Source organism: Bombus affinis, unplaced genomic scaffold (assembly GCF_024516045.1).
Source record: "Bombus affinis isolate iyBomAffi1 unplaced genomic scaffold, iyBomAffi1.2 ctg00000171.1, whole genome shotgun sequence".
Taxonomy (NCBI): domain Eukaryota; kingdom Metazoa; phylum Arthropoda; class Insecta; order Hymenoptera; family Apidae; genus Bombus; species Bombus affinis.
In genome coordinates this window covers 160,342-289,575 of record NW_026108884.1, presented here as the reverse complement: position 1 = coordinate 289,575, position 129,234 = coordinate 160,342, and the positions used below count along the sequence as shown (strand labels likewise).

Below are 129,234 nucleotides of genomic sequence, written 5' to 3'. Positions count from 1 at the left end.
GTTATAACCTGTAACGTTATACTGCATCATTATATGACCTATAACGTTATATACTATTACGTTATAAGGTATAACGATATATTGCAACACTTTGTGACGTATAACGTTATATACTATTACGTTATAACGCATAACGTTATAGTGCATCACTATATGACGTATAACGTTATATTGCATCACTATGTGACGTATAACGTTATATACTATTACATTATAACCTATAACGTTATACTGCATCACTATATGACGTATAACGTTATATACTATTACGTTACAGCGTATAACGATATATTGCACCACTATATGACGTATCACTTTATATTGCATCACTATACTACGTATAGCGTCATATACTGTTACGTTATAACGTATAACGTTATATTGCATCACTATATCACGTATAACGTTACGGAGTATTACGTTATAACGTATAGCGACATATTGCATTACTATGTGACGTATAACGTTATATACTATTACGTTATAACCTATAACGTTATACTTCATCTCTATTTGACGTATAACAATACAGAATAATACGTTATAACGTATAACATTATATTGCATCTCTATATGACGTATAACGTTATATTGCACCACTATATGACGTATAACGTTATATACTATTACTTTATAGCGCATAACGACATATTGCACCACTATATGACGTATAACGATATATTCCATCACTATGTGAAGTATAACGATATAGACTATTACGTTATAACGTATAACGTTATATTGCATCTCTATATGACGTATGACGTTATATACTATTAGTTTATAACGTATAACGATATATTGCATCACTATATCACTTACAACGTTATATTGCATTACTATATGACGTATAACGTCATATACTGTTACGTTATAACGAATAACGATACATTGCACCACCATATGACGTATAACGTTATATACTATTACGTTATAACGTATAACGTTATATTGCATCACTATATGACGTATAGCGATATAGACTATTACGTTATAACGTATAACGCTATAATGCATCACTATACGACGTATAACGTCATATACTCTTACGTTATAACGTATAACGTTATATTGCATCATTATATCACTTGTAACGTTGCGGAGTATTACGTTATAACGTCTAACGACATAGTGCATTACTATGTGACATATAACGTTATATACTGTTACGCTATAACGTATAACGATATATTGCACCACTATATGACGTAGAACGTTATATACTATTACGTTATAAGGTATAACGATCTATTGCATCACTATATCACTTATAACGTTATATTTCATCTCTATCTGACGTACAACGTTATAGACTATTACGTTATAACGTAAAACGTTATATTGCTTCTCTATATGACGTATAACGTTATATACTATTACGTTATAACGTATAACGTTATATTGTATCACTATATAACGTATAATATTATGGAGAATTACGTCATAACGTATAGCGACATATTGCATTACTATGTGACGTATAACGTTATATACTATGACGTTATAACATATAACGTAATACTGCATAACTATATGACGTATAACGTTATATACTATTAAGTTATAAGGTATAACGATATATTGCATCACTATATCACTTATAACGTTATATTGCATCTCTATATGACGTATAACGATAGATACTATTACGTTATAACCTATAACTTTATACTGCATCACTATATGACGTATAACGTTATATACTATTAAGTTATATGGTATAACGATATATTGCATCACTATATCACTTATAACGTTATATTGCATCACTATATGACGTTTAACGATATAGACTATTACGTTATAACCTACAACGTTATACTGCATCACTATATGACGTATAACGTTATATACTATTAAGTTATAAGGTATAACGATATATTGCATCACTATATCACTTATAACGTTATATTGCATCTCTATATGACGTATAACGATATATACTATTACGTTATAACGTATAACGATATATTGCATCACTATATTATGTCTAACGTTATATACTATTACGTTATAACGTATAACGCTATATTGCATCACTATATGACGTATAGCGATATAGACTATTACGTTATAACGTATAACGCTATATTGCATCACTATACGACGTATAACGTCATATGCTGTTACGTTATAACGTATAACGTTATATTGCATCATTATATCACTTATAACGTTACGGAGTATTACGTTATAACGTATAACGACATAATGCATTACCATGTGACATATAACGTTATATACTATTACGCTATAACGTATAACGATATATTGCACCACTATATGACGTAGAACGTTATAAACTATTACGTTATAAGGTATAACGATCTATTGCATCACTATATCACTTACAACGTTATGTTGCATCACTATACGACGTATAACGTCATATACCGTTACGTTATAACGTATAACGTTATATTGCATCTATATATCACGTATAACGTTACGGAGTATTATGGTATAACGTATAACGACATAATGCATTACTATGTGACGTATAACGTTATATACTATTACGTTTCAACCTATAACGTTATACTGCGTCTCTACATGACGTATAACGTTATATACTATTACGTTATAAGGTATTTCGATATATTGCATCACTATATGAAGTATAACCTTATATACTCTTACGTTATAAGGTATAACGATATATTGCATCACTATATGAAGTATGTAGTACCGGGGCCAGAAGGCCTAAGGTATCGGCCGAACTGTAAACAATGTACCGTTGGGTCCTTTTAGTGGACAGTTTACGTGAAAAGGCTGCGTGACCTTGATCACGGGGATTTCGGGATACCTGTACCGAAGAACGGGAAAAGGTAGAGCGGGTAGAGCGGGCAGAGTGTGCAGAGCGTGTAGAGTGTGCAGAGTGTGGAGAGCGTGGCAGAGCGTGTGGAGCGTGCGGAGTGGACAGAGTTTTTGATTGGGAAGCAGAAAGCTGCATGCGAGAATAGAACGACCCATTTGGATACTACATTACGTTATAAGTTATAACGATATATTGCATCACTATATGAAGTATTACCTTATATACTATTACGTTATAACGAATAACGTTATATTGCATAACTATATGACGCATAACTTTATATTGCACCTCTGTATGACGTATAACGTTATATACTATTACGTTATAAGGTATAACGATATATTGCATCACTATATCGCTTACAACGTTATATTGCATCACTATATGACGTATAACGTCATATACTGTTACGTTATAACGTATACCGTCATATTTCATCTCTATATGACGTATCGCTTTATATTGCATCACTATTTGACGTGTAACGTTACAGAGTATTACGTTATAACGTATAACGACATAATGCATTACTATGTGACGTATAACGTTATATACTATTACGTTATAACGCATAACGTTATATTGCATCACTCTATCACGTATAACGTTATGGAGTGTTACGTTATAACGTATAGCGTCATATTGCATTACTATGTGACATATAACGTTATATACTATTACGCTATAACGTATAACGATATATTGCACCACTATATGACGTAGAACGTTATAAACTATTACGTTATAAGGTATAACGATCTATTGCATCACTATATCACTTACAACGTTATGTTGCATCACTATACGACGTATAACGTCATATACCGTTACGTTATAACGTATAACGTTATATTGCATCTATATATCACGTATAACGTTACGGAGTATTATGGTATAACGTATAACGACATAATGCATTACTATGTGACGTATAACGTTATACTGCATCACTATATGACGTATAACGTTATATACTATTACGTTATAACGTATAACGATATATTGCATCACTATATGATGTCTAACGTTATATACTATTACGTTATAACGTATAACGCTACATTGCATAACTATATGACGCATAACATTATATTGCATCACTATATGACGTATAACGTCATATACTATGACGTTATAACCTATAACGTTATACTGCATCCCTATATGACGTATAACGTTATACACTATTACGTTATAACGTATACCATTATATTTCTTCTCTATATGACGTATCCCTTTATATTGCTTCGCTATATGGCGTATAACGTCATATAATTTTGCGTTATAACGTATAACGCTATATTGCATCACGATATAACGTATAACGATATAGGCTATTACGTTATTACCTATAACGTTATACTGCACCACTATATGACGTATAACGTTATGTACTATTACGTTACAAGGTATAACTATATATTCCATCACTATGTGAAGTATAACGTTATATACTATTACCTTATAACGCATAACGATATATTGCACCACTATATGACGTAGAACGTTATATACTATTACGTTTCAACGTATAACGTTATATTGCATCTCTATATGACGTATAACGTATTATTGCATCACTATATGACGTATAATGTTATGGAGTATTACGTTATAACCTATAGCGACATAATGCATTACTATGTGACGTATAACGTTATATACTATTACGTTATAACATATAACGATATATTGCACCACTATATGACGTAGAACGTTATATACTATTACGTTATAAGGTATAAATATATATTCCATCACTATGTGAAGTATAACGTTATATTACGTTATAATATTACGTTATAAATATACGTATAAATATTACGTTATAACGCGTAACGATATATTGCAACACTATATGACGTATAACGATATATTGCATCACTATACTACGTATAACGTCATATACTGTTACGTTATAACGTATAACGTTATATTGCATCACAATATCACGTATAACGTTACGGAGTATTACGTTATAACGTATAGCGACATATTGCATTACTATGTGACGTATAACGTTATATACTATTACGTTATAACCTATAACGTTATACTTCATCTCTATTTGACGTATAACAATATAGAATAATACGTTATAACGTATAACATTATATTGCATCTCTATATGACGTATAACGTTATATTGCACCACTATATGACGTATAACGTTATATACTATTACTTTATAACGCATAACGACATATTGCACCACTATATGACGTATAACGATATATTCCATCACTATGTGAAGTATAACGATATGGACTATTACGTTATAACGTATAACGTTATATTGCATCTCTATATGACGTATGACGTTATATACTATTAATTTATAACGTATAACGATATATTGCATCACTATATCACTTACAACGTTATATTGCATTACTATATGACGTATAACGTTATATACTGTTACGTTATAACGAATAACGATACATTGCACCACCATATGACGTATAACGTTATATACTATTACGTTATAACGTATAACGTTATATTGCATCACTATATCAAGTATAACGTTATATACTATTACGTTTTAACGTATAACGTTATATTGTATTGTCACGTCCCGCGTTCCGCACGTGACGCCACGAACCATAACTTATGAATAATTAAACACGACCAATAATAATAAATTAACTAATAACTAACCAATCAAAATAAAAAGAATTATACGACAGACAATCAAAATGAAATAAATGAATCAATAAGAAGAAACACTACAACCAATCAGCAATGACATATAAAATACAAATAAAATGAAATAATTAAATGAACCAATAAATAAAACAAGCCGCGATTCAAATGTATGAGATTTCTCTGCGAAAACACATGTATATACACACACGTGTATGGATATCTGTGTGTGTGACCTACTTCGTGAATCTGAATAATTGGTAATCTAATAAAATATAAAAGAAATAAAATATACTACACTACATCAGCATTCTAATAAAAGTGAAAATTGTATACAAGATTACTCTGCGACACACACATATATAGATATACACATGCGTACGCGTATCTTTGGGAAAAATTCATAATATATATATATATGTATATACATGTATATATATGTATATACATGTATATATATATATATATATATATATATATATATATATGTATGTCGGAGATGAAAGAACGCCGGAGCTCCTCCTTGGATTCGCGGGAATACCGCAACTCTGTAACTTGGATTAAACGAATGCCGCTCCGATTGTTCGAGATTTATGATCATGAGCTTGGGCTCGAGGCGACAATCAGTCGCCGAACGTAGCCGCGGTCAAAGGGATGAACGTTTTATCTAACAAAGGCACAGAGTAACTCTATACCTCTCCTTAAATGAAATAGTCGTAGCGATACGTGGCAGTAAATACTTCAATAGTTTCTATCCCGCGGCCCGCCACACGCAGATTTTGTCCTCCGGGTAAGATGATCGCCGGGTGTCGGCATGCCTTTGTGGCGTATGTTTAGCTAACGTGAGGACCCGCTATAGATCTTAAGATTTAGTAATGCGAAGTCCGTCAAATAGACTTTGTTGCAACTACGGGAAGATAGGAGAAACCTATCTTCCACGAACGATGCCCCCCGTCAACAACCTCCCCTCAAGGGCGGCCAGCATCTCTTTCAAAACGCCGATATGGAGATCGACCAATTAGCAACAGCGCTAATTTCCCTCTCCTTTGGAACGAAAGTTTTCTTTGACGAATCCGAGGATCTCATGTCCTTAGACACACCCATTATAGTTTTCCTCGACGGCATCGTCGAGACGGAGATTCATTCTTTCGTACGATCTCATCGACGAGTGACAGTACCACCTTACAACCAGTGAATACCTCACATCTAGTTAACAAAGAGTTAGACTTGAACTGTGCGAGAACATACGTTTATCATCCCGTGACCGCGGATTCGTGTCGAACCTAAGGTCATCATCACTAGTGCGTAATCTTGTTAATAAGCCCGTGCTAATAATCTCTCCATTGTATCACGGCAATGGATAATTCCAACGAAAATTTATTAAACGCCCATCCCCATAATCCTGACTTTAATCCGACATCAGAAGTGGGATCAGGGCCATACGTAACGATGGAACAACTCATGGCCATCATGCGCCAGATAACTCAGCCGCGAGAGCAAAGACCGAGTGAAACATCTACGATCGTGCCGCTTCCGCGTTTTAACCCCGGAAGCTTGGGTTCTGACCCAGCCGCATGGTGTGCGACTGTTGACGTGATCATGGAAGAAAAACCTTTGCAAGGCAGTGCGCTACTTTGTGCCTTGAGTGCCGCTCTAGAAAGCTCGGCAGCGCAGTGGCTTACACAAGTACTTGCTACTCAAATTTCCTCTTGGCCAAAGTTTAAAGACCGTTTCCTTACACGCTTTGGTGGGAAAGAGACAGCCGCCACGGCGCTATGGAAGATGAAAAACCAAGCACGACTGGAGGGTGAAACCCTGGGAGATTACAGCAGCCGTTTACGTTCCTTCCTGATGGCGAGGTGGGAAAGGTGTACCAAGGACGAGATAGTCAACTCTACCGTGCTCCTTCATATAGGTTCACAGGACCAGCGCGTCCTACGGATAGCACTCACGAACGATATCAAGACCGAGGACCAGCTCACAGGCGAAATGACAGTGCTCTCCGATTCTGTGAAGAGGCCGGCGTCTTCAGTAAGCAACTCCTCCGCGAGTCCCGAAGCTAAACGGCATAAGCCTTCTGACTCCCGACACAAGTGCTATCACTGTGGTAGACACGGACATAAAGCATCTGAGTGCCGCGAGAGGACAAGACTGGAGGCGGAGAAACGCAATCGAAAATCAGGGGAAAACCGGGCTGCCACGTCTTCGAAGGTGTCCTGCTACAGGTGTAACGACGAGGGCCACATCGCGCCCAACTGCCCGACCTGACGTAGAGGAAACCCTGCTACGAAAGAGGAGCGACAGGTTAACTTCTGTGTGGTGGAGGCCCCGACCGGTAAATTAAGTCACGAGGGTGAGTCGTTCCTGTTTTGTTTTGATTCCGGAGCTGAATGCTCATTAATCAAAGAATCGGTAGCTTCAAAATTTTCCGGCAAGAGAACGACCGAGATAGTAGTAATGCGTGGAATTGGGAACACTTGCGTTAAGAGTACGACCCAAATTCTGTCCGCCGTATGTATCAGCGGTCTTACACTGGAGGTAATTTTTCACGTCCTTGCCGACAATTACTTAAAACACGATATTATTATTGGGTGCGAAATTTTAAGCCAAGGCTTCGACGTACTCATGACGCGCAATAGCCTCGATATTTGTAAGTCGAAAACGGTTAATGTCTGTAATAATATCGCCGAACCTGCGATCGATCTCAATGATGTAGACACCGAGGTACTCGGCGACGATAAAGACCGATAGATTTCCATTCTCGGCAGATTCAAAAACTCGTTCATCACGGGTTTCCCACGTACCCGCGTAAATACGGGTCAATTAGAAATACGGTTGATCGACCCTAACATCACCGTCCAAAGAAGCCCCTATAGACTTAGCGAGGAAGAGCGGAGAATCGTACGAGCGCGAATCAGCGAACTACTCAGAGCTAACATTATAAGACCTAGCAATTCGCCGTTCGCGAGCCCCATGCTACTCGTGAAGAAAAAGGACGGTTCGGATAGATTGTGCGTAGATTTTCGAGCGTTGAATAAGAATACGGTCGCGGACCGGTACCCCCTACCCCTTATCGCGGACCAAATCGCGAGGTTACAAACGGCGAAATACTTCATTAGCCTGGACATGGCCAGCGGGTTCCACCAAATTCCTATACATCCTAATTCGGCGGAATACACGGCGTTCGTTACACCCGACGGGCAGTACGAGTACGTAACGATGCCGTTCGGATTGAAAAATGCACCGTCTGTTTTTCAGAGGGCCATTTTCAATGCCCTGGGTGACCTTGCGTATTCCTACGTCGTTGTCTATTTGGATGACGTCCTAATTATCGCCGACTCAATAGATCAAGCCTTAGAGAGGTTGGACATCGTGTTAAGTACCCTTGTAAACGCCGGGTTTTCGTTTAACTTTTCTAAGTGCTCTTTCCTGAAGACGTCGATACTTTATTTGGGATACGTAATCCAGAACGGAGAAGTCCGTCCCAACCCGGGTAAAGTATATGCCTTAAGCTCCCTACCCGCGCCGACGACCGTCACACAGCTCAGGCAGTTCATAGGGCTAGCCTCGTACTTTCGGAAGTTCATCCCTAAATTTTCACAATTGTTAAAACCCTTATACGCGCTTACGTCCGGCAGTAAAAATATAACATGGGCGGACAGGCACGAAAAAATAAGACAAGAGGTAATCTCCGTTCTGACCGACACACCGGTGTTAATGCTATTTGACCCCAATTACCCAATAGAATTACATACCGATGCTAGCTCCGAAGGATTTGGGGCTATTTTGATGCACAAGGTGGAAGGTAAAAATCGAGTAGTAGAATACTATAGTAAAAGAACCAGCCTCACGGAATCCAGATATCACTCTTATGAACTCGAAACATTAGCTGTTGTAAACGCCATAAAACATTTCCGCCACTACCTGCACGGACGGGAATTTCTTGTCGTCACGGACTGCAATTCACTAAAGGCGTCTAAGAGCAAAGTACATTTGAATGACAGGGTACACAGGTGGTGGGCTTACTTGCAAACGTTTACCTTCGACATTGTGTATCGGGAGGGCAAGCGAATGGCCCACGTAGATTTCTTTTCGCGTAATCCCACAGGCGTTGACCCTATTAGATTCGACAAAATCAAAGAGAAAATGGTTAATCTGGCCGAAATTTCGGAAGACTGGCTACTAGCCGAACAACGTCGTGACCCCCAAATTTCGGGAATTGTCGAAAAATTGCAAAATGATGAGCTCGCGGAAGACATCGCGAATACTTACGAATTACGGTCCGGTACTCTCCGCCGGAAAATTCAAAGAAGAGGCAGGACTCTCAGTTTACCTATTGTTCCAAGAGGGTTTAGGTGGTCCGTTATTAACCATGTGCATCAGTCAATTATGCACTTGAGTTGGGATAAGACGCTCGAGAAACTGTACGAGTATTACTGGTTCGAAGGAATGGCGAAGTACGTTCGCAAGTTCGTAGAGAACTGCCATGCTTGTAGAGTTTCGAAGGCTAGTTCAGGTAAGATACAAGCCGAACTGCATCCCATACCCAAGGCTAGCATACCTTGGCACACGGTCCACATGGATATAACGGGCAAGCTGAGTGGTAAAAGCGATTCGAAGGAGTACGTCATTGTGTTGATCGACGCCTTCACTAAATTCGTATACCTGCATCATACTCGTAGGATAGATTCTTTTAACACCATTAAAGCGCTTAAACCCGCTATATTTTTATTCGGGAGTCCCTGTCGGATAATAGCGGACCAGGGAAGGTGTTTTACGGGTAAAGAATTTCGCGAGTTCTGCGAAAGCAAACGAATTAAAGTTCACTTGATAGCGACCGGTGCCAGTAGGGCTAACGGACAAGTAGAACGTGTTATGGGCACGTTGAAAAATATGTTCACGACAGTAGAGACGACCGGGCGGCCGTGGCAAGACGCGATTGGGGAAATGCAGCTAGCGTTGAACTGCACCGTCAACCGCGTGACTAATTCGAGCCCCTTACAACTACTAATCGGTAGATCGGCGAGACCGTATGACCTATTGCTACCCGACAATATTGAAGAAAAAGAAGTCGATATCTCCGATGTAAGGCAGCAGGCCGTACAGAACATAGAAAGTAACGCCCAATACGACAAAGAAAGATTTGATAGGAACAAAGCTAAAGTGGTTAGGTTTAACCTCGGCGACTTCGTACTACGTAAGAACGAGGAAAGAAACCAAACCAAGCTAGAGCCGAAATTCAAGGGTCCATTTGTAATAACCGAGATTTTGGAAGGAGATAGATATATTCTAAAAACGCTAGACGGTAAACGATCTTATAAAGACAGTCACGACAGATTAAGAAAAATGCCGGACAGTCGCGTTTCCGCTGAGTTAGACGTCGGTAGTAACGGCAATAACAGTGACCACGACGACATGAGTACCTCGATCTCGGAAGATCCTTAGCACAAAGACCGTAGCACCTTACGGAGTATGTTATGAAGCTCGGTAAAGGCGCAAGTGATGTGTTCACGCGCACCATGAGCTACAGCGTTACGAAGTTTGGTGCGGTCGTGCGATCTAGAAAAACGAGATCCATTGGGGTACGAAATCGAGACTGGTCCATTTCGCCGTTATGACCCAACTGATAACCCACAGGATGCAACTAGCACTTCCAATATTAATTACAACGTTACTAATTCATGTTCTCTTCTATTCCTTTTGTTGTCAAACCTCCGAACAAAATTTTATTGTTACACTGGACCCTCAGCTTATTTAGACATTAAGTTAAATTGTAAACAATGTTAATTGTACCGAGACTAACGTTAAGAAAACTCTCAATATTGTAGCTACACCCGAGGACGTGTGATAGTCAGAATGGCCGTGTCGGAGATGAAAGAACGCCGGAGCTCTTCCTTGGATTCGCGGGAATACCGCAACTCTGTAACTTGGATTAAACGAATGCCGCTCCGATTGTTCGAGATTTATGATCATGAGCTTGGGCTCGAGGCGACAATCAGTCGCCGAACGTAGCCGCGGTCAAAGGGATGAACGTTTTATCTAACAAAGGCACAGAGTAACTCTATACCTCTCCTTAAAAGAAATAGTCGTAGCGATACGTGGCAGTAAATACTTCAATAGTTTCTATCCCGCGGCCCGCCACACGCAGATTTTGTCCTTCGGGTAAGATGATCGCCGGGTGTCGGCATGCCTTTGTGGCGTATGTTTAGTTAACGTAAGGACCCGCTATAGATCTTAAGATTTAGTCAAGCGAAGTCCGTCAAATAGACTTTGTTGCAACTACGGGAAGATAGGAGAAACCTATCCTCCACGAGCGTTGCCCCCCGTCAACAACCTCCCCTCAAGGGCGGCCAGCATCTCTTTCAAAACGCCGATATGGAGATCGACCAATTAGCAACAGCGCTAATTTCCCTCTCCTTTGGAACGAAAGCTTTCTTTGACGAATCCGAGGATCTCATATCCTTAGACCCACCCAATATAGTTTTCCTCGACGACATCGTCGAGACGGAGATTCATTCTTTCGTACGATCTCATCGACGAATGACAGTGCCACCTTACAACCAGCGAATACATCACATCTAGTTAATAAAGAGTTAGACTTGAACTGTGCGAGAACATACGTTTACCATCCCGTGACCGCGGATTCGTTTCGAACCTAAGGTCATCATCACTAGTGCGTAATCTTGTTAATAAGCCCGTGCTAATAAACTCTCCATTGTATGACGGCAATGGCTAATTCCAATGAAAATTCATTAAACGCCCAACCCCATAATCCTGACTTTAATCCGACATATATATATATATGTATGTATACGTTATTAAACCATTAAAACGCAAAGAAATAAATATATAGAATTACATTTCTACGAACCTAGAGAATTATATACGAAATCCACATTATGGAATATTCAACCAATTAACGATCCGAGAAACAATGAGAATAACAATACGCGCACATATACATGTGCATATATATATTTTACATAATGGAAAATTACATTGTGAAATGTATATATATATACACATATTATTATATCGAACAACTACTCATCTAATATACAAAACCACCTTGTAAAAATTACATTACTGAACATTCAACTAAACCAACTGAAGATTTAGTATAATAATATATAATAATATAATAATATATATATACATAGATATGTGAAATAGCGTTGTATATAACGGGAAACAATACAAATGTCCCACGACTTCTTCAACAACTTCGACTCTTTGTTCCTGCCGACAACACCTCACACGATGACTGCGTCTTCTAGGGCCACTTACGGATTCTTTACAATTCTTCTTTTTCTTGCACTGAAATATCATATGCAGTGAATAAAACACGAAAGAAGCAGGATGAACCAAATAAAAGAAATCATAACAAGATACACACCGAGACAGTCCGCATGGGAACCTCTGACAAAGATACCTCCGTATCTATCATTAAACGCATAATAATCAAGATGCACAAACCTCATTTGGAAGTCGGCACCACTCACAGCGTGCCAATGCAAGGGAGGAAAACGAATGAAATTGTATTTCGTGAAGACGTTTCACCACTTTCCATAGATCAGAAACTGGAGTTACACAACTAATAACCTAATAACAAGAAAGTAATATAAAATATACACGATTTAATATATAGCAAATATGGACATATAAATCTACAAGGAGCAAAATATATCTCATATTGTCAAATAAAACCAAATTGTCAATAGATCATCAGGACACGACGCCAACGAAGGTGCCACTGTGCCTACTTGGGTGGAAAACCGCCCCTTCAGCATCATCCTTCGCACATATTCACACACGCACGTCGATCACGTCATCTCGTACCATTCACATATCTTCTTCCTCTTGCGCTAAAACAAATTCACAAGTTTAAGGAAACAAACAACATGCGAAACGAGACAGAATACTAAAAACACACTCACACAGTTCGCACAGGTGCGGACGCTTTTGTGTCCATGACTCAACATAACCTGTAGTCATCAAACTCCACGTTCTCTCATGGAAACTCTAAAAACCTGCAGCATTGCGATCCCCACCGGAACGAACTGTCACGTGACTGTCATCCCATTGGGGATGTCATTATAAAAAGCGTAGCGACACAATTCAAATCAGAGTAATTGTTAGCGGGTCAGTTGAATAAAGGAATAGAAGAGAGTAATTGTTAGCGTTCGGGAGAATTTAGCGAAAAATAAAGAAGAGTCAGATTAATTGTTAGCGTTAGCGTTAGCGATTAATTGTTAGTGGTTCAGTTAGAACAATCAGAGTAATTGTGAAAAGAGAGTAACTGCCATTAGTTGGTTCAGTTAGAATATAGTCAGAGAAATTGTTAGCGTTCGGGAGAATTTAACGAAATTAAAGAAGAGTAATTCAGTTAGAATAAAGAAATAGGATAGAGCAATTGTGATTAGTTGGTTCAGGAGAATTTAGCGAAAATAAGGAGAGTAATTGTTAGTCGTTCAATTGAATTTGAGTGAGTCTGATATCAGTTCGTTCAGTTGATTTAATTAGAATTTAAGTTAGGATTAGAGAATAATTGTTCGTTCCAGTTCGAGTTTAAGAATTACGAGATATAAATGTTATTAGTCAGTTCGAATTATAAAATAATTGTTATTAGTCAGTTAGAATCAAAACAATAGTTGGCTCAAGTTTTTGTGTTAGAATTTCGAATTGTTAAACACGTCCGGACACACTGTTGTTTACACTGTTCAAATTAAATAAAGATTAAAACGAAAAATTATAGAAGTGTCGATCTTTGTAAAACCGGAATCACCCCAGCGGCCTGCCCGTTCATCAGCGGAGACCAACGTCAGGTGAGTTAACTTTAATTATTATTAATAACTAATAATTAAAATAATAAATAATATCAATGATTAGTATAATTCGTCATTAATTCCGCCTGTAATAATTATTTATAATATAATTGTTTATTCCAAACAATCCTCACCCGTGCTAGTATTCCTGCGCATAGCAGGTTAGCCGAAACGTGGAGATTGTTGACCAGTGGCCTAAACTCCGATCAACGCTACATAATCTAACAAGAAATATCTAATTGAAACAGTCCTTAGACTGTTTCTGGTGGCAGCGACTACTACATTGTTTAAAATTTCAAAATTTGGATAGCGAAACGTAACACCTTATATCGTATAACGATTTAAACTATTACGTTATAACGCATAACCTTATATTGCGTCACTATATCACTTATAACGTTATATTGCATCACTATATCGCTTATAACGTTATATTGCATCACTATATCACTTATAACGTTATATTGCTTCACTATATGAAGCGTAACGTTATATACTAGTACGTTATAACGCATAACGTTATATTGCAACACTATATGACGTATAACGTTATGGAGTATTACGTTTTAACGTATAACGTTATTTACTATTACGTTATAACGGATAACGATATATTTTATCACTATGTGACGTATAACGTTATATACTATTACGTTATAAGGTATAACGTTATATTGCATCACTATATCACTTATAACGATATAATGCATCATTATATGAAGTGCAACCCTATATACTATTACGTTATAAGGTATAACAATATATTGCACCACTATATGACGTATAACGTTATGGAGTATTACGTTTTAACGTATAACGTTATACACTATTACGTTAGAACGCATAACGTTATATTGCATCACTATATCACTTATAACGTTATATTGCACCACTATATGACGTATAACATCATATACTATTACGTTAGAACCTATAACGTTATGCTACGTTACTGTATGACGTATAACGATATATACTATTACGTTATAAGGTATAACGATATAGTGCATCATTATGTGACGTATAACGTTATATACCATTACGTTATAATGCATAATGTTATATTGCATCACTATATGACGTATAACGTTATATACTATTACGTTATAACGTATAGCGATATATTTCATCACTATATCATAACTATGTGACACTATGTGACGGATAACGTTATATACTATTACGTTATTACATATAACGTTATACTGCATCACTATATGACGTATAACGTCATATACTGTTATAACGTATAACGTTATATTGCATGACTATATGACGTATAACGTTATGGAGTATTACGTTACAACGTATAACGATATATTGCATCACTACGTGACGTATAACGTTATATACTATTACGTATAGTGCATAACGTTCTAATGCATCACTATATGACGTATAACGTTATATACAATTACGTAATAACGGATAACGATATATTTCATCACTATGTGAAGCATAAAGTTATATTCTATTACGTTATTACCTATAACGTTATACTGCATCACTAGATGACGTATAACGTTATGGAGTATTACCTTACAACCTATAACGTTATACTGCGTCACTATATGACGTATAACGTTATATACTATTACGTTATAAGGTATAACGATATATTGCATCACTATATGAAGTATAACCTTATATACTATTACGTTATAAGGAATAACGATATATTGCTTCACTATATGAAGTATAACCTTATATACTATTACATTATAAGGTATAACGATATATTGCACCACTATATGCCGTATAACGTCATATAGTATTACGTTATAACCTATAACGTTGTACTGCATCACTATATGACGTATAACGTTATATACTATTACGTTATAATGTATAACGTTATATTGCATCACTATATGATGTATAACTTTTATACTATTACGTTATAACTTATAACGATATATTGCATTACTATATGACGTATAACGTTATGGAGTATTACATTTTAACGTATAACGTTATATTGCATCACTATATGACGTATAACGTTATGTACTATTACGTTATAACGGATAACGATATATTTCATCACTATGTGACGTATAACGTTATATACTATTACGTTATAATGTATAACGTTATATACTATTACGTTATAATGTATAACGTTATATTGCATCACTATATGATGTATAACTTTTATACTATTACGTTATAACTTATAACGATATATTGCATTACTATATGACGTATAACGTTATGGAGTATTACATTTTAACGTATAACGTTATATTGCATCACTATATGACGTATAACGTTATGTACTATTACGTTATAACGGATAACGATATATTTCATCACTATGTGACGTATAACGTTATATACTATTACGTTATTACCTATAACGTTATACTGCACCACTACATGACGTATAACGTCATATACTGTTATAACGTATAACCTTATATTGCATTACTATATGACGTATAACGTTATGGAGTATTACGTTACAACGTATTACGATATATTGCATCACTAAGTGACGTATAACGTTATATACTATTACTTTATAAGGTATAACGATATAATGCGTCACTATATGAAGTAGAACCTTATATACTATTACTTTATAAGGTATAACGATATATTGCATCACTATATGAAGTATAACATTATATACTATTACGTTACAAGGTATAACAATATATTGCACCACTATATGACGTATAACATCATATAATATGATATACTATTTATACGTTATAACCTATGACGTTGTACTGCATCACTATATGACGTATAACGTTACATACTATTACGTTATAAGGTATAACGTTATATTGCATCACTATGTCACGTCCCGCGTTCCGCACGTGACGCCACGAACCAATAACTTATGAATAATTAAACACGACCAATAATAATAAATTAACTAATAACTAACCAATCAAAATAAAAAGAATTATACGACAGACAATCAAAATGAAATAAATGAATCAATAAGAAGAAACACTACAACCAATCAGCAATGACGTATAAAATACAAATAAAATGAAATAATTAAATGAACCAATAAATAAAACAAGCCGCGATTCAAATGTATGAGATTTCTCTGCGAAAACACATGTATATACACACACGTGTATGCATATCTGTGTGTGTGACCTACTTCGTGAATCTGAATAATTGGTAATCTAATAAAATATAAAAGAAATAAAATATACTACACTACATCAACATTCTAATAAAAGTGAAAATTGTATACAAGATTACTCTGCGACACACACATATATAGATATACACATGCGTACGCGTATCTTTGGGAAAAATTCATAATATATATATATATATATATATATATATGTATGTATACGTTATTAAACCATTAAAACGCAAAGAAATAAATATATAGATTTACATTTCTACGAACCTAGAGAATTATATACGAAATCCACATTATGGAATATTCAACCAATTAACGATCCGAGAAACAATGAGAATAACAATACGCGCACATATACATATGCATATATATATTTTACATAATGGAAAATTACATTGTGAAATGTATATATATATATACACATATTATTATATCGAACAACTACTCATCTAATATACAAAACCACCTTGTAAAAATTACATTACTGAACATTCAACTAAACCAACTGAAGATTTAGTATAATAATATATAATAATATAATAATATATATATATACATAGATATGTGAAATAGCGTTGTATATAACCGGAAACAATACAAATGTCACACGACTTCTTCAACAACTTCGACTCTTCGTTCCTGCCGACAACACCTCACACGATGACTGCGTCTTCTAGGGCCACTTACGGATTCTTTACAATTCTTCTTCTTCTTGCACTGAAATATCATATGCAGTGAATAAAACACGAAAGAAGCAGGATGAACTAAATAAAAGAAATCATAACAAGATACACACCGAGACAATCCGCATGGGAACCTCTGACAAAGTATCTATCATTAAATGCATAATAATCAAGATGCACAAACCTCATCTGGAAGTCGACACCACTCACAGCGTGCCAATGCAAGGGAGGAAAACGAATGAAATTGTATTTCGTGAAGACGTTTCACCACTTTCCATAGATCAGAAACTGGAGTTACACAACTAATAACCTAATAACAAGAAAGAAATATAAAATATACACGATTTAATATATAGCAAATATGGACATATAAATCTACAAGGAGCAAAATATATCTCATATTGTCAAATAAAACCAAATTGTCAAAAGATAATCAGGACACGACGCCAACGAAGGTGCCATTGTGCCTATTTGGATGGAAAACCGCCATTTCAGCATCATCCCTCGCACATATTTACACACGCACGTCGATCACGTCATCTCGTACCATTCACATATCTTCTTCCTCTTGCGCTAAAACAAATTCACAAGTTTAAGGAAAGAAACAACATGCGAAACGAGATAGAATACTAAAAATACATACTCATACAGTTCGCACAGGCGCGGACGCTTTTGTGTCCATCACTCAACATAACCTGTAATCATCAAATTCACGTTCTCTCATGGAAACTCTAAAAACCTGCAGCATTGCGATTCCCACCGGAACGAACTGTCACGTGACTGTCATCCCATTGGGGATGTCATTATAAAAAGCGTAGCGACACAATTCAAATCGGAGTAATTGTTAGCGGGTCAGTTGAATAAAGGAATAGAAGAGAGTAATTGTTAGCGTTCGGGAGAATTTAGCGAAAAATAAAGAAGAGTTAGATTAATTGTTAGCGTTAGCGTTAGCGATTAATTGTTAGTGGTTCAGTTAGAACAATCAGAGTAATTGTTAGCGGGTCAGTTGAATAAAGGAATAGAAGAGAGTAATTGTTAGCGTTCGGGAGAATTTAGCGAAAAATAAAGAAGAGTCAGATTAATTGTTAGCGTTAGCGTTAGCGATTAATTGTTAGTGGTTCAGTTAGAACAATCAGAGTGATTGTGAAAAGAGAGTAACTGCCATTAGTTGGTTCAGTTAGAATATAGTCAGAGAAATTGTTAGCGTTCGGGAGAATTTAACGAAATTAAAGAAGAGTAATTCAGTTAGAATAAAGAAATAGGATAGAGCAATTGTGATTAGTTGGTTCAGGAGAATTTAGCGAAAATAAGGAGAGTAATTGTTAGTCGTTCAATTGAATTTGAGTGAGCCTGATTTAAGTTGAGTTGATTTAAGAGAATTCGTTCAGTTGATTTAATTAGAATTTAAGTTAGGATTAGAGAATAATTGTTCGTTCCAGTTTGAGTTTAAGAATTACGAGATATAAATGTTATTAGTCAGTTCGAATTATAAAATAATTGTTATTAGTCAGTTAGAATCAAAACAATAGTTGGCTCAAGTTTTTGTGTTAGAATTTCGAATTGTTAAACACGTCCGGACACACTGTTGTTTACACTGTTCAAATTAAGTAAAGATTAAAACGAAAAATTATAGAAGTGTCGATCTTTGTAAAACCGGAACCACCCCAGCGGCCTGCCCGTTCATCAGCGGAGACCAACGTCAGGTGAGTTAACTTTAATTATTATTAATAACTAATAATTAAAATAATAAATAATATCAATGATTAGTATAATTCGTCATTAATTCCGCCTGTAATAATTATTTATAATATAATTGTTTATTCCAAACAATCCTCTCCCGTGCTAGTATTCCTGCGCATAGCAGGTTAGCCGGAACGTGGAGATTGTTGACCAGTGGCCTAAACTCCGATCAACGCTACATAATCTAACAAGAAATATCTAATTGAAACAGTCCTTAGACTGTTTCTGGTGGCAGCGACTACTACATTGTTTAAAATTTCAAAATTTGGATAGCGAAACGTAACAATATATATATATATATATATAGATAAAAATTTTGGTGGCAGCGGTGGGATACGCTCCACGGAGGATTACAGTTGGTATAAACAATAATATACGCTCATAGGTTTAAAGTTTTTTCAATTTATTAACTGAAACATACACATAAACATATACAAAAAGAAAGGAAAAAAAAACATGGCGGTCGCACGAGACTCACTAAACGAGGACACGATTACGTTGTTGTCGGAAAAATTGAAAGCGTGGGACGAGAATTTTCGCGTACTAACCGACATTAATGCATGTCTAAGCAGAGTGGAAGAAGACCTGCGTGCAAGTAGGGAATCGAGAGATACCGAAATTCCCACATCGACGCCGTTAATTCCGCGAGGAATAAGACCCATTAATGATAATTTTCAACCAATTAAACTAAAAGACACGATCAAGTCAGTGCCAGTGTTCGACGGCCATCGACCACCGGTATTTCAATTTTTAAGGGCATGCGAACGAGCTCGAAGATTCGTGCCGCCGACGCAGAATCGTCCGACACCTCCGAATAATTATAATGGAAACAACACTCGTCCCCTATACGATAGTAACAACATCAGAAACAACCGCCAGGATCGAAGATTCGTGCCGCCGACGCAGAATCGTCCGACACCTCCGAATAATTATAATGGAAACAACACTCGTCCCCTATACGATAGTAACAACATCAGAAACCACCACCAGGATTGGAGATTTGTATCGCCGTCGTGGAATCGTCTAAGCGACCCGGGAATAGAGAAAGATATTAGGAAAAGAGCAAGAGCAATAACCTGGAAAGAAAAATGCGTAGATAAACATCTCAAAAGAGATCCAAGTCAAAGGAGGGATGCTGATTATTTGAAACAACCAACCTTCCAATACAAACACTGTTCCGTTGCTGCGATAAAAGACGATGTTACTTTAAGTAGCAAGAGGACGCACGGCACCACAGATGAAATCATGAGTGAAAAATCTCCCGAATCCCCAGCCAAAATAAACAACACTAATATCAAAGAACTTTCAGAAGAGGCAGAAACTAGGAAATTGAACGACGAAACGAAAGGCGACGTTTATCCCCTGCCTAATATCACGGTTGACACGGCAAGAATACAAAAGCAAGGTTCCACGAATTTTGTGAACGTTTCAAATATAATACGAAAAGAGATAGCGAGCGTATCACCCTCAAAAACTTCTATAAAACCATCAGAAAGTAACTTTATCGAACTCAAAGTCAAGCCATTAAATTCTAAGAAAACTCAGACTATAGAGAATAAAAGTATAGCCATCCCTAAACCCAAAACAGAATCTATAAGCAAAAAGGTTTGTAATAAAAATTCAAAGAATAATTCTAAATCTACTGAAAATATTCCTAAACGTCCCATACAAGTATCACCGGGTGTTGGACTCAGATTCGGACGTCGACCTTTCCGGATGGTTTCAATAGAAATAAAAGAAACCTCAAATACTCCTACCGCGAGAATAGTCTCCCCGGATTTGAAAACGAAGGCGAATCTACTGCTAGACTCCGGATCAGAAATTAATATTATCAAGAAACCTGCCTTACCCGAGTCAGCGATCATCAACGAGCAAGAGATAATTGAAGTTCGAGGAATTACGGCAACGAGCCTGGTCACCCTAGGGCAGACAATAATACAGGTTGCGGGCCACCCCGTTACTTTCCATGTAGTTGATGATTCCCTGCTGATCAATCAAGACGGAATCTTAGGTTCCGAATTTTTTGCAAAATACAGAGCCCGTTTGGATTACGGGCAAAAACATATCAAATGGGGGGATATCTACATCCCGTTTGATACAAAAGAAAAGATAATTGTGCCGAAACGAAGTTCGGTACCCTGTACCATAAATATCGCAAATCCGGAGGAAATTGAGGGATTCATCCCCAAAATCGAACCGATTAAGGGAGTCTATTTCGGAAATGCGGTCGTGAAAAACCATAAGGGACGTGGTTATTTAAGAATAATTAATACCACCTCGAGGGATTACGAATTTACCGTACCCACAATAGTAATAAAAAAATTTGCAACTCCTACTCCGCCCTCTCATACTACGTGCAACGCCGTTTCAGCATCTGAGGGAAATAGGTTCGACAAAATAATGGAATTATTGCGACTAGAGCATTTAAATGAAGAAGAAAAGAGGAACGTCGAAGCGCTAATACGGAAGAATCAAGATAGATTTCATCTCCCAGGGGAGACACTAGAAGGAACAGACGTTTTACAACACGAAATTGCTACCACAGATGAGATACCGATCAATGTTAAACAATACCGGTATCCTCCCGTACATCGGGAAGAAATAAACCGCCAGATTCAAGAACTACTAGAAACGGACGTTGTGGAATCATCGACATCTCCGTATAACTCCCCATTATGGATCGTGCCGAAGAAACCGGACTCTCAAGGTAATAAACGATGGAGAATGGTTATTGATTACAGGAAATTAAATGACAAAACAATAGGCGATGCCTATCCACTACCCAATATCACTGAAATATTGGACCAATTGGGAAGTGCGAAATACTTTTCCACGTTCGATCTAGCATCTGGGTTCCACCAAATCCGTATGTCATCGAAAGATGCCCACAAAACTGCATTCTCGACGCCATATGGTCATTTTCAGTTCAAACGAATGCCTTTCGGACTGAAAAATGCACCAGCAACGTTCCAGCGGTTGATGAATTCGATACTGTCAGGGTTGCAAGGAATAGAGCTGTTCGTTTATCTGGATGATATAGTAATTTATTCCACATCCATTCACGAACATGAGATTAAATTTAATCGACTTATGGACAGATTACAGAGAGCTAAATTGCAACTGCAACCGGACAAGTGCGAATTCTTACGGCACGAAGTAAAATATTTGGGACATGTAATCAGTGAGAATGGAGTTAAACCTGACCCAAAGAAAATCGAGGCAGTTTCAAACTTTCCACGGCCAAGGAAATCAAAAAATGTTAAACAATTTTTGGGATTAGCTGGATATTACCGAAGGTTCATACCCAATTTCTCCAAGGTTGCGAAACCATTGACGCAATTACTAAAAAAGGACGTTGCGTTCAAGTGGACGGAAAACCAAGAAGATGCATTCAACACCTTGAAAACAGCCCTTATAACAGAACCCATTTTGCAGTACCCGGACTTCTCTCAACCATTCAATCTCACGACAGACGCATCTGGATATGCCGTGGGCGGCGTACTAAGCCAAGGACCTATCGGAAAAGACCTACCGATCGCATACGCCTCAAGATTATTGAACCCCGCCGAACAAAATTATTCCACGATAGAAAAGGAATGCCTAGCGATCGTTTACAGCGCAATGCACTTCCGACCGTATTTGTACGGGAGAAAATTCACCATTATAACCGATCATAAACCTCTGGTGTGGATGCATTCTATCAAAGATCCTACTTCAAGAATTTGGAAGTGGAAACTAAAATTGGCGGATTTCGAATTCGACATTATACACAAAGAAGGTAAGGCAAACGCGAATGCAGACGCCTTATCTAGAAACCCCCCTGAGGTTTGTTTGCCAATCAGGAAAAGAGAGGAAGATTCACCGAGTCGATATCCCGCACCCAAGAGATTTGAACTAGACACACTAACCGAAGACTCCCCCACGTTTGAAGTTAAACCACGCGAACTATCGCAACACAATAGACCAGGAAAACAAGAAAAAATTTCCATTCGAAAACACGTCACCATAGGAGAAACACCCACAAAACATTTTGACCACGCATTAGCCGAAATCGACGTAAACACAGACGAGGAAACAATCACTCAAGAGATAACCGACATCGATAAAACGAATGAAGAAGAACCCCCTATAACAATTTCCGAACCAATTCAGCAACAAGGAAAGGACGCAATGCCTGCGGTACTTTCAGAGCTAAGAATCTTGGAAACGCGAGACTCGATTACGAGAGTAAACGACCATAGAATAATATTCGTCGATATACATGGCACTCCGATAGATAAAGGGGCCTTAGAAATAAAGGAAGCAGGAAAACTGCCGTATTATAGAGATTTAATGTTGGGAAGAGTAATGTTGAATCAAGATTCCGGAAAATACATCGTGTCCCTACCCGTAAAGGAAGAAGGAAACTCTCCAATAACGCCAGAAAATATATCGAACTCATTGAAATCTTTACTGGATGTGGTAAAAGAAAACCAATTAACGTCCTTTAGCATCAGCAAAACAAACCTGGAAGAAATACCTTGGCGATATACAATCAGGAAACTGAAAGAAGTATTCATGGGAGAAACCATAGCTATTACCATCTGTACCGGGGAAATAATTATCCCACCGGTGGAAGCGCGAAGCAACATAATACGAGAAAAGCACGAATCACCTGTAGCAGGACATAAGGGAGTAACAAAAACTTACCAAAGAGTACGACAATACTACTATTGGAAAACCATGAAGAAAGAAATCCAGGAATACGTGAGAACATGCAAAGAATGCCAATTGAAAAAGTTAACCAGAATAAAAACAAGGCAACCCATGGTGCTCACAGACACACCAGGTAAAGCGTTCGATAAAATTAGTATGGATATCGTCGGTCCATTACCACAGACACAAAAGGGAAATAAATACATATTAACTATCCAAGACTTACTGACAAAATATTCAATCGGGATCCCGATGGCAGGAATCTCTTCGGCCGAGATAGCTGACGTTTTCGTAAAACAATTCATTTGCCGATTCAGTTCACCGAGGGCTATCCTTACTGATCAGGGAGCAAATTTTACATCCTCGCTGATGAAAAAGGTAGCAAAAAGATTTCGCATAAAAAGGTATACCACGTCAGCATACCATCCACAAAGCAACGGCTCCATCGAAAGATCTCACCACGTATTAACTGAATACCTCAACCTGTACATCGAAAATTCCAGAAACTGGAACGAATGGGTGGAATTAGCCATGTTCTCCTACAATACCTCCGTACACGAAGGAACAAAATTCTCCCCACACGAACTAGTCTTTGGGCACTTAGCCAGAGAACCTACTGGCGAGATGATAACCGAGGAGAATATGGAACCAACATATGCAGAGTATCTCAGAGACCTGTTCGATAAAATCGTCACCGTTCAACAAATGGCAAGAGAAAATCTGATAAAATCCAAATTAAAGTCAAAAGAATACTATGACAGACGAATCAACCCGCAAAATTTCAAAATAGGAGATCTAGTATATCTATTAAAGGAACCCAGAAGAGGAAAATTTTCCGACCAATATTCGGGACCGCATAGAGTGTTAGAAATTTTAGAAAACCAAAACGTCATGATTGAAGTGAAAGGGATTCCGCGAACAGTGCACTTAAATAAGTTAAAATTAGCGCATAACCGAAATAAACAATAAACGAAACGTTTTCAGAAGGTAACACAGTACAGTAGTATGTAGTGTAGTGCTGCTCGTCGAATAATGCGGATAATGGAAACCTAAAAAGAAAAGGAAATTACTATGTACTTTCTAAACATTACTCAAATATAAAATGTATTAATTCAATAAAGTGATTAAAACGGCGAAAGTGAAAAGTACCTTGTGAACAATTAACTATTGTAAAAGGAAGTGTATATGCAAAGACAGGCCATAAGCCCATATTCGTAAAACATAACGTATGACAGCCATCTGAAACAAATGGAAGAATTAACCTCAATTACCTTAATACAAAATATAATAGTACTAAACGATTATAACAATATCGTGGTTAAACCAAAGTAAGTGCGACACTGCTTGTCGAATAGTGCAGATAGTGGAAACCTAAAAACAAAAGAAAGATTACTATTTGCGTTCTATAAAACTTGTTAATTCAATAACATAATTAAAGGCAGTGAAAGTAAAAAGTACCTAGTCCACAACTAATCATTGTAGAAGGAAGTGTACATGCAGGAATTCCGCAGAGATAAATTATGGATCCACTCCGTAGAACATAAAATACGACTGCCAGCTGAAACGAATGCAAGAACTGGCCTCAATTGCCTTGACATATATGAAAAGAAATAATACTATTAAAACTTACAACAAGATTGCCAATTACGTCGGGTAGGTGTCTTGCGTGAGCGACGTAGCGTGTAGACTTGGAGAATAAAGACGAAGTAACTATGAACAGTAATAATATAGTGTACAAGTTCTAATCTATAATACATGAATTAGTCTCGACTTACATTACATGATTATTATTATACCTCACATATAGAAACAGATTTGTAATGCACAATAGCGGTCGCTCACACAATGCACTACGTGCATATTGAATTAATTAACTAAATGATATGTTTATACTCACAAATATAGGATGAATAAAGGTATCTGTAGTAAGTATTTTGAATATAATGAAAACCGGATGATGCCTTACACACGGTAACGCAGCATCGAAGGAATAGGATTTGAGAAACTACAAACGGTAATAATTCAATAAACAAGTTTTAACCAATAATACATAGATTAGCTCAAAAAATTATACTATACAAATATGCAATAATAATAAATCACTAATAATAAATCACATAATTACTAAGTAACGACAGATTAATAGGGAAGATATAGAAATAGCTAATAAAATAGAAATAGGCTAGAAATTAATCAAGATAGATTAGCCGGGCATTAATAATCAAACATGATTAAAATTAGGAATTATCATATTGTGTTAAGCTATTACAGCATTACTATATTAAATTACGTATAAAGAAATAAGGTTATACTACACAGTGGTGACTGGTGACACTATGCACGCATTAGATTAAACCAATTAAACAAAAGCTACATAAATATAAACTACCTTATAATTAAACAGTGAAACGATTCTATTAGTAATTAATATTTTCGACAACGATATAATCCACACGCTATTACATTAAAATAACACACAGTATATATACACATATTACAACAAATACAAAACAATGTTAAATTAAACATACACATTACGACGAACACAAAACTAGACGTTGACACTTCACTAGAACGGAGTTGAAACTAAGTAACAAAACAATTATTACAATATCAAACAAATTTACAAAACACTACACTCTTATTTAAGACGTACACAAACATCCATTTTGGAAATCCGTCGCGAGCGTGAAGCAGATCTCACGCATGCGCAATGAACTACATGCAATAATTATACACACTAAAATAAATACAGAATAATATTATTCCCACTTCAATTATACGTCAACTGCTAAAATAAAGTCACAAATAATTAACAAATAAATAACAAAACCGCATGAATAAAATTCACCATATACTAGAGACATTCATGAACGGCCATCTTAGATTGTCACGAATAGGGAATAGTCCTTACGCACGCGCAATGAAACACATATACATAAATAATATTAATTTTATTTGAATTACACGTCACCTACTAAAATAAAGTTAAAAATAATTAACAGATAGATAATTAATTCGATATTGGCAAAAGTCACCACATATTAGGGACATCCACCACCAATCAACGCATGTATGTAGTAACTTTAATACCTTACAAATAAATTATATTTCTAATAAAAAAATGATAAAAAGACGGGTACGATAATCTAGACTTAGGCTATCGCGACCCATACGAAGACCCTCCAACACGTTTTTATGCACACAAATTCAAAGAGCGCGTTGTAGATTGTGTGAAATACAAATAACAAAACTCCAACCCGCGATATTTTGTCTGCAATGCATAAATGTCAATCTTAACACGACACAATAACCCCAAAGAAATCTTTTGATGTAAGGAATTGTAGTTCGCGCTGTTGCCCGTTAGGATGGACCAACAACCAATCGCAACTACATCTGCTACGATCAGTCAAATTTCCTTCGGAAATTTGAACACCAAGGACGGGGGTGTCACGTCCCGCGTTCCGCACGTGACGCCACGAACCAATAACTTATGAATAATTAAACACGACCAATAATAATAAATTAACTAATAACTAACCAATCAAAATAAAAAGAATTATACGACAGACAATCAAAATGAAATAAATGAATCAATAAGAAGAAACACTACAACCAATCAGCAATGACGTATAAAATACAAATAAAATGAAATAATTAAATGAACCAATAAATAAAACAAGCCGCGATTCAAATGTATGAGATTTCTCTGCGAAAACACATGTATATACACACACGTGTATGCATATCTGTGTGTGTGACCTACTTCGTGAATCTGAATAATTGGTAATCTAATAAAATATAAAAGAAATAAAATATACTACACTACATCAACATTCTAATAAAAGTGAAAATTGTATACAAGATTACTCTGCGACACACACATATATAGATATACACATGCGTACGCGTATCTTTGGGAAAAATTCATAATATATATATATATATATATATATATATGTATGTATACGTTATTAAACCATTAAAACGCAAAGAAATAAATATATAGATTTACATTTCTACGAACCTAGAGAATTATATACGAAATCCACATTATGGCATATTCAACCAATTAACGATCCGAGAAACAATGAGAATAACAATACGCGCACATATACATATGCATATATATATATTACATAATGGAAAATTACATTGTGAAATGTATATATATATATATACACATATTATTATATCGAACAACTACTCATCTAATATACAAAACCACCTTGTAAAAATTACATTACTGAACATTCAACTAAACCAACTGAAGATTTAGTATAATAATATATAATAATATAATAATATATATATATACATAGATATGTGAAATAGCGTTGTATATAACCGGAAACAATACAAATGTCACACGACTTCTTCAACAACTTCGACTCTTCGTTCCTGCCGACAACACCTCACACGATGACTGCGTCTTCTAGGGCCACTTACGGATTCTTTACAATTCTTCTTCTTCTTGCACTGAAATATCATATGCAGTGAATAAAACACGAAAGAAGCAGGATGAACTAAATAAAAGAAATCATAACAAGATACACACCGAGACAATCCGCATGGGAACCTCTGACAAAGTATCTATCATTAAATGCATAATAATCAAGATGCACAAACCTCATCTGGAAGTCGACACCACTCACAGCGTGCCAATGCAAGGGAGGAAAACGAATGAAATTGTATTTCGTGAAGACGTTTCACCACTTTCCATAGATCAGAAACTGGAGTTACACAACTAATAACCTAATAACAAGAAGGTAATATAAAATATACACGATTTAATATATAGCAAATATGGACATATAAATCTACAAGGAGCAAAATATATCTCATATTGTCAAATAAAACCAAATTGTCAAAAGATAATCAGGACACGACGCCAACGAAGGTGCCACTGTGCCTATTTGGATGGAAAACCGCCATTTCAGCATCATCCCTCGCACATATTCACACACGCACGTCGATCACGTCATCTCGTACCATTCACATATCTTCTTCCTCTTGCGCTAAAACAAATTCACAAGTTTAAGGAAACAAACAACATGCGAAACGAGATAGAATACTAAAAACACATACTCATACAGTTCGCACAGGCGCGGACGCTTTTGTGTCCATTACTCAACATAACCTGTAATCATCAAATTCACGTTCTCTCATGGAAACTCTAAAAACCTGCAGCATTGCGATTCCCACCGGAACGAACTGTCACGTGACTGTCATCCCATTGGGGATGTCATTATAAAAAGCGTAGCGACACAATTCAAATCGGAGTAATTGTTAGCGGGTCAGTTGAATAAAGGAATAGAAGAGAGTAATTGTTAGCGTTCGGGAGAATTTAGCGAAAAATAAAGAAGAGTCAGATTAATTGTTAGCGTTAGCGTTAGCGATTAATTGTTAGTGGTTCAGTTAGAACAATCAGAGTAATTGTTAGCGGGTCAGTTGAATAAAGGAATAGAAGAGAGTAATTGTTAGCGTTCGGGAGAATTTAGCGAAAAATAAAGAAGAGTCAGATTAATTGTTAGCGTTAGCGTTAGCGATTAATTGTTAGTGGTTCAGTTAGAACAATCAGAGTAATTGTGAAAAGAGAGTAACTGCCATTAGTTGGTTCAGTTAGAATATAGTCAGAGAAATTGTTAGCGTTCGGGAGAATTTAGCGAAAAATAAAGAAGAGTCAGATTAATTGTCAGCGTTAGCGTTAGCGATTAATTGTTAGTGGTTCAGTTAGAACAATCAGAGTGATTGTGAAAAGAGAGTAACTGCCATTAGTTGGTTCAGTTAGAATATAGTCAGAGAAATTGTTAGCGTTCGGGAGAATTTAACGAAATTAAAGAAGAGTAATTCAGTTAGAATAAAGAAATAGGATAGAGCAATTGTGATTAGTTGGTTCAGGAGAATTTAGCGAAAATAAGGAGAGTAATTGTTAGTCGTTCAATTGAATTTGAGTGAGTCTGATTTAAGTTGAGTTGATTTAAGAGAATTCGTTCAGTTGATTTAATTAGAATTTAAGTTAGGATTAGAGAATAATTGTTCGTTCCAGTTTGAGTTTAAGAATTACGAGATATAAATGTTATTAGTCAGTTCGAATTATAAAATAATTGTTATTAGTCAGTTAGAATTAAAACAATAGTTGGCTCAAGTTATTGTGTTACAATTTGGAATTGTTAAACACGTCCGGACACACTGTTGTTTACACTGTTCAAATTAAATAAAGATTAAAACGAAAAATTATAGAAGTGTCGATCTTTGTAAAACCGGAACCACCCCAGCGGCCTGCCCGTTCATCAGCGGAGACCAACGTCAGGTGAGTTAACTTTAATTATTATTGATAACTAATAATTAAAATAATAAATAATATCAATGATTAGTATAATTCGTCATTAATTCCGCCTGTAATAATTATTTATAATATAATTGTTTATTCCAAACAATCCTCTCCCGTGCTAGTATTCCTGCGCATAGCAGGTTAGCCGAAACGTGGAGATTGTTGACCAGTGGCCTAAACTCCGATCAACGCTACATAATCTAACAAGAAATATCTAATTGAAACAGTCCTTAGACTGTTTCTGGTGGCAGCGACTACTACATTGTTTAAAATTTCAAAATTTGGATAGCGAAACGTAACAGCATCACTATATCACTTATAACGTTATATTGCATCACTATATCGCTTATAACGTTATATTGTTCCACTATATCACTTATAACGTTATATTGCATCACTATGTCACTTATAACGTTTTATTGCACCGCTATATGACGTATAACGTCATATACTATTACGCTATAACCTATAACGTTGTACTGCATCACTATATGACGTATAACGTTATATACTATTACGTTATAAGATATAACGTTATATTGCATCACTATTTGACGTATAACGTTATATACTATTACGTTATAATGCATAACGTTATATTGCATCACTATATGAAGTATAACCTTATATACTATTACATTATATGGTATAACGATATATTGCACCACTATATGACGTATAACGTCATATACTATTACATTATAACTTATAACGTTATAGAGTATTACGCTATAACGTATGACTACATATTGCATCACTATATGACGAATAACGTCATACACTTTTACGTTATAACGTATAACGGTATATTGCATTACTATATGACGCATAACGTTATGGAGCATTACGTTACAACGTATAACGACATATTGCATGACTATGTGACGTATAACGTTATATACTATTGCGTTATAACCTATAACGCTATACTGCATCACTATATGACGTAGAACGTTATATACTATTACGTTATAACGTATAACGATATATTTCATCACTATGTGACGTATAACGTTATATACTATTACGTTATTACCTATAACGTTATACTGCATCACTATATGACGAATAACGTCATATACTGTTACGTTATAACGTATATCGTTATGTTGCATTACTATATGACGCATAACGTTATGGAGCATTACGTTACAACGTATAACGACATATTGCATGACTATGTGACATATAACGTTATATACTATTGCCCTATAACCTATAACGTTATACTTCATCACTATATGACGTATAACGTTACATACTATAACGTTATAAGGTATAACGATATATTGCATCACTATAAGAAGTATAACCTTATATACTATTACATCATAAGGTATAACGTTATATTGCATCACTATATCACTCATAACGATATATAGCATTCCTATATGACGTATAACGTTATGAACTATTACGTTATAACCTATAGTGTTATAGAGTACTACCTTATATCGTATACCGATTTATACTATTACTTATAACGCATAACGCTATATTGCATCACTATATCACTTCTAACGTTATATTGCATCACTATATCATTTATAACGTTATATTGCATCACTATATCACTTATAACGTTATATTGCATCACTATATGATGTATAACATTTATACTATTACGTTATAACTTATAACGTTACATTGCATTATTATATGACGTATAACGTTATGGAGTATTACGTTACAACCTATAACGTTATACTGCGTCACTATATGACGTATAACGTTATATACTATTACGTTATAAGGTATAACAATATATTGCATCACTATATGAAGTTTAACCTTATATACTATTACATTATAAGGTATAACGATATATTGCACCACTATATGACGTATAACGTCATAACGTTATAACCCATAACGTTGTACTCCATCACTATATGACGTATAACGTCATATACTATTACATTATAGCGTATAACGTTATAGAGTATTACCTTATATCTTATAACGATTTATACTATTACGTTATAACGCATGACGCTATATTGCATCACTATATCACTTATAACGTTATATTGCATCACTATTTCACTTATAACGTTATATTGTACCACTATATGACGTATAACGTCATATACTATTACGTTATAACCTATAACGTTGTACTGCATCACTATATGACGTATAACGTTATATACTATTACGTTATAACGTATAACGATATGTTGCATCACTATTTGACGTATAACGTTATGAAGTATTACGTTGTAACGTATAACGACATATTGCATCACTATTTGACGTATAACGTTATATACTATTACGCTATAATGCATAACGTTGATTAACTATATGATGTATAACGTTATATACTATTACGTTATAAGATATGACGATATATTGCATCACTATATGAAGTATAACCTTATATACTATTACATTATAAGGTATAACGATATATTGCACCACTATATGTCGTATAACGTCATATACTATCACGTTATAACCTATAACGTTATACTGCATCACTATATGACGTATAACGTTATATACTATTACGTTATATGGTATAACGGTATATTGCATCACTATATGAAGTACATCCTTATATACTATTACGTTATAACGCATAACGTTATATTGCATTACTATATCACTTATAACGTTATATTGTGCACTATATGACGTATAACGTCATATACTATTATGTTATAACCTATAACGTTGTACTGCATCACTATATGACGTATAACGTCATATACTGTTATAACTTATAACGTTATATTGCATGACTATATGACGTATAACGTTATGTAGTATTACGTTACAACGTATAACGATATATTGCATCACTATGTGACATATATCGTTATATGCTATTACGTTATAAGGTGTAACGATATATTGCATCACTATATCACTTGTAACGTTATATTGCACCACTATATGACGTATAACGTCATATACTATTACGTTATAACGTATAATGATGTACTGCATCACTATATGACGTATAACGTTTATACCATTACGTTATAACTTATAACAATATATTGCATCACTATATGAAGTATAACCTTATATATTATTACGTTATAACGCATAACGCTATTGCATCACTATATCACTAATTATGCTATATTGCATCACTATTTGACGTATAACGTCATATTCTGTTACGTTATAACGTATAACGTTATATTGCATCACTATATCACTTATAATGTTATATTGCATCACTATATGATGTATAACGTTCATACTATTAGGTTATAACTTATAACATTATATTGCATCACTATATGAAGTATAACCTTATATACTATTACGTTATAACGCATAACGTTATATTGCGTCACTATATCACTTATAGCGTTGTATTGCATTACTATGTGGCGTATAACGTTGTATACTATTACGTTATTAACTATAACGTTATACTGCATCACTATATGACGTATAACGTTATATACTATTACATTATAAGGTTTAACGATATACTGCATCACTATATGAAGTATAATGTTATATACTAGTACGTTATAACGCACAACGTTATGTTGCATCATTATAGGACGTATAACGTTATATATTATTGCGTTATAATGGATAACGTTATATTTCATCACTATTGGACATATTACGTTATATACTATTACGTTGTAACCTATAACGTTATAAGGTATAGCGTTATATAATAGTACGTTATAACCCATAACGTTATGTTGCATCACTATATCACTTATAACGTTATATTGCATCACTATATGAAGATTAACGTTACATACTAGTACGTTTTAACGCTTTACGTTATATTGCATCACTATATCACTTATAACGTTATATTGCATTACTATGTGGTGTATAACGTCATATACTATTACGTTATAAACTATAACGTTATACTGCATCACTATATGACATATAACGTTATATACTATTACGTTATAAGGTATAACGATATATTGCAACACTTTGTGACGTATAACGTTATATACTATTACGTTATACAGCAAATGTTATATTGCATCACTATATCACTTATAACGTTATATTGCATCACTATATCACATATAACGTTATATTGCATCATTATATGACGCATAACGTCATATACTATTACATTATAACGTATAACGTTATGGACTATTACGCTATAACTTATGACTACATATTGCATCTCTATATGACGAATAACGTCCTATACTGTTACGTTATAACGTATAACGTTATATTGCATTACTATATGACGTACAACGTTATGGAGCATTACGTTACAACGTATAACGACATATTGCATCACTATGTGTCGTATAACGTTATAGACTATTACGCTATAACGTATGACTACATATTGCATCACTATATGACGAATAACGTCATATACTGTTACGTTATAACTAATAACGTAATGTTGCTTTACTATATGACGTATAACGTTATGGAGTATTACGTTACAACCTATAACGTTATACTGCGTCACTATATGACGTATAACGTTATATACTATTACGTTATAAGGTGTAACGATATATTGCATTACTATATGAAGTATAACCTTATATACTATTACGTTATAAGGTATAACGAAATATTGCATCACTATATCACTTATAACGGTATATTGCATCACTATATGACGTATAACGTCATATACCGTTACGTTATAACGTATAACGTTATTTTGCATCACTATATCACTTATAACGTTATATTGCATCACTATATGACGCATAACTTTATATACTATTCGTTATAAGGTATAACGATATATTGCATCACTATGTGCCGTATGACGTTATATTTCACCACCATATGACGCATAACGTTTATACTATTACGTTATCACGTATAACGTTATATAGCATCACTATATGATGTATAACGTTATATACTATTACGTTATTACGTCTAACGCTATTTGCATTACTATATGACGTATAACGTTATATACTATTACGTTATAAGGTATAACGGTATGCTGCATCACTATGTAACGTATGACGTTATATAGCATCCCTATATGACGAATAACGTTATGAACTACTACGTTATAGCGTATAGCGTTATAGAGTATTACCATATATCGTATAACGATTTATACTATTACGCTATAACCCATCTCGTTATATTGCATCACTATATCACTTATAACGTTATATTGCATCACTATATGACGTATAACGTCATATACCGTTACGTTATAACGTATAACGTTATTTTGCATCTCTATATCACTTATAACGTTATATTGCGTTACTATATGACGCATAACTTTATATACTATTCGTTATAAGGAATAACTATATATTCCATCACCGCGTGACGTATAACGTTATATACTATTACGTTATAACGTATACCGATATATTGCACCACTATATGACGTATAACTTTATATTGCATCACTATATGACGTATAACGTTTATACTATTACGTTATAACGTATAACGTTATACTGCATCACTATATGACACATAACTTCATATACTGTTACGATATAACGCATAATGTTATATTGCATCACTATATCACTTATAACGTTATATTGCATCACTATATGATGTATAACGTTATATATTATTACGTTATATGGTATAACGATATATTGCATCTCTATATGACGTATAGCGTTATATACTATTACGTTATAACGTATAACGTTATATACTATTACGTTATAAGGTATAACGATATATTGGATCACTATGTGTCGTATAACGTTATATACTATTACGTTATAACGCATAACGTTATAGTGCATCACTATGTCATTTATAACGTTATATTGCACCACTAAACGACGTATAACATTATATACTATTACGTTATAATGTATAACGTTATATTGCGTCACTATAGGACGTATAACGTTATATTGCATCACTATATGACGTATAACGATATATTGCATCACTATATGACGTATAACGCTATATACTATTGAGCTATCACGTATAATGTTATGTACTATTACGTTATGACGTATAACGTCATATACTATTACGTAATAATGTATACCGTTTTATTGCATACCTATATGACGTATAACGCTATATACTATTGCGCTATCACGTATAATGTTATATACTATTACGTTATAACGTATAACATTATATTGCATCACTATTGGACTTACAACGATATATTGCATCACTATATGAAGTATAACGTTATATACTATTTCATTATGAAGGAATAACGTTATATTGCACCACCATGTGACATATAACGTTATATTGCACCACTTTACGACGTATAACGTTATATACTATTACGTTAAATCGAATAACGATATATTGCATGAATATATGACGTATAACGTTAGATACTATTACGTTATACCGTATAACGTTATATTGCATCACTATATGAAGTATAACGATATATACTATTACAGTATGAAGGAATAACTTTATACTGCACCACTATAGGACATGTAACGTTATATTGCAACACTATATGACCTATAAAGTTATATACTACTACGTTATAACGTATGAGGTTATATTGCATCACCATGTGACGTATAACGTTATATTGCATCACTATATGACGTTAAACGATATATTGCATCACTATATGACGTATAACGTTATATTGCATCACTATATGACGTTAAACGATATATTGCATCACTATATGACGTATAACGTTATATTGCATCACTATATGACGTATAACGCTATATACTATTACGCTATCACGTATAATGTTATATACTAGTACGTTATAATGTTTAACGTTATATTGCACCACTAAACGACGTATAACATTATATACTATTACGTTATAATGTATAACGTTATATTGCGTCACTATAGGACGTATAACGTTATATTGCATCACTATATGACGTACAACGGTATATTGCATCACTATATGACGTATAACGTTATATTGCATCATTATTGGACTTATAACGTTATATTGCATCACTATATGAAGTATAACGATATATGCTATTAGAGTATGAAGGAATAACTTTATACTGCACCACTATAGGACATGTAACGTTATATTGCAACACTATATGACCTATAAAGTTATATACTACTACGTTATAACGTATAAGGTTATATTGCATCACCATGTGACGTATAACGTTATATTGCATCACTATATGACGTAAAACGATATATTGCATCACTATATGACGTATAACGCTATATACTATTGAGCTATCACGTATAATGTTATGTACTATTACGTTATAACGTATAACGTTATATTGCATCACTATATGAAGTATAACGTTATATACTATTTCATTCTGAAGGAATAACGTTATATTGCACCACCATAGGACATATAACGTTATATTGCACCACTTTACGACGTATAACGTTATATACTATTACGTTAAATCGAATAACGATATATTGCATGAATATTTGACGTATAACGTTAAATACTATTACGTTATACCGTATAACGGTATATTGCATCACTATTGGACTTATAACGGTATTTTCCAACACTAAAGGACGTATAACGTTATATTGCATCACTATATGAAGTATAACGTTATATACTAATAGATTATGAAGGACTAACGTTATACTGCACCACTATAGGGCATATAATATTATATAGCACCACTATACGACGCTTAACGCTATATACTATTACGTTATAATGTATATCGTTATATTGCAACACTACATGAAGTATAACGTTATATACTTTTAGATTATGAAGGACTAACGTTATATTGCACCACTATAGGGCATATAATGTTATATAGCACCACTATACGAATCATAACGCTATATACTATTTCGTTATAATGTAAATCGTTATAGTGCATCACTATAGGACGTATAACGTTATATTGCATCACTATATGAAGTACAACGTTATATTCTATTACATTATGAAGGAATAACTTTATAATGAACCACTATAGAACATATAACGTTATATTGCACCACTATATGACGTATAACGTTATATACTATTACGTTATAACGTATAACGTTATATTGCATCACTATAGGTCTTATAACGTTATATTGCATCACTATAAGACGTAGAACGATATATTGCATCATTATATGACGTATAACGTTAAATTGCAGCACTGTATGTCGGCTAACGATATATTGCATCAATATATGACGTAATCTGTTATATACTATTGCCATATAACGCATAACGTTATATACTATTACGTTATGACGTATAACGATATATTGCGTCACTATATGAGTGTATAACGCTACATACAATTCCGCTATCACGTATAATGTTATGTACTATTACGTTATGACGTATAACGTCATATGCTATTACGTAATAATGTATAGCGTTATATAGCATCACTATTTGACGCATAACCTTACATACTATTACGTTATGAAGTATAGCGTTATATACTATTACGTTATAAGGTTTAACGTTAGATTGCACAACTATACGACGTATAACGTTATATACTATTACGTTATAATGTATAACGTTATATTGCATTACTGTAGGACGTATAACGTTTTATTGCATCACTATATGAAGTATAGCGATTTATACTATTACAGTATGAAGGAATAACTTTATATTGCACCACTGTAGGCCATGTAACGTTATATTGCACCACTATATGACGTATAAAGTCATATTCTACTACGTTATAACGCATAAGGTTATATCGCATCACTATAGGACGTATAACTTTATATTGCATCACTACATGACGTATAACGATATATTGCATCATTATATGACGTATAACGCTATATACTATTGCGCTATCACGTATAATGTTATGTACTATTACGTTATGGCGTATAACGTCATATAATATTATGTAATAATCTATACAGTTTAGTTGCATCACTATATGACGTATAACGTTATATTGCTTCACTATATGATGTATAACGCTATATACTATTGCGCTATCACGTATAATGTTATATACTATTACGTTATAACGTATAACGTTATATTGCAACACTATATGACGTATAACGTTACATACAATTACATTATGAAGAAATGACTATATATCGACTCACTATATGACGTATAACTTTATAGTGAATCACTGTAGGACGTATAACGTTATATCCAATCACTATAGGACGTATAGTGTTATATACTATTACGATATGAAGTAGAACGATATATTGCATTTCTATAGGACGTATAACGTTATATTACATCACTATATGACGCATAACGACATATACTATTACGTTATAAACTATAACGTTATACTGCATCACTGTATGACGTACAACAATATATACTATTACGTCATAAGTTATAACGATATATTGCATCACTTTGTGACGTATAACGTTATATACTATTACGTTATAATGCATAACATTATATTGCATCACTATATGACGTACAACGTTATATACTATTACATTATAACCTATAACGTTATAGAGTATTACGTTATAACGTATGACTGCATATTGCATCACTATTTGACGTATAACGTCATATTCTGTTACGTTATAACGTATAACGTTATATTGCATCACTTTATGACGTATAATGTTTATACTATTACGTTATAACGGATAACGATATAATTCGTCACAATATTACGTATAACGATATACACTGTTACGTTATAACGTATAACGTTATACTGAATCTGTATATGACGTATAGCGTTATATACTATTACTTTATAACGTATAGCGTTATATACTATTACGTTAAAACGTATAACGTCATATACTATTACGTTATAAGGTATAACGATATATTGCATCACTATGTGACGTATAACGTTATATACTGTTACGTTATAACGCAAAACGTTATATTGCATCATTATATCACTTATAGCGTTATATTGCATCACTATATGACGTATAACGTATATACTACTACGTTATAGCGTATAACGTTATATAGCATCAGTATATGATGTATCACGTTATATACCATTACGTTATGACGTGTAACACTATATGATGTATAACGTTATATTGCATCACTTTATGACGTATAACGATATATTGCATCACTTTATGACGCATAACGTTATATACTATTACGTTATAAGATATAACGGTATATTGCATCACTATGTGACCTATGACGTTATATAGTATTCCTCTATGACGTATAACGTTATGAACTATTACGTTATAACGTATTGCGTTATAGAGAATTACCTTATATCGTATAACGATTTCTACCATTACGTTATAACGCATAACGTTATATTGCATCACTATATCACTTATCACGTTATACTGCATCATGACGTATAACGTTGACACTATTACGTTACAACTTGTAACATTATATTGCATCACTATATGAAGTATAACGTTATATACCATTACATTATGAAGGACTAACGTTATATCGCACCACTATAGGACATATAACGTTATATAGCACCACTATATGACGCATAACGCTATATATTATTACGTTATAATGTATAACGTTATATTGCGTCACTATAGGACGTATAATGTTATATTGCATCACTATATGACGTATAACGATATATTGCATCACTACATGACGTATAACGCTATATACTATTGCGCTATCACGTATAATGTTATATACTATTACGATATAACGTATAACGTTATATTGCATCACTATTGGACTTACAACGTTATATTGCATCACTATATGAAGTATAACGATATATACTATTTCATTGTGAAGGAATAACGTTATATTGCACCACTATACGACGTATAACGTTCTATACTATTACGTTAAATCGAATAACGTTATATTGCATCACTACATGAAGCATAACGTTATATACTATTAGATTATGAAGGACTAACGTTATATTGCACCACTATAGGGCACATAATGTTATATAGCACCACTATACGACGCATAACGCTATATACTATAACGTTATAATGTATATCGTTATATTGCATCACTATAAGACGTATAGCGTTATATACTATTACGTTAAATCGAATAACGATATATTGCATCAATATATGCCGTATAACGATATATTGCATCAATATATGACGTATAACGTTAGATATATTACGTTATAAGGTATAATGTTATGTTTCAGCACTATATGACGTATAACGTTAAATAGTATTGCGTTATAACGTATAACGATATATTCCATCACTACATGACGTATAATGTTATATACTATTACGTAAAGACGTACAACGTTATATACTATTACGTTATAAGGTATAACGTTAAATTGCATCACTATATGACGTATAACGTTATATACTATTACGATATAACGTATAACGTTATATTTCATCACTATAGGACGTATGTCGTTATACTGGATCACTATATGACGTATAACTTTATATACTATTACGTTATAACGAATAAAGTTATATCGCATGACGACATTGATGTATAACGTTATATACTATTACGTTATCACGTCTATCGTTATGTCGCATCACTATATAGCGTATAATGTTATATACTATTACGTTATAACGTATAACGATATATCGCATCACTATATGACAAAGAATGTTATGTATTATTACGTTATGACGTATAAGGTTATATTGCATCACCATATCACGTATAACGTTATATACTATTACGTTATAACGGATAACGTTATATTGCATCAATATATGTCGCATGACGTTATATATTATTACGTTATGGAGGAATAACGTTATATTGCACCACTATATAACGTATAACGTATAACCTTATATCGCACCACTATATGACGAATAATGTAATATACTATTACGTTATGACGTATAACGTTTTATACTATTACGTTATAACGAATAACGGTATATTGCATCACTATATGACGTATAATGTTATATACTATTACGCAAAGACGTATAACGTTATATACTATTACGTTATAAGGTATAACGTTAAATTGCATCACTATATGACGTATAACGTTATATACTATTACGATATAACGTATAACGTTATATTTCATCACTATAGGACGTATGTCGTTATATTGCATCACTATATGACGTATAACTTTATATACTATTACGTTATAACGAATAAAGTTATATCGCATGACGACATTGATGTATAACGTTATATACTATTACGTTATCACGTCTATCGTTATGTCGCATCACTATATAGCGTATAATGTTATATACTATTACGTTATAACGTATAACGATATATCGCATCACTATATGACAAAGAATGTTATGTATTATTACGTTATGACGTATAAGGTTATATTGCATCACCATATCACGTATAACGTTATATACTATTACGTTATAACGGATAACGTTATATCGTATGACGGTATAATGTATAACGTTATATAGTATTACGTTATAACGTATAACGTTATATCGCATCACTATATGACGAATAATGTTATATACTGTTACGTTATGACGTATAACGTTATATTGCATCACTATGTGACGTACAACGTTATATACTATTACGATATGACGTATAACCTTTTATACTATTACGTTATAACGAATAACGGAATATTGCATCAATATATGACGTATAACGTTATATATTATTGCTTTATGGAGGACTAACCTTATATTGCACCACTATATGACGAATAACGTTATACACTATTACGTTATGACGTATAACGATATATTGCATCACTATATGACGTTTAACGTTATATAGAATTACGTTATAAGGTATAACGTTATATCGCATCACTATGTAGCGTATAAAGTTATATACCATTACGATATAATGTATAACGTTATATTCCATCACTATAATACGTGTATCGTTATATTGCATCACTATATGAAATATAACGTTATATACTATTACGTTATAACGAATAACGTTATAAGGCATCACTATATGACGTATAACGTTATATATTATTACGTTATAACGTATAACGTTATATCGCATCACTATAGGACCTATAGCGCTATATTGCATCACAATATGACGTATAACGTTATATTGCATCACTATATGAAGTATAACGTTATATACTATTACGTTATAAGGTATAGCGTCATATACTATTAAGGTATATGGTATAACGTTATATCGCATCACTATATGAGGTATAACGTAATATACTATTACGTTATCACGTATAACGTTATATCGCATCACTATATGACGTATAACGTTAAATTGCATCACTATATGAAGTATAACGTTATATACTATTACGTTATAACGAATAACGTTATAAGGCATCACTATATGATATATAACGTTATATATTATTACGTTATAACGTATAACGTTATATCGCATCACTATAGGACCTATAGCGTTATATTGCATCACAATATGACGTATAACGTTATATTGCATCACTGTAGGAAGTATAACATTATACACTATGGCATTATGGAGCAATAACGTTATATTGCATCACTATATGGCGTATAAAGTTATATACTATTACGTTATAATGTATAACGTTATATTCCATCACTATAGCACGTATAACGTTATATACTATTACGTTATGTCGCATAACGATATACACTATTACGTTATAATGTATAACGTTATATTGCATCACTATGTGACGTACAACGTTATATACTATTACGATATGACGTATAACCTTTTATACTATTACGTTATAACGAATAACGGAATATTGCATCAATATATGACGTATAACGTTATATATTATTGCTTTATGGAGGACTAACCTTATATTGCACCACTATATGACGAATAATGTTATATACTATTACGTTATGACGTATAACGATATATTGCATCACTATATGACGTTTAACGTTATATAGAATTACGTTATAAGGTATAACGTTATATCGCATCACTATGTAGCGTATAAAGTTATATACCATTACGATATAATGTATAACGTTATATTCCATCACTATAGTACGTGTATCGTTATATTGCATCACTATATGAAATATAACGTTATATACTATTACGTTATAACGAATAACGTTATAAGGCATCACTATATGACGTATAACGTTATATATTATTACGCTATAACGTATAACGTTATATCGCATAACTATATGTCGTATAACGTTATATACTATTACGTTATAAGGTATAGCGTCATATACTATTAAGGTATATGGTATAACGTTATATCGCATCACTATATGAGGTATAACGTAATATACTATTACGTTATCACGTATAACGTTATATCGCATCACTATATGACGTATAACGTTAAATTGCATCACTATATGAAGTATAACGTTATATACTATTACGTTATAACGAATAACGTTATAAGGCATCACTATATGATGTATAACGTTATATATTATTACGTTATAACGTATAACGTTATATCGCATCACTATAGGACCTATAGCGTTATATTGCATCACAATATGACGTATAACGTTATATTGCATCACTGTAGGAAGTATAACATTATACACTATGGCATTATGGAGCAATAACGTTATATTGCATCACTATATGGCGTATAAAGTTATATACTATTACGTTATAATGTATAACGTTATATTCCATCACTATAGCACGTATAACGTTATATACTATTACGTTATGTCGCATAACGTTATATCCTATTATGTTATAATGTATAACGTTATATTGCATCACTATATGACGTATAACGTTATATCGCACCACTATATGTCGTATAACGTTATATGCCATTACGCTATAAGGTATAGCGTCATATACCATTAAGTTATAAGGTACAACGTTATATTGCAACATTATATGACGTATAACGATATATACTATTACGTTATAACGTATAACGTTATATCGCATCAATATATGAGGTATGACGTTATATAATATAACGATATGACGTATAACGTTATAGACTATTACCTTATAACGAATAAAGGTATATTGCATGAATATATGACGTATAACATTATATACTATTACGTTATGGAGGATTAACTTTACACTGCACCACTATATGACGTATAACTTTATATACTATTACGTTATGTCGCATAACGATATACACTATTACGTTATAATGTATAACATTATATTGCATCACTATATGACGTATAACGTTATATCGCATAACTATATGACGTATAACGTTATATACTATTACGTTATAACGTATAACGTTATATACTATTATGTTATAAGGTATAACGTTATATCGCATCACTATATGACGAATAACGTTATATACTTGTCGAATTGTCGTATTTTTATTTAACCGTATTTTTATTTAACTCCCGGTAGTCTACACATATTCTACCTGAGCCATCTTTCTTTTTAACAAGTAATATAGGGCTGGCAACAGGAGAATTACTGGGCCGAATAATTTCGGCTTCCATTAATTTGTTTATTCTTTCACGAACAAGCCTACGCTCTACCTCACTAAGTCTATAAGGACTTCTTTGTACTGTGACATTAGGATCAATCAATCGCATCTCCATTTGACCCGTATTCACTCGAACACGTGGAAAACCCGTAATGAAAGAATCTTTAAATTTTCCTAGAACAGATATTAATCGGCTTTTATCTTCTCCTATAACTTCAGTATCAACATCATTAATATTAATTTCATTTTTAGTGTCTTTATTACACACATTAATTACTTTTGTTCTACTAATAGCAACACTATTTTGAGTGATTTTTATATCAAAACCCCGGCTCAAAATTTCACGACCAATCATTATGTCATATTTTAAATATTTATCAGCAAGGATATGGAAAACTATCTCCAACGTAAATTCGTTAATACACACAGCAGACAAAATTTGTAAAGTACTCTTAATGGTAGTATTTCCTATTCCTCGCACCACTACTACATTCGTCTCTCTTTTACCGGAAAATTTCAAAGCCACAGATTCTTTAATCAGCGAACACTCTGCTCCAGAATCAAAATAAAATGGAAACGACTCACCCAGATGAGTTAATCTACCCATTGAAGTTTCCGTAACACAGAAGTCGACCCGACGCTCATTATTATAATCATTGCTTCCCTTTGGTGTATTACTGTTATTTTTCCCCTTCCGCAACAGCGGACAATAAGGCGCAATATGTCCCTCCTCGCGACACTTAAAGCATGTCACTTTTGATGATGTCCTCCGAGTTTTCTGTATGTTCTTCTGCTTTCCAAATTTTATTCTTCTCTGACAATCCACTACTTTATGACCGTAGTTACCACAGTAATGACATTTCTTGCGGTAGAAATCAGAAATCTTATATCGTTTTGCTTCAGGAGCCGCAGAAGTGTTATCCGACGAAAACACTGACCTCTTCTTCGCAAAGGAGAATGCTCTCATTTCACTTAGAAATTGATCCTCTGTCTTGATATCAATCGTAAGTGCTATTCGCTCAATTCGTTGATCTTGCGAAACCAATTGGAAAAGGACAGTAGCATTGATCACCTCAGCCATAGTTGAATTTTCCCACCTCGCTTTCAAGAGAGAGCGAAGACGAATTCCAAATGCTCCCAAGGTTTCATCCTTCAGTGGTTTTTCGTTGGACATTTTCATTAACGCCGAAGTTGCTGTTTCTCTTGCACCAAAACGCGCAATAAAAAGGTCTTTAAATTTTGTCCAGGTAACTTCTCTACCTACTAGCACTTGCGTGAGCCATTGTGCTGCTGATCCTTCCAGTGCGCTACTTAAAGCAGAAAACAACGCACTGCCTTGTAAAGGATTCTCTTTCATATACAAATTAACAACTGCACACCATGCAGCTGAGTCAGAACCCGCAATTTCAGGATTAAAGCGCGGAAGCGATAAATTTTTAGGTTCTTCTTTCGGTTTTTGCACTAGCGTCTGAATCAACTCTCGCATGACAGTCAAATGCTCTTGCATAGTAATAAACGGCACGTATCCCACTTCTGATGACGAATTGTCGCTTGGATTTCGAGCGCGAGACAATTCTTCGTTAGCATTTGCCATCATGATGTTCAATAAAGGTGGTATTTACATAAAATTACATTTCTTTACAAAGTTTGATAAATAATTAGTTTAACGGTTAACTAAGATAACAAACAATAAGTAATCAAATGCTTTTAATAATATTCTTGGGTTCTGTAACGATCCACGGTCAACGGGAAACTTTCTGTACGTTTTAATATATTTTTGATAGCACACTGACACGTTCACTCAGGCACAGGGTTTCTCTAAGACTAACCCCAAGACGATGACAGTAAACTCTCCAAGGAGATTGCAAAATAAAAGACAGATACAGTTACATATATCAAATACATATCGATCGGGAATATCAACAAATTCCCAAGCGCCGTAACAGGGCAGTTCCACATAAACCAGCATTGCTCCTGATCAAGACTTGATTGTTTATACAGCGTATCCGTTAACACTGGAAACTCCTTTGTAAAACATTTCGATCATCCCGTGACCGTGGCTACGTTCGGCGACCAGTTATGTCACCCCGAGCACAAGTATTGAGAAATCTTCCAAAAGAAAGGATCGATGTTTCTACATCTCCGACATACTATTACGTTATAACGTATAACGTTATATAATATTACGTTATAACGTATAACGTTATATACTATTACGTTATAACGTATAACGTTATATACTATTACGTTATAACGTATAACGTTATATACTATTACGTTATGTCGTATAACGTTGTATACTATTAGGCTATAAGGTATAACGTTATATTGCAGCACTATATGACGTTTAACGTTATATACTATTACGTTATGTCGTGTGACGTTTTATACTATTACGTTACAGGGTATAACGTTATATTGCATCACTATATGATGTATAACCTTGTATACTATTACGTTATGTCGTATAATGTTATATACTATTACGTTATGCCGTATAACGCTATATACTATTACGCTATGACGTATAACGTTACATACTATTACGTTACAACGTATAACGTTATATCGCATCACTATATGACGTATAACGTTATATACTATTACGTTATAGCGAATAAATTTATATCGCATCACCATATGACGTATAACGCTATATACTTTTTCGTTACGTCGTGTAACGTTTTATACTATTACGTCATAACGCAAAACGTTTTATACTATTATGGTATAACGTATTACGTTATATTGCATCACCATATGATGTATACCTTTTATACTATTACGTTATAACTTACAACGTTATATTGCATCACTATATCACGTATAACGTCATATACTGTTACGTTATAACGTATAACGTTATATTGCATCTCTATATGACGTATAACGCATTATTGCAACACTATATGACGTATAACGTTTATACTATTACGTTATAACTTATAACGTTATATTGCATTACTATATGACGTATAACGTTGTATACTATTACGCTATAAGGTATAACGATATATTGCATCACTATATCACTTATAACGTAATAATGCATCACTATATGACGCATAACGATATATACTATTACGTTATAACGTATAACGTATTATTGCATCACTATATGACGTATAACGTTGATACTATTACGTTATAACTTATAACGTTATATTGCATCACTATACGAATTATAACCTTATATAATATTACGTTATAACGCATAACGTTATATTGCATCACTATATCACTTACATCGTTATAAAGAATCAGTATATGAAGTATAACCTTATATAATATTACGTTATAACGCATAACGTTATATTGGATCACTATATCACTTACAACGTTATATTGCATCACTATATCACTGACAACGTTATATTGCAGCACTATATCACGTATAACGTTATGGAGTATTATGTTATAACGTATAGCGTCATATTGCATTACTATGTGACGTATAACGTTATATGCTATTACTTTATAACGTATAACGATATATTGCACCACTATATGACGTATAACTTCATATTGCATCTCTATATGACGTATAACGTTATATACTATTACGTTATAACGTGTAACGATATATTGCCCCAGTATATGACGTATCACTTTATATTGCATCACTATATGACGTATAACGTTATGGAGTATTACGTTACAACGTATAACGATATGTTGCATGACTATGTGACGTATAACGTTATATACTATTACGATATAATGCACAACGTTATATTGCACCACTATATGACGTATAACGCTATATACGATTACGTTGTAACGGATAACGATATATTTCATCACCATGTGACGTATAACGTTATATAATATTATAACGTATAACGTTATAATGCATTACTATATGACGTATAACCTTATGGAATATTACGTTACAACCTATAACGTTATACTGCGTCACTATATGACGTATAACGTTATATACTATTACGTTATAAGGTATAACGGTATATTGCATCACTATATGAAGTATAACCTTATATACTCTTACGTTATAAGGTATAACGATATATTGCATCACTATATGAAGTATAACGTCATATACTGTTATAACGTATAACGTTATATTGCATTTCTATATGACGTATAACGTTATATACTATTACGTTATAAGGTATAACGTTATACTGCATCACTATATGACGTATAACGTTATATACTATTACGTTATTACCTATGACGTTATACTGCATCACTAATTGACGTATAACGTGATATACTGTTATAACGTATAACGTTATATTGCAATACTATATGACGTATAACGTTATGGAGTATTACGTTAGAACCTATAACGTTATACTGCGCCACTATATGACGTATAGCGTTATATACTATTACATTATAAGGTATAACGATATATTGCATCACTATATGAAGTATAACCTTATATACTATTACGTTATAAGGTATAACGATATATTGCATCACTATATGAAGTATAACCTTATGTGCTATTACGTTATAACATATAACGTTGTACTGCATCACTATATGACGTATAACGTCATATACTATTACGTTATTACCTATAACGTTATACTGCATTACTATATGACGTATAACGTTATGGAGTATTACGTTACAACGTATAACGACATATTGCATTATTATGTGACGTATAACGATATATACTATTACGTTATAACCTATAACGTTATACTGCATCACTATATGACGTATAACGTCATATACTGTTATAACGTATAACGTTATATTGCATTACTATATGACGTATAACGTTATGGAATGTTACGTTATAACGTATAGCGTTATAGAGTATTACCTTATATCGTATAACGATTTATACTATTACGTTATGACTCATAACGTTATATTGGATCACTATATCACTTATAACGTTACATTGCATCACTACATGATGTATAACGTTTATACTATTACGATATAATTTATAACGTTATATTACATCACTATATGACGTTTAACGTTATGGAGTATTACGTTACAACGTATAACGATATGTTGCATCACTATGTGACGTAAAACGTTATATGCTATTACGATATAATGCACAACGTTATATTGCACCACTATATGACGTATAACGTTATATACCATTACGTTGTAACGGATAACGATATATTTCATCACTATGTGACGTATAACGTTATATACTATTACGTTATAAGGTATAACGATATATTGCATCACTATATGAAGTATAACCTTATATACTATTACATTATAAGGATTAACGATATATTGCACCACTATATGACTTATAACTTTATATTGCATCACTATATGATGTCTAACGTTATATAATTTTACGTTATAACGTATAACGCTATATTGCATCACTATATGACGTATAACGTTATATACTATTACGTTATAGCGTATAACGATATATTGCACCACTATATGACGTATCACTTTATATTGCATCACTATATGACGTATAACGTTATATACTATTACGATATAACGTATAACGATATATTGCATCACTATATGATGTCTAACGTTATATACTATTACGTTGTAACGTATAACGCTACATTGCATAACTATATGACGTATAACGTATTATTGCATCACTATATGACGTATAACGTTTATACTATTACGTTATAACTTATAACGTTATATTGCATCACTATATGAAGTATAACCTTATATAATATTATGTTATAACGCATAATCGTTATATTGCTTCACTATATCACTTACAACGTTATATTGCATCACTATATGACGTATAACGTTATATACTATTACGTTATAACGAATAACGTTATAAGGCATCACTATATGACGTATAACGTTATATATTATTACGTTATAAGGTATAACGTTATATTGCAACACTATATCACTTATAACGTTATATTGTATCACTATATGACGCATAACGTCATATACTATTACATTGTAACGTATAACGTTATAGAGAATTACGCTATAACGTATGACTACATATTGCATCACTACATGACGAATAACGTCATATACTGTTACGTTATAACGTATAACGTTATATTGCATTACTATATGACGCTGTTACGTTTCGCTATCCAAATTTTGAAATTTTAAACAATGTAGTAGTCGCTGCCACCAGAAACAGTCTAAGGACTGTTTCAATTAGATATTTCTTGTTAGATTATGTAGCGTTGACCGGAGTTTAGGCCACTGGTCAACAATCTCCACGTTTCGGCTAACCTGCTATGCGCAGGAATACTAGCACGGGAGAGGATTGTTTGGAATAAACAATTATATTATAAATAATTATTACAGGCGGAATTAATGACGAATTATACTAATCATTGATATTATTTATTATTTTAATTATTAATTATTAATAATAATTAAAGTTGACTCACCTGACGTTGGTCTCCGCTGATGAACGGGCAGGCCGCTGGGGTGATTCCGGTTTTACAAAGATTGACACTTCTATAATTTTTCGTTTTAATCTTTACTTAATTTGAACAGTGTAAACAACAGTGTGTCCGGACGTGTTTAACAATTCGAAATTCTAACACAAAAACTTGAGCCAACTATTGTTTTAATTCTAACTGACTAATAACAATTATTTTATAATTCGAACTGACTAATAACATTTATATCTCGTAATTCTTAAACTCGAACTGGAACGAACAATTATTCTCTAATCCTAACTTAAATTCTAATTAAATCAACTGAACGAACTGATATCAGACTCACTCAAATTCAATTGCACGACTAACAATTACTCTCCTTATTTTCGCTAAATTCTCCTGAACCAACTAATCACAATTGCTCTATCCTATTTCTTTCTTCTAACTGAATTACTCTTCTTTAATTTCGTTAAATTCTCCCGAACGCTAACAATTTCTCTGACTATATTCTAACTGAACCAACTAATGGCAGTTACTCTCTTTTCACAATTACTCTGATTGTTCTAACTGAACCACTAACAATTAATCGCTAACGCTAACGCTAACAATTAATCTGACTCTTCTTTATTTTTCGCTTAATTCTCCCGAACCGCTAACAATTACTCTCTTACTCTTTTATTCAACTGGTAACGATTACTCCGATTTGAATTGTGTCGCTACGCTTTTTATAATGACATCCCCAATGGGATGACAGTCACGTGACAGTTCGTTCCGGTGGGAATCGCAATGCTGCAGGTTTTTAGAGTTTCCATGAGAGAACGTGGATTTTGATGATTACAGGTTATGTTGAGTGATGGACACAAAAGCGTCCGCGCCTGTGCGAACTGTGTGAGTATGTGTTTTTAGTATTCTATCTCGTTTCGCATGTTGTTTGTTCCCTTAAACTTGTGAATTTGTTTTAGCGCAAGAGGAAGAAGATATGTGAATGGTACGAGATGACGTGATCGACGTGCGTGTGTGAATATGTGCGAAGGATGATGCTGAAGTGGCGGTTTTCCATCCAAATAGGCACAGTGGCACCTTCGTTGGCGTCGTGTCCTGATGATCTTTTCACAATTTGGTTTTATTTGACAATATGGGATATATTTTGCTCCTTGTAGATTTATATGTCCATATTTGCTATATATTAAATCGTGTATATTTTATATTACTTCCTTGTTATTAGGTTATTAGTTGTGTAACTCCAGTTTCTGATCTATGGAAAGTGGTGAAACGTCTTCACGAAATACAATTTCATTCGTTTTCCTCCCTTGCATTGGCACGCTGTGAGTGGTGTCGACTTCCAGATGAGGTTTGTGCATCTTGATTATTATGCATTTAATGATAGATACTTTGTCAGAGGTTCCCATGCGGATTGTCTCAGTGTGTATCTTGTTATGATTTCTTTTATTTAGTTCATCCTGCTTCTTTCGTGTTTTATTCACTGCATATGATATTTCAGTGCAAGAAGAAGAAGAATTGTAAAGAATCCGTAAGTGGCCCTAGAAGACGCAGTCATCGTGTGAGGTGTTGTCGGCAGGAACGAAGAGTCGAAGTTGTTGAAGAAGTCGTGTGACATTTGTATTGTTTCCGGTTATATACAACGCTATTTCACATATCTATGTATATATATATATTATTATATTATTATATATTATTATACTAAATCTTCAGTTGGTTTAGTTGAATGTTCAGTAATGCAATTTTTACAAGGTGGTTTTGTATATTAGATGAGTAGTTGTTCGATATAATAATATGTGTATATATATATATACATTTCACAATGTAATTTTCCATTATGTAAAATATATATATGCATATGTATATGTGCGCGTATTGTTATTCTCATTGTTTCTCGGATCGTTAATTGGTTGAATATTCCATAATGTGGATTTCGTATATAATTCTCTAGGTTCGTAGAAATGTAAATCTATATATTTATTTCTTTGCGTTTTAATGGTTTAATAACGTATACATACATATATATATATATATATATATATATATATATATATATATATATATATATATATATATTATGAATTTTTCCCAAAGATACGCGTACGCATGTGTATATCTATATATGTGTGTGTCGCAGAGTAATCTTGTATACAATTTTCACTTTTATTAGAATGCTGATGTAGTGTAGTATATTTTATTTCTTTTATATTTTATTAGATTACCAATTATTCAGATTCACGAAGTAGGTCACACACACAGATATCCATACACGTGTGTGTATATACATGTGTTTTCGCAGAGAAATCTCATACATTTGAATCGCGGCTTGTTTTATTTATTGGTTCATTTAATTATTTCATTTTATTTGTATTTTATATGTCATTGCTGATTGGTTGTAGTGTTTCTTCTTATTGATTCATTTATTTCATTTTGATTGTCTGTCGTATAATTCTTTTTATTTTGATTGGTTAGTTATTAGTTAATTTATTATTACTGGTCGTGTTTAAGTATTCATAAGTAATTGGTTCGTGGCGTCACGTGCGGAACGCGGGACGTGACAACGCATAACTTTATGGAGCATTACGTTACAACGTAAAACGACATATTGCATTACTATGTGAAGTATAACGTTATATACTATTGCGTTACAACCTATAACGTTATACTGCTTCACTATATGACGTATAACGTTATATACTATTACGCTATAACGTATAACGATATATTGCATCACTATGTGACGTATAACGTTATATACTATTACCTTATAATGCATAACGTTATATTGCATTACTATATGACGCATAACGTTATCGAGCATTACGTTACAACGTATAACGACATATTGCATTACTATGTGACGTATAACGTTATATACTATTGCACAGTTCGTTCGTGAGCGCCGAGGCGTGCAGACGTGCCCGGCAAAGTCCACAAAATAGCAAGTACCATCCAGTTGCTGCTGAGTGCTGAGACGTGCAGACGTGTGTCCAGTGCCCTGTGAAGTTCACAAAACTCCACGTGACGCCCAGCTGACGAAAGCAAATCCAACTAACCTAGCCAGGGGTTAACAGCCTCTCGACTAGTTCTTTCACACTGAACTAACTAGCTCGATGATGGCTCTATCATTTCCAACAGGCTCCCCGGAGCAAAATTATAACACCGCCATGTTTCCTCCCCCGTGGCAAGAGGGCAACGCATCTATCCTGGTAAATGACCACCACACGAAAAAACGAAAGCTCGAACCGACCAAGACAAATGTAAACAAGATTCAAACCAAACCATCAGCCAGCCAAGTGACTACCTACAATAGATTCTCAATTCTGGAGTCCACGGAAGACTCCATGATTACAACCGAAGAGGTAAATAATCTCCATACTCAAAGAATTCCCCCTCCCCCACCGATATTCATTAACGACGTAATCGACATACAGTCAATGATTAAAACTATCGAAAAAGACATCAGCAAAGAAGACTACAAGCTAAAGATTAACAACAACCAAGTGAAAATACTGCCGTCCCACCCAGACGCCTATAGAAAGTTAACCAAGCTATTAAAAACGTTAAACGCCAAATTCCACACATACCAGCTCAAACAAGAAAGACCATTTCGAGTGGTGCTACGCAATATCCATCACTCAGTCGATCTAGACGAACTAAAATGCGAACTGTCAAATCACGGCCACGAAGTAACTAACATCAGTAACATTAGGCATAGAATCACAAAAAACCCACTATCCTTATTTTTTATAGACCAAAAACAAAAAACAAACAATAAAGAAATCTACAATATCAATCGGCTGATGAACTCCATAGTTAAGTTCGAGCCACCTCTTGTAAAGAAAGAAATAATACAATGCAAGAGGTGCCAAAGGTACGGCCACACGCAGAAATACTGCAATCACAACTTCCGGTGCGTAAAATGTGCAGGTAATCACCCCACTGACCAATGCACTAAATCCCCGGAAACCCCCGCCAAGTGTATCCACTGTCAAGGAGAGCATCCTGCGAACTACAAAGGATGCTCAGCCTACAAATCGCTACATAATATAAAGTATCCAAAACTGAGACCCAAGGACATAAACATACAAGAACCTAAACCCCAAAAACTCACCACACCAACAGTATCCTATGCGCAGGCAACGCAAGGAAACACATACAACTCGAAAACACACAGTGTACACACAGAAAATAGAATTCCCACCCCACCAAGCACTGACCACTTTACCAGATTCGAAAAACTTATCGAGAAGCAAACTGAGCAAATTAACAACTTGCTGTCACTACTCACACGCTTCATGGACAAATTCATAAGCACAGAAGCAAAATAAAACCAATGCGAATAGCTCTGTGGAACGCCAACGGTCTAGCTCAGCATAAAGCCGAACTAGAACTATTCTTAAAACAACAGCAAATCGATGTGATGCTCATATCCGAAACACACTTCACCGACAAAAACTACCTCAAAATACACGGCTACAACTTCTACCACACCCAACACCCCAGCGGAAAGGCTCACGGCGGCACCGGAATCATAATCAAGTCAAACATCAAGCACTACGAACTTCAACCATTCCAGAAAGACTACCTCCAAGCAACAAACGTAGCAATAGAAGACTGTCATGGTACAATCACCACCTCAGCTGTATACTGCCCTCCCAGACACTCCATCGCCAAAGAAGACTTTGACCACTTCCTGGACACCCTGGGCAGCAAATTCATAGCCGGAGGAGACTACAACGCTAAACACACCCAATGGGGCAGCAGACTGGTTACAGTAAGAGGCAAAAACCTCCTCAACAGCATATTAACCAACAACCTCAACTACCTTACCACGTACGAACCTACACACTGGCCCACCGACACAAACAAAATACCCGATCTCCTTGATTTCTTCATAACTAAAAATATCTCGTCAAGACACGTCCAAATCAATTCCTCGGCTGATCTCTCCTCTGATCATTCCCCCGTGATAGTAACAGTCAGTTCAACTATCATCGAGAATACACCTAATGGCTCCATTCATAACCAACACACCAACTGGCAGCTCTTTAGAGAAGTCTTTACCCACACAACTTCAGCCTCAACCTCACTAAAAACCAATGATGAAATCGAAGCAGCCACGGAATACCTAAATGCGAGCATAATAAACGCTATCCGCGTCTCCACACCGGCAAAAACGTCCACCAGCAACCACGAATACCCCCAGTACATACTAAAAAAAATAGCAGAAAAACGTAGACTAAGAAGGATATGGCAGACCCATAAAACACCGGAGGACAAACGCAAACTAAACAACGCAACTAGAAAACTATCCAAAACCATAAAGAACTACAATAATGACCGTTTTCACAAATATCTCGCCAGCCTGTCCCCCACAGCCGACTCAAACTACTCACTATGGAAAGCCTCCAGGAAACTCACGCGCCCCCCACAAATAATACCTCCAATCCGCCGCCCGCAGGGTGGATGGGCGCGTAGCCCTATAGAAAAAGCCAACCTATTTGCCAAACATTTGACTGAAGTATTCCAACCCCATTCCTCCATAGCCGCAGCGGACGTCACCGAATACCTGCACACTCCCTTCCAAATGTCCCCTCCTATTCAACCCTTCACTTCTGCAGAGATCATAGAAGCAATCAGTCGCCTAAACCCCAAGAAAGCAGCAGGTCACGACCAAATAGGAAATAAAGCAATCAAGGAACTTCCCATAAAAGGGATTGCACTCATCGCATCAATCTTTAACGCCATCCTCCGCCTTGAACACTTTCCTAAGGCGTAGAAAATCTCACTAATCACCCTCATCCCCAAACCCGGTAAACCAATATATGAAACCAGCTCCTATCGTCCAATCAGTCTCTTACCTACCCTGTCTAAACTATTCGAGAGGATGCTCACGAATCGTCTCCTTCCACTCCTAGAAGAATTGAAGACTCTCCCAGATCACCAATTCGGCTTCCGAAAACAACACTCAACAGTAGAGCAAATCCACCGCATAACCCACATAATCAGCCAAACCCTTGAAAAGAAAAAATACTGCTCAGCCGTATTCCTAGACATCCAACAGGCATTCGATAAAGTATGGCATGAAGGGCTACTCTACAAGCTTAAAAAAATCCTACCCCACCCATACTACTCCATCTTAAAATCCTACCTAACCAACAGACAATTCATAGTTAAATGTCTAGGCGCCACTTCCGCAACATTCCCAATAAAATCCGGCATACCGCAAGGTAGTGTCCTCGGACCCCTACTATTCTCCATCTACACTGCCGACTTACCCATATCAAACGAGGTAACAATAGCAACATTTGCCGACGTCACAGCACTATTAGCTACCCACGCAGACCCAGCAATTGCCTCATCCACTCTCCAGCGAAGTCTCGACTCCTTGGAAAAGTGGTTCCAAAAATGGGGTTTTAAAATAAACGAAAAAAAATCCTCCCATGTAACCTTCACGCTCCGAAAACAAACCTGCCCCCAGGTCACCATTAACAACACAATAATCCCAAGCAAGGACTCCGTAAGATACCTGGGCATGACCCTGGACAGGAGGCTAACTTGGGAAAAACATATCTCCGAAAAAACAAAGCAACTAAAGGAAAAACAAAGAAAATTCTATTGGCTCACGGGCCGACGCTCCAAACTAAACATACAGAACAAAATAACCCTCTACAAGGCCGTAATAAAACCTGTCTGGACCTACGGAATCCAACTATGGGGAACAGCAAGTAACTCCAACATTGAAATACTCCAACGCTTCCAATCGAAGACGCTAAGATCCCTATTAAATGCACCCTGGTATGTTACGAACGAAACAATCCACCGAGACCTCAAGATACCTACAGTCAAAGATGAAATACACAAGTTCAGAAGCAGATATAGCACAAGAGTCAACAACCACCACAACCCACTAGTCACCCAACTACTGGACACGACGGACCAGATCCGCAGACTAAAAAGAAAATACCCACTAGATTAAACCATTAGTCCTACTAGAATCAACAATATAAAACTATTATAATCCATGTCATTGTATCACGCCAAACTAAGTTACTGAAAATTCTCAACGAGAATTGATTGTAAATATTCTAATAAATAAATAAAAAAAAATATACTATTGCGTCATAACCGATAACGTTATACTGCATCACTATATGACGTATAACGTTATATACTATTACGTTATAACGGATAACGATATATTTCATAACTATGTGACGTATAACGTTATATACTATTACGTTATTACCTATAACGTTATACTGCATCACTATATGACGTATAACGTCATATACTGTTATAACGTATAACGTTATATTGCATTACTATATGACGTATATCGTTCTGGATTATTACGTTACAACCTATAACGTAATACTGCGTCACTATATGACGTACAACGTTATATACTATTACGTTATAAGGTATAACGATATATTGCATCACTATATGAAGTATAACCTTATATACTATTACGTTATAAGGTATAACGATATATTGCATCACTATATGAAGTATAACCTTATATACTATTACATTATAAGGTATAACGATATATTGCACCACTATATGACGTATAACGTCATATACTGTTACGTTATATCCTATAACGTTGTACTGCATCACTATATGACGCATAAAGTTATATACTATTACGTTATAACCTATAACGTTGTACTGCATCACTATATGACGTATAACCTTATATACTAGTACATTATAAGGTATAACGTTATATTGCATCACAATATCACTTATAACGATATATAGCATCACTATATGAAGTATAACGTTATATACTTTTACATTATAACTTATAACGTTATAGAATATTACGCTATAACGTATGACTACATATTGCATCAATATATGACGTATAAAGTTATATACTATTACGTTATAACGTATAACGATATATTGCATCACTATTTGACGTATAACGTTATATAATATTACGTTATAATGCATAACGTTATATTGCATCACTATATGACGTATAACGTTATATACTATTACGTTATAACGGATAACGATATATTTCATCACTATGTGACGTATAACGTTATATACTATTACGTTATTACCAATAACGTTATACTGCACCACTATATGACGTAAAACGTTATATTGCATTACTATATGACGTATAACGTTATGGAGTATTACGTTTTAACGTATAACGTTATATACTATTACGTTATAACGGATAACGATATATTGCATGACTATATGACGTATAACGTTATATACTATTACGTTATAACCTATAACGTTGTACTGCATCACTATATGGCGTATAACCTTATATACTATTACGTTATAATGCATAACGTTATATTGCATCACTATATGACGTATAACGTTATATACTATCACGTTATAATGCATAACGTTATATTGCACCACTATATGACGTATAACGTTATATACTATTACGTTATAACGGATAACGATATATTTCATCACTATGTGACGTATAACGTTATATACTATTACGTTATTACCTATAACGTTATACTGCATCACTATATGACGTATAACGTCATATACTGTTGCGTTATAACGTATATCGTTATATTGCATTACTATATGACGCATAACGTTATGGAGCATAACGTTACAACGTATAACGACATATTGCATGACTATGTGACGTATAACGTTATATACTATTGCGTTATAACCTATAGCGCTATACTGCATCACTATATGACATATAACGCTATATACTATTACGTTATAAGGTATAACGTTATATTGCATCACTATATCACTTATAACGTTATATTGCACTACTGTATGACGTATAACGTCATATACTATTACGTTATAACCTATAACGTTATATTGCATCACTATATCACTTATAACGTTATATTGCACTACTATATGACGTATAACGTCATATACTATTACGTTCAACCCATAACGTCATATTGCATCACTATATGAAGTATAACGTTATATACTAGTACGTTATAACGCATAACGTTATATTGCATCACTATATCACTTATAACGTTATATACTCTTACGTTATAACGTATAACGTTATATTGTATCACTATATGACGTATAACGTTATATACTATTACGTTATAACGTATAACGATATATTGCATGACTATATGAAGTATAACCTTATATACCATTACGTTATAAGGTATAACGATATTATGCATCAGTATATGACGAATAAAGTCATATACTCTTACGTTATAACGTATAACGTTATATTGTATCACTATAAGACGTATAACGTTACATACTATTACGTTATAACGTATAACGATATATTGCATCACTATATGACGTATAACGTTATATACAATTACGTTATAAGATATAACGTTATATTGCATCACTATATCACTTATAAAGTTTTATAGCATCCCTATATGACGTATAACGTTATGAACTATTACGTTATAACGTATAGCGTTATAGAGTACTTCCTTATATCGTATAACGATTTATACTATTACGTTATAACGCATAACGCTATATTGCATCACTATATCACTTATAACGTTATATACTCTTACGTTATAACGTATAACGTTATATTGTATCACTATATGACGTATAACGTTATATACTATTACGTTATAACGTATAACGATATATTGCATGACTATATGAAGTATAACCTTATATACCATTACGTTATAAGGTATAACGATATTATGCATCAGTATATGACGAATAAAGTCATATACTCTTACGTTATAACGTATAACGTTATATTGTATCACTATAAGACGTATAACGTTACATACTATTACGTTATAACGTATAACGATATATTGCATCACTATATGACGTATAACGTTATATACAATTACGTTATAAGATATAACGTTATATTGCATCACTATATCACTTATAAAGTTTTATAGCATCCCTATATGACGTATAACGTTATGAACTATTACGTTATAACGTATAGCGTTATAGAGTATTTCCTTATATCGTATAACGATTTATACTATTACGTTATAACGCATAACGCTATATTGCATCACTATATCACTTATAACGATATATTGCACCACTATATGACGTATAACGTTATATACTATTACGTTAGAACCTATAACGTCATGCTGCGTCACTATATGACGTTTAACGATATATACTATTACGTTATAAGGTATAACGATATATTTCATCACTATGTGACGTATAACGTTATGTACTATTACGTTATAAGGTATAACGATATAATGCATCACTATATGTAGTATAACCTTATATACTACTACGTTATAAGGTATAACAATATATTGCACCACTATATGACGTATAACGTTATGGAGTATTACGTTTTAATGTATAACGTTATATACTATTACGTTATAACGCATAACGCTATATTGCATCACTATATCACTTATAACGTTATATTGCACAACTATTTGACGTATAACGTCGTATAATATTACGTTATAACCTATAACGTTGTACCGCATCACTATATGACGCATAACGTTATATACTATTACGTTATAAGGTATAACGTTATATTGCATCACTATATCACTTATAACGTTATATAGCATCCCTATATGACGTATAACGTTATGAACTATTACGTTATAACGTATGGCGTTGTAGAGTATTACCTTATATCGTATAACGATTTAAACTATTACGTTATAACGCATAACGTTATATTGCATCACTATGTCACTTATAACGTTATATTGCATCACTATATCACTTATAACGTTATATTGTACAACTATATCAGTTATAACGTTATATTGTATCACTATATCACTTATAACGATATATTGCACCACTATATGAGCTATAACGTCATATACTATTACGTTAGAACCTATAACGTTGTACTGCATCACTATATCACTTATAACGTTATATTGCATCACTATATGACGTATAACGTTATATACTATTACCTTATAAGGTATAACGTTATATTGGATCACTATATCACTTATAACGTTATGTTGCTTCACTATATGAAGCGTAACGTTATATACTAGTACGTTATAACGCATAACGTTATATTGCATCACTATATCACTTATAACGTTATACTGCATCACGATATCACTTATAACGTTATATTGCATCACTATATCACTTATAACGTTATATTGCATCACTATATGACGTATAACGTTATATACTACTACGTTATAAGGTATAACGTTATATACTACTACGTTATAAGGTATAACGTTATATTGCATCACTATATCACTTATAACGTTATATTGCATCACTATATGACGTATAACGTTATATACTATTACGTTATAAGGTATAACGTTATATTGCATCACTATATTACTTATAAGGTTATATAGCATCCCTATATGACGTATAACGTTATGAAATATTACGTTATAACGTATAGCGTTATATTGCATCACTATATCACTTATAACGTAATATTGTATTACTATATGACGTATAACGTTATGGAGTATTGCGTTACATCGTATAACGATATATTGCATCACTATGTGACATATAACGTTATATGCTATTACGTTATAAGGTATAACGTTAGATTGCATCACTATATCACTTATAACGTTATAATGCACCACTATATGGCGTATAACGTCATATACTATTACGTTATAACCTATAACGATGTAGTGCATCACTATATGACGTATAACGTTATATACTATTACGTTATAAGGTATAACGTTATATTGCAACACTATATAACTTATAACGTTATATAGCATCCCTATATGACGTATAACGTTATGAACTATTACGTTATAACGTATAGCGTTATATTGCATCACTATATCACTTATAACGTAATATTGTATTACTATATGACGTATAACGTTTATGGAGTATTGCGTTACAACGTATAACGATATATTGGCATCACTATGTGGCGTATAACGATATATACTATTACGTTATAACGCATAACGTTATATTGCATCACTATATCACTTATAACGTTATATTGCACCACTATATGACGTATAACGTCATATACTATTACGTTGTAACCTATAACGTTGTACTGCAACACTATATGGACGTATAACGTTATATGCTATTACGTTATAAGGTATAACGTTACATTGCATCACTATATGACGTATAACGTTATGGAGTATTACGTTTCAAACGTATAACGTTATATACTATTACGGTATAACGGATAACGATATATTTATCACTATGTGACGTATAACGTTATATGCTATTACTTTAGAACCTATAACGTTATACTGCGTCACTGTATGACGTATAACGTTATATACTATTACGTTATAAGGTATAACGATATATAGCATTACTATATGAAGTATAACCTTATATACTACTACGTTATAAGGTATAACGATATATTGCTTGACTATATGAAGTATAACCTTATATACTATTACATTATAAGGTATAACGATATATTGCACCACTATATGTCGTATAGCGTCCCATACTATTACGTTATAACCTATAACGTTGTACTGCATCACTATATGACGTATAACGTTATATACTATTACGTTATAAGGTATAACGTTATATTGCATCACTATATAACTTATAACCTTATATAGCATCCCTATATGACGTATAACGTTATGAACTATTACGTTATAACGTATAGCGTTATATTGCATCACTATATCACTTATAACGTAATATTGTATTACTATATGACGTATAACGTTATGGAGTATTGCGTTACAACGTATAACGATATATTGCATCACTATGTGACATATAACGTTATATGCTATTACGTTATAAGGTATAACGTTATATTGCATCACTATATCACTTATAACGTTATAATGCACCACTATATGGCGTATAACGTCATATACTATTACGTTGTAACCTATAACGTTGTACTGCAACACTATATGACGTATAACGTTATATGCTATTAACGTTATAAGCTATAACGTTATATTGCATCACTATATGACATATAACGTTATGGAGTATTACGTTTCAACGTATAACGTTATATACTATTACGGTATAACGGATAACGTTATATTTATCACTATGTGACGTATAACGTTATATGCTATTACTTTAGAGCCTATAACGTTGTACTGCGTCACTGTATGACGTATAACGTTATATACTATTACGTTATAAGGTATAACGATATATTGCATCACTATATGAAGTATAACATTATTTACTATTACGTTATAAGGTATAACGATATATTGCATCACTATATGAAGTATAACATTATTTACTATTACGTTATAAGGTATAACGTTATATTTCTTCACTATATGAAGTATAACCTTATATACCATTACATTATAAGGTATAACGTTGTATTGCAACACTATATCACTTATAACGTTTATATTGCATCACTATATGACGTATAAAGTTATGGAGTATTACGCTTTAACGTATAACGTTATATTGCATTACTATATGACGTATAACGTTATGGAGTATTACGTTACAACCTATAACGTTATACTGCGTCACTATATGACGTATAACGTTATATACTATTACGTTATAAGGTATAAACGATATATTGCATCACTATATGAAGTATAACATTATTTACTATTACGTTATAAGGTATAACGTTATATTTCTTCACTATATGAAGTATAACCTTATATACCATTACATTATAAGGTATAACGTTATATTGCACCACTATATGACGTATAACGTCATATACTATTACGTTATAACCTATAACGTTGTACTGCATCATTATATGACGTATAACGTCATATACTATTACGTTATAAGATATAACGTATATTGCATCACTATATCACTTATACCGTTATATAGCATCCCAATATGACGTATAACGTTATGAACTATTACGTTATAACGTATAGCGTTATATTGCATCACTATATCACTTACAACGTTATATTGCATCACTATATCACTTTATAACGTTATATGGCATTACTATATAACGTATAACGTTATGGAGTATTACGTTATAACCTATAGTGTTATAGAGTATTACCTTATATCGTATAAACGATTTTCACTATTACTTATAACGCATAACGCTATATTGCATCACTATATGATGTATAACGTTATATACTATTACGTAATAAGGTATAACGTGATTTTGCATCACTATAACACTTATAACGTTATATAGCATCCCTATATGTCGTATAACGTTATGAACTATTACGTTATGACGTATAGCGTTGTAGAGTATTACCTTATACCGTATAACGATTTAAACTATTACGTTATAACGCATAACGTTATATTGCATCACTATATCACTTATAACGTTATATTGCATCACTATATCACTTATAACGTTATATTGTACCACAATATCAGTTATAACGTTATATTGCATCACTATATCACATATAACGTTATATTGCACCGCTATATGACGTATAACGTCATATAATATTACGTTAGAACCTATAACGTTATACTGCGTCACTATATGACGTATAACGACATATACTATTACGTTATACGGTATAATGATATAGTGCATCACTATATGAAGTATAACCTTATATACTATTACGCTATAAGGTATAACAATATATTACACCACTATATGACGTATAACGTCGTATAATATTACGTTATAACCTATAACGTTGTACTGCATCACTATATGACGTTTAACGTTATAAACTATTACGTTATAAGGCATAACGTCATATTGCATCACTATATCACTTATAACGATATATTGCACCACTATATGACGTATAACGTCATATACTATTACGTTAGAACCTATAACGTCATGCTGCGTCACTATATGACGTATAACGATATATACTATTACGTTATAAGGTATAACGATATATACTATTACGTTATAAGGTATAACGATATATTTCATCACTATGTGACGTATAACGTTATGTACTATTACGTTATAAGGTATAACGATATAATGCATCACTATATGTAGTATAACCTTATATACTACTACGTTATAAGGTATAACAATATATTGCACCACTATATGACGTATAACGTTATGGAGTATTACGTTTTAATGTATAACGTTATATACTATTACGTTATAACGCATAACGTTATATTGCATCACTATATCACTTATAACGTTATATTGCACAACTATTTGACGTCTAACGTCGTATAATATTACGTTATAACCAATAACGTTGTACCGCATCACTATATGACGTATAACGTTATATACTATTACGTTATAACGGATAACGATATCTTTCATCACTATGTGAAGTATAACGTTATATACTATTGCGTTAGAATCTATGACGTTATACTGCGTATCTATATGACGTATAACGATATATACTATTACGATATAAGGTATAACGATATAATGCATCACTATATGAAGTATAACCTTATATACTATTACGTTATAAGGTATAACGATATATTGCATCACTATATGAAGTATAACGTTATATACTATTACGTTATAAGGTATAACAATATATTGCACCACTATATGACGTATAACGTCATATAATATTACGTTATAACCTATAACGTTGTACCGCATCACTATATGACGTATAACGTTATATACTATTACGTTATAACGAATAGCGTTGAAGAGTATTACCTTATATCGTATAACGATTTAAACTATTAAGTTATATCGCATAACCTTATATTGCATCACTATATCACTTATAACGTTATATTGCATCACTATATCACTTATAACGTTATATTGCATCACTATATCACTTATAACATTATATAGCACCGATATATGACGTATAACGTCATATACTATTACGATATAACCTATAACGTTGTACTGCATCACTATATGACGTATAACGTTATATACTATTACGTTATAAGATATAACGTTATGTTGCATCACTATATCACTTATAGCGTTATATTGCACCACTATATGAAGTATAACGTTATATACTAGTACGTTATAACGCATAACGTTATACTGTATCACTATATCACTTATAACGTTATATTGCATCACTATATGACGCATAACGTCATATACTATTACATTATGACTTATAACGTTATAGAGTATTACGCTATAACGTATGACTACATATTGCATCACTATATGACGTATAATGTTATATACTATTACGTTATAACGTTTAACGATATGTTGCATCACTATTTGACGTATAACGTTATATACTATTACGTTATAATGCATAACGTTATATTGCATCACTATATGAAGTATAACGTTATATACTATTACGTTATATGGTATAACGATATATTGCATCACTATATGAAGTATAACCTTATATACTATTACATTATATGGTATAACGATATATTGCACCACTATATGACGTATAACGTCATATACTATTACGTTATAACCTATAACGTTATGTTGCATCACTATATCACTTATAGCGTTATATAGCATCCCTATATGACGTATAACGTTATGAACTGTTACGTTATAACGTATAGCGTTATAGAGTATTACCTTGTATCGTATAACGATTTTTACTATTACGTTATAACGCATAACCTTATATTGCATCACTATATCACTTATAACGTTATATTGGATCACTATATCACTTATAACGTTATATAGCATCGCTATATGACGTATAACGTCATATACTATTACGTTATAACCTATAACGTTGTACTGCATCACTATATGACGTATAACGTTACATACTATTGCGTTATAACCTATAACGTTATACTGCATCACTATATTACGTATAACGTTATATACTATTACGTTATAACGGATAACGATATATTGCATCACTATTTGACGAATAACGTTATATACTATTACGTTATAATGCATAACGTTATACTGCATCACTATATGACGTATAACGTTATATACTATTACGTTATAGGGTATAACGTTATATTGCATCACTATATCACTTATAACGTTATATTGCTTCACTATATGAAGCGTAACGTTATATACTAGTACGTTATAACGCATAACGTTATATTGCATCACTATATGACGTATAACGTTATGGAGTATTACGTTTTAACGTATAACGTTATATACTATTACGTTATAACGGATAACGATATATTTCATCACTATGTGACGTATACGTTATATACTATTACGTTATAAGGTATAACGATATAATGCATCACTATATGAAGTATAACCTTATATACTATTACGTTATAAGGTATAACGATATATTGCATCACTATATGAAGTATAACCTTATATACTATTACGCTATAAGGTATAACAATATATTGCACCACTATACGACGTATAACGTCGTATACTATAACGTTAGAACCTATAACGTTATACTGCATCACTATATGACGTATAACGATATATACTATTGCATTATAAGGTATAACCATATTTTGCATCAGTATATGACGAATAACGTCATATACTCTTACGTTATAACGTATAACGTTATATTGTATCACTATATGACGTATAACGTTATATACTATTACGCTATAAGGTATAACGTTATATTGTAACACTATATAACTTATAACGTTATATTGCATCACTATATGACGTATAAAGTTATGGAGTATTACGTTTTAACGTATAACGTTATATTGCATTACTATATGACGTATAACGTTTTGGAGTATTACGTTACAACGTATAACGATATATTGCATCACTATGTGACGTATAACGTTATATACTATTACGTTATAACCTATAACGTTGTACTGCGTCACAATATGACGCATAACGACATATACTGTTATAACGTATAACGTTATATTGCATTACTATATGACGTATAACGTTATGGAGTATTACGTTACAACCTATAACGTTATACTACGTCACTATATGACGTATAACGTTATATACTATTACGTTATATGGTATAACAATATATTGCATCACTATATGAAGTATAACATTATATACTATTACGTTATAAGGTATAACGTTATATTGCTTCACTATATGAAGTATAACCTTATATACTATTACATTATAAGGTATAACGATATATTGCACCACTATATGACGTATAACGTCATATACTATTACATTATAACGTATAACGTTATGGAGTATTACCTTATAACTTATAACGATTTATACTATTATGTTATAACGCATAACGCTATATTGCATCACTATATCACTTATAACGTTATATTGCACCACTATATGACGTATAACGTCATATACTATTACGTTAGAACCTATAACGTTATGCTGCGTCTCTGTATGACGTATAACGATATATACTATTACGTTATAAGGTATAACGATATAGTGCATCATTATGTGACGTATAACGTTATATACTATTACGTTATAATGCATAATGTTATATTGCATCACTATATGACGTATAACGTTATATACTATTACGTTATAACGTATAGCGATATATTTCATCACTATATCATAACTATGTGACACTATGTGACGGATAACGTTATATACTATTACGTTAATACCTATAACGTTATACTGCATCACTATATGACGTATAACGTCATATACTGTTATAACGTATAACGTTATATTGCATGACTATATGACGTATAACGTTATGGAGTATTACGTTACAACGTATAACGATATATTGCATCACTATGTGACATATAACGTTATATGCTATTACGTTATAAGGTATAACGTTATATTGCATCACTATATCACTTATAACGTTATATTGCACCACTATATGGCGTATAACGTCATATACTATTACGTTTTAACCTATAACGATGTACTGCATCACTATATGACGTATAACGTTATATACTATTACGTTATAAGGTATAACGTTATATTGCATCACCATATAACTTATAACGTTATATAGCATCCCTATATGAAGTATAACGTTATGAACTATTACGTTATAACCTATAGTGTTATAGAGTATTACCTTATATCGTATAACGATTTTCACTATTACTTATAACGCATAACGCTATATTGCATCACTATATGAAGTATAACCTTATATACTATTACGTTATAAGGTATAACGATATATTGCTTCACTATATGAAGTATTACGTTATATACTATTACGTTATAAGGTATAACGATATATTTCACCACTATATGACGTATAACGTCATATTCTATTACGTTACAGCCAATAACGTTATACTGCATCACTATATGACGTATAACGTTATATACTATTACGTTATAAGGTATAACGTTATATTGCATCATTATGTGACGTATAACGTTATATACTATTACGTTATAAGGAATAACGTTATATTGCATCACTATATGACGTATAACGTTATATACAATTACGTTATAAGGTATAACGTTATATTGCATCACTAGATGACGTATAACGTTATGGAGTATTACGTTTCAACGTATAACGTTATATACTATTACGGTATAACGGATGACGATATATTTATCACTATGTGACGTATAACGTTATATACTATTACGTTAGAACCTATAACGTTATACTGCGTCACTGTATGACGTATAACGTTATATACTATTACGTTATAAGGTATAACGATATATTGCATTATTATATGAAGTATAACCTTATATACTACTACGTTATAAGGTATAACGATATATTGCTTGACTATATGAAGTATAACATTATATACTATTACATTATAAGGTATAACGATATATTGCTCCACTATATGTCGTATAGCGTCCCATACTATTACGTTATAACCTATAACGTTGTACTGCATCACTATATGACGTATAACGTTATATACTATTACGCTATAACGTATAACGTTATATTGCAACACTATATCACTTATAACGTTATATTGCATAACTATATGATGTATAAAGTTATTGAGTATTACGTTTTAACGTATAACGTTATGTTGCATTACTATATGTCGTATAACGTTTTGGAGTATTACGTTACAACGTTTAAAGATATATTGCATCACTATGTGACGTATAACGTTATATACTATTACGTTATATCCTATAACGTTGTACTGCATCACTATATGACGTATAACGTTATATACTATTACGCTATAAGGTATAACGTTATATTGCAACACTATATCACTTATAACGTTATATTGCATCACTATATGACGTATAACGATATATACTATTACGTTATAAGGTATAACGATATAATGCATCACTATATGAAGTATAACCTTATATACTATAACATTATAAGGTATAACGATATATTGCAACACTATATGACGTATAACGTTATGAACTATTACGTTATAACGTACAGCGTTATATTGCATCACTATATCACTTACAACGTTGTATTGCATCACTATATCACTTATAACGTTATATCGCATTACTATATAACGTATAACGTTATATTGCATCACTATATCACTTATAACGTTATATTGCATCACTATATGATGTATAACCTTTATACTATTACGTTATAACTTATAACGGTATATTGCAACACTATATGACGTATAACGTTATGGAGTATTATGTTTTAACGTATAACATTATATTGCATTTCTATATGGCGTATAACGTTATGGAGTATTACGTTGTAACGTATAACGATATATTGCATCACTATGTGACGTATAACGTTATATACTATTACGTTATAACGCATAACGTTATATTGCATCACTATATCACTTATAACGTTATATTGCACCACTATATGACGTATAGCGTCATATACTATGACGTTATAACCGATAACGTTGTACTGCATCACTATATGACGTATAACGTTATATACTATTACGTTATAAGGTATAACGTTATATTGCATCACTACATCACTTATAACGTTATATTGCTTCACTATATGAAGCATAACGTTATATACTAGTACGTTATAACGCATAACGTTATATACTATTACGTTATATCGGATAACGATATATTTCATCACTATGTGACGTATAACGTTATATTGCATTACTATATGACGTATAACGTTATGGAGTATTACGTTTTAACGTATAACGTTATATACTATTACGTTATAACGGATAACGATTTATTTCATCACTATGTGACGTATAACGTTATATACTATTACGTTGGAACCTATAACGTTATACTGCGTCTCTATATGACGTATAGCGATATATACTATTACGATATAAGGTATAACGATTTAATGCATCACTATATGAAGTATAACCTTATATACTATTACGTTATAAGGTATAACGATATATTGCATCACTATATGAAGTATAACCTTATATACTATTACGTTATAAGGTATAATAATATATTGCACCACTATACGACGTCTAACGTCATATACTATTACGTTATAACCTATAACGTTGTACCGCATCACTATATGACGTATAACGTTATATACTATTACGTTATAAGGTAATACGTTATATTGCATCACTATATCACTTATAACGTTATATAGCATCCCCATATGACGTATAACGTTATGAACTATTACGTTATAACCTATAACGTTGTACTGCATCACTATATGACGTATAACGATATATACTATTACGTTATAAGATATAACGTTATATTGCATCACTATATCACTTATAGCGTTATATTGCATCACTATATGAAGTATAACGTTACATACTAGTACGATATAACGCATAACGTTATATTGCATCACTATATCACTTATAACGTTATATTGCATCACTATATCACTTATAACGTTATATGGCATTACTATATAACGTATAACGTTATGGAGTATTACGTTATAACCTATAGTGTTATAGAGTATTACCTTATATCGTATAACGATTTTCACTATTACTTATAACGCATAACGCTATATTGCATCACTATATGAAGTATAACCTTATATACTATTACGTTATAAGGAATAACGTTATATTGCATCACTATATCACTTATAACGTTATTTAGCATCCCTATATGACGTATAACGTTATGAACTATTACGTTATAACGTATAGCGTTATAGAGTATTACCTTATATCGTATAACGATGTATACTATTACGTTATAACGCATTACATTATGTTGCATCACTATATCACTTATAACGTTATATTGCATCACTAAATCACTTATAACGTTATAATGCATCACTATATCACTTATAACGTTATATTGCATCACTATATGATGTATAACCTTTATACTATTACGTTATAACTTATAACGGTATATTGCATCACTATATGACGTATAACGTTATGGAGTATTATGTTTTAACGTATAACATTATATTGCATTTCTATATGGCGTATAACGTTATGGAGTATTACGTTGTAACGTATAACGATATATTGCATCACTATGTGACGTATAACGTTATATACTATTACGTTATAACGCATAACGTTATATTGCATCACTATATCACTTATAACGTTATATTGCATCACTATATCACTTATAACGTTATATTGCATCACTATATCACTTATAACGTTATATTGCATCACTATATCACTTATAACGTAATATTGCACCGCTATATGACGTATAACATCATATACTACTACTTTATAACCTATAACGTTGTACTGCATCACTATATGACGTATAACGTTATATACTATTACGTTATGACGTATAGCGATATATTTCATCACTATATCATAACTATGTGACACTATGTGACGGATAACGTTATATACTATTACGTTATTACCAATAACGTTATACTGCATCACTATATGACGTATAACGTCATATACTGTTATAACGTATAACGTTATATTGCATGACTATATGACGTATAACGTTATGGAGTATTACGTTACAACGTATCACGAAATATTGCATAACTATGTGACATATAACGTTATTTGTTATTACGTTATAAGGTATAACGTTATATTGCATCACTATATCACTTATAACGTTATATTGCACCACTATATGGCGTATAACGTCATATACTATTACGTTATAACCTATAACGATGTACTGCATCACTATATGACGTATAACGTTATATACTATTACGTTATAAGGTATAACGTTATATTGCACCACTCTATAACTTATAACGTTATATAGCATCCCTATATGACGTATAACGTTATGAACTATTATGTTATAACCTATAGTGTTATAGAGTATTACCTTATATCGTATAACGATTTGCACTATTACTTATAACGCATAACGCTATATTGCATCACTATATGAAGTATAACCTTATATACTATTACGTTATAAGGTATAACGATATATTGCTTCACTATATGAAGTATAACCTTATATACTATTACGTTATAAGGTATAACGATATATTGCACCACTATATGACGAATAACTTCATATTCTATTACGTTACAACCAATAACGTTATACTGCGTCACTATATGACGTATAACGTTATATACTATTACGTTATAAGGAATAACGTTATATTGCATCACTATATCACTTATAACGTTATATAGCATCCCTATATGACGTATAACGTTATGAACTATTACGTTATAACGTATAGCGTTATATTGCATCACTATATCACTTATAACGTTATATTGCATCACTATATCACTTATAACGTTATATCGCACCACTATATGACGTATAACGTCAAATACTATTACGTTGTAACCTATAACGTTGTACTGCATCACTATATGACGTATAACGTTATATGCTATTACGTTATAAGGTATAACGTTATATTGCTTCATTATGTGACGTATAACGTTCTATACTATTACGTTATAATGCATAACGTTATATTGCATCACTATATGACGTATAACGTTATATACTATTACGAGATAAGGTATAACGTTATATTGCATCACTATATGACGTATAACGTTATGGAGTATTCCGTTTCAACGTATAACGTTATATACTATTGCGGTATAGCGGATAACGATATATTGCACCACTTTATGACGTATAACGATATATACTATTACAAAATAACGTATAACGTTATATACTATTACAAAATAACGTATAACGTTATATAGCAATACGATATAACGTATTACGTTGTATACTATTATCATATAACGTATAACGCTATGTAGTATACCGTTACAACGTATAACGTTGTATACTATTACGATATAACGTATAACGTTACATACTATAACAATATAACGTATAACGTTACGTAGTATAACGTTACAGCGTATAACGTTATATACTATAACGATATAACGTATAACGTTATATACTATAACGATATAACGTATAACGTTACGTAGTATACCGTTACAACGTATAACGTTATATACTATTGCGATATAACGTATAACGTTAGATACTATTGCTATGTCACGTCCCGCGTTCCGCACGTGACGCCACGAACCAATAACTTATGAATAATTAAACACGACCAATAATAATAAATTAACTAATAACTAACCAATCAAAATAAAAAGAATTATACGACAGACAATCAAAATGAAATAAATGAATCAATAAGAAGAAACACTACAACCAATCAGCAATGACATATAAAATACAAATAAAATGAAATAATTAAATGAACCAATAAATAAAATAAGCCGCGATTCAAATGTATGAGATTTCTCTGCGAAAACACATGTATATACACACACGTGTATGCATATCTGTGTGTGTGACCTACTTCGTGAATCTGAATAATTGGTAATCTAATAAAATATAAAAGAAATAAAATATACTACACTACACCAGCATTCTAATAAAAGTGAAAATTGTATACAAGATTACTCTGCGACACACACATATATAGATATACACATGCGTACGCGTATCTTTGGGAAAAATTCATAATATATATATATATGTATACGTTATTAAACCATTAAAACGCAAAGAAATAAATATATAGATTTACATTTCTACGAACCTAGAGAATTATATACGAAATCCACATTATGGAATATTCAACCAATTAACGATCCGAGAAACAATGAGAATAACAATACGCGCACATATACATATGCATATATATATTTTACATAATGGAAAATTACATTGTAAAATGTATATATATATATACACATATTATTATATCGAACAACCACTCATCTAATATACAAAACCACCTTGTAAAAATTACATTACTGAACATTCAACTAAACCAACTGAAGATTTAGTATAATAATATATAACAATATAATAATATATATATATATACATAGATATGTGAAATAGCGTTGTATATAACCGGAAACAATACAAATGTCACACGACTTCTTCAACAACTTCGACTCTTCGTTCCTGCCGACAACACCTCACACGATGACTGCGTCTTCTAGGGCCACTTACGGATTCTTTACAATTCTTCTTCTTCTTGCACTGAAATATCATATGCAGTGAATAAAACACGAAAGAAGCAGGATGAACTAAATAAAAGAAATCATAACAAGATACACACCGAGACAGTCCGCATGTGAACCTCTGACAAAGATACCTCCGTATCTATCATTAAACGCATAATAATCAAGATGCACAAACCTCATCTGGAAGTCGACACCACTCACAGCGTGCCAATGCAAGGGAGGAAAACGAATGAAATTGTATTTCGTGAAGACGTTTCACCACTTTCCATAGATCAGAAACTGGAGCTACACAACTAATAACCTAATAACAAGAAAGTAATATAAAATATACACGATTTAATATATAGCAAATATGGACATATAAATCTACAAGGAGCAAAATATATCTCATATTGTCAAATAAAACCAAATTGTCAAAAGATCATCAGGACACGACGCCAACGAAGGTGCCACTGTGCCTATTTGGATGGAAAACCGGCACTTCAGCATCATCCCTCGCACATATTCACACACGCACGTCGATCACGTCATCTCGTACCATTCACAAATCTTCTTCCTCTTGCGCTAAAACAAATTCACAAGTTTAAGGAAACAAACAACATGCGAAACGAGATAGAATACTAAAAACACATACTCACACAGTTCGCACAGGTGCGGACGCTTTTGTGTCCATCACTCAACATAACCTGTAATCATCAAAATCCACGTTCTCTCATGGAAACTCTAAAAACCTGCAGCATTGCGATTCCCACCGGAATGAACTGTCACGTGACTGTCATCCCATTGGGGATGTCATTATAAAAAGCGTAGCGACACAATTCAAATGAGAGTAATTGTTAGCGGGTCAGTTGAATAAAGGAATAGAAGAGAGTAATTGTTAGCGTTCGGGAGAATTTAGCGAAAAATAAAGAAGAGTCAGATTAATTGTTAGCGTTAGCGTTAGCGATTAATTGTTAGTGGTTCAGTTAGAACAATCAGAGTAATTGTGAAAAGAGAGTAACTGCCATTAGTTGGTTCAGTTAGAATATAGTCAGAGAAATTGTTAGCGTTCGGGAGAATTTAACGAAATTAAAGAAGAGTAATTCAGTTAGAATAAAGAAATAGGATAGAGCAATTGTGATTAGTTGGTTCAGGAGAATTTAGCGAAAATAAGGAGAGTAATTGTTAGCGGGTCAGTTGAATAAAGGAATAGAAGAGAGTAATTGTTAGCGTTCGGGAGAATTTAGCGAAAAATAAAGAAGAGTCAGATTAATTGTTAGCGTTAGCGTTAGCGATTAATTGTTAGTGGTTCAGTTAGAACAATCAGAGTGATTGTGAAAAGAGAGTAACTGCCATTAGTTGGTTCAGTTAGAATATAGTCAGAGAAATTGTTAGCGTTCGGGAGAATTTAACGAAATTAAAGAAGAGTAATTCAGTTAGAATAAAGAAATAGGATAGAGCAATTGTGATTAGTTGGTTCAGGAGAATTTAGCGAAAATAAGGAGAGTAATTGTTAGTCGTTCAATTGAATTTGAGTGAGTCTGATTTAAGTTGAGTTGATTTAAGAGAATTCGTTCAGTTGATTTAATTAGAATTTAAGTTAGGATTAGAGAATAATTGTTCGTTCCAGTTTGAGTTTAAGAATTACGAGATATAAATGTTATTAGTCAGTTCGAATTATAAAATAATTGTTATTAGTCAGTTAGAATCAAAACAATAGTTGGCTCAAGTTTTTGTGTTAGAATTTCGAATTGTTAAACACGTCCGGACACACTGTTGTTTACACTGTTCAAATTAAATAAAGATTAAAACGAAAAATTATAGAAGTGTCGATCTTTGTAAAACCGGAATCACCCCAGCGGCCTGCCCGTTCATCAGCGGAGACCAACGTCAGGTGAGTTAACTTTAATTATTATTAATAACTAATAATTAAAATAATAAATAATATCAATGATTAGTATAATTCGTCATTAATTCCGCCTGTAATAATTATTTATAATATAATTGTTTATTCCAAACAATCCTCTCCCGTGCTAGTATTCCTGCGCATAGCAGGTTAGCCGAAACGTGGAGATTGTTGACCAGTGGCCTAAACTCCGATCAACGCTACATAATCTAACAAGAAATATCTAATTGAAACAGTCCTTAGACTCTTTCTGGTGGCAGCGACTACTACATTGTTTAAAATTTCAAAATTTGGATAGCGAAACGTAACAATATATATATATATATAGATAAAAATTTTGGTGGCAGCGGTGGGATACGCTCCACGGAGGATTACAGTTGGTATAAACAATAACATACGCTGATAGGTTTAAAGTTTTTTCAATTTATTAACTGAAACATACACATAAACATATACAAAAAGAAAGGAAAAAAAAACATGGCGGTCGCACGAGACTCACTAAACGAGGACACGATTACGTTGTTGTCGGAAAAATTGAAAGCGTGGGACGAGAATTTTCGCGTACTAACCGACATTAATGCATGTCTAAGCAGAGTGGAAGAAGACCTGCGTGCAAGTAGGGAATCGAGAGATACCGAAATTCCCACATCGACGCCGTTAATTCCGCGAGGAATAAGACCCATTAATGATAATTTTCAACCAATTAAACTAAAAGACACGATCAAGTCAGTGCCAGTGTTCGACGGCCATCGACCACCGGTATTTCAATTTTTAAGGGCATGCGAACGAGCTCGAAGATTCGTGCCGCCGACGCAGAATCGTCCGACACCTCCGAATAATTATAATGGAAACAACACTCGTCCCCTATACGATAGTAACAACATCAGAAACAACCGCCAGGATCGAAGATTCGTGCCGCCGACGCAGAATCGTCCGACACCTCCGAATAATTATAATGGAAACAAAACTCGTCCCCTATACGATAGTAACAACATCAGAAACCACCACCAGGATTGGAGATTTGTATCGCCGTCGTGGAATCGTCTAAGCGACCCGGGAATAGAGAAAGATATTAGGAAAAGAGCAAGAGCAATAACCTGGAAAGAAAAATGCGTAGATAAACATCTCAAAGGAGATCCAAGTCAAAGGAGGGATGCTGATTATTTGAAACAACCAACCTTCCAATACAAACACTGTTCCGTTGCTGCGATAAAAGACGATGTTACTTTAAGTAGCAAGAGGACGCACGGCACCATAGACGAAATCATGAGTGAAAAATCTCCCGAATCCCCAGCCAAAATAAACAACACTAATATCAAAGAACTTTCAGAAGAGGCAGAAACTAGGAAATTGAACGACGAAACGAAAGGCGACGTTTATCCCCTGCCTAATATCACGGTTGACTCGGCAAGAATACAAAAGCAAGGTTCCACGAATTTTGTGAACGTTTCAAATATAATACGAAAAGAGATAGCGAGCGTATCACCCTCAAAAACTTCTATAAAACCATCAGAAAGTAACTTTATCGAACTCAAAGTCAAGCCATTAAATTCTAAGAAAACTCAGACTATAGAGAATAAAAGTATAGCCATCCCTAAACTCAAAACAGAATCTATAAGCAAAAAGGTTTGTAATAAAAATTCAAAGAATAATTCTAAATCTACTGAAAATATTCCTAAACGTCCCATACAAGTATCACCGGGTGTTGGACTCAGATTCGGACGTCGACCTTTCCGGATGGTTTCAATAGAAATAAAAGAAACCTCAAATACTCCTACCGCGAGAATAGTCTCCCCGGATTTGAAAACGAAGGCGAATCTACTGCTAGACTCCGGATCAGAAATTAATATTATCAAGAAACCTGCCTTACCCGAGTCAGCGATCATCAACGAGCAAGAGATAATTGAAGTTCGAGGAATTACGGCAACGAGCCTGGTCACCCTAGGGCAGACAATAATACAGGTTGCGGGCCACCCCGTTACTTTCCATGTAGTTGATGATTCCCTGCTGATCAATCAAGACGGAATCTTAGGTTCCGAATTTTTTGCAAAATACAGAGCCCGTTTGGATTACGGGCAAAAACATATCAAATGGGGGGATATCTACATCCCGTTTGATACAAAAGAAAAGATAATTGTGCCGAAACGAAGTTCGGTACCCTGTACCATAAATATCGCAAATCCGGAGGAAATTGAGGGATTCATCCCCAAAATCGAACCGATTAAGGGAGTCTATTTCGGAAATGCGGTCGTGAAAAACCATAAGGGACGTGGTTATTTAAGAATAATTAATACCACCTCGAGGGATTACGAATTTACCGTACCCACAATAGTAATAAAAAAATTTGCAACTCCTACTCCGCCCTCTCATACTACGTGCAACGCCGTTTCAGCATCTGAGGGAAATAGGTTCGACAAAATAATGGAATTATTGCGACTAGAGCATTTAAATGAAGAAGAAAAGAGGAACGTCGAAGCGCTAATACGGAAGAATCAAGATAGATTTCATCTCCCAGGGGAGACACTAGAAGGAACAGACGTTTTACAACACGAAATTGCTACCACAGATGAGATACCGATCAATGTTAAACAATACCGGTATCCTCCCGTACATCGGGAAGAAATAAACCGCCAGATTCAAGAACTACTAGAAACGGACGTTGTGGAATCATCGACATCTCCGTATAACTCCCCATTATGGATCGTGCCGAAGAAACCGGACTCTCAAGGTAACAAACGATGGAGAATGGTTATTGATTACAGGAAATTAAATGACAAAACAATAGGCGATGCCTATCCACTACCCAATATCACTGAAATATTGGACCAATTGGGAAGTGCGAAATACTTTTCCACGTTCGATCTAGCATCTGGGTTCCACCAAATCCGTATGTCATCGAAAGATGCCCACAAAACTGCATTCTCGACGCCATATGGTCATTTTCAGTTCAAACGAATGCCTTTCGGACTGAAAAATGCACCAGCAACGTTCCAGCGGTTGATGAATTCGATACTGTTAGGGTTGCAAGGAATAGAGCTGTTCGTTTATCTGGATGATATAGTAATTTATTCCACATCCATTCACGAACATGAGATTAAATTTAATCGACTTATGGACAGATTACGGAGAGCTAAATTGCAACTGCAACCGGACAAGTGCGAATTCTTACGGCACGAAGTAAAATATTTGGGACATGTAATCAGTGAGAATGGAGTTAAACCTGACCCAAAGAAAATCGAGGCAGTTTCAAACTTTCCACGGCCAAGGAAATCAAAAAATGTTAAACAATTTTTGGGATTAGCTGGATATTACCGAAGGTTCATACCCAATTTCTCCAAGGTTGCGAAACCATTGACGCAATTACTAAAAAAGGACGTTGCGTTCAAGTGGACGGAAAACCAAGAAGATGCATTCAACACCTTGAAAACAGCCCTTATAACAGAACCCATTTTGCAGTACCCGGACTTCTCTCAACCATTCAATCTCACGACAGACGCATCTGGATATGCCGTGGGCGGCGTACTAAGCCAAGGACCTATCGGAAAAGACCTACCGATCGCATACGCCTCAAGATTATCGAACCCCGCCGAACAAAATTATTCCACGATAGAAAAGGAATGCCTAGCGATCGTTTACAGCGCAATGCACTTCCGACCGTATTTGTACGGGAGAAAATTCACCATTATAACCGATCATAAACCTCTGGTGTGGATGCATTCTATCAAAGATCCTACTTCAAGAATTTGGAAGTGGAAACTAAAATTGGCGGATTTCGAATTCGACATTATACACAAAGAAGGTAAGGCAAACGCGAATGCAGACGCCTTATCTAGAAACCCCCCTGAGGTTTGTTTGCCAATCAGGAAAAGAGAGGAAGATTCACCGAGTCGATATCCCGCACCCAAGAGATTTGAACTAGACACACTAACCGAAGACTCCCCCACGTTTGAAGTTAAACCACGCGAACTATCGCAACATAATAGACCAGGAAAACAAGAAAAAATTTCCATTCGAAAACACGTCACCATAGAAGAAACACCCAAAAAACATTTTGACCACGCATTAGCCGAAATCGACGTAAACACAGACGAGGAAACAATCACTCAAGAGATAACCGACATCGATAAAACGAATGAAGAAGAACCCCCTATAACAATTTCCGAACCAATTCAGCAACAAGGAAAGGACGCCATGCCTGCGGTACTTTCAGAGCTAAGAATCTTGGAAACGCGAGACTCGATTACGAGAGTAAACGATCATAGAATAATATTCGTCGATATACATGGCACTCCGATAGATAAAGGGGCCTTAGAAATGAAGGAAGCAGGAAAACTGCCGTATTATAGAGATTTAATGTTGGGAAGAGTAATATTGAATCAAGATTCCGGAAAATACATCGTGTCCCTACCCGTAAAGGAAGATCGAAACTCTCCAATAACGCCAGAAAATATATTGAACTCATTGAAATCTTTACTGGATGTGGTAAAAGAAAACCAATTAACGTCCTTTAGCATCAGCAAAACAAACCTGGAAGAAATACCTTGGCGATATACAATCAGGAAACTGAAAGAAGTATTCATGGGAGAAACCATAGCTATTACCATCTGTACCGGGGAAATAATTATCCCACCGGTGGAAGCGCGAAGCAACATAATACGAGAAAAGCACGAATCACCTGTAGCAGGACATAAGGGAGTAACAAAAACTTACCAAAGAGTACGACAATACTACTATTGGAAAACCATGAAGAAAGAAATCCAGGAATACGTGAGAACATGCAAAGAATGCCAATTGAAAAAGTTAACCAGAATAAAAACAAGGCAACCCATGGTGCTCACAGACACACCAGGTAAAGCGTTCGATAAAATTAGTATGGATATCGTCGGTCCATTACCACAGACACAAAAGGGAAATAAATACATATTAACCATCCAAGACTTACTGACAAAATATTCAATCGGGATCCCGATGGCAGGAATCTCTTCGGCCGAGATAGCTGACGTTTTCGTAAAACAATTCATTTGCCGATTCGGTTCACCGAGGGCTATCCTTACTGATCGGCGAGCAAATTTTACATCCTCGCTGATGAAAAAAGTAGCAAAAAATTTCGCATAAAAAGGTATACCACGTCAGCATACCATCCACAAAGCAACGGCTCCATCGAAAGATCTCACCACGTATTAACTGAATACCTCAACCTGTACATCGAAAATTCCAGAAACTGGGACGAATGGGTGGAATTAGCCATGTTCTCCTACAATACCTCCGTACACGAAGGAACAAAATTCTCCCCACACGAACTAGTCTTTGGGCACTTAGCCAGAGAACCTACTGGCGAGATGATAACCGAGGAGAATATGGAACCAACATATGCAGAGTATCTCAGAGACCTGTTCGATAAAATCGTCACCGTTCAACAAATGGCAAGAGAAAATCTGATAAAATCCAAATTAAAGTCAAAAGAATACTATGACAGACGAATCAACCCGCAAAATTTCAAAATAGGAGATCTAGTATATCTATTAAAGGAACCCAGAAGAGGAAAATTTTCCGACCAATATTCGGGACCGCATAGAGTGTTAGAAATTTTAGAAAACCAAAACGTCATGATTGAAGTGAAAGGGATTCCGCGAACAGTGCACTTAAATAAGTTAAAATTAGCGCATAACCGAAATAAACAATAAACGAAACGTTTTCAGAAGGTAACACAGTACAGTAGTATGTAGTGTAGTGCTGCTCGTCGAATAATGCGGATAATGGAAACCTAAAAAGAAAAGGAAATTACTATGTACTTTCTAAACATTACTCAAATATAAAATGTATTAATTCAATAAAGTGATTAAAACGGTGAAAGTGAAAAGTACCTTGTGAACAATTAACTATTGTAAAAGGAAGTGTATATGCAAAGACATGCCATAAGCCCATATTCGTAAAACATAACGTATGACAGCCATCTGAAACAAATGGAAGAATTAACCTCAATTACCTTAATACAAAATATAATAGTACTAAACGATTATAACAATATCGTGGTTAAACCAAAGTAAGTGCGACACTGCTTGTCGAATAGTGCAGATAGTGGAAACCTAAAAACAAAAGAAAGATTACTATTTGCGTTCTATAAAACGTGTTAATTCAATAACATAATTAAAGGCAGTGAAAGTAAAAAGTACCCAGTCCACAACTAATCATTGTAGAAGGAAGTGTACATGCAGGAATTCCGCAGAGATAAATTATGGATCCACTCCGTAGAACATAGAATACGACTGCCAGCTGAAACGAATGCAAGAACTGGCCTCAATTGCCTTGACATATATGAAAAGAAATAATACTATTAAAACTTACAACAAGATTGCCAATTACGTCGGGTAGGTGTCTTGCGTGAGCGACGTAGCGTGTAGACTTGGAGAATAAAGACGAAGTAACTATGAACATTAATAATATAGTGTGCAAGTTCTAATCTATAATACATGAATTAGTCTCGACTTACATTACAGGATTATTATTATACCTCACATATAGAAACAGATTTGTAATGCACAATAGCGGTCGCTCACACAATGCACTACGTGCATATTGAATTAATTAACTAAATGATATGTTTATACTCACAAATATAGGATGAATAAAGGTATCTGTAGTAAGTATTTTGAATATAATGAAAACCGGATGATGCCTTACACACGGTAACGCAGCATCGAAGGAATAGGATTTGAGAAACTACAAATGGTAATAATTCAATAAACAAGTTTTAACCAGTAATACATAGATTAGCTCAAAAAATTATACTATACAAATATGAAATAATAATAAATCACTAATAGTAAATCACATAATTACTAAGTAACAACAGATTAATAGGGAAGATATAGAAATAGCTAATAAAATAGAAATAGGCTAGAAATTAATCAAGATAGATTAGCCGAGCATTAATAATCAAACATGATTAAAATTAGGAATTATCATATTGTGTTAAGCTATTACAGCATTACTATATTAAATTACGTATAAAGAAATAAGGTTATAATACACAGTGGTGACTGGTGACACTATGCACGCATTAGATTAAACCAATTAAACAAAAGCTACATAAATATAAACTACCTTATAATTAAACAGTGAAACGATTCTATTAGTAATTAATATTTTCGACAACGATATAATCCACACGCTATTACATTAAAATAACACACAGTATATATACACATATTACAACAAATACAAAACAATGTTAAATTAAACATACACATTACGACGAACACAAAACTAGACGTTGACACTTCACTAGAACGGAGTTGAAACTAAGTAACAAAACAATTATTACAATATCAAACAAATTTACGAAACACCACACTCTTATTTAAGACGTACACAAACATCCATTTTGGAAATCCGTCGCGAGCGTGAAGCAGTTCTCACGCATGCGCAATGAACTACATGCAATAATTATACATACTAAAATAAATACAGAATAATATTATTCCCACTTCAATTATACGTCAACTGCTAAAATAAAGTCACAAATAATTAACAAATAAATAATAAAACCGCATGAATAAAATTCACCATATACTAGAGACATTCATGAACGGCCATCTTAGATTGTCACGAATAGGGAATAGTCCTTACGCACGCGCAATGAAACACATATACATAAATAATATTAATTTTATTTGAATTACACGTCACCTACTAAAATAAAGTTAAAAATAATTAACAGATAGATAATTAATTCGATATTGGCAAAAGTCACCACATATTAGGGACATCCACCACCAATCAACGCATGTATGTAGTAACTTTAATACCTTACAAATAAATTATATTTCTAATAAAAAATAATAAAAAGACGGGTACGATAATCTAGACTTAGGCTATCGCGACCCATACGAAGACCCTCCAACACGTTTTTATGCACACAAATCCAAAGAGCGCGTTGTAGATTGTGTGAAATACAAATAACAAAACTCCAACCCGCGATATTTTGTCTGCAATGCATAAATGTCAATCTTAACACGACACAATAACCCCAAAGAAATCTTTTGATGTAATGAATTGTAGTTCGCGCTGTTGCCCGTTAGGATGGACCAACAAACAATCGCAACTACATCTGCTACGATCAGTCAAATTTCCTTCGGAAATTTGAACACCAAGGGCGGGGGTGTCACGTCCCGCGTTCCGCACGTGACGCCACGAACCAATAACTTATGAATAATTAAACACGACCAATAATAATAAATTAACTAATAACTAACCAATCAAAATAAAAAGAATTATACGACAGACAATCAAAATGAAATAAATGAATCAATAAGAAGAAACACTACAACCAATCAGCAATGACATATAAAATACAAATAAAATGAAATAATTAAATGAACCAATAAATAAAATAAGCCGCGATTCAAATGTATGAGATTTCTCTGCGAAAACACATGTATATACACACACGTGTATGCATATCTGTGTGTGTGACCTACTTCGTGAATCTGAATAATTGGTAATCTAATAAAATATAAAAGAAATAAAATATACTACACTACACCAGCATTCTAATAAAAGTGAAAATTGTATACAAGATTACTCTGCGACACACACATATATAGATATACACATGCGTACGCGTATCTTTGGGAAAAATTCATAATATATATATATATGTATACGTTATTAAACCATTAAAACGCAAAGAAATAAATATATAGATTTACATTTCTACGAACCTAGAGAATTATATACGAAATCCACATTATGGAATATTCAACCAATTAACGATCCGAGAAACAATGAGAATAACAATACGCGCACATATACATATGCATATATATATTTTACATAATGGAAAATTACATTGTAAAATGTATATATATATATACACATATTATTATATCGAACAACCACTCATCTAATATACAAAACCACCTTGTAAAAATTACATTACTGAACATTCAACTAAACCAACTGAAGATTTAGTATAATAATATATAACAATATAATAATATATATATATATACATAGATATGTGAAATAGCGTTGTATATAACCGGAAACAATACAAATGTCACACGACTTCTTCAACAACTTCGACTCTTCGTTCCTGCCGACAACACCTCACACGATGACTGCGTCTTCTAGGGCCACTTACGGATTCTTTACAATTCTTCTTCTTCTTGCACTGAAATATCATATGCAGTGAATAAAACACGAAAGAAGCAGGATGAACTAAATAAAAGAAATCATAACAAGATACACACCGAGACAGTCCGCATGTGAACCTCTGACAAAGATACCTCCGTATCTATCATTAAACGCATAATAATCAAGATGCACAAACCTCATCTGGAAGTCGACACCACTCACAGCGTGCCAATGCAAGGGAGGAAAACGAATGAAATTGTATTTCGTGAAGACGTTTCACCACTTTCCATAGATCAGAAACTGGAGCTACACAACTAATAACCTAATAACAAGAAAGTAATATAAAATATACACGATTTAATATATAGCAAATATGGACATATAAATCTACAAGGAGCAAAATATATCTCATATTGTCAAATAAAACCAAATTGTCAAAAGATCATCAGGACACGACGCCAACGAAGGTGCCACTGTGCCTATTTGGATGGAAAACCGGCACTTCAGCATCATCCCTCGCACATATTCACACACGCACGTCGATCACGTCATCTCGTACCATTCACAAATCTTCTTCCTCTTGCGCTAAAACAAATTCACAAGTTTAAGGAAACAAACAACATGCGAAACGAGATAGAATACTAAAAACACATACTCACACAGTTCGCACAGGTGCGGACGCTTTTGTGTCCATCACTCAACATAACCTGTAATCATCAAAATCCACGTTCTCTCATGGAAACTCTAAAAACCTGCAGCATTGCGATTCCCACCGGAATGAACTGTCACGTGACTGTCATCCCATTGGGGATGTCATTATAAAAAGCGTAGCGACACAATTCAAATGAGAGTAATTGTTAGCGGGTCAGTTGAATAAAGGAATAGAAGAGAGTAATTGTTAGCGTTCGGGAGAATTTAGCGAAAAATAAAGAAGAGTCAGATTAATTGTTAGCGTTAGCGTTAGCGATTAATTGTTAGTGGTTCAGTTAGAACAATCAGAGTAATTGTGAAAAGAGAGTAACTGCCATTAGTTGGTTCAGTTAGAATATAGTCAGAGAAATTGTTAGCGTTCGGGAGAATTTAACGAAATTAAAGAAGAGTAATTCAGTTAGAATAAAGAAATAGGATAGAGCAATTGTGATTAGTTGGTTCAGGAGAATTTAGCGAAAATAAGGAGAGTAATTGTTAGCGGGTCAGTTGAATAAAGGAATAGAAGAGAGTAATTGTTAGCGTTCGGGAGAATTTAGCGAAAAATAAAGAAGAGTCAGATTAATTGTTAGCGTTAGCGTTAGCGATTAATTGTTAGTGGTTCAGTTAGAACAATCAGAGTGATTGTGAAAAGAGAGTAACTGCCATTAGTTGGTTCAGTTAGAATATAGTCAGAGAAATTGTTAGCGTTCGGGAGAATTTAACGAAATTAAAGAAGAGTAATTCAGTTAGAATAAAGAAATAGGATAGAGCAATTGTGATTAGTTGGTTCAGGAGAATTTAGCGAAAATAAGGAGAGTAATTGTTAGTCGTTCAATTGAATTTGAGTGAGTCTGATTTAAGTTGAGTTGATTTAAGAGAATTCGTTCAGTTGATTTAATTAGAATTTAAGTTAGGATTAGAGAATAATTGTTCGTTCCAGTTTGAGTTTAAGAATTACGAGATATAAATGTTATTAGTCAGTTCGAATTATAAAATAATTGTTATTAGTCAGTTAGAATCAAAACAATAGTTGGCTCAAGTTTTTGTGTTAGAATTTCGAATTGTTAAACACGTCCGGACACACTGTTGTTTACACTGTTCAAATTAAATAAAGATTAAAACGAAAAATTATAGAAGTGTCGATCTTTGTAAAACCGGAATCACCCCAGCGGCCTGCCCGTTCATCAGCGGAGACCAACGTCAGGTGAGTTAACTTTAATTATTATTAATAACTAATAATTAAAATAATAAATAATATCAATGATTAGTATAATTCGTCATTAATTCCGCCTGTAATAATTATTTATAATATAATTGTTTATTCCAAACAATCCTCTCCCGTGCTAGTATTCCTGCGCATAGCAGGTTAGCCGAAACGTGGAGATTGTTGACCAGTGGCCTAAACTCCGATCAACGCTACATAATCTAACAAGAAATATCTAATTGAAACAGTCCTTAGACTCTTTCTGGTGGCAGCGACTACTACATTGTTTAAAATTTCAAAATTTGGATAGCGAAACGTAACAGCTACATAACGTATAACGTTGTATGCTATTACGATATAACGTATAACGTTATATACTATAACGATATAACGTATAACGTTACGTAGTATACCGTTACAACGTATAACGTTATGTAGTACAACGTTACAACGTATAACGCAATATACTATAACGATATATCGTATAACGTTAGATCCTATTGCAATATAACGTATAACGTTGTATACTATTACGATATAACGTATAACGTTATATACCATAACGATATAACGTATAACGTTATATACCATTACCATATAACGTATAACGTTATATACTATTACAAAATAACGTATAACGTTATATAATATTACAAAATAACGTATAACGTTATATAGCATTACGATATAACGTATAACGTTATGTAGTATTCCGTTACAACGTATACCGTTGTATACTATTACGATATAACGTATAACGTTATATACTATTACAAAATAACGTATAACGGTATACACTATTACAAAATAACGTATAACGTTATATAGCATTACGATATAACGTATAACGTTGTATAATATTATCATATAACGTATAACGCTATGTAGTATACCGTTACAACCTATAACGTTGTATACTATTACGATATAACGTATAACGTTATATACTATAACGATATAACGTATAATGTTACGTAGTATAACGTTACAACGTATAACGTTATATACTATTACGATATAACGTATAACGTTATGTAGTATACCATTACAACGTATAACGTTATATACTATTACGATATAACGTATAACGTTAGATACTATTACAAAATAACGTATAACGTTATATACTATAACGATATAACTTATATCGTTATATACTATAACGATATAACGTATAACGTTATATACCATTAGGATATAACGTTTAACGTTGTATAGTATTACGATATAACGTATAACGTTATGTAGTACACCGTTACAAAGTATAACGTTATGTAGTACAACGTTACAACGTATAACGCAATATACTATAACGATATAACGTATAACGTTAGATCCTATTGCAATATAACGTATAACGTTGTATACTATTACGATATAACGTATATCGTTATATACCATAACGATATAACGTATAACGCAATATACTATAACGATATAACGTATAACGTTAGATCCTATTGCAATATAACGTATAACGTTGTATACTATTACGATATAACGTATATCGTTATATACCATAACGATATAACGTATAACGTTATATACTATAACGATATAACGTATAACGTTATATACTATTACGATATAACGTATAACGTTAGATACTATTACAAAATAACGTATAACGTTATATACTATTACAAAATAACGTATAACGTTATATAGCATTACGATATAACGTATAACGTTGTATACTATTGTTACGTTTCGCTATCCAAATTTTGAAATTTTAAACAATGTAGTAGTCGCTGCCACCAGAAACAGTCTAAGGACTGTTTCAATTAGATATTTCTTGTTAGATTATGTAGCGTTGACCGGAGTTTAGGCCACTGGTCAACAATCTCCACGTTTCGGCTAACCTGCTATGCGCAGGAATACTAGCACGGGAGAGGATTGTTTGGAATAAACAATTATATTATAAATAATTATTACAGGCGGAATTAATGACGAATTATACTAATCATTGATATTATTTATTATTTTAATTATTAATTATTAATAATAATTAAAGTTGACTCACCTGACGTTGGTCTCCGCTGATGAACGGGCAGGCCGCTGGGGTGATACCGGTTTTACAAAGATTGACACTTCTATAATTTTTCGTTTTAATCTTTACTTAATTTGAACAGTGTAAACAACAGTGTGTCCGGACGTGTTTAACAATTCGAAATTCTAACACAAAAACTTGAGCCAACTATTGTTTTAATTCTAACTGACTAATAACAATTATTTTATAATTCGAACTGACTAATAACATTTATATCTCGTAATTATTAAACTCGAACTGGAACGAACAATTATTCTCTAATCCTAACTTAAATTCTAATTGAATCAACTGAACGAACTGATATCAGACTCACTCAAATTCAATTGAACGACTAACAATTACTCTCCTTATTTTCGCTAAATTCTCCTGAACCAACTAATCACAATTGCTCTATCCTATTTCTTTATTCTAACTGAATTACTCTTCTTTAATTTCGTTAAATTCTCCCGAACGCTAACAATTTCTCTGACTATATTCTAACTGAACCAACTAATGGCAGTTACTCTCTTTTCACAATTACTCTGATTGTTCTAACTGAACCACTAACAATTAATCGCTAACGCTAACGCGAACAATTAATCTGACTCTTCTTTATTTTTCGCTAAATTCTCCCGAACGCTAACAATTACTCTCTTCTATTCCTTTATTCAACTGACCCGCTAAAAATTACTCCCTTACTCTTTTATTCAACTGGTAACGATTACTCCGATTTGAATTGTGTCGCTACGCTTTTTATAATGACATCCCCAATGGGATGACAGTCACGTGACTGTTCGTTCCGGTGGGAATCGCAATGCTGCAGGTTTTTAGAGTTTCCATGAGAGAACGTGGAGTTTGATGATTACAGGTTATGTTGAGTCATGGACACAAAAGCGTCCGCACCTGTGCGAACTGTGTGAGTGTGTTTTTAGTATTCTGTCTCGTTTCGCATGTTGTTTGTTTCCTTAAACTTGTGAATTCGTTTTAGCGCAAGAGGAAGAAGATATGTGAATGCTACGAGGTGACGTGATCGACGTGCGTGTGTGAATATGTGCGAGGGGTGATGCTGAAGTGGTGGTTTTCCATCCAAATAGGCACAGTGGCACCTTCGTTGGCGTCGTGTCCTGATGATCTTTTGACAATTTGGTTTTATTTGACAATATGAGATATATTTTGCTCCTTGTAGATTTATATGTCCATATTTGCTATATATTAAATCGTGTATATTTTATATTACTTCCTTGTTATTAGGTTATTAGTTGTGTAACTCCAGTTTCTGATCTATGGACAGTGGTGAAACGTCTTCACGAAATACAATTTCATTCGTTTTCCTCCCTTGCATTGGCACGCTGTGAGTGGTGTCGACTTCCAGATGAGGTTTGTGCATCTTGATTATTATGCATTTAATGATAGATACTTTGTCAGAGGTTCCCATGCGGATTGTCTCAGTGTGTATCTTGTTATGATTTCTTTTATTTAGTTCATCCTGCTTCTTTCGTGTTTTATTCACTGCATATGATATTTCAGTGCAAGAAGAAGAAGAATTGTAAAGAATCCGTAAGTGGCCCTAGAAGACGCAGTCATCGTGTGAGGTGTTGTCGGCAGGAACGAAGAGTCGAAGTTGTTGAAGGAGTCGTGTGACATTTGTATTGTTTCCGGTTATATACAACGCTATTTCACATATCTATGTATATATATATATTATTATATTATTATATATTATTATACTAAATCTTCAGTTGGTTTAGTTGAATGTTCAGTAATGCAATTTTTACAAGGTGGTTTTGTATATTAGATGAGTAGTTGTTCGATATAATAATATGTGTATATATATATATACATTTCACAATGTAATTTTCCATTATGTAAAATATATATATGCATATGTATATGTGCGCGTATTGTTATTCTCATTGTTTCTCGGATCGTTAATTGGTTGAATATTCCATAATGTGGATTTCGTATATAATTCTCTAGGTTCGTAGAAATGTAAATCTATATATTTATTTCTTTGCGTTTTAATGGTTTAATAACGTATACATACATATATATATATATATATATTATGAATTTTTCCCAAAGATACGCGTACGCATGTGTATATCTATATATGTGTGTGTCGCAGAGTAATCTTGTATACAATTTTCACTTTTATTAGAATGCTGATGTAGTGTAGTATATTTTATTTCTTTTATATTTTATTAGATTACCAATTATTCAGATTCACGAAGTAGGTAACACACACAGATATGCATACACATGTGTGTATATACATGTGTTTTCGCAGAGAAATCTCATACATTTGAATCGCGGCTTGTTTTATTTATTGGTTCATTTAATTATTTCATTTTATTTGTATTTTATATGTCATTGCTGATTGGTTGTAGTGTTTCTTCTTATTGATTCATTTATTTCATTTTGATTGTCTGTCGTATAATTCTTTTTATTTTGATTGGTTAGTTATTAGTTAATTTATTATTATTGGTCGTGTTTAATTATTCATAAGTTATTGGTTCGTGGCGTCACGTGCGGAACGCGGGACGTGACACCCCCGCCCTTGGCGTTCAAATTTCCGAAGGAAATTTGACTGATCGTAGCAGATGTAGTTGCGATTGGTTGTTGGTCCATCCTAACGGGCAACAGCGCGAACTACAATTCCTTACATCAAAAGATTTCTTTGGGGTTATTGTGTCGTGTTAAGATTGACATTTATGCATTGCAGACAAAATATCGCGGGTTGGAGTTTTGTTATTTGTATTTCACACAATCTACAACGCGCTCTTTGAATTTGTGTGCATAAAAACGTGTTGGAGGGTCTTCGTATGGGTCGCGATAGCCTAAGTCTAGATTATCGTACCCGTCTTTTTATTATTTTTTTATTAGAAATATAATTTATTTGTAAGGTATTAAAGTTACTACATACATGCGTTGATTGGTGGTGGATGTCCCTAATATGTGGTGACTTTTGCCAATATCGAATTAATTATCTATCTGTTAATTATTTTTAACTTTATTTTAGTAGGTGACGTGTAATTCAAATAAAATTAATATTATTTATGTATATGTGTTTCATTGCGCGTGCGTAAGGACTATTCCCTATTCGTGACAATCTAAGATGGCCGTTCATGAATGTCTCTAGTATATGGTGAATTTTATTCATGCGGTTTTGTTATTTATTTGTTAATTATTTGTGACTTTATTTTAGCAGTTGACGTATAATTGAAGTGGGAATAATATTATTCTGTATTTATTTTAGTGTGTATAATTATTGCATGTAGTTCATTGCGCATGCGTGAGAACTGCTTCACGCTCGCGACGGATTTCCAAAATGGATGTTTGTGTACGTCTTAAATAAGAGTGTGGTGTTTTGTAAATTTGTTTGATATTGTAATAATTGTTTTGTTACTTAGTTTCAACTCCGTTCTAGTGAAGTGTCAACGTCTAGTTTTGTGCTCGTCGTAATGTGTATGTTTAATTTAACATTGTTTTGTATTTGTTGTAATATGTGTATATATACTGTGTGTTATTTTAATGTAATAGCGTGTGGATTATATCGTTGTCGAAAATATTAATTACTAATAGAATCGTTTCACTGTTTAATTATAAGGTAGTTTATATTTATGTAGCTTTTGTTTAATTGGTTTAATCTAATGCGTGCATAGTGTCACCAGTCACCACTGTGTAGTATAACCTTATTTCTTTATAGGTAATTTAATATAGTAAAGCTGTAATAGCTTAACACAATATGATAATTCCTAATTTTAATCATGTTTGATTATTAATGCTCGGCTAATCTATCTTGATTAATTTCTAGCCTATTTCTATTTTATTAGCTATTTCTATATCTTCCCTATTAATCTGTCGTTACTTAGTAATTATGTGATTTATTATTAGTGATTTATTATTATTTCATATTTGTATAGTATAATTTTTTGAGCTAATCTATGTATTATTGGTTAAAACTTGTTTATTGAATTATTACCGTTTGTAGTTTCTCAAATCCTATTCCTTCGATGCTGCGTTACCGTGTGTAAGGCATCATCCGGTTTTCATTATATTCAAAATACTTACTACAGATACCTTTATTCATCCTATATTTGTGAGTATAAACATATCATTTAGTTAATTAATTCAATATGCACGTAGTGCATTGTGTGAGCGACCGCTATTGTGCATTACAAATCTGTTTCTATATATGAGGTATAATAATAATCGTGTAATGTAAGTCGAGACTAATTCATGTATTATAGATTAGAACTTGTACACTATATTATTACTGTTCATAGTTACTTCGTCTTTATTCTCCAAGTCTACACGCTACGTCGCTCACGCAAGACACCTACCCGACGTAATTGGCAATCTTGTTGTAAGTTTTAATAGTATTATTTCTTTTCATATATGTCAAGGCAATTGAGGCCAGTTCTTGCATTCGTTTCAGCTGGCAGTCGTATTCTATGTTCTACGGAGTGGATCCATAATTTATCTCTGCGGAATTCCTGCATGTACACTTCCTTCTACAAAGATTAGTTGTGGACTAGGTACTTTTTACTTTCACTGCCTTTAATTATGTTATTGAATTAACACGTTTTATAGAACGCAAATAGTAATCTTTCTTTTGTTTTTAGGTTTCCACTATCTGCACTATTCGACAAGCAGTGTCGCACTTACTTTGGTTTAACCACGATATTGTTATAATCGTTTAGTACTATTATATTTTGTATTAAGGTAATTGAGGTTAATTCTTCCATTTGTTTCAGATGGCTGTCATACGTTATGTTTTACGAATATGGGCTTATGGCCTGTCTTTGCATATACACTTCCTTTTACAATAGTTAATTGTTCACAAGGTACTTTTCACTTTCGCCGTTTTAATCACTTTATTGAATTAATACATTTTATATTTGAGTAATGTTTAGAAAGTACATAGTAATTTCCTTTTCTTTTTAGGTTTCCATTGTCCGCATTATTCGACGAGCAGCACTACACTACATACTACTGTACTGTGTTACCTTCTGAAAACGTTTCGTTTATTATTTATTTCGGTTATGCGCTAATTTTAACTTATTTAAGTGCACTGTTCGCGGAATCCTTTTCACTTCAATCATGACGTTTTGGTTTTCTAAAATTTCCAACACTTTATGCGGTCCCGAATATTGGTCGGAAAATTTTCCTCTTCTGGGTTCCTTTAATAGATATACTAGATCTCCTATTTTGAAATTTTGCGGGTTGATTCGTCTGTCATAGTATTCTTTTGACTTTAATTTGGATTTTATCAGATTTTCTCTTGCCATTTGTTGAACGGTGATGATTTTATCGAACAGGTCTCTGAGATACTCTGCATATGTTGGTTCCATATTCTCCTCGGTTATCATCTCGCCAGTAGGTTCTCTGGCTAAGTGCCCAAAGACTAGTTCGTGTGGGGAGAATTTTGTTCCTTCGTGTACGGAGGTATTGTAGGAGAACATGGCTAATTCCACCCATTCGTCCCAGTTTCTGGAATTTTCGATGTACAGGTTGAGGTATTCAGTTAATACGTGGTGAGATCTTTCGATGGAGCCGTTGCTTTGTGGATGGTATGCTGACGTGGTATACCTTTTTATGCGAAATCTTTTTGCTACCTTTTTCATCAGCGAGGATGTAAAATTTGCTCCCTGATCAGTAAGGATAGCCCTCGGTGAACCGAATCGGCAAATGAATTGTTTTACGAAAACGTCAGCTATCTCGGCCGAGGAGATTCCTGCCATCGGGATCCCGATTGAATATTTTGTCAGTAAGTCTTGGATAGTTAATATGTATTTATTTCCCTTTTGTGTCTGTGGTAATGGATCGACGATATCCATACTAATTTTATCGAACGCTTTACCTGGTGTGTCTGTGAGCACCATGGGTTGCCTGGTTTTTATTCTGGTTAACTTTTTCAATTGGCATTCTTTGCATGTTCTCACGTATTCCTGGATCTCTTTCTTCATGGTTTTCCAATAGTAGTATTGTCGTACTCTTTGGTAAGTTTTTGTTACTCCCTTATGTCCTGCTACAGGTGATTCGTGCTTTTCTCGTATTATGTTGCTTCGCGCTTCCACCGGTGAGATAATTATTTCCCCGGTACAGATGGTAATAGCTATGGTTTCTCCCATGAATACCTCTTTCAGTTTCCTGATTGTATATCGCCAAGGTATTTCTTCCAGGTTTGTTTTGCTGATGCTAAAGGACGTTAATTGGTTTTCTTTTACCACATCCAGTAAAGATTTCAATGAGTTCAATATATTTTCTGGCGTTATTGGAGAGTTTCGATCTTCCTTTACGGGTAGGGACACGATGTATTTTCCGGAATCTTGATTCAATATTACTCTTCCCAACATTAAATCTCTATAATACGGCAGTTTTCCTGCTTCCTTCATTTCTAAGGCCCCTTTATCTATCGGAGTGCCATGTATATCGACGAATATTATTCTATGGTCGTTTACTCTCGTAATCGAGTCTCGCGTTTCCAAGATTCTTAGCTCTGAAAGTACCGCAGGCATTGCGTCCTTTCCTTGTTGCTGAATTGGTTCGGAAATTGTTATAGGGGGTTCTTCTTCATTCGTTTTATCGATGTCGGTTATCTCTTGAGTGATTGTTTCCTCGTCTGTGTTTACGTCGATTTCGGCTAATGCGTGGTCAAAATGTTTTGTGGGTGTTTCTTCTATGGTGACGTGTTTTCGAATGGAAATTTTTTCTTGTTTTCCTGGTCTATTGTGTTGCGATAGTTCGCGTGGTTTAACTTCAAACGTGGGGGAGTCTTCGGTTAGTGTGTCTAGTTCAAATCTCTTGGGTGCGGGATATCGACTCGGTGAATCTTCCTCTCTTTTCCTGATTGGCAAACAAACCTCAGGGGGGTTTCTAGATAAGGCGTCTGCATTCGCGTTTGCCTTACCTTCTTTGTGTATAATGTCGAATTCGAAATCCGCCAATTTTAGTTTCCACTTCCAAATTCTTGAAGTAGGATCTTTGATAGAATGCATCCACACCAGAGATTTATGATCGGTTATAATGGTGAATTTTCTCCCGTACAAATACGGTCGGAAGTGCATTGCGCTGTAAACGATCGCTAGGCATTCCTTTTCTATCGTGGAATAATTTTGTTCGGTGGGGTTCAATAATCTTGAGGCGTATGCGATCGGTAGGTCTTTTCCGATAGGTCCTTGGCTTAGTACGCCGCCCACGGCATATCCAGATGCGTCTGTCGTGAGATTGAATGGTTGAGAGAAGTCCGGGTACTGCAAAATGGGTTCTGTTATAAGGGCTGTTTTCAAGGTGTTGAATGCATCTTCTTGGTTTTCCGTCCACTTGAACGCAACGTCTTTTTTTAGTAATTGCGTCAATGGTTTCGCAACCTTGGAGAAATTGGGTATGAACCTTCGGTAATATCCAGCTAATCCCAAAAATTGTTTAACATTTTTTGATTTCCTTGGCCGTGGAAAATTTGAAACTGCCTCGATTTTCTTTGGGTCAGGTTTAACTCCATTCTCACTGATTACATGTCCCAAATATTTTACTTCGTGCCGTAAGAATTCGCACTTGTCCGGTTGCAGTTGCAATTTAGCTCTCCGTAATCTGTCCATAAGTCGATTAAATTTAATCTCATGTTCGTGAATGGATGTGGAATAAATTATTATATCATCCAGATAAACGAACAGCTCTATTCCTTGCAACCCTGACAGTATCGAATTCATCAACCGCTCGAACGTTGCTGGTGCATTTTTCAGTCCGAAAGGCATTCGTTTGAACTGAAAATGACCATATGGCGTCGAGAATGCAGTTTTGTGGGCATCTTTCGATGACATACGGAATTGGTGGAACCCAGATGCTAGATCGAACGTGGAAAAGTATTTCGCACTTCCCAATTGGTCCAATATTTCAGTGATATTGGGTAGTGGATAGGCATCGCCTATTGTTTTGTCATTTAATTTCCTGTAATCAATAACCATTCTCCATCGTTTATTACCTTGAGAGTCCGGTTTCTTCGGCACAATCCATAATGGGGAGTTATACGGAGATGTCGATGATTCCACAACGTCCGTTTCTAGTAGTTCTTGAATCTGGCGGTTTATTTCTTCCCGATGTACGGGAGGATACCGGTATTGTTTAACATTGATCGGTATCTCATCTGTGGTAGCAATTTCGTGCTGTAAAACGTCTGTTCCTTCTAGTGTCTCCCCTGGGAGATGAAATCTATCTTGATTCTTCCGTATTAGCGCTTCGACGTTCCTCTTTTCTTCTTCATTTAAATGCTCTAGTCGCAATAATTCCATTATTTTGTCGAACCTATTTCCCTCAGATGCTGAAACGGCGTTGCATGTAGTATGAGAGGGCGGAGTAGGAGTTGCAAATTTTTTTATTACTATTGTGGGTACGGTAAATTCGTAATCCCTCGAGGTGGTATTAATTATTCTTAAATAACCACGTCCCTTATGGTTTTTCACGACCGCATTTCCGAAATAGACTCCCTTAATCGGTTCGATTTTGGGGATGAATCCCTCAATTTCCTCCGGATTTGCGATATTTATGGTACATGGTACCGAACTTCGTTTCGGCACAATTATCTTTTCTTTTGTATCAAACGGGATGTAGATATCCCCCCATTTGATATGTTTTTGCCCGTAATCCAAACGGGCTCTGTATTTTGCAAAAAATTCGGAACCTAAGATTCCGTCTTGATTGATCAGCAGGGAATCATCAACTACATGGAAAGTAACGGGGTGGCCCGCAACCTGTATTATTGTCTGCCCTAGGGTGACCAGGCTCGTTGCCGTAATTCCTCGAACTTCAATTATCTCTTGCTCGTTGATGATCGCTGACTCGGGTAAGGCAGGTTTCTTGATAATGTTAATTTCTGATCCGGAGTCTAGCAGTAGGTTCGCCTTCGTTTTCAAATCCGGGGAGACTATTCTCGCGGTAGGAGTATTTGAGGTTTCTTTTATTTCTATTGAAACCATCCGGAAAGGTCGACGTCCGAATCTGAGTCCAACACCCGGTGATACTTGTTTGCTTTCTTGTAACCCTCTTTCTTCGTTGATCGTTGGTTCTCCAGATTTCATAACTGTTCTTGAGCACGACTGGATGATGGTTTTACCGGAATGTTCGTCGGTTTTACGGGAGTCGTTTGTCGCGTTCGGTTGACTACCGTGAGATCCGGTCTTCTCGTCGTAGCTTGTTCTCTTGAGCGGTTTATGGCGTTGCTCCTTCGAGGTTCGCTCCCTCCCCTCGAAGGATTCGTCTCGTTTCCCGACTGCCCTGACGCGTAAGGCACAATTATTCCAGCGTCCACCCTTGCTTTGAATTTGTAGCAGTCTCTTACTAGATGCCCAGGCTTCTTACAGTAGTTACACATTATAAAATTTTGTCTAGGGACGTTCGGACGATTTTGCGCCGGCGGCACGAATCTTCGATCCTGGCGGTTATTTCCGTTGATATCGCGATTGTTGTTGTCGTTGTTAGGGCGAGAGGCGTTCCAGTTAAGACTGTTTGGGTTCCCTAGTCGTTGACATCGCGATCTGATATTTATTTGTTTCAGTTCTCTCGTAGCTCTCACGGCTTGGCAAAATGCGTCGTCTAGGGATTGATATCAGGCTAATTTTACCCGCATAAATACCTCGTTTGGGAGTCCTTTAACGAAGGCTTCTGTCGTGTCCCAATCTATAGTGTCTTGGACATCCGCGGACACGGTATCAAATCCGCATCTTTCCTCGTCCATTATTGCTAGCCTGAGATTTTTGATGCGATCTATGTAATCTAAGATCTCTTCCCCCGGTCGTTGAAACACCGTCGCTAGTTCACCTCTGTATTCGTTAATTGTTTTTCCCGGACCGAACATATTTTTAACCTACTTCCGAAATCGTTCAGGGTTAATACTACACCGTCCTTTACGGCGAGAAACGCGTGTCCGCGTAGTTTGTTCATCAATAATTTTACTAGGTAAGGTTCTTGACTTCTTGGCACCATACTTCGAGCTCGTTCGCATGCCCTTAAAAATTGAAATACCGGTGGTCGATGGCCGTCGAACACTGGCACTGACTCGATCGCGTCTTTTAGTTTAATTGGTTGAAAATTATCATTAATGGGTCTTATTCCTCGCGGAATTAACGGCGTCGATGTGGGAATTTCGGTATCTCTCGATTCCCTACTTGCACGCAGGTCTTCTTCCACTCTGCTTAGACTTGCATTAATGTCGGTTAGTACGCGAAAATTCTCGTCCCACGCTTTCAATTTTTCCGACAACAACGTAATCGTGTCCTCGTTTAGTGAGTCTCGTGCGACCGCCATGTTTTTTTTCCTTTCTTTTTGTATATGTTTATGTGTATGTTTCAGTTAATAAATTGAAAAAACTTTAAACCTATGAGCGTATATTATTGTTTATACCAACTGTAATCCTCCGTGGAGCGTATCCCACCGCTGCCACCAAAATTTTTATCTAATATATATATATTGTTGCGTTTCGCTATCCAAATTTTGAAATATTAAACAATGTAGTAGTCGCTGCCACCAGAAACAGTCTAAGGACTGTTTCAATTAGATATTTCTTGTTAGATTATGTAGCGTTGATCGGAGTTTAGGCCACTGGTCAACAATCTCCACGTTTCGGCTAACCTGCTATGCGCAGGAATACTAGCACGGGAGAGGATTGTTTGGAATAAACAATTATATTATAAATAATTATTACAGGCGGAATTAATGACGAATTATACTAATCATTGATATTATTTATTATTTTAATTATTAATTATTAATAATAATTAAAGTTGACTCACCTGACGTTGGTCTTCGCTGATGAACGGTCAGGCCGCTGGGGTGATTCCGGTTTTACAAAGATCGACACTTCTATAATTTTTCGTTTTAATCTTTATTTAATTTGAACAGTGTAAACAACAGTGTGTCCGGACGTGTTTAACAATTCGAAATTCTAACACAAAAACTTGAGCCAACTATTGTTTTAATTCTAACTGACTAATAACAATTATTTTATAATTCGAACTGACTAATAACATTTATATCTCGTAATTCTTAAACTCGAACTGGAACGAACAATTATTCTCTAATCCTAACTTAAATTCTAATTAAATCAACTGAACGAACTGATATCAGACTCACTCAAATTCAATTGAACGACTAACAATTACTCTCCTTATTTTCGCTAAATTCTCCTGAACCAACTAATCACAATTGCTCTATCCTATTTCTTTATTCTAACTGAATTACTCTTCTTTAATTTCGTTAAATTCTTCCGAACGCTAACAATTTCTCTGACTATATTCTAACTGAACCAACTAATGGCAGTTACTCTCTTTTCACAATCACTCTGATTGTTCTAACTGAACCACTAACAATTAATCGCTAACGCTAACGCGAACAATTAATCTGACTCTTCTTTATTTTTCGCTAAATTCTCCCGAACGCTAACAATTACTCTCTTCTATTCCTTTATTCAACTGACCCGCTAACAATTACTCTCTTTTATTCTAACTGGTAACGATTACTCCGTTTTATTCTAACTGGTAACGATTACTCCCTTTTATTCTAACTGGTAACGATTACTCCCTTTTATTCTAACTGGTAACGATTACTCCCTTTTATTCTAACTGGTAACGATTACTCCCTTTTATTCTAACTGGTAACGATTACTCCCTTTTATTCTAACTGGTAACGATTACTCCGATTTGAATTGTGTCGCTACGCTTTTTATAATGACATCCCCAATGGGATGACAGTCACGTGACTGTTCGTTCCGGTGGGAATCGCAATGCTGCAGGTTTTTAGAGTTTCCATGAGAGAACGTGGAGTTTGATGATTACAGGTTATGTTGAGTCATGGACACAAAAGCGTCCGCACCTGTGCGAACTGTGTGAGTGTGTTTTTAGTATTCTGTCTCGTTTCGCATGTTGTTTGTTTCCTTAAACTTGTGAATTCGTTTTAGCGCAAGAGGAAGAAGATATGTGAATGCTACGAGGTGACGTGATCGACGTGCGTGTGTGAATATGTGCGAGGGGTGATGCTGAAGTGGTGGTTTTCCATCCAAATAGGCACAGTGGCACCTTCGTTGGCGTCGTGTCCTGATGATCTTTTGACAATTTGGTTTTATTTGACAATATGAGATATATTTTGCTCCTTGTAGATTTATATGTCCATATTTGCTATATATTAAATCGTGTATATTTTATATTTCTTTCTTGTTATTAGGTTATTAGTTGTGTAACTCCAGTTTCTGATCTATGGAAAGTGGTGAAACGTCTTCACGAAATACAATTTCATTCGTTTTCCTCCCTTGCATTGGCACGCTGTGAGTGGTGTCGACTTCCAGATGAGGTTTGTGCATCTTGATTATTATACATTTAATGATAGATACTTTGTCAGAGGTTCCCATGCGGATTGTCTCGGTGTGTATCTTGTTATGATTTCTTTTATTTAGTTCATCCTGCTTCTTTCGTGTTTTATTCACTGCATATGATATTTCAGTGCAAGAAGAAGAAGAATTGTAAAGAATCCGTAAGTGGCCCTAGAAGACGCAGTCATCGTGTGAGGTGTTGTCGGCAGGAACGAAGAGTCGAAGTTGTTGAAGAAGTCGTGTGACATTTGTATTGTTTCCGGTTATATACAACGCTATTTCACATATCTATGTATATATATATATATTATTATATTATTATATATTATTATACTAAATCTTCAGTTGGTTTAGTTGAATGTTCAGTAATGTAATTTTTACAAGGTGGTTTTGTATATTAGATGAGTAATTGTTCGATATAATAATATGGGTATATATATATATATATATACATTTCACAATGTAATTTTCCATTATGTAAAATATATATATGCATATGTATATGAGCGCGTATTGTTATTCTCATTGTTTCTCGGATCGTTAATTGGTTGAATATTCCATAATGTGGATTTCGTATATAATTCTCTAGGTTCGTAGAAATGTAAATCTATATATTTATTTCTTTGCGTTTTAATGGTTTAATAACGTATACATATATATATATATATATATATATTATGAATTTTTCCCAAAGATACGCGTACGCATGTGTATATCTATATATGTGTGTGTCGCAGAGTAATCTTGTATACAATTTTCCCTTTTATTAGAATGCTGATGTAGTGTAGTATATTTTATTTCTTTTATATTTTATTAGATTACCAATTATTCAGATTCACGAAGTAGGTCACACACACAGATATGCATACACGTGTGTGTATATACATGTGTTTTCGCAGAGAAATCTCATACATTTGAATCGCGGCTTGATTTATTTATTGGTTCATTTAATTATTTCATTTTATTTGTATTTTATATGTCATTGCTGATTGGTTGTAGTGTTTCTTCTTATTGATTCATTTATTTCATTTTGATTGTCTGTCGTATAATTCTTTTTATTTTGATTGGTTAGTTATTAGTTACTTTATTATTACTGGTCGTGTTTAATTATTCATAAGTAATTGGTTCGTGGCGTCACGTGCGGAACGCGGGACGTGACAACGCATAACTTTATGGAGCATTACGTTACAACGTATAACGACATATTGCATTACTATGTGAAGTATAACGTTATATACTATTGCGTTATAACCTATAACGTTATACTGCTTCACTATATGACGTATAACGTTATATACTATTACGTTATTACCTATAACGTTATACTGCATCACTATATGACGTATAACGTCATATACTGTTATAACGTATAACGTTATATTGCATTACTATATGACGTATATCGTTCTGGATTATTACGTTACAACCCATAACGTTATACTGCGTCACTATATGACGTACAACGTTATATACTATTAAGTTATAAGGTATAACGATATATTGCATCACTATATGAAGAATAACCTTATATACTATTACGTTATAACGAATAACGTTATATTGCATCACTGTATCATTTATAACGTTATATTGCATCACTATATGACGTATAACGTTATATACTATTACGTTCTAAGGTATAACGTCATATTGCATCACTATATCACTTATAACGTTATATTGCTTCACTATATGAAGCGTAACGTTATATTCTAGTACGTTATAACGCATAACGTTATATTGCATCACTATATGACGTATAACGTTATGGAGTATTACGTTTTAACGTATAACGTTATTTACTATTACGTTATAACGGATAACGATATATTTCATCACTATGTGACGCATAACGTTATGGAGCATTACGTACAACGTATAACGACATATTGCATGACTATGTGACGTATAACGTTATATACTATTGCGTTATAACCTATAACGCTATACTGCATCACTATATGACGTATAACGTTATATACTATTACGTTAGAACCTATAACGTTATACTGCGTCACTATATGACGTATAACGTTATATACTATTACGCTATAAGGTATAACGTTATATTGCATCACTATATCACTTATAATGTTATATTGCACTACTATATGACGTATAACGTCATATACTATTACGTTATAACCCATAACGTCATATTGCATCACTATATGACGTATAACGTTATGGAGTATTACGTTTTAACGTATAACGTTATATACTATTACGTCATAACGTATAACGATATATTGCATCACTCTATGACGTATAACGTTATATACTATTACGTTATAAGGTATAACGATATATTGCATCACTATATGAAGTATAACCTTATATACTATTACGTTATAAGGAATAACGTTATATTGCATCACTATATCACTTATAACGTTATATAGCATCCCTATATGACGTATAACGTTATGAACTATCACGTTATAACGTATAGCGTTATAGAGTATTACCTTATATCGTATAACGATTTATACTATTACGTTATAACGCATTACGTTATATTGCATCACTATATCACTTATAACGTTATATTGCATCACTAAATCACTTATAACGTTATATTGCATCACTATATCACTTATAACGTTATATTGCATCAATATGTGATGTATAACCTTTATACTATTTCGTTATAACTTATAACGGTATATTGCATCACTATATAACGTATAACGTTATGGTGTATTACGTTTTAACGTATAACGTTATATACTATTACGTTATAACGGATAACGATATATTTCATCACTATGTGACGTATAACGTTATGGAGTATTACGTTTTAACGTATAACGTTATATACTATTACGTTATAAGGTATAACGATATATTGCATCACTATATGAAGTATAACCTTATATACTATTACGTTATAAGTTATAACAATATATTGCACCACTATATGACGTATAACGTTATGGAGTATTACGTTTTAACGTATAACGTTATATACTACTACGTTATAAGGTATAACGATATATTGCATCACCATATGAAGTATAACCTTATATACTATTACATTATAAGGTATAACGATATATTGCACCACTATATGACGTATAACGTCGTATAATATTACGATATAACCTATAACGTTGTACCGCATCACTATATGACGTATAACGTTATATACTATTACGTTATAACCTATAACGTTGTACTGCGTCACAATATGACGCATAACGACATATACTGTTATAACGTATGACGTTATATTGCATTGCTATATGACGTATAACGTTATGGACTATTACGTTACAACCTATAACATTATACTGCGTCACTATATGACGTATAACGTTATATACTATTACGTTATAAGGTATAACGATATATTTTATCACTATATGACGAATAACGTCATATACTTTTACGTTATAACGTATAACGGTATATTGCACCACTATATGACGTATAACGTCGTATAATATTACGATATAACCTATAACGTTGTACCGCATCACTATATGACGTATAACGTTATATACTATTACGTTATAACCTATAACGTTGTACTGCGTCACAATATGACGCATAACGACATATACTGTTATAACGTATGACGTTATATTGCATTGCTATATGACGTATAACGTTATGGACTATTGCGTTACAACGTATAACGATATATTGCATCACTATGTGGCGTATAACGATATATACTATTACGTTATAGCGCATAACGTTATAATACATCACTATATCACTTATAACGTTATATTGCACCACTATATGACGTATAACGTCATATACTATTACGTTGTAACCTATAACGTTGTACTGCAACACTATATGACGAATAACGTTATGGAGTATTACGGTTCAACGTATAACGTTATATACTATTACGGTATAACGGATAACGATATATTTATCACTATGTGACGTATAACGTTATATACTATTACTTTAGAACCTATAACGTTGTACTGCGTCACAATATGACGCATAACGACATATACTGTTATAACGTATGACGTTATATTGCATTGCTATATGACGTATAACGTTATGGACTATTGCGTTACAACGTATAACGATATATTGCATCACTATGTGGCGTATAACGATATATACTATTACGTTATAACGCATAACGTTATAATACATCACTATATCACTTATAACGTTATATTGCACCACTATATGACGTATAACGTCATATACTATTACGTCGTAACCTATAACGTTGTACTGCAACACTATATGACGTATAACGTTATATGCTATTACGTTGTAAGGTATAACGTTAAATTGCATCACTATATGACGTATAACGTTATGGAGTATTACGGTTCAACGTATAACCTTATATACTGTTACATTATAAGGTATAACGATATATTGCACCACTATATGTCGTATAGCGTCCCATACTATTACGTTATAACCTATAACGTTGTACTGCATCACTATATGACGTACAACGCTATATACTATTACGCTATAAGGTATAACGTTATATTTGCAACACTATATCACTTATAACGTTATATTGCATCACTATATGACGTATAAAGTTATGGAGTATTGCGTTTTAACGTATAACGTTATATTGCATTACTGTATGACGTATAACGTTTTGGAGTATTACGTTACAACGTATAACGATATATTGCATCACTATGTGACGTATAACGTTATATACTATTACGTTATAACCTATAACGTTGTACTGCGTCACAATATGACGCATAACGACATATACTGTTATAACGTATGACGTTATATTGCATCACTATATGAAGTATAACCTTATATACTATTACGTTATAAGGTATAACGATATATTGCATCACTATATGAAGTATAACCTTATATACTATTACGTTATAAGGTATAACGATATATTGCATTACTATATGAAGTATAACCTTATATACTATTACACTATATGGTATAACGATATATTGCTCCACTATATGACGTATAACGTCATATACTATTACGTTATAACCTATAACGTTATACTGCATCACTATATGACGTATAACGTTATATACTATTACGTTATAAGGTATAACGATATATTGCATCAATATATGAAGTATAACCTTATATACTATTACATTATAAGGTATAGCGATATATTGCACCACTATATGACGTATAACGTCATATACTATTACGTTATAACCTATAACGTTATACTGCATCACTATAAGACGTATAACGTTATATACTATTACCTAATAAGGTATAACGTTATATTGCATCACTATATCACTTATAACGTTATATTGCTTCACTATATGAAGCGTAACGTTATATACTAGTACGTTATAACGCATAACGTTATATTGCATCACTATATGACGTATAACGTTATGGTGTATTACGTTTTAACGTATAACGTTATATACTATTACGTTATAACGGATAACGATATATTTCATCACTATGTGACGTATAACGTTATGGAGTATTACGTTTTAACGTATAACGTTATATACTATTACGTTATAAGGTATAACGATATATTGCATCACTATATGAAGTATAACCTTATATACTATTACGTTATAAGTTATAACAATATATTGCACCACTATATGACGTATAACGTTATGGAGTATTACGTTTTAACGTATAACGTTATATACTACTACGTTATAAGGTATAACGATATATTGCATCACCATATGAAGTATAACCTTATATACTATTACATTATAAGGTATAACGATATATTGCACCACTATATGACGTATAACGTCGTATAATATTACGATATAACCTATAACGTTGTACCGCATCACTATATGACGTATAACGTTATATACTATTACGTTATAACCTATAACGTTGTACTGCGTCACAATATGACGCATAACGACATATACTGTTATAACGTATGACGTTATATTGCATTGCTATATGACGTATAACGTTATGGACTATTACGTTACAACCTATAACATTATACTGCGTCAGTATATGACGTATAACGTTATATACTATTACGTTATAAGGTATAACGATATATTTTATCACTATATGACGAATAACGTCATATACTTTTACGTTATAACGTATAACGGTATATTGCACCACTATATGACGTATAACGTCGTATAATATTACGATATAACCTATAACGTTGTACCGCATCACTATAAGACGTATAACGTTATATACTATTACCTAATAAGGTATAACGTTATATTGCATCACTATATCACTTATAACGTTATATTGCTTCACTATATGAAGCGTAACGTTATATACTAGTACGTTATAACGCATAACGTTATATTGCATCACTATATGACGTATAACGTTATGGAGTATTACGTTTTAACGTATAACGTTATTTACTATTACGTTATAACGGATAACGATATATTTCATCACTATGTGACGCATAACGTTATGGAGCATTACGTACAACGTATAACGACATATTGCATGACTATGTGACGTATAACGTTATATACTATTGCGTTATAACCTATAACGCTATACTGCATCACTATATGACGTATAACGTTATATACTATTACGTTAGAACCTATAACGTTATACTGCGTCACTATATGACGTATAACGTTATATACTATTACGCTATAAGGTATAACGTTATATTGCATCACTATATCACTTATAATGTTATATTGCACTACTATATGACGTATAACGTCATATACTATTACGTTATAACCCATAACGTCATATTGCATCACTATATGACGTATAACGTTATGGAGTATTACGTTTTAACGTATAACGTTATATACTATTACGTCATAACGTATAACGATATATTGCATCACTCTATGACGTATAACGTTATATACTATTACGTTATAAGGTATAACGATATATTGCATCACTATATGAAGTATAACCTTATATACTATTACGTTATAAGGAATAACGTTATATTGCATCACTATATCACTTATAACGTTATATAGCATCCCTATATGACGTATAACGTTATGAACTATCACGTTATAACGTATATCGTTATAGAGTATTACCTTATATCGTATAACGATTTATACTATTACGTTATAACGCATTACGTTATATTGCATCACTATATCACTTATAACGTTATATTGCATCACTAAATCACTTATAACGTTATATTGCATCACTATATCACTTATAACGTTATATTGCATCAATATGTGATGTATAACCTTTATACTATTTCGTTATAACTTATAACGGTATATTGCATCACTATATGACGTATAACGTTATGGTGTATTACGTTTTAACGTATAACGTTATAGACTATTACGTTATAACGGATAACGATATATTTCATCACTATGTGACGTATAACGTTATGGAGTATTACGTTTTAACGTATAACGTTATATACTATTACGTTATAAGGTATAACGATATATTGCATCACTATATGAAGTATAACCTTATATACTATTACGTTATAAGTTATAACAATATATTGCACCACTATATGACGTATAACGTTATGGAGTATTACGTTTTAACGTATAACGTTATATACTACTACGTTATAAGGTATAACGATATATTGCATCACCATATGAAGTATAACCTTATATACTATTACATTATAAGGTATAACGATATATTGCACCACTATATGACGTATAACGTCGTATAATATTACGATATAACCTATAACGTTGTACCGCATCACTATATGACGTATAACGTTATATACTATTACGTTATAACCTATAACGTTGTACTGCGTCACAATATGACGCATAACGACATATACTGTTATAACGTATGACGTCATATTGCATTGCTATATGACGTATAACGTTATGGACTATTACGTTACAACCTATAACATTATACTGCGTCACTATATGACGTATAACGTTATATACTATTACGTTATAAGGTATAACGATATATTTTATCACTATATGACGAATAACGTCATATACTTTTACGTTATAACGTATAACGGTATATTGCACCACTATATGACGTATAACGTCGTATAATATTACGATATAACCTATAACGTTGTACCGCATCACTATATGACGTATAACGTTATATACTATTACGTTATAACCTATAACGTTGTACTGCGTCACAATATGACGCATAACGACATATACTGTTATAACGTATGACGTTATATTGCATTGCTATATGACGTATAACGTTATGGACTATTGCGTTACAACGTATAACGATATATTGCATCACTATGTGGCGTATAACGATATATACTATTACGTTATAGCGCATAACGTTATAATACATCACTATATCACTTATAACGTTATATTGCACCACTATATGACGTATAACGTCATATACTATTACGTTGTAACCTATAACGTTGTACTGCAACACTATATGACGTATAACGTTATGGAGTATTACGGTTCAACGTATAACGTTATATACTATTACGGTATAACGGATAACGATATATTTATCACTATGTGACGTATAACGTTATATACTATTACTTTAGAACCTATAACGTTGTACTGCGTCACAATATGACGCATAACGACATATACTGTTATAACGTATGACGTTATATTGCATTGCTATATGACGTATAACGTTATGGACTATTGCGTTACAACGTATAACGATATATTGCATCACTATGTGGCGTATAACGATATATACTATTACGTTATAACGCATAACGTTATAATACATCACTATATCACTTATAACGTTATATTGCACCACTATATGACGTATAACGTCATATACTATTACGTTGTAACCTATAACGTTGTACTGCAACACTATATGACGTATAACGTTATATGCTATTACGTTGTAAGGTATAACGTTAAATTGCATCACTATATGACGTATAACGTTATGGAGTATTACGGTTCAACGTATAACCTTATATACTGTTACATTATAAGGTATAACGATATATTGCACCACTATATGTCGTATAGCGTCCCATACTATTACGTTATAACCTATAACGTTGTACTGCATCACTATATGACGTACAACGCTATATACTATTACGCTATAAGGTATAACGTTATATTTGCAACACTATATCACTTATAACGTTATATTGCATCACTATATGACGTATAAAGTTATGGAGTATTGCGTTTTAACGTATAACGTTATATTGCATTACTGTATGACGTATAACGTTTTGGAGTATTACGTTACAACGTATAACGATATATTGCATCACTATGTGACGTATAACGTTATATACTATTACGTTATAACCTATAACGTTGTACTGCGTCACAATATGACGCATAACGACATATACTGTTATAACGTATGACGTTATATTACATCACTATATGAAGTATAACCTTATATACTATTACGTTATAAGGTATAACGATATATTGCATCACTATATGAAGTATAACCTTATATACTATTACGTTATAAGGTATAACGATATATTGCATTACTATATGAAGTATAACCTTATATACTATTACACTATATGGTATAACGATATATTGCTCCACTATATGACGTATAACGTCATATACTATTACGTTATAACCTATAACGTTATACTGCATCACTATATGACGTATAACGTTATATACTATTACGTTATAAGGTATAACGATATATTGCATCAATATATGAAGTATAACCTTATATACTATTACATTATAAGGTATAGCGATATATTGCACCACTATATGACGTATAACGTCATATACTATTACGTTATAACCTATAACGTTATACTGCATCACTATAAGACGTATAACGTTATATACTATTACCTAATAAGGTATAACGTTATATTGCATCACTATATCACTTATAACGTTATATTGCTTCACTATATGAAGCGTAACGTTATATACTAGTACGTTATAACGCATAACGTTATATTGCATCACTATATGACGTATAACGTTATGGTGTATTACGTTTTAACGTATAACGTTATATACTATTACGATATAACGGATAACGATATATTTCATCACTATGTGACGTATAACGTTATGGAGTATTACGTTTTAACGTATAACGTTATATACTATTACGTTATAAGGTATAACGATATATTGCATCACTATATGAAGTATAACCTTATATACTATTACGTTATAAGTTATAACAATATATTGCACCACTATATGACGTATAACGTTATGGAGTATTACGTTTTAACGTATAACGTTATATACTATTACGTTATAAGGTATAACGATATATTGCATCACCATATGAAGTATAACCTTATATACTATTACATTATAAGGTATAACGATATATTGCACCACTATATGACGTATAACGTCGTATAATATTACGTTATAACCTATAACGTTGTACCGCATCACTATATGACGTATAACGTTATATACTATTACATTATAACCTATAACGTTGTACTGCGTCACAATATGACGCATAACGACATATACTGTTATAACGTATGACGTTATATTGCATTGCTATATGACGTATAACGTTATGGACTATTACGTTACAACCTATAACGTTATACTGCGTCACTATATGACGTATAACGTTATATACTATTACGTTATAAGGTATAACGATATATTGTATCACTATATGACGAATAACGTCATATACTTTTACGTTATAACGTATAACGGTATATTGCATCACTATATGACGCATGACGTTATGGAGCATTACGTTACAACGTATAACGACATATTGCATGACTATGTGACGTATAACGTTATATACTATTGCGTTATAACCTATAACGTTATACTGCATCACTATATGACGTATAACGTTATATACTATTACGTTATAAGGAATAACGTTATATTGCATCACTATATAACTTATAACGTTATATAGCATCCCTATATGACGTATAACGTTATGAACTATTACGTTATAACGTATAGCGTTATATTGCATCACCATATCACTTATAACGTTATATTGTATTACTATACGACGTTATAACGTTATGGAGTATTGCGTTACAACGTATAACGATATATTGCATCACTATGTGGCGTATAGCGATATATACTATTACGTTATAACGCATAACGTTATATTGCATCACTATATGACGTATAACGTCATATACTATTACGTTGTAACCTATAACGTTGTACTGCAACACTATATGACGTATAACGTTATATGCTATTACGTTGTAAGGTATAACGTTATATTGTATCACTATATGACGTATAACGTTATGGAGTATTACGGTTCAACGTATAACGTTATATACTGTTACGGTATAACGGATAACGATATATTTATCACTATGTGACGTATAACGTTATATACTATTACTTTCGAACCTATAACGTTATACTGCGTCACTGTATGACGTATAACGTTATATACTATTACGTTATAAGGTATAACGTTATATTTGCAACACTATATCACTTATAACGTTATATTGCATCACTATATGACGTATAAAGTTATGGAGTATTGCGTTTTAACGTATAACGTTATATTGCATTACTGTATGACGTATAACGTTTTGGAGTATTACGTTACAACGTATAACGATATACTGCGTCACTATATGACGTATAACGTTATATACTATTACGTTATAAGGTATAACAATATATTGCATGACTATATGAAGTATAACCTTATATACTATTACGTTATAAGGTATAACGTTATATTGCTTCACTATATGAAGTATAACCTTATATACTATTACATTATGAGGTATAACGATATATTGCACCACTATATGACGTATGACGTCATATTCTATTATGTTATATCCTATAACGTTGTACTGCATCACTATATGACGTATAACGTCATACACTATTACATTATAACGTATAACGTTATGGAGTATTACCTTATAACTTATAACGGTTTATACTATTATGTTATAACGCATAACGCTATATTGCATCACTATATCACTTATAACGTTATATTGCATCACTATATGAAGTATAACCTTATATACTATTACGTTATAAGGTATAACGATATATTGCATCACTATATGAAGTATAACCTTATATACTATTACGTTATAAGGTATAACGATATATTGCACCACTTTATGACGTATAACGTTATATGCTATTACGGTACAACCAATAACGTTATACTGCGTCACTATATGACGTATAACGTTATGAACAATTACGTTATAACGTATAGCGTTGTAGAGTATTACCTTATATCGTATAACGATTTAAACTATTACGTTATAACGCATAACGTTATATTGCATCACTATATGACGTATAAAGTTATATACTATTACGTAATAAGGTATAACGTTATATTGTACCACTATATCAGTTATAACGTTATATTGCATCACTATATCACATATAACGTTATATTGCACAGCTATATGACGTTTAACGTCATATACTATTACGTTAGAACCTATAACGTTATACTGCGTCACTATATGACGAATAACGATATATACTATTACGTTATAAGGTATAACGATATAATGCATCACTATATGAAGTATAACCTTATATACTATTACGCTATAAGGTATAACAATATATTGCACCACTATATGACGTATAACGTCGTATAATATTACGTTATAGCCTATAACGTTGTACTGCATCACTATATGACGTTTAACGTTATAAACTATTACGTTATAAGGCATAACGTCATATTGCGTCACTATATCACTTATAACGATATATTGCAACACTATATGACGTATAACGTCATATACTATTACGTTAGAACCTATAACGTCATGCTGCGTCACTATATGACGTATAACGATATATACTATTACGTTATAAAGTATAACGATATATTTCATCAGTATGTGACGTATAACGTTATGTACTATTACGTTATAAGGTATAGCGATATAATGCATAACTATATGTAGTATAACCATATATACTACTACGTTAAAAGGTATAACAATATATTGCACCACTATATGACGTATAACGTTATGGAGTATTACGTTTTAACGTATAACGTTATATACTATTACGTTATAACGCATAACGTTATATTGCATCACTATATCACTTATAACGTTATATAGCATCCCTATATGACGTCTAACGTTATGAACTATTACGTTATAACGTATAGCGTTGTAGAGTATTACCTTATATCGTATAACGATTTAAACTATTACGTTATAACGCATAACGTCATATTGCATCACTATATCACTTATAACGTTATATTGCATCACTATATCACTTATAACGTTATATTGTACCATTTTATCAGTTATAACGTTATATTGCATCACTATATCACATATAACGTTATATTGCACCGCTATATGACGTTTAACGTCATATACTATTACGTTAGAACCTATAGCGTTATACTGCGTCACTATATGACGTATAACGATATATCCTATTACGTTATAAGGTATAACGATATAATGCATCACTATATGAAGTACAACCTTATATACTATTACGCTATAAGGTATAACAATATATTGCACCACTATATGACGTATAACGTCGTATAATATTACGTTATAACCTATAACGTTGTACTGCATCACTATATGACGTTTAACGTTATAAACTATTACGTTATAAGGTATAACGATATATTTCGTCACTATGTGACGTATAACGTTATGTACTATTACGTTATAAGGCATAACGATATAATGCATCACTATATGTAGTATAACCTTATATACTACTACGTTATAAGGTATAACAATATATTGCACCATTATATGACGTATAACGTTATGGAGTATTACGTTTTAACGTATAAGGTTATATACTATTACGTTATAACGCATAACGTTATATTGCATCACTATATCACTTATAACGTTATATTGCACAACTATTTGACGTATAACGTCGTATAATATTACGTTATAACCTATAACGTTATACTGCGTCACTATATGACGTATAACGATATATACTATTGCATTATAAGGTATAACGATATATGGCATCACTATATGAATTATAACCTCATATACTATTACGCTATAGGGTATAACAATATATTGCACCACTATACGACGTATAACGTCGTATAATATTACGTTATAACCTATATCGTTGTACTGCATAACTATATGACGTATAACGTTATAAACTATTACGTTATAAGGCATAACGTCATATTGCATCACTATATCACTTATAACGATATATTGTATCACTATATGACGTATAACGTTATATACTATTACGTTATAAGATATAACGCTATAATGCATCACCATATCACTTATAACGTTATATAGCATCCCTATATGACGTATAACGTTATGAACTATTACGTTATAACGTATAGAGTTATAGAGTATTACCTTATATCGTATAACGATTTATGCTATTACGTTATAACGCATAACGCTATATTGCATTACTATATCACTTATAACGTTATATTGCATCACTATATCACTTATAACGTTAAATAGCATCCCTACATGACGTATAACGTTGTGAACTATTACGTTATAACATATAGCGTTATATTGCATCACTATATGACGTATAACGTTATGGTGTATTACGTTTTAACGTATAACGTTATATACTATTACGATATAACGGATAACGATATATTTCATCACTATGTGACGTATAACGTTATGGAGTATTACGTTTTAACGTATAACGTTATATACTATTACGTTATAAGGTATAACGATATATTGCATCACCATATGAAGTATAACCTTATATACTATTACATTATAAGGTATAACGATATATTGCACCACTATATGACGTATAACGCCGTATAATATTACGTTATAACCTATAACGTTGTACCGCATCACTATATGACGTATAACGTTATATACTATTACATTATAACCTATAACGTTGTACTGCGTCACAATATGACGCATAACGACATATACTGTTATAACGTATGACGTTATATTGCATTGCTATATGACGTATAACGTTATGGACTATTACGTTACAACCTATAACGTTATACTGCGTCACTATATGACGTATAACGTTATATACTATTACGTTATAAGGTATAACGATATATTGTATCACTATATGACGAATAACGTCATACACTTTTACGTTATAACGTATAACGGTATATTGCATCACTATATGACGCATGACGTTATGGAGCATTACGTTACAACGTATAACGACATATTGCATGACTATGTGACGTATAACGTTATATACTATTGCGTTATAACCTATAACGTTATACTGCATCACTATATGACGTATAACGTTATATACTATTACGTTATAAGGAATAACGTTATATTGCATCACTATATAACTTATAACGTTATATAGCATCCCTATATGACGTATAACGTTATGAACTATTACGTTATAACGTATAGCGTTATATTGCATCACCATATCACTTATAACGTTATATTGTATTACTATACGACGTATAACGTTATGGAGTATTGCGTTACAACGTATAACGATATATTGCATCACTATGTGGCGTATAACGATATATACGATTACGTTATAACGCATAACGTTATATTGCATCACTATATGACGTATAACGTCATATACTATTACGTTGTAACCTATAACGTTGTACTGCAACACTATATGACGTATAACGTTATATGCTATTACGTTGTAAGGTATAACGTTATATTGTATCACTATATGACGTATAACGTTATGGAGTATTACGGTTCAACGTATAACGTTATATACTGTTACGGTATAACGGATAACGATATATTTATCACTATGTGACGTATAACGTTATATACTATTACTTTCGAACCTATAACGTTATACTGCGTCACTGTATGACGTATAACGTTATATACTATTACGTTATAAGGTATAACGTTATATTTGCAACACTATATCACTTATAACGTTATATTGCATCACTATATGACGTATAAAGTTATGGAGTATTGCGTTTTAACGTATAACGTTATATTGCATTACTGTATGACGTATAACGTTTTGGAGTATTACGTTACAACGTATAACGATATACTGCGTCACTATATGACGTATAACGTTATATACTATTACGTTATAAGGTATAACAATATATTGCATGACTATATGAAGTATAACCTTATATACTATTACGTTATAAGGTATAACGTTATATTGCTTCACTATATGAAGTATAACCTTATATACTATTACATTATGAGGTATAACGATATATTGCACCACTATATGACGTATGACGTCATATTCTATTATGTTATATCCTATAACGTTGTACTGCATCACTATATGACGTATAACGTCATACACTATTACATTATAACGTATAACGTTATGGAGTATTACCTTATAACTTATAACGGTTTATACTATTATGTTATAACGCATAACGCTATATTGCATCACTATATCACTTATAACGTTATATTGCATCACTATATGAAGTATAACCTTATATACTATTACGTTATAAGGTATAACGATATATTGCATCACTATATGAAGTATAACCTTATATACTATTACGTTATAAGGTATAACGATATATTGCACCACTTTATGACGTATAACGTTATATGCTATAACGGTACAACCAATAACGTTACACTGCGTCACTATATGACGTATAACGTTATGAACTATTACGTTATAACGTATAGCGTTGTAGAGTATTACCTTATATCGTATAACGATTTAAACTATTACGTTATAACGCATAACGTTATATTGCATCACTATATGACGTATAAAGTTATATACTATTACGTAATAAGGTATAACGTTATATTGTACCACTATATCAGTTATAACGTTATATTGCATCACTATATCACATATAACGTTATATTGCACAGCTATATGACGTTTAACGTCATATACTATTACGTTAGAACCTATAACGTTATACTGCGTCACTATATGACGTATAACGATATATACTATTACGTTATAAGGTATAACGATATAATGCATCACTATATGAAGTATAACCTTATATACTATTACGCTATAAGGTATAACAATATATTGCACCACTATATGACGTATAACGTCGTATAATATTACGTTATAACCTATAATGTTGTACTACATCACTATATGACGTATAACGTTATATACGATTACGTTATAATGCATAACATTATATTGCATCACTATATCACTTATAACGTTATATAGCATCCCTATATGACGTATAACGTTATGAACTATTACGTTATAACGTATAGAGTTATAGAGTATTACCTTATATCGTATAACGATTTATGCTATTACGTTATAACGCACAACGCTATATTGCATTACTATATCACTTATAACGTTATATTGCATCACTATATCACTTATAACGTTAAATAGCATCCCTACATGACGTATAACGTTGTGAACTATTACCTTATAACGTATAGCGTTATATTGCATCACTATATGACGTATAACGTTATGGTGTATTACGTTTTAACGTATAACGTTATATACTATTACGTTATAACGGATAACGATATATTTCATCACTATGTGACGTATAACGTTATGGAGTATTACGTTTTAACGTATAACGTTATATACTATTACGTTATAAGGTATAACGGTATATTGCATCACTATATGAAGTATAACCTTATATACTATTACGTTATAAGTTATAACAATATATTGCACCACTATATGACGTATAACGTTATGGAGTATTACGTTTTAACGTATAACGTTATATACTATTACGTTATAAGGTATAACGATATAATGCATCACTATATGAAGTATAACCTTATATACTATTACGCTATAAGGTATAACAATATATTGCACCACTATATGACGTATAACGTCGTATAATGTTACGTTATAACCTATAATGTGGTACTACATCACTATATGACGTATAACGTTATATACTATTACGTTATAATGCATAACATTATATTGCATCACTATATCACTTATAACGTTATATAACGTCCCTATATGACGTATAACGTTATGAACTATTACTTTATAACGTATAGCGTTATATTTCATCACTATATCACTTATAACGTTATATTGCATCACTATATCACATATAACGTTATATTGCACCACTATATGACGTATAACGTCATATACTAATACGTTCTAACCTATAACGTTGTACTGCATCACTATATGACGTATAACGTTATATGCTATTACGTTATAAGGTATAACGTTATATTGCATCATTATGTGACGTATAACGTTCTATACTATTACGTTATAATGCATAACGTTATATTGCATCACGATATGACGTATAACGTTATATACTATTACGTTATAAGATATAACGTTATATTGCATCACTATATCACTTATAGCGTTATATTGCATCACTATATGACGTATAACGTTATATACAATTACGTTATAACGTATAGCGATATATTTCATCACTATATCATAACTATGTGACACTATGTGACGGATAACGTTATATACTATTATGTTATTACCTATAACGTTATACTGCATCACTATATGACGTATAACGTCATATACTGTTATAACGTATAACGTTATATTGCATGACTATATGACATGTAACGTTATGGAGTATTACGTTACAACGTATAACGATATATTGCATCACTATGTGACATATAACGTTATATACTATTACGCTATAAGGTATAACGTTATATTGCAACACTATATCACTTATAACGTTATATTGCATCCCTATATGACGTATAACGTTATGAACTATCACGTTATAACGTATAGCGTTATAGAGTATTACCTTATATCGTATAACGATTTATACTATTACGTTATAACGCATTAAGTTATATTGCATCACTATATCACTTATAACGTTATATTGCATCACTAAATCACTTATAACGTTATATTGCATAACTATATCACTTATAACGTTATATTGCATCACTATGTGATGTATAACCTTTATACTATTTCGTTATAACTTATAACGGTATATTGCATCACTATATGACGTATAACGTTATATTGCTTCACTATATGAAGCATAACGTCATATACTAGTACGTTATAACGCATAACGTTATATTGCATCACCATATGACGTATAACGTTATGGAGTATTACGTTTTAACGTATAACGTTATATACTATTACGTTATAACGGATAACGATATATTTCATCACTATGTGACGTATAACGTTATATTGCACCACTATATGACGTATAGCGTCATATACTATTACGTTATAACCTATAACGTTGTACTGCATCACTATATGACGTATAACGTTATATACTATTACGTTATAAGGTATAACGTTATATTGCATCACTATATCACTTATAACGTTATATTGCTTCACTATATGAAGCATAACGTCATATACTAGTACGTTATAACGCATAACGTTATATTGCATCACCATATGACGTATAACGTTATGGAGTATTACGTTTTAACGTATAACGTTATATACTATTACGTTATAACGGATAACGATATATTTCATCACTATGTGACGTATAACGTTATATTGCATTACTATATGACGTATAACGTTATGGAGTATTACGTTTTAACGTATAACGTTATATACTATTACGTTATAACGGATAACGATATATTTCATCACTATGTGTCGTATAGCGTTATATACTATTACGTTAGAACCTATAACGTTGTACCGCATCACTATATGACGTATAACGTTATATATTATTACGTTATAAGGTGATAGGTTATATTGCATCACTATATCACTTATATCGTTATATAGCATCCCTATATGACGTATAACGTCATGAACTATTACGTTATAACCTATAACGTTGTACTGCATCACTATATGACGTATAACGTTATATACTATTACGTTATAAGATATAACGTTATATTGCATCACTATATCACTTATAGCGTTATATTGCATCACTATATGAAGTATAACGTTATATACCAGTACGTTATAACGCATAACGTTATATTGCATCACTATATCATAACTATGTGACACTATGTGACGGATAACGTTATATACTATTACGTTATTACCTATAACGTTATACTGCATCACTATATGACGTATAACGTCATATACTGTTATAACGTATAACGTTATATTGCATGACTATATGACGTATAACGTTATGGAGTATTACGTTACAACGTATAACGATATATTGCATCACTATGTGACATATAACGTTATATGCTATTACGTTATAAGGTATAACGTTATATTGCATCACTATATGACGTATAACGTTATGGAGTATTACGTTGTAACGTATAACGATATATTGCATCACTATGTGACGTATAACGTTATATACTATTACGTTATAACGCATAACGTTATATAGCATCACTATATCACTTATAACGTTATATTGCACCACTATATCACTTATAACGTTATATTGCACCAGTATATGACGTATAACATCATATACTATTACGTTGTAACCTATAACGTTGTACTGCATCACTATATGACGTGTAACGTTATATACTATTACGTTATAAGGTATAACGTTATATTGCATCACTATATGACGTATAACGTTATGGAGTATTACGTTGTAACGTATAACGATATATTGCATCACTATGTGACGTATAACGTTATATACTATTACGTTATAACGCATAACGTTATATAGCATCACTATATCACTTATAACGTTATATTGCACCACTATATGACGTATAACGTTATATACTATTACGTTATAAGGTATAGCGTTATATTGCATTACTATATCACTTACAACGTTATATTGCATCACTATATCACTTATAACGTTATATGGCATTACTATATAACGTATAACGTTATGGAGTATTACGTTATAACCTATAGTGTTATAGAGTATTACCTTATATCGTATAACGATTTTCACTATTACTTATAACGCATAACGCTATATTGCATCACTATATGAAGTATAACCTTATATACTATTACGTTATAAGGAATAACGTTATATTGCATCACTATATCACTTATAACGTTATATAGCATCCCTATATGACGTATAACGTTATGAACTATTACGTTATAACGTATAGCGTTATAGAGTATTACCTTATATCGTATAACGATTTATACTATTACGTTATAACGCATTACGTTATATTGCATCTCTATATCACTTATAACGTTATATTGCATCACTAAATTACTTATAACGTTATATTGCATCACTATATGATGTATAACCTTTATACTATTACGTTATAAATTATAACGGTATATTGCATCACTATATGACGTATAACGTTATGGAGTATTATGTTTTAACGTATAACATTATATTGCATTTCTATATGGCGTATAACGTTATGGAGTATTACGTTGTAACGTATAACGATATATTTCATCACTATGTGACTTATAACGTTATATTGCATTACTATATCACTTATAACGTTATATTGCATTACTATATGACGTATAACGTTATGGAGTATTGCGTTACAACGTATAACGATATATTGCATCACTATGTGGCGTATAACGATATATACTATTACTTTATAAGGCATAACGTTATATTGCATCACTATATCACTTATAACGTTTTATTGCACCACTATATAACGAATAACGTCATATACTATTACGTTGTAACCTATAACGTTGTACTGCATCACTATATGACGTATAACGTTATATGCTATTACGTTATAAGGTATAACGTTATATTGCATCATTATGTGACGTATAACGTTCTATACTATTACGTTATAACGCATAACGTTATATTGCATCACTATATGACGTGTAACGTTATATACTATTACGTTATAAGGTATAACGTTATATTGCATCACTATATGACGTATAACGTTATGGAGTATTACGTTTCAACGTATAACGTTATATACTATTACGGTATAACGGATAACGATATATTTATCACTATGTGACGTATAACGTTATATACTATTACTTTAGAACCTATAACGTTATACTGCGTCACTGTATGACGTATAACGTTATATACTATTACGTTATAAGGTATAACGATATATTGCATTACTATATGACGTATAACGTTTTGGAGTATTACGTTACAACGTATAACGATATATTGCATCACTATGTGACGTATAACGTTATATACTATTACGTCATAACCTATAACGTTGTACTGCGTCACTATATGACGCATAACGACATATATTGTTATAACGTATAACGTTACATTGCATTACTGTATGACGTATAACGTTATGGAGTATTACGTTACAACCTATAACGTTATACTGCGTCACTATATGACGTATAACATTATATACTATTACGTTATAAGGTATAACAATATATTGCATCACTATATGAAGTATAACCTTATATACTATTACGTTATAAGGTATAACGTTATATTGCTTCACTACATGAAGTATAACCTTATATACTATTTCATTATAAGGTATAACGATATATTGCACCACTATATGACGTATAACGTCATATACTATTACGTTATAACCTATAACGTTGTACTTCATCACTATATGGAGTATAACGTCATGTACTATTACGTTGTATCCTATAACGTTGTACTGCATCACTATATGACGTATAACGTTATATGCTATTACGTTATAAGGTATAACGTTATATTGCATCATTATGTGACGTATAACGTTCTATACTATTACGTTATAACGCATAACGTTATATTGCATCACTATATGACGTGTAACGTTATATACTATTACGTTATAAGGTATAACGTTATATTGCATCACTATATGACGTATAACGTTATGGAGTATTACGTTTCAACGTATAACGTTATATACTATTACGGTATAACGGATAACGATATATTTATCACTATGTGACGTATAACGTTATATACTATTACTTTAGAACCTATAACGTTATACTGCGTCACTGTATGACGTATAACGTTATATACTATTACGTTATAAGGTATAACGATATATTGCATTACTATATGACGTATAACGTTTTGGAGTATTACGTTACAACGTATAACGATATATTGCATCACTATGTGACGTATAACGTTATACACTATTACGTCATAACCTATAACGTTGTACTGCGTCACTATATGACGCATAACGACATATACTGTTATAACGTATAACGTTCTATTGCATTACTATATGACGTATAACGTTATGGAGTATTACCTTATAACTTCTAACGATTTATACTATTATCTTATAACGCATAACGCTATATTGCATCACTATATCACTTATAACGTTATATTGCATCACTATATGAAGTATAACCTTATATACTATTACGTTATAAGGTATAACGATATATTGCATCACTATGTGACGTATAACGTTATATACTATTACGTTATAACGCATAACGTTATATTGCATCACTATGTGATGTATAACCTTTATACTATTTCGTTATAACTTATAACGGTATATTGCATCACTATATGACGTATAACGTTATGGAGTATTATGTTTTAACGTATAACATTATATTGCATTTCTATATGGCGTATAACGTTATGGAGTATTACCTTGTAACGTATAACGATATATTGCATCACTATGTGACGTATAACGTTATATACTATTACGTTATAACGCATAACGTTATATTGCATCACTATATCACTTATAACGTTATATTGCACCACTATATGACGTATAGCGTCATATACTATTACGTTATAACCTATAACGTTGTACTGCATCATTATATGACGTATAACGTTATATACTATTACGTTATAAGATATAACGTTATATTGCATCACTATATCACTTATAACGTTATATTGCTTTACTATATGAAGCATAACGTTATATACTAGTACGTTATAACGCATAACGTTATATTGCATCACCATATGACGTATAACGTTATGGAGTATTACGTTTTAACGTATAACGTTATATACTATTACGTTATAACGGATAACGATATATTTCATCACTATGTGACGTATAACGTTATATTGCATTACTATATGACGTATAACGTTATGGAGTATTACGTTTTAACGTATAACGTTATATACTATTACGTTATAACGGATAACGATATATTTCATCACTATGTGTCGTATAGCGTTATATACTATTACGTTAGAACCTATAACGTTGTACCGCATCACTATATGACGTATAACGTTATATACTATTACGTTATAAGGTGATACGTTATATTGCATCACTATATCACTTATAACGTTATATAGCATCCCTATATGACGTATAACTTCATGAACTATTACGTTATAACCTATAACGTTGTACTGCATCACTATATGACGTATAACGTTATATACTATTACGTTATAAGATATAACGTTATATTGCATCACTATATCACTTATGGCGTTATATTGCATCACTATATGAAGTATAACGTTATATACACTTACGTTATAACGCATAACGTTATATTGCATCACTATATCATAACTATGTGACACTATGTGACGGATAACGTTATA

At 33.2% G+C, this 129,234-nt stretch overlaps 2 long non-coding RNA genes across 2 annotated transcripts; both read right to left on the bottom strand.

Moving 5' to 3' along the window:
- Positions 1-12,661: 12,661 nt before the first annotated feature.
- On the bottom strand, positions 12,662-89,100 carry LOC126927612 (uncharacterized). Its single transcript, XR_007715695.1, has 3 exons — positions 88,937-89,100; positions 18,278-18,403; positions 12,662-12,943 (listed from the first exon to the last, which is right to left on the bottom strand). It is a non-coding gene; the product is annotated as an uncharacterized LOC126927612 (long non-coding RNA).
- LOC126927613 (uncharacterized) lies at positions 85,671-86,712 on the bottom strand. The gene is made up of 3 exons (XR_007715696.1): positions 86,581-86,712; positions 85,822-85,901; positions 85,671-85,749 (listed from the first exon to the last, which is right to left on the bottom strand). It is a non-coding gene; the product is annotated as an uncharacterized LOC126927613 (long non-coding RNA).
- Positions 89,101-129,234: the final 40,134 nt, after the last annotated feature.